The sequence below is a fragment of the Colletes latitarsis genome, chromosome 11 (genome assembly GCF_051014445.1).
Source record: "Colletes latitarsis isolate SP2378_abdomen chromosome 11, iyColLati1, whole genome shotgun sequence".
NCBI classification, from domain to species: Eukaryota; Metazoa; Arthropoda; class Insecta; order Hymenoptera; family Colletidae; genus Colletes; species Colletes latitarsis.
Genome location: NC_135144.1, coordinates 26121276 through 26265454, shown reverse-complemented (window position 1 = coordinate 26265454; position 144179 = coordinate 26121276). Strand labels below are relative to the sequence as shown.

Sequence of the window (144179 nt, the reverse complement as noted above, 5' to 3'; positions counted from 1 at the left end):
CGTCGACGTTAAAAGAGCTCTTCTATAAATTTGTACCATTCTCTTTGCGTTTCAATTATCCGTCAAGTCAAACTACTCTCTTCCGAAGTTCGAAGGCAGAGCGCGTTCCGAACGATTAAGGCGAACTTTGAGTGGAAAAGAGCAATAATAGTCAGACGCTCCTTCGCTAGAAGGAATTATTTAGCGATTCGAACGCTCGTCTCGTACCACTCTGTAAGGACGCAAGTAGTGTTCAATATTTACTCGAGTATATCAATCGATTCGATACCGAAAGTTCACTTCGTCTGATTGAAATAGGGAAACGTAAAGTTTTCCTGTAACGTACCTATAAAGTTCCCAGTAACACACATCTGGGATCGATATGTACATCGAGTACGCAGAAGGCTTGAAAATATTGCAATAGTTCCACAAGAAGAGTGAACAGGTAAATACAACGCGAGAACAGGATCTCCGTTTCTAGGGTATCAAGACTTTTCTAAAATATTTCCAGCTACTCGTACAGAATTCTAACAAATAGGGATGATCAGATTTAATTTTCGAACAATTATTGTATTTATTGGTTTCAATAAATAACGTTGCAGCGAAAAAAGGCTGATGAAACGTTTTACTACAGTAAATTGCTCGAATCTGTTGTCGATTTATCAGTTCGTATTTTACTGCAGTTTGACGAGCAAATACAGTAGAACCTTCGTTATCAGAATGACCTATTTTCTCGCTAATCTACTACTCAAACATACCATACTCCTGCAGTAGATTCCTCTCCTATCCAACGATCATCTACAACATCTATCGGTAATTTCGATCGTAATGATTCTTTCATATCGAATAATTTTCTTAAAGCAGAAACAGTTGAATCCATTTGTTTGTATAAATTCTGGAGATAAATAATTCAAAAAATTTTTGTAATTACACCATGGTCCTTAGAATCTCCTAAATTTTTACCGATCACCTATCGTTTAGTATTTTTAATTCCGAAAATATTCCATCTCGACAATATTTATTTTATTTTCAACGGACAATCCTTTCCTAGAATTACTGGATTGATAACACCACGGAAGTATATTCGATATTATGTTTACTCGTTCTCCTTTTTTAAACAAAAGTATGTCCGTTAATAAATTACTAAATAAATATCCCATCTTTAAACACGTTAATGTATTTTCCTTCGGAAAAATGATTTAATTTATCGTTGACTTATTCAAAATGACTTAATTAAAATTGCATCGTAAAATTTCTACGCTATTTTTTGCACGCTCATCGTTACATTTCAATGTTCTACGGTTACAAGCCGGATATAACGCGCTCGCTTGAGACAGATAATATTGTATCCCGAGGAGAGGAAGCATTACAACGAGCACGTAAATTTAATGGAAGAGAAAAAGCGTAGAACGGAGAAGAAACGCGGAGTAGCGGTTTGCTAGAAATTTATTTCTTTGGATTTCTCTCACGACTCTTTGACGACGAGGGTCTCGGTAAACCTACACTTTGCTGTATTATAATACTCCGGCGTAGGATTTTGTACTGTATGGTACACTTGTGCTTTTTTCCACACGGATGCTCCAAAGAACCACGACGATTCTCGAAGAGAGTTCCAAGCGTCCTGAGCGCCGTGTCCTTTCGAGACGTCTGAAACTTTCTTACGTGTTTGTGGATACGCGTTTTTCCCCGTCGCGCGATTGTTCGTTAATCGCTCGAAAAACTCGGAACAGTTTACCCGACGAGTTTCGAGGTTTTTTAAATGTCTCGTCATTGCACACATCGTCGCTGGAAGTTTCGAAACACGGTTACAATTACCTTGCTCCCTTTTCTTGCGCGAGAACGTATTCTTCTCGCGTTGCAACGCGACGAAAAACCCTTCGCGTACTCTCCAGACTCTTCAATTATAAATACACAAACGTGAAATGTTTCGACAGTGGCTCTGGCCAGGGATCGAACGAAGCAATTAAACTTTTCCAATTAATTGTGAAATAACAATAATATTGCTCACCGCAATCTTTTCTATGAAAATAGTTATGGAACAGAGTTTTATTTCCTAGGAAATAGAAACGAGCCAGAAATATTTGCTCTATTTCGAACACGTTAGAATTAAATTAAAATTTAATCAATAAATTTTATTTGCGTGCAAATATATGTACAGGGAAAATAAGAGTCGCTACTGGTCGAACAAACCTCAGATTGTTAAGCATTCATCGGTTTGAAGTTATTCGTGCATTGTGGAATATTACACACTGTCGTCTAACAGTGGAACAACGATAAACTAACTTGTAGGAAGTTGTGATTCAACGTAGTTCATAAACGACGACAAATTCGATAAACTATGAGTCTGTAGTTGCGCGAAGTGGAACAAAGTTCGAAATATCTTGTAAAAATGATTGAAACGTCGATGCAGTCTCTCAGATTATTCAGTTAAAGTCAAACTATAATAGAAAAATCACCACTTAGAAACTCGTGTATATCCTGTTCTCAATTTTTTAAATGATTCAAATTATTAAGTTAACCCCGTTGAAATTGGGCTTTTGCAATGTTAGGTTAAGACAGAAAAGAAATAAGTAGTTCCTGTTTACAAAGATTTATCGTCTTGGGTTTGGATATCGTCCAAGACTTCGTATTGGGAGAAATCGATTTAGAAAATTGGTTCCTGAGCGAAATCGTGAACACGTAAAGTTGAGACACGTATCGACGAAGAACACAGAGTTGTCAACGTCTTGACGAAACCTTTGGAGACCAGCAAACACCGTAGATGTCAGGGCTTCCCGGAATCCTGCATCAAAGATGACCAATGGGCGTCTTGAGGGGAAGTGTCAGGGATCGACAGATATCGATATGCGGTTACGTGTCATCCCTCGCACACACATACCCATATTACACGCATCTGCTGAAACATTCACTTAATCAAAACGTTCTACGGTCCGACACACCGTAGATAGTAATCCATCTTGATTGTAACTCGCAAAATATTACGAATTTTCAATTTTGCTGTCACAGTAATTACGCAAACATCTTGTATTCAAATTTAAATTCAATTTTAATTAAATGAACAATTTATAATCTAGTCTTATCGCACACCAGTCGTATAATCAATAGGAATTGCTGAAACTTCTTTGGGTATGTAGAGTCAAAGTAAATTTCAAAATAAACAAAGAAGACAGCATAATTAATAACAGTTGGTACAGTCATCGGATATAGGATGGTATGCCCTTTAAAATGAGCGTTCAAACGAGTCGATAGCGTAGCTAGTTCCAGAGATATGAGGATTTTAGTTTGAAATCGATGCGGTGGCTAGTTCCGGAGATATAAGGCTTCGAAGCTTTGTTTACGTTTCATTGACGCGAGATGAATGACCTCGCGCGTAGATAGTAGACAGTGCGTAGTAAATTCTTGGAGATACTACGACTTTCTGGTCACGTGACTGTCTCGACTCACGGGCGAGAGAGAGGCCCGACGCGACGCGTCAGACGGAGACACACATAGTCAAATAAAAAAAATTACTCCTTTACGTAAATTACGATATCTCCAAAACGAAAAGTCGGATCGCCAAAAACCAAAAACCATTTTAAAGGGGAAGCTTTGCCGCTTCTAACGATGGCTGAGTTGAATGGCGCTAAAATAACATTGTATGTTAAAATTTGACCGATCGTGGTAGGTTTAGCGTTAAAGAGAAATCAAAATAACGATGGATAGCTGAAAACCTTCTACGTTCAAATTTCCCGCGTTTAAACATAGTGGAAGCGATTCTCTTTAGCAAGTTTCGCGACGCCCACGCTCGATACCGATAACGCGAGTCCTCGAGTAAAAAGAAATGTCTGCTTTTAAAACGGATAGGAAAATTCCTCGGCCCAACTGCTCGTTTGCATTAATCATGAGCTTTTATCGCGTCCCGGGCGTTACGATTTGTCATTCGGGTTGGGTTAACGCTTGAAATTTCCTGCGAACGGTGTTGAATAATGAGAACGTTTTTACGCTTTCGCCGTGAAATTTCATTTTTCGCGCGAAGCCTCATTATAGCCGCGATCCTGCAGCCGCTGTAATTCTCCCTTTCAGGTGAACGCGTAAAAAGAAGCGTGACCCCGATCCGTCGCGGGGCGTCGGGCATCCTCCTGGATATTCTCCGTTTTTCCTGTCATCCAATATTCTTAATCCCGACTGATCTCTTTTGATTAGCCGCCGTGAAAGGCACCTTTTCATCTTGGATTCCCCGACACCCGGATGCGTCTTCTTTGTTCGCTTTCGACTTGCCATTCGCGGATCGATCGATGCATTTTGCGTTTCGATGAATTCTCGATCACTCGGAATTTCACGCGTAAAGATGGTTGAAAGTGTTTTAAGAAGACGATCGATCCTTCCATTCCATGGCGGAATTGCTAATGTGGAAATAGAAAATCTAAAGGATCTACGAGCTAACTGTGCCTTCGTTACCCAACTTCCTCGTAAAAGGGACAGTAATGTGAAACGACTTGAACCGGAAACGCCGTTACGCGCGTCAAGGAGCCAGATCATCGAACTTCAAACGGTTACATCAGACCATAAGCTTCCCTTTTATTATTTGATCCGTTCATGGAGAACGAATCTGACATCAAAGTTCCTCGATTCATAGTTTCTACGCGGTAAAAATTGCTATTTCTCTCACTGAAATTTATAGATGCTCATAATTTAAATTTTCACCGTAAATAAAATTTTAATCACTGAATCATGACACTAAACAAAAAAAGTTAAGAGATCTGGTTATACATATTGTAGATAAAATAGAGTGAGTCTAATGTTAGTGAACTATATATTTAACTTTTGTCTATTTATTGGAACTCCTCCATTCGTGAGACGGGGTTCGTTGTGCACAACATTGCTTGTAACGTATTTAACATGTGCAAATGGAATAGAGCGTAGGAACGACGCAACGAGTCAAAAAGTACGGTATCGTTGCATAAGGGGAATGAAATCGCGCATGAACGAACCAGCGAAATAGAGTCGCGCGGAAACAGTGAAGTAAAATGGACTGCATTCCGGCAGACATAACAGGATGGAAGTATGCGTGGCCAGGCGAGTAGAAGCGGAAAATGCTTGGACAAGTGGAAAAGGGGTGGTGCGTTGTCGGATGAATGAAAGAGGATTGCACGTTTCAAATACTTTAGAGGGAATTTTTCGTAGATGGAACCAGCGGAATAATCGATACGACGTCGGTCAAACTAACGAGTAGAATTTGACAAATTGAAGTATAATTTTATAGTCACCTCTACAAATAACATTTTAATTGCAATGAAATATTGATCATTCCAAAAAATAACTTCAAACACGCATAGATTTAATTTTGTCTCGACCACATTATATCATTAACTAAATGCCAATAAAATAATTATTACGCGTTTGCTTCGAATCAGAATATTACGAGAAAATAGATTCAACGATAGTTAAAAAATTTTTTATAGAATTCAACCGTTGTCTATGTTTTTAAACATTAGCAAAGCGTTCCAAGTATTTTAATTTTTGAATAAAATACTCTCAGAAAGTGTAAACAAATGGTCGATTTTCTTCGCCCGATAAGATTGAAAGCACTTCCAGTCATTCGAAGCGTGGTGTCGTTCGTTTCCCGGTGGAGGAACAGTGCTTTTAAGTGGCAGAGACCGAGGAAACAATTTTCGTGTCCCCGATTCCCATTTCTCGCGCGCATAAGTATTTTGGCACGGGCATCGCGCTGCCCCGGCCATAGTTTCGGGCACGCATTCATCATTCGGATTCTAGTCGAGGACCGTGTGTCTTCGTCGTCGACTGGAAAATAAAGAATTCACCACGAAAAAACATCGAACGAAAGGAAGAGTCTGGGAATAAAGCGCGAAACTAGGGGAAACACGGACGAACCCGGGGAAAGTTAGGATTAACTTTTCTCAGCAGGCAGAAAACTACGATGGGTATTTAACTTTGATGGGATTCGCCGCGCGTTCCGTCGCGCATTAACCGAGCACACAAATTACAAATTTTCCGGGCCATAGGTTTTTAAACTTGCCCCGATATCACGTAGTAATTAGCGAAAGTACCTCGTTCCAATCGAAGTTGGGTGAAATATTATTCGAAATAGCAATTGGGGAAGCACGGTATATTTTATTCGAAATTTAATAAGTTTCCAAACGTTCGAATTTTACGTGTGATTGCAGCCTTAAAACCCCAATTTTCCCCACTCATATTCGAACACTGTAATGCTGTATAAACTTATTGAATTTCTTCTATTTATTTTTACCAAATTTTGCTTATTACAAACTGTGTTAGTTCTATTTACAAAGTAGTTTTCTTCTGTCCTTTCTTTAATATTAAAGAGCTATAGTAATAATTACAAAACCAATAGGATGGTGTAGTGTAAACAGTGTACAAATACTTAAACTCTTAAATATTTCAATCTCTGAGAAGATGGACATACCAATTTTAAAAACACGATTTTTTTCATTTATAGGGAATCATTCTACTCGACTCTACTTTTTAATCAAACTTCGCTCGATTTCTACATTCGTTCTACTTAACGTATTAAAATTCCAGCTGGATTTCCCAGCTATCGAGAACCGTTCCGACATATTCGAACGTACGATACCCAGATAATCTTTATTTGCAAAGCCAGAGACCGTTCCTTGGAAAAAGCGTTCCCCCGATAATACATCAAACCTCCGGTCAACGTAATCGTTCCGTTCCCTCGTCTCTTCTTTTTTCTCCCCCGATAGAGCTTTCAGCGGTCGCAGACTGCTTCTCTGAGCCCCATTCGTGTTCCCACGGATCCTTAACAGACACATTCGAACGCCAGCCACGATTCCGGGTCCTTGATCTTTATCCATTTCCGCGTCCCGAAAACTCGAGTCTGCGTGAAAAGCGCACGTGGCCGGTATTATCGTTGCCACGCAACCCGGGCAGATAAAACTTCGCAGAATCTTTACTGTGCGGCGAAACAGTCGTTCAGGATTATACAAACCGCGCGGCGAACCGCGCTTTAATAACCGCGCAGCCGACGTAACTATCCGTTAACGCTGACGTTGCTGGTCGTTTTAAGATGCAAGATAATGGCGCGTCGAGGAAGGATTACGACCAACAACCACGTAGTAAAACAGGAATTTGTGGCCAAGAAGTTGAGCCATAGTTCTCGCGTTACCGTTCACGGTTACTATAATGGATAATGAGAACCGGTAGCTTCGCGCAATTACGAAATCCGCGGCCAGAATTCACTTCCTCCGTTACAATAAAACATCGCGTGCTGTTTACTTTCATCCCAAAGCACAGATTCGAAAGATTCGTTCCACAATAATACGCTTTAGGGTTTAATAATATCCACATAATAGAGAATTTTGTATGGAAGGAAGTAATAGGCACATTGTTACGGGTACTAATATTCGTAAACTATAATGACGATTGTATTTGTTTAATACATTGAGATATTTAAGGGTTTAAATTAGTGCAAGTAATGTAATGTATCTAAGTTTAAATTAGTAATGTAGTGCAATAAACAACAACAACATTTGGAGTAATAGTAAATTGGAAAAAATTCATATGAAATTAGTGGAATCACCATAGAGTACGAATACGAGTGTAACTGTTTACACTCAACATCTACACTCAATATTCTACGATGATTATCCTCAGATACGTATAAAAAAATAAAGAACGTCGAAAACGTATAAACGTTGGCAGATAATTTGACGGAATAATCGCGCGAGAAAAAGGAGTCCAACGGACCTGGAAACGAAATTAGTCGGGAATATTCCGGGCCGAAACAAACACATCCGTCGCCGGAAACGGGATAAAAAGTTCTCGCGAGAAACAGTCGTAGGGATTAGCAATTCCCTGGGCCGATATCGAGTCAAGGGAACTTCCGAGGCGAAACACGGCCGCGGAGCTGGAAATTCCGGTGCGTAGTCGCGAACGACTCGCGGGCAAGTTTTAATGACGTCCTCCCCTCGAACCCACCCGCCGCGGCGGAGCTTTTTCACCGTCGGAGGCTGTGCAGCGGTGGCTTTGCGGGCACGTTCACCCAGCCTCCGTGGGGGAAACGCGCAAAGGAATTCGGATTCCCGGGCGTTCGAGCAATTAACGCTGTTGGACTCATTACCGGCCGAACGGCGTGTGTAACGGTTGCTGGGGAAAGTTGTCGCCCCATTGGCTTGTGCTCTGTTTCTGCTTTCGTTCCGCGAGTTCTCCGCCCCCGTCGTTCGATTATCGGCTCGACGGATGATTCGCGGCGATCGAAACGGCCTTGTCGGTCGTCGAGGTGGAAACGGGATCGCGGATTTTACGCGTTAATCCGGCGCGAGCAGGATCGTCTAACGCGTCGCGTGAATTACGTCTCTGGAATTTTATTTTTTCCCGATTTAACGGATCTCTGGCCTTTCCAGGGTTTATAAGAAGGTTTATATTTTGGTATTTTCTATCGTAAAAAATGTTATCCGCATTTGGAAAGAGCATTTCGAAGCAACGATGCTTTTAGGAAAATGAGAACTCGTGTTTCTGTCGAGATTAACGTGCGCCAATATCATTGTTGCAGAAATATATGTTCGTACCCCGGGAATTGCTGATTGTCAAATGGCGCGATGATACAAAACCAATATTTTTTGCTCTCGAGAGAACACCTCGCATAAATTTTATAAACTTGGTACCGTCCTCGAAAATTGTTAGAAATATTACGGATAAAATTATCGGAATAAATACTCTTCGTAATAGATTTTTTCCTAAGCTAGTGCGATCAAATTTTTACTAATTATTTGTCAGTACTTTCTGGTTTCGACGAATTGCAATTTTTAGCTTTCTTCAATTTTTAGAAACACTCTTTTTTAATGTCGCAAAATTAAAAAACACTTAATTTTATTATAAAAATGTTCGCAATCCGTCAGCGATCGACGGCGGTTCAGTCTCTGGTTTTTATATTTGTCGGTTTTATACGAATCTCACGACGAGCAAAAACCAACGCGCAAATAACTCGCGAACACCATTTGCTTTGCGGCAAGCCTTTCTCTACAATGCTCTGCACAAACGGAGAACCGGGGGGAAACAAAACGTTGACTCAAATATTTATGTTCCCGGCGCCGGGAGATGCCGTGCAAATTTATTAGGACATTCTCTTAATCCAAGGGCGGTTTTATTTAAAACAGCCGAGCGGAAAAACGTGTTGCTAATTTTTGCGTACAGCACATTCTTCCTGGGCAGCGACGGATGCTTTTAATGGTCCCTCCTAGACGTCAGAGACCTCTACTTTTTACTAACCTAAATAAAAGGAACGATAATTTTCTTGATTAAAATGTTTTACAAATAACGATTTCAATGAAGAAATAGATTTCTTGTAATTTTTAATGTCAATAGGATATTTATAAACGCTGATAATGGCATATAAATTAATTTTTTGGAAACACGGACCATCTGGTGATATTTATTTTAGTATGAAAAATGTAATAGGCGAAATGTTTTGTTGGCCTATTAATTTTAATAATCGATGCTCGTGAAGGTTTAAGGGGGTTGATTTAATATCATATAGAAAGGAATGAGACGTCGAAACGAACTCGCACGGGCGTCGAGCGGATGAAGCTTCGTGCCAGAATGTGTGTAAATTTTGTCTCGTTGCTCTTACAATGTGCTGCTACGTACTCGGTACAAGGAAAATATTTCTCCTGAAAGCAGCGTTCCATTTTCTCTAAGGAAAAATTCCATTACGCCGCGAAAGTTCTACGGGAATCTACGTAACCGCCGAGTTTACATAAGTTGTGCAAAATGTCTGCGTTGGATGGTATTTTTAAAAAAAGAAATTATCAATTTTAAGGGAGAAAGTCGAGTGGAGCGAATCGAACTTGACTTTCTCAGGTTAGATTAATTTTTGGATCGCGAAGTTGTGAAACTTGAGGTTATTTTATTCTTGATAGAGTTTTTCTATAGTAACTTTTTTGCAAGAAATTTCTAATGATTTTGTATGGAACGATGTTATATTCCAGACCATGTTTTGCCACGACAACGGTGCTGTACGACGTTCTGATGTTTATTGTTTCCATTAATGTGAAATTGGCGCAATAACAGGAGACGACCATAAGAAATTCAATTACGACGTCGTCGATGGGAAAGCATGGGGCACCTTCTGTTTGCCCCGGGCTGTGTATTCGCCGACTGTTTGTCGAGGAAATATCCCGCCGTTGACCGAGCAATTACCACCCGAACGCGAGATCGCCCCTGAGAAAAATATCTGAGACTTCGCGTTGCTCGAGATGCAACTGTGCATCGTGAAATTCGCGAATCGAACGGACGACATCTCCAAACATTACGACGCTGGACTGTTCGAAATACCAAATATAAAACTAAAACGATTCGAGCGAACTCAGAAAACGTTCTACGATCCTGGGATCTGGTCCAAGAACGTAGACTTGGGATAGAGTAAGGAAAAATGGAAAATTTTAAACTGACGTCTAAGTAATTTTAGTAATCAAAGAGCAAAAGAAGTCAAACGTTCAATTATTCAAAATTGTACAAAATTCGAGGAATTAAAGAACCTCTGTAAATCTAAAATTTACTTGGAATAGAGTAGAGAGAAATGGAAATTAAATGTCCCTTAATCTCTGACAATGAACGTAACAATTTTAGTAATCAAAGAGCTGAAGGATCTTTGTAAATCTGAAATTTCTAAAAAAAGGCGGAACCAAAATGCAAAAGTCATGTACGTTTCAGGTTCCATCTGTGCGATCGATATTTTATTTCTCGTGTGTTTCTCGCCTCCCGAAACTGTTTGATCACGCGTTGTCATCCATCACTTGTTCGATCATCCGTTATCCCATTCTACTCGCCTAGTCACGTATCTATGTTCCATTCTACACGTCGTGCACACGTTGACCCATTCTACTTTGTCTCCGGTACCCACCTCTCTTGCAAGACTACCCTTGTTCCGTTTATACCGTTTCTACTCGTCGAATACCATTTCGTCACTTTTCGTTGCCGAATATCCGTGACGTTTCAATTTAACAGATTCGAAGAGATACGATTTAAATCGTACCCCGGTGTTAAGATTCCGAAGAAAAGAAAACTGTGGAGCAAAAAGCCAGCTGATACAGACACTTCGGAATCCTGGGAGCCCAAGAACCTTTGTGAATCTAAAATTCATGAAAACGTAAAGGGAGATAGAAATTCTAGAAATTCGACGGCGACGGAGGTCGGGAATGAAATTTATTCCGAAACGCTCCGGTGTTTTAGATCCGGAAAACTTAAAATGTATAGAAAAGTTAACGAGACGAAGAATTTTAAAATGTCTTAAAACTTTTAAGACATTCTTGTACGTAAAGTAGGAAATCCATCCATTTCGAATGCTGTCCCGGTAACCTAAAATTCTTGCCAGCCACCAAAACGCGGACGATCCGTTCCTTGAAACTTTAAACTCCAAATTTGTCAAGTATTAAATTTCAAATGAACTATATTTCGTGTCGTAATTAAATTTTACTGACAGAGTCGAAGAAAGAACATCTTCGAAATTGGCTTTAACACGTTTCAACGTTTGTTCAAATTATAGAAACATAGGAATATTCGATAGTTCAATGTTATTTAATATTTTACAAGTATTGCACGCTGTGAGTTCCAAGTGTCGGTCACCGATGACCACCGGTGGGTTTTTAAAAAATATCTACAGATAATTGTAAGGAATAATTCCAAACAAGTCTAAGAATTAAATTAAAAAGCTCCAATAAAAGCGAAACATTGAGCTTCGAAGGATGAGAAAGCTGATTAAATTCGGTCTGAAAGTTTCGAGCGTCCATTTTTCCCCGTACGACCGCAAGATGTTACGGAAATCCGTGCAGCCAGATGCTGCGACACACTTACACCCGACACATTTTATTAGCGGAGCTTATTAGGTTACCAGATCCATCTCGTAGTGGGTGGATACATAACTCGATGAGGAAGCGAGGCAGCGGAGGGCGAGTGACTGGGGGTTGGAGGACGAGAAAAGGGAGAAACGCAAGGGAGGGGGAGGCGTAGAGCAGGTGAATCCGGGTCATGCCGGGCCAGGAAGCAGTGACACCAAACCCAACCCAGCCACCCTTCGCGAACTGGGTCACCTTTCACCCTTATTCCCTTCCTTTGCTCGCGATTCGTCGTTTCCGATCGTCCCGTTCCACTGGAAGACGAAGATTCTCGGGCGTTCCTTTTTTTCCCGCCCTTTTTTTCACGGCGGTCTCCTTTGTGGCTCCGAAGGGAGGAACGTATGAAATAGCGAACGGTAATCGACAAGATACACGGACGATCGGCTTTGTTATTTGAGTCGGTGGAAAGCGTCGGGGCCGGAAATTCGTTCTCCAGCGACCTGACGCGCGGCCATTGTAATCTCCCGTTCTTATAAATTATGCATCGACGGGATATCGCTATTATTCCAACCTTCGCGCATTTTTGTTTCGCGGGATTCGCTGGCGAACACTGCCCGATTCATGGAGCCACGAATCGTCGTTGTTCGAAGGCGACTTTGAATAAATTTATCGAAACGGAATATTTCATTTGGCTCTCAAAGGGTTCGGGATAGAGATTTTTTTGGGGGATACTATTTTTTAAGACGCAATTTTCATTTCTTTAATATTAATTTCGAGATATTCTCGCGCGTTGTCTCGTTACAATTCTTTTTTTTAAAGTCATCTTGTTATAATAATACGTCCCGTTCTATTTGCCCGCGCCATGACCTATTCTACTGCTTCATACTCCCCCGTCACTATACTCGGAACTACATTGCTCTGTTCTAGTTATCTCTGGTTGTACGCTCCATTCTCACTTGTCAGGGAACTTTCGTATCGAATAGTTTAATCGCTGGCAGTTCCAGTTTGCAGATTTCTAGGGAGATACGCGACTAAAGAGAACGTTAAAATTGTAAAAATATTAGAACACTACTGAGTGTCAGAGGACCAGATACTCCTCGATCCCAAGTATGTTAGAACCTTTGTGAATCGAAAATTTATGGAAACAAAAAGAGAGGTAAAAATTCCGGAAATTCAACAGCAGGAGAAAGTCAAGAAATTTCATTCGCTTCGGTGCTTTGGAATCGAAAATTTAAAATTCCTGTAAATCTCAACATTCTTAAAACATATTCTAGCATAAAGATTACTTTGTACAGCTAACATATGATAGTGGAAGTCAACGAATCCTGTGTTAGAGAATGAAAAACTACTGGTTCTGTCGGTCTTGCAAACGAACGTTTTAATCGTATTAGCACGTGTACCAAGCTAACGGAGTTCCGAACTATTTTGAATAAATGACTCGCGTGTTCGGAGAATATGAGAACGCAGCCAGAAGCCTGGTCTACCAGTACGGATCTAATTTCACGGTTTAATTCTCGACACTGTTCGTAACAGATAATTCTTGAACATAAACGAATCACTTTCGCGCGAAGCCAAAATAATTTTAATTACTCGTGCATTAATCAAGCCTAGTCCCTATCGTTGAAAACGATTTCTTAATTATAAGAATTCAATCAAACTGAAAGTTTGTTAAACAATTTTACTCCATCTCTTTTTAGAGAAATCTGTCCTTGATTAAACACAATCGATTCTGGATATCTCTAAAATTATCAAAATTAATTAATTTTAATCCCGGTGACCTTTACGATCGGATGCGCCAGAGACAATCGTCTTGTTGCGATTCATGGTGCTCGTTGTGCAGGAAAAATGTTGAGACCACGGAAATGATCGTGTAATTAAATTTAATTGGAAAGCACTAGAGGGGAAATTCATTAATTGATAACGAGCCGATAGAGCTATTGCTGACTCGAGTTTCTTCGAAAGTCGAGCCCAGAGTCTTGCAGTCCCCGCGACTTCTCATTAGCCGCGAAATATAAATTGCACGTGCACGGGAAAACTGCTGCACTTTCTATAATGAACTCGACAAATGATATGCAGAGGAGTCAAAAGCACGTGTTCGTAAATACGTGAATCAGTTTCGAAACGAAATCCCACAACTGCGAATGAAATACGTTATTTCGCTTGGCACGTTTCCCTGAATCGTACGAAAGGGAGTACAGACCAATTTATTATATTATTTTATAGGAAATTTTCAAAGTTAAACAAAGTACATAAGAATTACCTTTGATTTATAATTTTATAATTTTATCGAATCGTGCATGTTTTATGTATATTAAGTTTCATCAACGACTGGTCTTGCATATTCAATGTCGTTCCTTTACACGACGCGCCCGACGAAGCACTGACACGTATCACTTGGCTGGCGGTTTCTTGATCTATTCTACCGAGCGTTCCACTAATTAATCTGTTCTGGGTGTGTGATAATTACTGGCTTAACCCACTTGGTCTACTCTTGTAGTGGTCTGTTATTCCGTTCTACTTGCCAGATCCATACAAACCCACCGTTCTGTTTTCGTGCCATCTGCTCTAGACAGAAAATCACTACGCCACTATGGGATGTCTGATAGCGTGCATCGCTCTTACACTTATCAGTCTAACCGTGGACGTTTCAGTTTTATTTGTCTCCCTTTCTGAGCACAAATGGCTTCAAAACGAAGTAACTTTCTTAAACATTGTGCGGTGCTCCGATTTGATAAAACATTTTTCTTTTGCAAAACATTAAATTCATCTGATTTCGACAATTAGGGAGTCGAACGATTGATTTTATAATATACAAAATAGCCAATATATTTCCCCCGAAATATTCCACATTCGATCCTCAGTACCAGCGATTCTATTTTATCTAATCGGCTTACTAACACGAACGAGACTCGCGTTCCCTGCGCGGGTCCGTAATAATTTATAACAAAGACTTTATGAAATTTTCAAGCACGCGGTGGTTCGAAGATTCTCGTTAATCTTATTCTGCCCGATTAACTCGAGTCGCCAGACTGTCAGCGACATTATATCGACGATTTAATCAATAGCAGCACCTGCACACCTACGTCCCAGCACGCCAGAAGTTGCTATAATTAATCCAGTCGTGCCCCGACGGGTTCACCGAAGAAAATCTCGAGAGCACGTTCGGGATTCCCCCAGAAATTAATCTTGACCCGCCGTCAGAGTCGCGTTACGTTCCGAAAATGAGTCGTTTTCTGGGTCTCGATAGGACGCTGGTCCGTTTCGGAACTGGATTCGATTCACTAATCCGGGAAGGACTCCAGCGAAATTAACGAAAAGTCCTTTCTAATTGCAACGTTATCGAGGAGAAATTTTCTGGGGCGAGGATCCTCTGATTAATTCGATGATTATGAAATCGTGATACCCTTTCGAAACCTGAGTGAAAATTAACGTGCCAACCTTAAAGTTTATAGTATAGAATAATGGTTTGTTTTCGGTGATAGAAAAAGGTATACTAAATTTGTCTGAAGGTTATATTTTTCTGATAGAAGTTACATACGTGTCCTGTTATACAAGTGGTCCATGCAACTTGTGTACTTTTGTAACTTCCAAAAACGCATACTTTGCATAGGCCATCCTGTATAGTTTATTTTCAGGCGGACCAAGAACGTGGGTTACAGAGGGATAAACGTGACCGAGGGAAATTTAATAACTATAGGATTTAGACTGAAAGTTTTAGTCCCCGCGCGAGTAATTTTCAAAATATCGATTACTTCAGTCGAGTAGGTCCGTCCATTATTTTCATCAGCGCGCAAAGAAGTACCCGAAACCTTCCAGTTTCAAAGCCATTACCTTTTAAGTGGATTTTTTCATGGTCGAACGCTTCGATTCACCATGCCTCCCTATTTATGGGATTATTCGTATCTCGTTAGTCCGTATAATCCCAGCCGACACTGTTCGTAGATTCGCGGGGATGAATATCGAATTTCGAAACGAACACGTCGAATCTGCAATAAAATGTTTCGAACTTGAAATCGTTAAAGACACTCGGGGATGGCGAGTAGGGAGCAGCAATCTCAGTTTCCTTGAGACTTCACTTAATTTGATTTTTATTACAGGGACGACCGGGTAATCGAGATGCATATCGCGCTCGCCATAAAGAGTAATACCTCGACGAGGTGTAATAACGTTTTATTCTCTCGGAAGGATGGCAGCAAACACTGAGATTGCCTCTTAGCTTAGGAGCAGCGAAATTGAATGCATCGAGCTTATGTTTGCGCAACCTTGTCGACGGTTCTCGTGTATCTATTGAGTTATTCTCGCTTGGAACGTACGAAAAAAAACATTCATGCACATTCGAGACGCGTAAGAAGAACCTAACATATTTTATTCGTTAAGGGGGTACATTGCTGTCTCGACTATCATTTTTTCGACTTTTCTTGTGATTTTTTTTTTAATGACAGGTAAGCCGTTTTGTGCTGAAATTTTGCAGATATATTTATTCATCATAGAAGCATGTACAGCATTTTTTTCATCAAAAAATATTAAAAATTATGGGAGTTGTTTTGAAGCCAATGGGTCTGTTAGATCTTGAAATATCGTGGAAGTCAGTTTAAAAAAAACGCATTTAAACAAGAAGTTATAACTCCCACAATTTTTAATATTTTTCTATGATAAAAATACCGTGTGTATTTAGAAGATGAGTAAATATATCTGCTAAATCTCAGTACAAAACGGCTTACCTGCCATTAAAAAAAAAATCACAAAAAAGACCGAATAAATGACAGTCTAGATAGCAGTATCCCCTTAACAGTTCGAATACTTTCGCGAGGAAAGAGATGCTTGTAATAACGAGGAAAATATTGGGGACGGAGGGGCGTTAAAAAATGGCCGAAAATTTAAAGCATCGTCCGTGGATTCGCGTGCAGGTTAATGAAACCGCCGCGGCAGACTCGCATTCATCCGACCGACCCAATTTTTCGAACACCGATCGGTGTTCGCCAATTACATGTAATTTCGCCGGCGGCGTATCGCGATGCAGGAGGCCGTCTGTATTATTCCTCCGGTCGGATTCCCGATCCATAATGAAAAGCAGGTAACAAAGCGTGGGAAACGCGAATGCACCGGTACAAACCGATGCCCCACTTTTATACACGGATTTCCATATACTAATAACGCGACCGTCGAAGCATGCATAACGCAGGTTACGCGGTTCAATGATTACGAAAGAGCGACCCAAGGGGGCGGGAGGAGGGGGAGGGGCACGAAGGAACCTCACCAAGAGGCTTAAAATTTTCTTCTCGACGAGATCGGGACGGGGTTTTTGCCGGTCGGTTCGCTCGGTATCGACATACGCGACGTGAAAGGCTCCGCGTATTTCTCGAGCATCCCTTGGAACATTCTTTTCCGCGCCATGAGACAGCTGAGTCTTCAAGGGCCCTTTCAGAGCAGAAAATTGCCCTTATGTAAATGTAACGCGTCCCCGTTCGCGCGATATCGCGACCCTTTGATTAACGGGAAAGGCTGCGAGCGCGTCGACTGCCACCGACGACGAAAAAGAACAGTCGCGAGGGATTTAATTTGAATCGAAATTGAAGAAGATCCTGGTTTCATAGAAATAAGATGATTCGATGGTAAAAAGGAGCGAGTGTCTCTTAACACTCTACCGATTAAGCTGTTCCACACAAATATATGCGCTTTCTTGTACCTATAGAAATGTTAAATCAACCCTATATTTTATAGGGCAATTAAATTTAATAAAATTTTTATTTTCTGGTCGATAAAATTGACAGCATTTTCGAGGAGTTAGAATAGTCTAAACAGTACTGTGCAAAGCAGAGAGGAAACTTAACGTGACGCTTGCAAAAGAAAGAAAAATAACAAAAACAAGATGACTAGCATCCTATCGAAAAAGAAAAAATACTTTGGAAGGTTTTATTTACACGAGATAGTTCGCTCGATACCAATGAACTTTACTTGGAATAATTGTTTGGCAAACCATCGGTTTCGTTTCTCTAAAAAAGCGACTTCCGCGTAAATGTTAACATTTGGTTCACGCATACCGTATCGATGGAATAAATCGCGTTTCAGTTTGCTCGTCGTTGGGCAGGCGTCGATGCGAAAGGCAGCCGGCGGTGAAACGTTTCCGGAAAATCGAGCTGTCGCGGGGTACACCGAAACGCTACATAATTACGCGGTTGCGGCCCGCTAATTAATGGACAGAATTAATTAGAAAATGCTACCGAACCGATCGTTATCCTACCCTGGCCGCGTCGAACGAGACGCAGCAGCGATTTTTCGATCCGAAACTCTGTAAAGAACATTATTCGGCTGGCTGAGATTTTGCATAAGTTAATTGCCAACGGGATTATACGCGGGTATCGAATATAAAGCAAGGCGGGGCGGAGAGAAGTTCGCGAGAATATTAACGTCGGATGACGCTGGAGGCTTTAAACCGACGCCGGAGCACCCGATGAAGGACGCGAAATTAAATGAAAAACAGATTACGAGAACGGTGATCATGAAATTCGACCTCCGACGACGACTCCGGGGAAGAAATGAATCGAAAATATTAATGTCAATAAGAGATATAATTACCGTTCCACCGTGGTTCTTAACAATGAGCTCTGAAACGTTAAAACAGACAAAAACTACCGAAATATATCATTTCTTAACACTTGAGTGTTAAATTATTTAACATATTTATCTAATATTTTTGTCTAAATTTTTCTGGAAAGTCCAAATAAATTGTGACAGTCCTATGTATTATGTCACGTATATATAATATGATTATTCGTTTTATAATAGCAAGCAGAGTACGCGCCACCGTTTCGTTTTAATACGTCCGCGTAAATATCGGGAAGTTTCTCGTAGTTTTCTTACATTTCGAGTTTGAAAAACGTCTCCTCCATTATCGAAGTGTTTCCCTTATCGGTTGACAATAGTTTCCAGTTTGCTGTGCCACGTCACGCTAACAACTGGTGCGCGTACACACCAACTGATAAAGCATTATTCAATGGATATCAGATACGTGTGCAAACCAGTACTCTCTTATCTATTTATCACCTAACAGCCTGTGCAAATTCAGGAACGTTTTAGCATTGGAATCACGTTCGTCCATTCTTCACGCTTTCACATATTTTTATTGCGCGTTCAATTTGTGAAATTCAACCTCCATATACCATATACGGGATCTTTGTATCTTAAAATTAATAATAATTCTCTTGTCTTGAATATTAACACTAGAACTACCGAAATATACAATGCAATGGAAATGTTTATTCATTCTCTCATGAAAAACCAGGGTAAATTTGCAAAAATCCAGTCGAGTATATTTTTTACAATTTCTAGTGTTAATATAAGAATGTTTTTTCACACATTTTAAAAGAATGTCTAACAGTTTGCTCGATATAGAATTCAAGAGAAGCTCACGTTACATCCGACTTCCATCTCGCCGTTCTTTGATCAACAATTTCAATTTGTTGTTACGTTTCTGCATACATATTGCTTCCATAACCGATTACATTTTCTTGCCCCTTGACCGCGGTATCCGATCCGCGAATAAATATGGAAATGAGCGGACCGAAGCTGACTCCATTCGCCTTAACGAGTATCTGAAATTTCTAATAACGCTTCTTTGCAAACGTCATGCAAATTCCTGGCGACGTAAATTCCCTTTTATCGAATGGAGGGCAAACTAAACGGCTCTCGAAACGTTAAGGGCTTCCGAAGTTTCGCGCAAGACTTTCCAGAAAGCCGTGGATCCGCGAAACTTTTAGGTTTCGCTACTACTGAGGAGCTTCGAGTGGATTTCGAAAATTCCGTCGTCCTCGAAATTACCAGCCTTTTCACCGAATCTCCGCGTATTTTCGATGCTTCGAATCGTAATATTCGCTGGCAAATTCTCGTTGGGGAACATTATTTAACAAAACATCTTTCGATATTAACTCGACAATTATAGATTTCGATAAGCCATCCAAGTTACTGAATAAATAAAATAAAATTTAATAATTCCGCAGTTCAGTGGCTTTTCCTAGTTTTAATTATTTCACGAATAAATTATTTACATTTAGTTACGGTATTTACCAATTTCTGACCAATTCCCTGATTCGTAATCGCAGTGTTGTATTATTTGCAACTAATTAATGCGATATGTACCCCTGTTTATATACAAAGAATAAATAATAAACTTCTGGATACTCCATAATATTGCTCCGCGGTCGGCAGTTAAATTGGAAATTCGATAACAGCAAAACGAACGAGAATCTCAGTGAATCATGCGTTCAACGATGAAACCTAGACCGCAAATATCGTCTGCATAGGAACATTAAACGTTCTGGTAACGAAACGTTTTGCTATATTTGATTTCCCCAATTCCTAGACACCGTTTGTCGCGTTTTCTAATAGTAAAAATATGTATAGAGTGCTATATAAGCGATATAACTGATATATTTGACTAATAAATAACTATAGGAGAATTTGTTGGTTTTCCTAGCGATTAAACGTACAGAGTTTCGTCCTAAATCTACTAAAGGACCATTAGTAAAGCTTTTCAACCGGATCCCGCGTTAGATGCGGTTCCCAGTCGGAAACTGTCTTCTGTAGGAATCCTTAGACCAAGCCCCACAACGAGATAGTTCCTCCACATTCTGGCTTAATTGCTACTAATGATTCGAACAGTCATTCGAGAATTCAAGATCATATCGTGGCAGCACCGAAGGGGATTTTCGAAACTTTGCTACGATCAAAGAAAGATCGAGAGTTCACATTTCAAGAGAATTTCATTCGTTTACTTGTCAGGAATTTATCTTCCAAGCAGAAAGAATCTAAAAACTTTTTAAAGGAATGCAAAATAATTTCCAACTAGGAAATTACTAATGAGCACTTTGGCGGATCTAGCAAATTGAATAAATTGATAAATACTGTTGTAAGAATTATCGTACACTTTATACGCCACGAACTTAAATTATTAATTTATTACTTTTTTAATGTGTAAAATTATTTTTAGAGAAATTTTTATTTATTAAATCGATCTTCGAAGCGGAACAAATCTGCTATACTCGAGATCCGATTTATCAGCGGGTAAATTTGCAAACTTTAAACAACCCCCCCGTATGACGATTGAAACTTTATCTTATCGTATCGTAACAATGCGATCTAAAATGGATCTGTCGGATTGTAAGTCCGATTACGCTGCACGACAATGCTAAATGGTACGCTCTATTACAAATTAATGGAATACATCCGATTAATTATGTCGAATGTTCAGTCGAATGCCGAATAATCATTTAACGCGATTACGTACAACTATATACAACGAAGTGCACAGACGCGGAAATTAATGATATTGTCAGGAATTAGGTGGCAATAAGTTGGATTTCGAGCGAAAATTATTAAACAATGTTTGTTAGTTTACATTTAATTAATACAACAAACTTGCGTCGTAAGACGAATCGAAACTTGAAATTTATAAACACGCAAAACCAATTAGAATCAGTCGCATGGTCAAAACACGCGTTTAAATAAATAAATAAATAATTCTAGGTTCTTTTATGCGGCGTTTGAATCATTTTGGTGGTGTTAGTTTATAATTATTCGGGATAGAGTCGCGTCTCGTGCCGCGAAGACACGGTTCGATGTCCATGGTTCCATGCTAATCGTCAAGAATCCGCTCGCATACGCTTCCGGCATATGCAGGCAGTCGCTGATTGCAAATTGGAGCTGAACTCAAAGTAGCTGGGATTTGCAATTAATGCCAAAAGCGTTCGTGTGTAATTTCAGATGTTCGGAACGCGTGACGATGTTCGTAGCGAAACCGGCAATTCGGAATTAATTGAAATTCAAGCGGGGCCAACAGTACCGAAAAAAAAAATACCATACCACTGTTTCGCGACACGCGACAATCGTGTGTTCGAGCTTTAATTACGCCTCGCGTAATTAGTTTTAACTTGATGCGTTCAGTTTCCAGTTAAACATTTTCCGGCCGGGTTCGATTTCGTGCCAACGTGCCCCGACGACCTTAAATTATTTGCTAAAATATTTGATCAACATGACGCGACGTTTTACTGTTACGACAAAACAATGGACATTCTTTTGGATGTTTCGATAATTGTAATTTTTAATCTATGTGGTTTGTCTAAATTCACACGGATCTACTTTGGCCACAAATGGTCATTTACAATTTATTTAATTGTATTCCTTGCTTCCTATCACTGAAAATTACGAAATTAAAATTCACAATCAAACACAGCTTGCTAAAATATAATTTTCCATGTTCGAGTAGCTTTGTAATCCAGAGCTCGACTTGGCACGATTTTCGTACACGTTTCCTATCCCACCAGAGCCCACGTTTCTTCCCATTCATCAAGATACGCACAGTTATATTCTACTGGTAGATTGTTCCGTCCAGATTCCGTGAATGAAAAATTCTGGCCTCTCTAAATTGTCTGGCTGCGAGCGATCCTTTTCTACTGCCACGAACAATCCCCAGCCGTTCCACGCTCCTGTTCTACTTATGAATTGCCCTAGAGAGCTTTCTCCATACGGAAAGCACTTCTCCCCCGTCGCTAAATTGTCTGGCTCCGTACGACCCCTATATTCTACTAGCACGTGCAATCCGGGGCTTCGCTCGACAAAGCGTAGCTTTTCGCTACTTACGAAGTAAGTCTGCCAAATTCTGCAAATGGAAAGCAGTATATCGCACGGAACGCGAGAGGCCAGTTCCAGATTCAGGGGAACGTGGGATTGCGGGAGTAAGTAGAATGTGATTTTGCCTAACGAAGACAGACTTTCTATATAATCGTCTGACCTAATTCTACTCGAATTGGAAAGCTTTCTTTTTGGCGTACGATCGCGAATAATATTTACAAAAGATAAAGGAAGGGAGGGGGATTTCTTGATTGAGGCTTCGTTAAAAAATTATTAAAAAATTTCAAATCGTTCTAAAAAAATTATTTTCGGATTCGGGAACCAATTACAATCATTTTTGGTGAATAGACATACCCCCGAAATCCTACCCACTTTCGAGAAAAAAATTCAGAAAGGGCGGAACTTTAAACGTTAATAACTTCTTAATGAAGCCTCCATCAACAAATTGGTATTCTTGATTTTCGTCTTATTTTGGTCTCTAGAATCTCCCATTGAAATTTTTCCCAGGGGTGGCCGAACACTCTGTATGCGATCTGGTACTTTGCACAACACGAAATACGAAAAAAATTACAAATATAAAATCTTTCTTTAACTTTGAGGGCTGATTTCAACCCCTTAAAGTGAATAACAGCAGCTACAAAAAAATACGTGTCTAATAGATTTATGAGAACTATATAATTGCGAAGTTTCATCAAAATTGGAGACTTACACCTCGGGATGGTCCCTTGTAAGTTTAAAATCTGAAACCCACGTGTTCACGTTTACGAAAAACAGTATTTATTAACTAGTTTTAGTGACTGAATTTAACAGTTTTGTTCTAAAACCGTTCTGTGCATTCGGTGGAGGGAAACAAAGCGAGCCATCGGACTAACGAACAAACGAAAACGCTGTCTCAGGGCTTCTGTGACAGATCGTAGCTACTCGGTCAAAGTTGTCGAGATGACGGAAGACATTTCCGGGTGGGGATGGCGGAAGACCGGAAGCTGGAAGGGAAGACAGGCCGGAATGAATAATAACGGGACCGTAGCGAGCAGTTTGTCGTCGAAACTAACTAAAGTCTCCGGGAGCTCATTTCGCAGCGCGTCGCGTAATTTAATTTCCGTGCAGCGATTTCTCCTCTCCTTCTGGGTGTATCTTGCCTATGCATCGGAACCCAGACTCTCTCCGGAGATATTATACCCTGGCTGGATTCGCGTTCCCCGGTTGGAAAATTAATTTCATCGATTACCGCCCCGTGTTCGGTCGCCGAAACGCGTTTCGCGATTTCTACGACGCTCCACTCGGAAGAATCGCGCTCGAAATCGCCGAATTCGGTTCGTTTCTTATTGGGAAAAAGTTGATTTCCGGCGCGGAGACTCGAACGTTTAAAGGAAACTACCGCGATAGAATTTTGTGAAACTTGAAATTTCATCCAGTAACGATATCTGAAAATTTAGATTTCTGTGTTTCAACTTCAAATAAGTAATCAGCAGTTTCGGAAACAGCGCAATTTTTTTGAATGACAGTTTAGTAAAAATAAGAACGCGCGAATATAAAATAGGAATTAAATTTATATTATTACGCGGTGTCGTCCAAAAACAATTTACTGTTTTCGGAGATAAAATTCATTTGTCATAATATTTAGATTTAAATTGCCTCAGAGAAATATGAGCCTCGTAGTTTCTGTGTATTATTTTCGCGAAGTACGGCGCGGATCGAGGGTGAAAAAGTTGCATTAGAATTTATTCGATGTCGTTGGAGACCAATCGTCTGCGCTACGGTGTTTCCGCGAAAAAGCTGAAAGCTTAAAGTAGTCTGAAATTCAGTTTTCCGCGGAAAATGGAATGCTGGAACGAGGCTCGCGGCGGATGCGCGGGCATATACGCCCCGGAGTAACTCTTTCTTAATCTCTCGGGGGAGGAAAAAAGTCTGATGCACAGGGTGGAGCACGGGTGTCCTTTTCGAATCGACGACGATACGAAAATTGGATTGTGCCAACGCGTGCTCGATGTCGCGGCAACCGAAACGTTTTCTCGCGGAAAAGCACACATCGAATGCAGGCGCATCGGTAGAAAATGAAATTTGAGCGAGAAAAAGGGTAGCGCTGCCTTTTCGAGGGATCTCATCCGCGCAAACGATTGGCTGCTTTCGAAAATTTTATTTTCTCAATAAAGATCTCGCTCCAATCAAGACTGCAGATTAGGAAATTGTATACTGTTAGACCCTCGATTTTTATTTATTTAGTACACGCTACATTTAAAAAACAACGAATTAGTTTCAAACTGTTCGTAACCCTTGATTCTTAAAGATTGTTAGCGACAGAAAAAAGTCAATATTAGGGTGAATTCTATTCCATTCACCGTATTGAAAAATTTATTTACTATACGAGATATACTCATTTGATAGATATTTATATTTAAAAAACAACGAATTAATTTTAAACTGTTCGTAACATTTGATTCATAAAGATATTCCTTTAAAAAATCGATATTGAGGTGAATTCTGTTCTATTTGCTGTATTAGAAAGGCCAAACACGTAAAGTACGGTACACACGAAGAATTTTTTAATTTACACAAGTCGATGGAACAGTTTACAAAGAGTTTAAAAAAGATGTCGATAGTATTGAATAATCATTAAGCTACATTCTCGAGTCCAGGTGGTTTTCGATACGTTGTTTGAGCCTACGGAACGCAGTGACGTTTCGAGTTTCCATTGGGAGACAAATTAACGAGAAAGAGAAAAAGCTCCGGGAGCTTTGTAAAAGGATCGAAGCTATTGTCCAGGCAAAGTAGCGCGGATGGACGGAAGAAAGGGAACCACTCCATTCCAGATTCCAGTAAATCACGCTTTTAAATCTCGCGTCAAAGCGACTCCCTTTGATTCGGGCCACCCTCGTCGCGCGATAAGAAACGGATCCGGCTTTCGCGATGATCGAATAATTAACCGAACAAGACGACGGTTATCGATCTATTACTTTGTCTGAGAGGCTGCACTTGCGCTCGAGAACAACCAGCCCAGACGAATTTATGATTCGTCAACGTTTCTGAACGTATAAAGGTCTTTATGTTACAAAGGAATCGGTAATTTGAGATTTCGAGTAGTCTGCTTCTAATTGTTTTCAAAGGGGATGCTAAGGTTCAAGGGAAACGTCTACAATGACCTTGGAAATCCATCGAACTAAGGTAAATAAAGAAATTAATTGGAGAGAGTATCACCAACAAACGAATCAAGAGTAGTTTGTTAAAAATTTTTATTTTATTTGAAATACGCGCTCTCTGGACAAAACTTCGAGTCCCAAGAGATCATTAAATAGCGCTTGCTTAGCTTTTTATGGAAATTATGAAGCCATCTGAATGATGGAAGGATATCGGTTAGGACGTAAAAATTATCGAACGAAGAACCGTACGAACTTTTTGGCCATCCTAATATTCTATATTTTAGTTTAAAGTAACCTCCGCCCGATGTTGGAGCTCGACTCTGTTCGCATCGATTCTTGAAAAGCTCGCAGCGAGTTTCGAAACGTGACGAGCGAAACTTGACATCGATCGTTAATTGAAATAACACATTTGACGTGTTTGCACGCGGAGGGTATCGATATCCTATTCACGATCATCCCTTCCGCCGATCTCGATTCAATTCGCAGAAGTCTCCCCGAACCGCGGCCTCTCTATTCGAACCTGACGAACAAAAAATGGTCTGGCGTGGCCCGATCCAGACCTAAACCAACCGAGTACTTGAAATAAAAAGAATCCCAGACCGACCGTAAAACACGCCGGCATAAATCCGACCCGGGTGAATTAATCTTTACTGACGGGATTTCGGACAGGGACGAATATTCTATTGGCGAGAGGGGGAGAAAAATAAAATTGAATAAAACCAGCAACATAAACGTACGTAAAATTTTAGTGGAGCGAAACATAAATCGCGAATTGTTTGGAAATATTTATCATCTGAAAAAGATTGAAATTTTAAAGAGAATCTATGTGGCGATCCCTAGGATTATTTAACACTAAACCTACCGCGACCGGTCAAATGACCGTTTTTAAAATTTCGTTTAGAATTTCTAACACACAATATTATTTTAGCGCCATTTAACTTGACGACTTTTCTTATAGTACACGTACAATGAATTTTACAATATTCACTTCTAATCTTATTGTTTATTTTCTGAGAAAAATATGTAGTCTGTCTTGCCTACCACGACCGGTCATCTGACCGGTTGAACGATTTATGTTTTTTTGTAAAAAACTGGACATTTGGTACCAAATTCTGGTTAGCTTTCGATGTAAATAGGAAATATATGTATAATAAAAACGAAAGAAGAGAATTTACAGTTCCCACTGTCTTAGAACAGTTTAACAACGCGTATTAAAAATAGTTAAACGTTAGACGCGTTTAGTTTCGTAACTATTAGTGTTTTATTAATTATTGAGGCATTATTAGAAGCGGCAAAACCTCCCCTTTAAAATGGTTTTTGGTTTTTGTCGATCCGACTTTCTGTTTTCGAGATATCGTAATTTATGTAAAAGGTAATTTTTAAAATTCCACTCTCGGCCTTAGAAAAGGCTATTAACGCGCATTAAAAATACTAAAAACTTTAGACGCGTGCAGTTCCGAAACTACTGGTGTTTTATTAATAATTGAACCACTGTTAGAAGCGGCAAAGCCTCCCCTTTAAAATGGCTTTTGGTTTTTCTCGATCCGATTTTCCGTTTCGGAGGTATCATCGTGTAAAGACAATCGTAATTTTTAAAATTCCGCTACGTCTGACTCTCCGCCTTATGAAAGCCTATTAACGCGTATTGAAAATACTAAAAACTTTAGACGCGTGCAGTTCCGAAACTACTAGTGTTTTATTAATTATTGAAGCATTGTTAGAAGCGGCAAAGTCTCCCCTTTAAAATGGCTTTTGGTTTTTGTCGATCCGACTTTCCGTTTTGGAGATATCGTAATTTATGTAAATGGTAATTTTTTTAATTCGACTATCTCTGTCTTCGTCTAACGGAGTCGGGCCTCTTTGTCGCTCGTGCGTGGTGCTGACCTAGCCCGCGTACGTGACTGTCGTGACCTAGTTTCGGCGTAGTATTTCCAAGAATTTACTACGCACTGTTTACTATCTACGCACGCGTGAAATCAATGAACTCGCGAGCGCACAACAAAACGTAAACAAACTCTATCTCCGAAACTAGCCGCCGCAACGACTTGAAATTAAAATCGCTATATCTCCGGAACTAATGAAGCTATCGACTCGTACAAACGCTCGTTTTAAAGGGTATTTCATCCTCTACCTAATGATCATACCACCTACTACAATTTTTGCTATCTTCTATGTTTATTTTGATATTTATTTTGACGTTACATACCCAAAGAAGTTTCAGCAATTTCTACTGATCGTACGACTACTGTACGATAAAACTGGACCATAAATTGTTTATTTAATTGAAAATGAATTTAAATACAGGTTGTTCGCGTAATTACTAGGCAGCACTTTTTCTTAAATAGTTCTTTTCTCTAGAACTAACTACGGTATCGACTTGGAACAAAATTCGTTTTCAAGGGTGTTTTATCTTCTTTCCGATGAATATTAAAAAATTTTTTCACATAAAAGAAAAGAACATCTTACGAGCAAACATCAAAACACAAATTTCTATACATATAATGTAAAAATTAGAAGTATGTTGCCTCGTAAAAGAGAAAAAGAAAGATTGGTCATTTGACCGGTCATGGTAGGAATGGGTATATATGCTGTGCCGGTAGGTTTAGTGTTAATGAAATTTTGTTGGCTAAAAAGAGTACGCAAACATATATCGAATAGGTGTAAAAATATTTATTTGTATGTGAAAACCGTACGCAATATCCTTGGACGTTCACAATGCGTTGTTACCCCAAAAAGAGTGTGTAAAAAATACCGAAGTAAAAATATTTATTCGAGTGTCAGAATATTTTTGCTATATTGAATCAGTTAAATAGAATCTTATATTTCTATGATCCAAACTTAATTTGTTAAGAAAGGATAAATTTACTAAGGCCGTATTGAGATTTGTGATTTTTTAATTTAGTAATTTATCCACAAAACTAATGATTTTTTAAAATTAATGAATGTTTTGCCCGTAAATAAGTAAGTAAATAAAATTGTATGTACGCCAATTACAAATGTACATAGTGGCGTTGCTGTCCAAATATTGTGATTTATTTGTCCTGGTGCCAAATCTCTCCTGAGGGAGGAGTCGATAGTTTCGAGTATCGCGAGGAGAATAAAAATTAGGTTCGTTGGGGGACTCGAGTATCCTCTCTTGGGGGGTTTCCTTTTTGCAAGGAGGATAATTTTTGTCCCCGAAACTCTGTTTAATCGCGTTAATCGAGAGTGGAGCGGTGAACAGCTGGCCCTGAGCGAGGGTGAACGTTGCGAAGTGACTCCGATTAGGGGCCATTATGGCCTCGTTATTAATGGCTCTCGGCCCGTGAGCTGGATAACGCGATTCCACGAAATGCGTCGTGTTATTCCACCAGATTATGGTACGCCAACGAGAGAGTGTCGATATCAGGTGTTCGTTTAGGCTTCCTGGGCAATGGTATTTAGTATGACCGTGCAGATTCATTGGCGATTCAATTGTAGAAGCGTTCTGGAATAATTTCGGCGAATCTGTTTAGCCCCATGACTTCGACGCGCATAATATCTTCGGGGACGGATTATTTTGGTTAAAACGAACAAACACATCGATCTATCATCACCTGCAAAGTTCAAAAGTTTCGAGTTCGGAATTCAATCAAATTATAATATGCAAGCTTTGTTATTTTCTGTACAGTTTGACAAAAAAGATGCAAGAAATGTCTATAAAATTCTTGTCAAAAGCTGTTGTTCGAGTTACGTTAGAAGGTGTCATTAAATTATACATTTTTATTTATTTCATTTATAAATGAAAACTCTTATATTTACATTTTTTTTTAATGAGAATGTACAATATTATAGAAAAACCATCGTTCTTTCAATGACCATTATTTTTAGTGAAATTCATTTCGTTTTGCTGGAATACATGGTCGACAGTAAACATGAGAATCGATGTAATAAATTATTCCACGTATGTATTACCAAGCACAGGGTCATTATTTCCTCGAAATGCAAAGACTCATGTATGAAGGGGGATTTTAGTATCGAAAAAGTACCGTTATTATAAAATATCAATTTTTCAACGCAACAAAACCTTCTCGCCGACGAGCACCGAACGTAACACACGTTGACTCTCGTACTACACTGTGGCTCGAATATATATTTTATCGATTGACAGATTTTTTAATGCTTTCAGAAAGCAATTACTCTGAAAAGAGAAAAGCTGCTGTTACTAACAGAATGGAACAGCGGTTCAAACATAGCTGGCATAAAAATGGAGGCATTAATGTATCTTTTATTTTGAGCCTATTGACTCTGGTAGAAAGTACATTTTAGTTGACGTTATTTATTACATAAATTTTTATTCTGTATTCCTGGTCTGTCCATATGCTCTAAAATATATGAGAAGACTTCGTAATGGTTTTTCACTGTTTTCAATGGACGTTTCTTACGACCAAATATCCAACTTTTGCTAATTGTAATTAATTGCGATTTTAATAATAAAGTTGCAAGTTTGGTACGGAGAAAGTGAACGAAGCTTCCGGTTTGATTGCAGAATGCCTAACGAGAACGCGCCAGTCTGTGAGTGCGAAGTGGTAGTCATCCTTCCGAAAACGCGAAATGGGACCCTCTCCTCGAAGAAGATGACGCTCAGGATACCGAAATCGAAGGGGGACAAATCGGAGGGACGATCCGCGAAGAAGCAGCAGGAGGAGGCACGGTCAAAGAACAGATCCTGCGATACCGGAAGCAGCAGCTCCGTGGCGGAACAAGCCAGACCCGCCACGAAAGCCAGCAAATACGAGAAACGATTGAATCACTCGAGGAGGACCAGAAGCGCCGACAGGGCAGAGTCACATTACACTTACATCGGTCAGTGGACTTGAAATTATTTTACCAAAAATATCTGAAAGAACAGTTTTAAATATATCAATAGCAAAGAGACTCTATGAATTAATATGGCGGTTGAGATGTTTCCCTCGTAAATAGAAATCCAACGTTCCAACGAGTGATTTCCAATCGATGGAAACGAAGGTATTAAAAGTATAAATTACGAAGAAATCAAGGTACCCAAGGGAAATTTTACGCCTCGAGTCCGACGGGGAATATTCGCGAAGTGTCCAGCAGCAATTTTTACGGAAACTTTGCACGATTTATAGAGCAGTCAAAAATAAGAGACGCTTAGTTTCCTTAAGCCGCTGAATCTAAACTTTCGCGAGTGAAACTTCAAAGTTTCGACCCTTTAATTTCACCTTGGAAACTGTCTGGAGTACAAAAAAAAAAAAATTTCTCGAACTTTCTTACGGGAAATGACATGTTGTGCAACGCATAACAGAAGTTCTTTTTCAAGAGAAATTTAAAATAAATGGTGGTTCTATCAGAATATAAAACATTATTTTTATTTGTTCAATTAATTATCAAATCTTGGTAATTTGGGGAAATTCTGTTCTAAAGGAAATTGAAAATAAATTCTGTTTTCGTTTGTTTGATTAATTATAGAACCTTGGTTGAAATCTTTTTGCGTAGATTCTGGGTCCAGCATACTCGGGGGTGGATTTAGGGGCTACGCTATACCAGAGGCCCTCTATGCCACCATTCCAGACACGCCGAACTCGAGTGGCAACGAAACCGGAAATAGTCAATTAAACGCGCAAAGTAGATCGCAACCCGTTTACGCCATTCCCTCTATGGTGTCGCCGCCACCCACCTACGACGTAGCGATCTCGAAAACGTGGCAGGTGAGTAGCTATTAATAGCCACCTGTCGAAAAATCCAGGACAGAAAACCTCCCCCTTTTCCCCTACGATTTCCACCCTTTGCTTCTCCTTCGACTATATCCAGGTTACACCTAGAAAAGGGCGATTCTATAATAAATAAAAAAAATTGAGTTAATCATCTTCGTATTTTCTATTATAAGTAATATCATACTGTAAATGGACATTTAATCTACTAGAATCACTAAAAGATATTTATTTATTTTTTTCTTACAGATGCCTAGATTCCTAGAATAATATTTTACAGTACCTGAGAATCGAGTATTCATTGAATATCGATGGGACAGAAATTTTAAATGAATTTTTGAAGATAAAAAGTTTCCATTTCCGTACGATCCTGTGAGGTACCTTGGCTACAAAAACAGGTCAATTAAACTGACACAAACGATGGGATTGACGCGAAGATAAGGGCAGCATTGTCATTGCGTATAAGCTATTATTTCTTCTAATGGATTCAAACAATGACGGACAATCGCTTGTTAATCAAAGTACCGGTACAAAGGTATTATTCGATCTGACAATTCTCGCTCATTGTTTCGTGTTACGCATATTTATTCCCCGTGAAATACGATATAATCCATTCTCTCTATACTTTCGCTACACGGGAAATACGATTATAGCGCGGCGCGATAAATTTCAAAACACATAAAAATCCTTGATGGGCAAAGCGTAGCCATCCATGGCGCGAAAAAACAAACGTTCCACGAAATTGTGACCGGTCCCAGTATTTTCTGGAGTTTTCGACAGATTGGACGTCGACCCAGTAAAGTCGCGTTGCGTGAAATTAGGATCCGTATCGAAAGAGAGGCGAAATCGGAGAACCTGTGGCCGTTCAAACGCCACGCTTTCCAGCATTTAACTACCGAGTAGCAATGTCCGTCCACGGTCAGACGGCGGACAAAACGACCACAGTAGCAAAGGCCTTTGGTGGTCAGACTCGTTACACAGAGGCATGACTCTGGATTTTCTGTAAACGCGGCGACGTTCGACTAATTGCGCCCCCGCGTCGTTAATCATGCCCAAGGATCCAATTTGTAATCGGTAATCGCGAGAAAAACCGTGGGAAAACGAGGCTTCGTCTCCGGCGAAATTACCATTCGCGACGTGAATTATTAAGACTATTTTTCACGTCGGTAGGAAAACACAGCGCGCATAATAAATTGTACAAAGCTCGCATAATACATTTCGCGAGTCACCCATAATAAATTTCGTAAAGGCTGCATAATAAATTCTCCGATCGCCTTTGACAGTCAAACCGGTTCTCGCGTTTTGTGTTCGAAAAAAAATTTCCGTGGAACAATCATTGTTAGTGTAATACCAAAATACAGAATAGTACGTTATAATTAAATTTTTTGATGTTTCATTCAATTCTTGGCGGTTGAAATAATATTCGATCGTTGCTGTAAGCTACAAGGAATTTTCGATAGTGGGACGAGGGACATTATGCTCGAATCGGTGGACAAATTGGATCCTCGCTGACCAATCAAACTGGACGAGACCGCGCAAAAAAGAAAGGACCATTAAAGGAATTCAGGGAACCGATTCTTTTAGAGTCGCCCGGCTTCAGAGTACCGAATTAAAATAAAATCCAACGAAATGTATGAGCAATGATCTGGCAATTTTTCATTGTCGATTTTTCGCGAACCTCGAATCTCGTTTTAGGGGGCGGAACGCAACTCAAGAAGCGTAAGTTATTAATGCGAGAAACGTGATTTGGGTAAATTCGGTTTAAACTGTCTGAGGATTTTTAAAAAAGCACAAAGCTGCCTGAAGGTTGCTCGTTTTCATGGAGGAGAGTCCAGTAAAAATTATAGATCTTCGTGAAAGGTACAAAGACAGTAATAAATCAATTACTCTTATTTATTGGGGGCGGTAAAATGCATTAAATCGATCTTGGTTCGAAGGGGCAAATATTACGGCGCATAAAAAACTTTACTTTAGGTCATATTTTTCCATACTCGAAGGCTCGATATTCTTGTTTAATAGAACTGCTTATTTATGTTTTAACGTTGAAAGGTGTAAAACGAAGGGACTGAAATTAATCATAATTAAAAGGACTCGGTAAAAAAGTTTGTATAAACTCGTTACAGCGAGGAGTAATGAAGGTTTCGACCATTTAAATTAAAGCGTTTTTCGCGTGAAAAATTAATCGTAGTCTTTTATATTGTTCTGTCAGCGATGACTCCTTTAAAAGTTTACGTCGTTTCAAAGTCGTCTTCTTTTATGATTCGTTGAACGTTTCTCGAACGTTTATTAACTCCAACTTCCTTTGCAATTTGCCGCACTGTGAGGATTTAATGGAAAGTCACCCTTGAAATAGCTCGTCTTTCTCAAGAAGTTGAGATAGTTTTTTTTCAGTAATTATGGAGGAACAGGAACACCTGTCCAATTTTTTTTCTTCTTTGAAATTGTTAATTGCTTTTTCGAGCTGGCTCAAATATTGTTTTTAAAATAATATATTCCCCAACAGAAAAGCTTTTACAAACAAATGGTAGAATCTTCGAACAAATTCCCAAAGAACACTCACCTTTCATCCCCTCAAAAGCTTCCTAACTTTACCAAATATTTAAACACTCCAATTAGAAAAACAGCTGATTGTAAAGGATCCAAATAATTCTCACGAATATCCTGGTTACTAAAATTCTTGGAGCGAGAAAGGGGGGGTTGGAAACGTCACACAAAAGGCAAATTCGAGTCGCTCCCAAACTCGAGAACGATTTTGTTTCTGGTCGCATAGTTCCGTGGCGCCGGGCGACACATAAATTGTCGGTGCCACATCGTGGCCACCCCCGACGAAAAACACTGTTATCCGCCCTCATCCTCCCCCTCCCCCCTGCAATCCTCGTCGACCCACTTGAAAGTCCTGGCAACGGGTAGCGGTGCCAGGACACTTCGAATTTCGCTGAGTCTGTGTCGTTTCATTCTCACCGAGTTCTATCAACCGCCGTGGCTCGCAGTCGATTCGATACTTGGAAACTTCCACCCCCGCACGGCAAGTTTTGAATTAACGTTGGAAGCCACCGTGAATCCTCCAAGGAGCGCATCTCGTATCCGCAATTTCTGCCGATCCGGTCCGGGGCTCGCTCAATTTCTTTCGATCAATACCCGCTGGAGGGAATTGACCTGAAAGGATCCTCGGATTATCTAATGAGTACCTTTTTACCCCTTTTCGACGAAGAAATTGGACTACGTCCTTCCCGAATAAATTACATTTATACCTGATTTAGATCAAAATAGAACGCCAGCGAAACGATTAAAGAAAGGATTTCCACTATTGAGACTTTTAACATTACGGACATTTTCTGTAGCTCGTTTGTTAGTTGATTGTACCGCTTTTTATACAGCGAATTCTTCGAGAAGTGAAATATCAAGTTTGCTGCAAGAACCGCGAAGAACAGCAATTAAAGATGGACTTAATTGGTCTAGATTTTTTTCCTGCTATACGGTTCATTAAATACTTCCAACCAGGATGGGAAATTTTATAATGAGCCATCGAGGCACCTTAATTATTTAGTTGACTAATTTGTAACGTTGAACGGTCGAGCATTCGTTAGTCCGAACGAAGGCGCGCTGTGTATTTAGCTGGAGAAAAATTCTGTCTTTTATACGAATAAATCTGTTAAAAATAAAATAACAATTTGGTATAGGTTTTCTAACAGTGAAAAATCGAGGGCTCGAGGGCTCAAACGAGGACTTGGACAAGTAGTATGATGATTTATTCTCCCAAGTTTCGGAACAATGTCTTAATTCTGCAGTGGCGACCAACGATTTTCAACGCAGCAGAGATTAACGGCGACAAGGCACGAGTGAAACAGTATAAATTGGTCCTCGTCGAAAAGTTTGTTGTTAGATTGATACGGAAACTTTTGAACGCGTTTCGCGTCACGAGAAATTCCAACGACGGTCATTGCAAAATGCACGTGGTTTCCGTCATTGAAAAGCGTGAATCTATTGTAAAAATTTCAAAATAAAACGGGATAAATGGTTCTACGAACTTGACAAGCGATGACATAAATATTGTCCAAACGGTTGGAAAACATGAAAAATTATAAAAGTGAAAAATGTGCATAATAAAACGTTCGACGATAAATCTTTGTTACATTTTACGGCTCCAAAACATTGTGATTTGTTTAAATTTCAGAGTAAGCTAATAAATCGTGATTCAAATAAATCAGCGATATTTCAAACTCTTACAATTGCTCTGTTGCAAAATTGAAATCGAATATCTAGTAAAAAAGAATAATATGAAGGAATTAAAATACGCATACAATAGATTACGATACAATGGCGAGCTACAGTTGTTAATTTATCCTCAAATACGAACATGAAATATATATCTACGTTTCATTGTTCTCTAAGTTTCCACCTCGATTTTCTGTTTCAAATAATTATTGTTGCCGTTCTATAATGTTTTGATGGCGCTATTCGGAAGAGAAATCTCACATTACAACAGGAAGTTATTACATTAATGGATAACAGCGAAACACAAGCCAAGATTACTGTTTAATTCAACCCCCAAGTTATTTTCTCGAATATAATATAAAGGATCTAATATATTTTACATATCCAAGAATTTATTTTATTCCAAATAAACAGAAACTGAAACTTAATTATTTAAATCGTTCCCCGTTTGCATTCAGACACCTTAATCGACTGAACGGTAACGAGCAATTAATTATTCGGGCTTGAAGTTCCATTGAAACTCATCAGCGACGGACAGTGTATTCTTTGTAAACGATCCACATTTTCTATCGCGCGATCCAATAAAACGGAAGTCCATTTAAATGCAGCTGCAAGGAAACGTTTCCAACGGTTACGTACCATCGAAACGGGATAAAACGAAATTAAAATGTTTTCTCCATTAGCGCGGGGCTCAACAACACTTTTTCCCAGCGAACGAGCCGTGAAATACGATTTCGAGAACTAAAAGTATCGTTCGAGGGAGTGAATTTCTACCCCGATCGTCGGTGCTCGGACAATCGCGCCGCCATTTTGTCACGGGCGCGATCAATCTCATTAAAATTACAGAAAACACCGATGCAAACAGAGGCAGCGAGTTTCCCCTGAGCGAGACAGTGATCTTGAAACTCGATTCCGTCTCTCCGTCGATGAAAATCGGCGGAAACCGGTCCAATAAATGGCGGGGCCATTCGTCGGAAGGTCTCCTGGTTTCCGCAATCGAGAAACCTCGATAGAAAAAGCTGCTATCAATTTGCGGTATCCATTTCAAAACGCAGAAAGATTCATGGACTATTCTGATCGACTCTTTAAAAAAAAAAAGTTTCAATCGTTTTTTAATCACCGTCTATCAACGATCGATGTTCTTATTGCGACGAATAAAAAAATTTACTCGTTTCACTCGCAGAGTTTGAAATTGACAATGAAGTTTTCCATTCCATTCGTGGAGAAATCGAATTTACAGTCGAAGCTGAAGAATGGCGAAATCTGCATTTTATTAAATATTGTCTTTTCTCCATTGACGTATACTCTATAATAATTTGTGTTTTACGGATCATGTCCTATTAAAATTATTTGGACGCCATCCAGATACTTTGGAGTTGACGATAATTAATATCTATAATGTCGATCGTTTAATTAAAATGTACAAATCCACCGTAGCAGAGGTTTGAATATCGATTCATAACGCGCAAGTAAATGTCGACGAACACTCAAGGTAATAAAATTTCGCACGCACAGGTAACACGATTAATATCGGTTTAAAAATCGCATTTTCAGGGGCGCTTTGCTCCCGAAACGATCGAATTCGATCAACTTCAAAATCAAGCTACGAAAGAACTCGTTCGTTTATGGGAAAACTTTTTTTCGGAAAGGTCTCTCGAACGATCACGCGATAATTAAATTAATCGCGCGCTTATTTAAATGCGCGACGAGCACAGAGCACCGGTTAATTAATTTAACTGCGAAGGTAAAACAGAAATCAACAAACGTCTTGACGTTCGATTTTACACGCGCGAATAAAAGCACGGGCGACGACGTATCGAGGTTCGCGTCGCGAACGCAGGGAATCTTCCGACGTTTATTGTTCGTTAGGGAACAATAGTGATAGAACGCGTTTCTCGAAACGATGTAGATTTACAGTTTTCAATAACTGAAACTCCACGACGAAACCGGAACGTTCTCGATGCGAACGAATAACGCGAAGCATCCGAGAAATTTCACGAGCAAGTTTTATTTTATTTTCGCTCGTTTGATATTAACGTCGAGTACACGCGACCTAGTTAATACAGAAACGAACTATACGAAAGAATCTTCTCCTTTAACTTTCCTTCGTGTCTTCGAAAGAAACCAAGCTGTCCTAGATGCCCAGTTAAAGATTACACTCTGTAGGTGACGCGTAATGAGCGAAGTTGGGTTCGAAAGAACATCGATGCATCAAAATATCTCTGGAAATGTCGTGAAATAATGCACGAGTTACTCCTCTGCGAGGGAAGTAACCAAAAAAAGGAAGAGAACGCGCGACGCCCCGATGCCGCGCAGAGTTTTTGCTTTTCGAACAATTGGTTCGAGTTCAAATTCTCCAACGCGCCAAAAAACTGTTTACTTCCATTTGTCGCGCGTTATCACGTAGTAAAAACCCGGGCGATCTTTGTCTGGAACGGCGTTCTCGATTTTTAATATTTTTCGCGTATTATTTGTTCAATTTTAAATTACGTCGAAGGCGGTCGACAGCCGTAAACGAGTTTCCATAACTCGCGGAGGAACTGCGTGTTCCGGTCATTAAAGTTCAAATTCCTACGGCAAGGTTAAACAACATTTCTCGTCAAAGTTCCCCTAACAGCAATTAGTCAAATTACAGTGGCAAAGCCGCTGGCAGTGTCCCTCCGAATCGAAAGATTAAACAAAGCGCCGCGCCGGACGTATTCGTGCCGTCCAACGCGATTTCCATCTCTGCTTTCCGACGATCCGACCAATTAGACAATACAATACTATTAATACCCAACGCCACGTGCCTCGTTACCAAATTGCTTCTCCCAACAATTCTTGGGCTAAATTCGCGATAGAGATTCTAGAGGTTCTTCAACGAAAACGGGTGTTCCAAGTATAATATGGTGAGTATAAATTATCGATACTCGTGCGCCACCAGAGGGCCACGGTCTTGTCTCTCTCGCAAATGCTCATGGCGTCTAAGACGGTGACTCCTCTCTCCTTTCTCATTCGACAAGTAAACACGCATGCCAAAACCAATTCACTAAGTCTTCATTCTCACCTATGCAATCATTCATCCCTCACAACACGCTGCTAAATAGACACAAACCGTTACAAATGGGGACCACCGAAAAATAAGAAGCCAGCGCTTCTCTCGACATATCAAGTAGGCCCCATATGCAAAGATGATCAAACGATCAACGTTGTTTAGAATTACAAGAGTGGACGAAAGAAAATTGCGATCTCGAAGAAGAGTCCTAGATTTTGGAACGATTCACCTGATCTCTGATTTCAGTCCGGTCTGCCACCGACCTACGAGGAGTACCTGCGCCATAAGCGCGTCATGTTATCGCGATCCCATACCCCTCCGCCGCCATGGTCGGACTCGACGACGACGCCGCCAGCGTTGAGCGCCCAATCGCGTCGCGAACTGTTGGCGAGTCAACCGGAGCTCAGAGACTATCTGGCCCAGTTGTCGCTGTCCCAGAGTAACGAACGATCCAGCAGCGGACATCATCATCACAGTCACCACCAGGGCACCGTGTTGAGGGACAGCAGCTACCTCTCGAATCAGCAGACCTCCAGGGAGCAGCAAGTCAGAACGCAACAACAACGCACTCGAGCAATGCCTCCCAGGTGAGTTGAAAGGCCAAGACGGAGAAGGGTTGTTCCGGGGTGGAAAGCCACGCGAAATAATTCAGGTGGGTTGTTCCGGGGCGACCACGTGTCTACGACACCCTCGAGACTCGTACAAGATTGGTGCTGACGCGAGTACAATTGTCGGAGACAAGCTCCTCTTGAGCGAAGATTTCCTTCCGGATTTTACCTCGCTGGATCTCGATCTTTTGCGAACTGTTTCTTGCGAAAAGATATACCACGTATAGCGTTTTAACTTTTAAGTGGATTATTGGGGCCCGAATATAATTTTAACCGTTCTTGTACAAAATATAACACGAACATTTTGAAGATGTCGAATTACATTATGGGAATCGATTGTTCACCAAGAGTATTACATTTCTTTTGTTGTAAATTCTTCCTTAACCCTTAAGTGGATTATTGTATAATATATGTAAATGTAATTATTCCAAGATTTATGTAATCTTGTATTAGTTCGTTATCTTTTAAATGCTTTAAAGTTGATTTCCATTTACCAATTTGGTAAAAATCAACATTAAGTAGAATAATTGAGATTGAGAGTCCACTTAAGAGTGAAATACTATTTAGCGTTACTATCTCTTATTCTTATACTTACAGAAATGATGAATCAAATTTTGTGAAAGTGTCTACTACATTAAATCTAAAATAACAGGCTACCGGTCGGTAAAGCGTTAACGTAACTTCGATTCGCCAGCGACGAAACTGAATAATATATCTGTTTTTCGCGTTTCGAAGAGAACAAAAACCGTGAAAACGATTAAGGATAGTCGTATCCCTTAACCGTTGCGTGTAATTTCAGATCACAGAGCGAGAGCCGAGTGCAGCAGCAGAGAATCGCGACGATGTACGACGACGGCGCGTTCTGCATGGAGATGACCGCGTTACAGTCGGCGGTCGAGAACGGGATAGCTTTGTGCAGTTTGATGTAAAATGACCGGACATCCGGGGAACGGGACGGAACAGACGAAGGATTCCAGAGATCCGGGAAAATTGTATTCGAGCACGGTCACCTCACCGCGATCGCTCGAACCGAAGAATTTCATTGCTGATGCAACGAAGCTTGATCAAAGTCACGATGACTAAATCTCCGCTCGACTTTGATAAAATCGACCTCCGTGTTTCCCTCTTCCTCGATCCTCCATTCTCCCGTCGCGTTCGGCGATTAAACGCGGTCCACGATTCGACTTGAGGGGGGGTAAAAACGAATCGCGCGGGAATCTCGAAACTTCCCAGACACCCGAAGGCATTGGGGATTTTCAAACTCTTTCGAACTACGGCCGCGAAAAGTTTCCAGGGGACGGGGAGTATCGACCGCGAAAAATTCTCTAATCCGCGAAACTTTACGCGTATCGACGTCTCTCGACGGTACTAAAAAAGTTAATAATATGTAGACAACATGGTCACGCTTCTTCGTAACGTTTTCGACCTTAAACTTTGGCTCGTCTTCGGGGAGAAAACTTGCACGCATTATATATTAACACGAAACCAGAAACGCGGTAATTAATTTTTAACGTCAGACGAAGTAGATGGTGCGGAATTTTATAACGTAAATCTTAATTTAAAGTATTTACGGTGTATAAACGAGGCGTAAGTATTAGAAATTGTGTTAAGTTGAACGGATTTTTACTATCGGCGTAGTTACGAATTTTTTAAACTTGAATTCGGTGAATTGCTGAAATAATAAGTAGGTCGTATAATATAATATAAACAATTTTTATAATTCCTCTTGCGTACGAGTAAAATTAACGACACCGCGGCTACGTGTCGAATAGTTCACTTTTAATTGTATATATCGTCAGAGATTGAGAATACTTCGTCCATCGTATCATTATAATTGCATTCCACGTACTAAATAAAAATTGATGGTGCCCAACGAACGATTCGATCTGTAATTCTAAGTTTTCTTTCTAAAGGGAATCTAAAGTTTAAAGTAAAAAGCGTCGAAGGATGTTTTCTACAGGTTATTATTATCGTAATAGATGTACCAACTCAGCCGTCGATCTTCGAATGATCATGGTCGTTCGCGGAAAAACTTCTCGCGAAACGATCAACCGGAAACGCTGTCTGAAACGGCTCCGCCACCTCGAATACAATTTTTATCGAAACTAGCTCGCGACGAGCAAATCGAGCATAGAATGTTCGAACGTGAAAATTCTATTCGTCACTCGCGGTTCTTAAACGAGCAATCCTCCTTTGTGTACCCGACGTTTCGACCTCGAAACGCGGGAAAAATCACTCTGCACATCGCGAACGATAAATTTTCAATTGCCTTCGTGCTTCCTGGCTGGTCCAGGTCTTGTGCGCCTAATGAAAACGAAAGGAAAAGGAAGAAAAGTAATTTATTGCATCGAATAGATTCTTTTTACACACGCGCCCACCTTACCGATCCAATCAGATTGATATTTTTACCAACATTCGCTTCGTTTTCGATGAAATTAATTTCTCCCTTTCTTTCGAATCAATTCGCGAAAGTGGACTTACTTTGTCGGCGTTGTAAAGAGACGATGCAACTGTTCGAGAGACTAACAATGATTTCGTAGGCCTAATTTTAAAAGTACAATCCTTTCGTTCCTTCGTTATCCTGATAAATAGACTCGCAATTCCTGATATTTCATTGCCCAACGTTTTTGTACGAATGTAATTTTCCATCGATGCACATCTAATCGCATCGAATTATTTGCGTAGACGAGCATACGATTCGTAATAAATTTGATGAATTTCTCGATAGGAGACGTTTCATTATGAGTTTAAAATTACGAACATTTCAACTTGTCGTTAACAAAAGAATTCGTAGTAAATTCAAAGTGACTGATAATATTCTTTCGATTACCAAAATCATGTTGTATTTGCTTCACGTTTCGAAAATACGATTTTGCTGGCAAAATGAACCGAAGCTTTCAACGAGTCTCGTTGAAGCAGTGTTCGATTACGAATCAGTAATCGAACAGAAAAACACGATGACGATCATCGAGTTAGCCAATCGTCCGGAAACGAGATCAAAGATTCGTGTTCATCGACACCTTAACAAATAAATAAAGCAAGAGAAAATACTTAAGGCCGTGCTCTGTGTTCACTACAAATATATCCAACATCGTCACGCTGAGTTTTCCAACACGCAGAAACGATCGAATCTCCCTATACTGCTTTTCTCCGTGAAAATTCTTTCCGTTCTGCTCTCCAAAATGTGTTTCTTTTCCCCGAAAAAAAAAACTGTTTTCCGTTCGTCGATACATCGACGACAAACGGAGCAAAAATTTGGCTTTTTTTAGCGATCGAAACGAGACGAGCGGACTTGAATTCCATACAAGCGCCGGTATAAAATTTTTATTTTTGTCACTGTAACGTTTAATACGAACGAATGTCGTAGTTTGTTCTAGCTATCGTACGATTTAAGGAAAATAATGGGTGTCTAACGAGAAACGAAAGACGATATAAATTTCTATAGAGTGTAGGGATACAAGTTAATATTCGCTGTCCTGTTGTATATAAACGTAATTAATTATACAACACGCGGGGGAGTTTCTGTTCGGTCTCTAAGTATGTAGGAACGTTTCATCTCGTTATCGTTTCCAACATCCCGAGAGTTTCGACGAGGCATCTCGAAACAGAGCAGAAAGAATTTCTGAACTATTTTTCGAACACTTTCTCCGCCGTGCGTAGAATTTAATTTGCAGCGTTTCAGCGAATCGCTCGAATTTCCTTGCTTGAAACCAGATCGTCGATTCGTTTCCTGGTGGTCCGAATATATTCGACTGAAACGAATACATGCTCGTTAATTACGAACACGATTCGATACTCGAGCGTTTCGTCGAAATAAAATAATGTGTCGGACAAGTGTTCGTTCACGAAGATTTACCGATTCGCTGGCCAAACAAAGAGTGGTCCAACGAGTTACTATTGTCACACAGAATGTTTCGAAGAGGTTCACAGATTTATTTAAACGATGGAGAAAAAAATCTTAGACGTTTAAATATTTAAATAAAATTTGAAATTAGAATAAGTTTGTTCAAGAAAATGTTTAACTTCTGTTTCAAACTGATTTCTATTTACGCGATAGTTGTCGCGTTAATTGGCGTTTTACTGTACCCACAAATTAACGAGTAATAATTTCAATCAAGAATCGGGCCATCAATTTTTCTACGCGAATCGCTACGAGCCCCTTTCGGGGCGAAATTGCATTCCTCGGGAGCTGATCGTCCCAAACAGTAATTTTAATGGTAATCACAGTAATTGATCTGTGTAAAATTATCGAGCCACTCGACGTACCGTATCAAACGATATGGTGAACCGTAATTAAGTAACGACGCCCGCTCTAGGTGGTGTTCTATCGAATAGCCTGTCCTAACGACATACAAAGCAGAAAGTAGCGTGTAAAGTCAGTGTTTAAATGCAGAGAAGCGTGTTAAACATGTAGACTTAGCGTAAAATTGTCAGCGTCGACACGTTCGCGTAGAACAACGTTACGATTTACGTGTAATTTAGACGGCGACGCCTGTCGTCTTAACATTTAAGAGTTCCCTTTTCGAACGTACGCATGTATCGTCCTTCGACTACAACTATTCCGCGTCGAAAACACGCGTACTTGTAAATACCCAGTGTTGTTCGTCGAACGTTCAGAGCTGTTTGTAAATTTTGGAGCACCGATTCAAAGTCCGAGAGTCGTTCCGTGGCGTTTGGAAGACGACAGAAAAGATTTGTCATCGAAAGAAGTTGTTATATCAGAGTCATCGACGATTACCACTGGTCTGGTAATTAGTAGGACACGAATTTCAAAAGAAGAAATATGTTTGAGTGACGAAGGATTCGAATAATGGAGAATCTTGAGCGTTCGGTGCACAATCTACACGCATTGAAGTCTCCAATGGAAACGGTACGCGAGGCAGATGTTTTCCAAAATTTAACAACAGCATTCTGCGAATAGCAATTAAGTTTCTCGATCGCGTAAAATGTTTCACACAAACGTTGCTTCCAATCGTTCAATAGCAAGAAATGGATGTACGATATTTGTTAACCCTTGAACGACTATCTTCTTTTTATTTTTAATATCATTCGACGACACTGTGCGTTTCTAGAATTAATATCTAGCAGTTTACGATCTCAGCACCTGCATTTTTTGGAGTTTAATTTAATTATGGCCTACAGCTTACAATAACTATATTACCATTTATCAAATCCATTAATTTTGTGTCTTCAAATTTACTTTTTAGGAACAGTTCTATCGTATAATTTGTTTTCGAGTGGTCGTTTAGGGGTCGAGGATACACAACGTGTTACTCATTATTGTATATAACGGTTATCATTGTTTCGTGGACAAATTTAATATATACTCGCGAGCAGCGAGTAATCTGACTTAGGTACGCTTCGCTACGACAAAGAACGATGTTTCTTGGCGAAACGAATCGTGTTTTAACGCTACGGAGCGTCGTTATTCTTGACGACTAATTTAACTCTCGAAATTTTCCCTTTTGTGTGCTCGTTAAACGTTGAAAAACCAAGGAACAACTTTCCTTTTGTAACGTTTTAAAAATGAAATAAAATTCAATAGAAGGCTCGCGAATATTTAACGATTTTCTCCCCCGATAGTTTTCTAAAGTATCGTAATAATTTCTTGTAATATTATTTGAACTCCACGACGTGAAATAGTTACGAAATGATCACGAAATTCGTGACAGTATAATCGATGAATATCCCACGAATCATGGTCGAGGGATTATTTGCCATTCGAGTCGATTCACCATAGAAACCTTCGCTCGCACGCAACGTGAAACATGAAAATGTTAAATTTTTTTAAACAGTAAGGTGTAAAGGAGACAGTATATATATTAATGTTACAAAGAACGAACCGTGTAGGTTAGCATCCACGGTCCTCGCTGTGTTTAAACAATCTAATGTTAGTTAATCTTCAGTCAAGTTTCACGCCGATGCAACGCACAGGCGATTCTCCTGTCCGCTGACTATTTTATTTTTATAAAATGTCCACGCCTGGACATTTCCTTGTATCTTGAAAATGAAAAATAAGAACTGGCGCAGAAGTCGAGAGAAATTTCATTAGAAAATTATATTTGAAATATGAGTCGATAAGTATATTCGAAGTGGAAAAAAATGACCGGTTATGGTCGTTTTATTGACTATTAATCGTACGATATATGGCTTGCAGTTTGACGCCATGATGGATTGCTTCCTCGTTTGAGACGTTTGAGCTTCTTCTTTATCGAACACAACAGGTGAACTAAACGCGAACAAAATATACCTCGACTCGAATTGTGTGTAAAAAATTTAAAGTTGCAAAATTAAAGATGCATTTTACATAGGAGGGTCAGCGTAAGGAAAATCACTGTGCGAGCTGACGTACGTCTAAGCGCACATGGTCGATCGTTTAAACGACAAGGGATAATAAACCGTGAAGGTATGTGGATTTATTCTTCGGCTTCCACCGTCGCGATTGCAGAGAAATGGAACTCAGGACTGCCAAAGAGCGAGACATTTCTAAAATTTGTAGCTCGAGATGCGTGAATTCGCGAAACGACGCGAATCGACGCTTAAATAATCGGTACGAGGAGTGGTCGCGTTGGATCGATTTACGAGTTTTCGTAATTTTTAAGGGACAGAGACGGGGGAAGAATCTTTGGTTAACAAATTTAATTCGTAAACGAAGAGTCGATCGTCCGACGATGGACGTAGAAAGACACGTAAACGGTGGAAAAGCGTTTCTTTCCCGTATCGAGAACGGAGTTTAAAGAAGTAGCGTTGTATGTAAGTAAAAATAAAAAAAAAAAAAACTACGATGGTATATTGTAGATGGATTACATTGACATAGAAATATTTTTCTCATCGTCGTGTAACCCGTATTATTTTTCCGTGAATGTCGGTGTCCTTTTTCCTGCCAACGAGCACAATGGCACGTTCTAGATGTACGAAATAAAACGATGGAAAAGTAAAAATGTTCGCGACTAACGAGAAACTAATTATAACGTTCTGTCGGTACCGCGTTTACGACGAACTAAAAGCTGAATCGCTATGTCATATTGTATGTTGTGTATATTATGAATGTTTAGAGGACCAAGAAATATACTGTACCGGTGTAAAGTCAGTCTCGTCATTTCTCCCTCGATTCTTATAATTTTCATTCATCGATATGTTTAAAATATTATCGAGTCTCGTACGAGGCTTAAAAAATTTAAAAACAATCGAATCATTAGCAGAATCTATTTTTGTGATAGTATTTCTTTTAAAACAATTTTAAAACAAAATACTGGTGACTCGCAATGTTGGGCTTTGCAAAAATAAAATATGGCAACGAACGACAAGAAACCTAATAGCGGCTTAGAGTTTTGTTATTTCATAATAAGCGTTCTCGATTCCATGGAGGGAATTAGGGTCGAAAAGTGCAGGATCACTATGTTAAACGAGTGTAAGGAGACTAGTAAATGGAATGATGTAAAATGATCGCGAAGGCGTGACTTAAATACCTCGGCTAGCGACTGCAGACGCGACGAACGTATCTAATTTCACGATATCTAATTAAAGAATGCCACACCTCCCGCAATAACCCAGACGGTTTCCCACATGTACACGTCAATTAAATTAGGACAATGGTCTCAAAAACGGATTTAATGCCTCTTAGATACGCGTTATACTTTACAAAGTCACTGCAAACTCCCATATGAAATAACTCGTTAACCGATTATTTATTTTATGACTTTTGAACTTACCTTCATTATTGAAAACTTGGAATCTTTTTTGTAACTTGTGTGCACTTTGCACGGTTACAATCTAGGGTATTAAAAGATGATAAAAAATTTACAGTAATTATGCAATTTTAATTTAATTAATTAAGTCTATTACAGTTTTGTATATTTTTAACAATTTTTTAATATTCCATAGACTTAAAATAGAAGAAATTCGGAATAGAGATCGGTGTTAAAAATAATCGCACGTTACATAGGTCGATCGACAGGTTTAATGCCTATTAATACACTTGCAGATTATTGGAACCTGGTAAATTTACACTAATCTGTCCTAAGTAAAACAGTGTAATATTAATCAATTTAATGATTAAATTGCAAATCAAATTCAAATCTTCTAAAATACTAAAAAATCTACTAAACATAAAATTTATCGAAAGCTCCACTAATTTCCAAATTGTAATTCCTCATAAGTTTAAGCTATCGCTATTTCTAGTATTTACGAATACTTTACGGTTAAAAATCAACTGACGCAAACAATATCACATATATTTCTCATTCTGTGTTAACTATGTGTCGTTATTAAAGTGTACACAAAATTAAATTCCTTACTAAACGAGCCGTAAAATTAACCTTAGCGGATAACAGTTATACCAAAATACTGATTTCATAAATTTAATTCTTTACTCGACAATAAAAAAAATTAACTTGAATTTCTATACACTGTCTGACGTACCAAAACTTACTCAAACTTATCGCGACTTATTCAACGAGAGTCTATAATGGCGCGTTAGAATTCGGGAACCTTGACGCCATCGGGGACGCGGAAGATCCTCTCTTCCGGCGGAAGTTCGCCTATGAGGAGCCTCTCTAAGCTTCGTTTGGCGACTCTCGAGTGTCCAGTGCCGATGAAGGCCAACGTGGCGTCTCTGCCTGCGTACTCGAGTATCACGTCCAATCCACCCGGGTGATTTTTCAAAAAGTCCGTGCAATCGTAAACGAAATCGTAAATGACGACCCAACAATTGTCGGCGGTATCGTGCCAGGCTACTTCATCCAAACTGATGGTCCTAAAGTCCTTCGATTTTTGCTTCTCGGGCGTGCTAAGCTCCTCCGCGCTCACGGCGTCCTTTTCCAAATTTGGAAAACCGTCGCGCTGTGGCGTCGAGCTCCTCAAACCCAGGGATCTGATGGTCAAACTTAAGAGATCCATTTCACTCGATCCACTCTCGCTCGTTCTGAGAACAAAAATAATTACAGTGACAATTATAGCTCTTGAAAAACTAAAGTACCGTTCCTTTTCTAGAAATCGAAGTTTGATACTTTTAATGACAGATTTCGTAAAAATGTTATTAATGGGTTCTCTATCGTTCTAGGGCACATCTTGATCGAGGAAATTGCGATTTCTAATATTTGGTGATCTTTGATCGTGGTTTGAAACTGTTTGTAGAACGTTTGAACACGCGTAACAGTGATTCTATCATTCTGTGGCACACCTTCTTCCTTATTGATGATATTTTATTGTGTTTGAAGCTGTTTCTACGAGCGTTTGTGAACGAAACACACGTCACGACCAAGCGTGACGTTACACCATTACATCGATCTCCCTTGTCGCGACCTGACATGTGCTGACACGGACGTCGCGATAAGTTCGCGAAGAAAATTGTGAAAGTCGAGGTTGGAAATGACGGGGTCGCGTGTCAGTCGCGTGTCGAGTTCCCTGGACGCGATAACGGGAAAAGTATTCGAAGGAGATAAGAAAATATCCACGGAAATATACGACTACCAGAGGTCAAACCAAACTTCCCCTTGATCGATCATCGATGATTACGCGAAAATGGTCTACATAGAAGAAGCTATTTTACAATCTAACTATTAGTCGCGCCGAGAGGCGATACAAAAACCACTCCATTCCTCGATTATATAAATCTATTAAATAATATCTGATAAATAGAACCAGTTGCTACTGACCATAGGTAGTTGACGCTATTTGAAATACGAAAATAAAATATGATTCGAGTTTTCTGCATAGCCTCATCTTGGTGAAACTTTTCTAACACACTACAGAGCCTTTCATTCCTTCGACCACTGAGATTGAGATTCAAGAAATCAACTTTGAGTAATTACTTTACTTTTGACTGGTCCGCGCGGCTCTCCTCCATTTTCCAGGAACATTCGACCGTCTAAGCGCGTTCTTACCGAAGGGACATTCTACCAAGTACTGAACGTCATAGAGAAATCCAGTCCCCTTCGAGGAAAGGAAAATAATTCTATTACCGGTTGAAACCCAATGCGTGCTAGCAAGGTGTTCGCCTGGCCACGTACTATCTTGGTAATCCAATGCTGTCGCGAACGTCTACTCTTTGCATTGTCGATTCAACCTAATCGAATTTTCATTGAACAGAAATCGGTCCAGAAACCTGACTTATAAGTATCTTTGTAACAATAATATAACGTGAGTCGTGACAGCGTTGTACAGTACGCGAGAAAATTGGCCGGCGATGCATCGTAGGAAAGAAAAACTCCGAATTGCAAGTATCAATATCTCACAACGTGCTTCCCACACTTCATAACAATTTCGTAACCGCATCTACGCGTAAAGTGACGCTTTTATACACTCTGATCGCTACGAATATGTTACTGATAATATTATTGTTTGTTCGTGCGTTAGAAAAATTTCATTTACGTCACGTTACGTCATTATGAACGTATCGTCTGAATAATTAAATTAATCAGCTCTTACCAACGACGGCTCTTCTTTCACGAAATCCTTGTCGTCGCACGAGGTGTCCGATGATTTATAAATCTTTCGTCAGTGATCGTAAATTTGAGACAAATTAATTTTCCGAGTCGACTGGTTTATTGAAAGCTATCGAGTGATCGAAAGTGTGTTTGAAGTTGTGTTGTTTGACGACTGAACGTTAAGTATGATCGAGAAGTTGAGAATGGCGAATGAAGACTGATGACGAGTTGTCTGATGAAACCAGAGATTGCAGATTCAGCATCCGGTGCCCTTCTCACATATACCAGATCACGCGTACGTGAGCTCGTGGAGTTTCGGAAAGTCGACAAAGGCAAACTGATGTATTCCCTCTTTTTCGATTCTCCGAAGTTGCCCGAAGTAATTTCGGACCGCCTCATGAGAATCGAGAGAGAAAGGCTCACATTTACCTTCTCGCTCTTGAACAACTAATATCCGACTTCCCGTCAACAGGTATCCACTGGCCTTTGCTGACTGCTGCTGACCACTCCTGGAATTTCTCACAACGTATAACGATTACACTACTGACGTCTGCCACCCTCCGCTGGCCTCTGCTGACCGCTGCTAACCACTCCTGTTACTTCTGATAACGCATAACGATTACGACTGGCTACTGTTAGCCTCTCCCAGCCTCTGCTGGCCTCTGCTGACCACCGCTTATATTTCTGACAACATATAACGATTACTACTGACTTCTGCCTGCCTCCGCTGGACTCTGCTGACCGCTACTGACCACTCCTGTTACTTCTGACAACGTATAACGATTACGACTGGCTACTGTTAGCCTCTGCTGGTCACTGCTGACCGCTGATAGTCTCTACATGCCTCTACTCGTGGCAAACTTGAGTTAACAGGTAATGTCATAAAACTGTTTTACCCACTTATACTCCTTTTTACCTGAAGTATAAGATAGAGAGTACGAGGCACAAGGCATGACTACATGTACTTTTGTATTTTCCTACAGGCTTTCACTGGCCTCTGCTGACTGCTGCTGACCACTCCTGGAATTTCTGACAACGTATAACGATTACGACTGGCTACTGTTAGCCTCTCCCAGCTTCTGCTGACCACCGCTTATATTTCTGACAACGTATAACGATTGCTACTGACTTCTGCCTGCCTCCGCTGGACTCTGCTGCCGCTACAGACCACTCCTGTTACTTCTGACAACGTATAACGATTACGACTGGCTACTGTTAGCCTCTCCCAGCCTCTGCTGGCCTCTGCTGACCACCGCTTATATTTCTGACAACGTATAACGATTGCTACTGACTTCTGCCTGCCTCCGCTGGACTCTGCTGACCGCTGCTGACCACTCCTGTTACTTTTGACAACGTATAACGATTACTACTTGTTACTGCTTGCCCCTGCTGGACTCTACTTGCCTCTGCATGCCTCTGCTGGTCTCCGTTGGCCTCTACTGACCGCTGCTGACCACCGCTTATATTTCTGGCAACGTACAACGATTACTACTGGCTACTGCCAGCCTCTGCTGACCTCTGACAGCATCTCCCGACCTAAGCTGGCCTCTGCCAACATCTCCCGACGTCAGCTGACCATCGCTGACCACTGCTGACCGTTGCTGACAACTTGTGACATGATATAATATAATATAATATGTTTATATGTATTAAAGTTTTGTATAATGTAAATCTATGACAATAAATAATATAATTTCAAAGTATTCAATGTGTTCTCATCATTTTTTACCGTCCTTTTCCTCTCCAGATCATTCTCTTACCTATAAGATGCGTACCACCTTCTTCGCAAGTTCACCAGCATTTTAGAAATGTTCCGGGAACTTCGGAAATCCGAATTTGACCTTGACCTTGGCCCAGTTTCGAATGTGGGTCAAGGCCATTCGAATCTTAGAAAAATTCCGGGCAGTTTGAGAATCCGGATTTGGCCTTGACCCAATTTCGAAAGTGGGTCAAGGCCATTCAAATCTTAGAAAAATTCCGGGCGCTTTGGAAATCCGGATGGCCTTGACCCAATTTCAAAAGTGGGTCAAGGCCATTCGAAATTTTAGAAATCTTCCGGCCGACTTGGAAATCCGGATGGCCTTGACCCAATTTCGAAAGTGGGTCAAGGCCATTCGAAATTTCAGAAATCTTCCGGCCAACTTGGAAATCCGGATGGCCTTGACCCAATTTCGAAAGTAGGTCAAGGCCATCGAATCTTAGAAAAATTCCGGGCGCTTTGGGAATCAGGATTTGGCCTTGACCCAGTTTCGAAAGTGGGTCAAGGTCACCGGCAATTCAGAAACGGCTCCGGGCACTTTGGAATTTCAGTTTTAAGTAGAGAAACGGTTTCTTATAACTAAGGGAATAATGGGGAGAGGAAAAGAAAGGTAAAAGTGATGAGAACACATAGAATTCTTTGAAATTATATCATTTATTGTCATAGATTTACATTATACAAAGTTTTAATACATGTACATCATGTTAGAAGTTGTTAACAAAGGTCAGCGTGGTCAGCAGAGGCCAGCAGAGGTCAGCAGAGGGATGCAGAAGCATGCAGAGACTAGCAGGGGCAAGCAGTAGCAAGTTGTAATCGTTATACGTTGCCAAAAGCATCAGGGGTGGTCAGCAGAGGTTAGCAGAGGCTGGGAGAGGCTGACAGTAGCCAGTCGTAATCGTTGTACGTTGCCAGAAATATAAGCGGTGGTCAGCAGAGGCCAGCAGTGGCAAGCAGAGATCACCAGGGGCGAATAGTAGCAAGTAGTAAGCGTTATATGTTGTCAGAAGTATCAGAGGTTGTCAGCAGCGGTCAGCAGAGACATGCAGTGGCAAGCAGAGATCAGCAGGGGCGAACAGTAGCATGTAGTAATTGTTATACGATGTCAGAAGCATCAGGGGTGGTCAGCAGTGTTCAGTAGAGGCCAGCAAAGGCATGCACAGGCAAGCAGAAAGCTGCAAAGGCAAGCAGAGACTTATAGGGGCATGCAGTAGTAAGTATTAATCGTTATACATTATCAGAAATACCTGCAGTGGTCAGTAGCGTTCGGCAGAGGCCAGGAAAGTTCAGCAGAGACAAGCACACGCTGACAGAGATCAGCAAAGACCAACAGAGGTTAGCAGAAGTCAGTAGAAATCGTTATAGGTTGTCAGAAATATAAGCGATGGTCAGCAGAGTCCAGCAGAGGCCAGCAGAGGTCCGAAATTACTTCGGGCAACTTCGGAGAATCGAAAAAGAGGGAATGCATCAGTTTGCCTTTGTCGACTTTCCGAAACTCTACGAGCTCACGTACGCGTGATCTGGTATGTGTGAGTAGGGCACCGGGTGCTGAATCTGGTATCCCTGGATGAAACATCTAAAGTCGAATCCTCCCTTCCAGTGTGCCCTAAACACCTTTGGAAGGGGGGGGGGGGAGTTGTGGGGATTCCTAATATTTTTACAAAAAATTACAATTCGAAAGAACACACACGCGATACAATAATAAATACGGTCATTTTCCAATCGCAAAAAAACAGAGACGTAGTCAGAAATTTTGTTAGAGTACCAAATACTGTAATTCGATATTTCTCGCTGCACTAGAAAACAAGACGAACATCGACGATTGCGTTGCGAAACGTACTTCGCGGTTTTCATTCGTAAAGCGATACATCTGGAGGTCAAAAGTAGATTTTGCAACGATCGCCTGGTATTATTGATAACAGAAACCGACGTAAGCTACCGAGATACAAAGTTGTCATAATATCATTAAATCATAATATACGTTAAACGTAAATATCAGCAATAAATTGGCATAAAATCGAAGAATCTATACTTATTCTAATACTATTAACCATCTTTTTGTAATTCTAAAGAGCACCAAGAAATTTAAAAAAGCAATATTACTCGAAGATAGGTGTAAAAATTCGACGAAATTAAAAAATTTCAAATCGTTCTGAAAAAATTATTTTTGGCTGCGGGGATTAATTACAATCACTTTTGGTGAATAGACATACCCCCGAAATCCTACGCACTATTGAAAAAAAAATTCATTACCGAAAATGCAACGTCTGACCAGTGTCTGAATGATTCCCTGAAATTTCATGCGTATGTTTAAAACATCATAACTTCTGAACGGCTTGGAGGATTTTAATATTTCAAAATGCAAATAACGCGTATTTTAGTGGAGAATGTGTAGACATTCTAAGAATATTCGAAAAGTTGTTCCTTAACCACGTAAACTAAGAAAAACTCCATAAACATGATCCAATTTTCAAACGACCATAACTCCTACAATAGTGAATATATTTGAATGAAATTTTGGAAGGAGGTAGAGTTCATAGATACCTACGAAAAAGTATTAGTCAACTTTTCTCTAAGATATCAAACAAAATTACTAAAAATCAAAAACTAATTTTTAAGAAATAATCGACAGAGGGTAGGTGTCTAAATTTTTCGGCGAAATTGAAAAGTTTCAAATCACTCTGGAAAAATTATTTTCGATTGCAGGGGTCGATTGCAATCATTTTTTGTGAATACACATACCTCTGAAATCCTACGTACTTTCGAGAAAAAAATTCTTTACCGAAAATATAATGTGTGGCCAGGAATGTTTGTGTAATTTCATTTTCTGTCTCACTTCCACTTGTGTTTATTTCTAAATCTGTTGGTAAAGTTGCCAGTGACATGGAAATAGTAATGGAGCTCCAGGGCTCCATAAAAATGGACCGAAAGATTACATTGGGTGAAAGGTCTACTCGTATACCTCGTCTGTGTCCATACCTCGCTTACTGCAACATCGTCGGTACCTAACCGTACGTCGATACAGAAGTTACTTTCCCGTCGTAGTACACGTTGGCAGCACGCAACAACATTTCTATTTAGCAACTAATGGATAATATCAACCGAGAGAAGCTCAGCATCTCTCAGGGAAAGCTAGACTACTCCTCGATCTATTACGAAACCTTCCCTTCGAAATGGATAACTTTGCAAATAAAAATCAATAACGTGCCTTAGATGGTAGAACGTGCAACGAGACCGAACTACAGAGCTCGATTTTTATTTTAATAGAAATACACAAATATTATTTGCAAACGAAGAACAGCGTTTGCACGACCGAATCGTCAATTTCGTGCACGATTTTCGCCAAAGAGATTCATTGTTTTTACGTGAATTATTTTGAATTTCGATTCGACGAATCTCGAGGGAGGCAACAGAGTCGCGGGTGACCCCTTTTCCCTTGTCGACAATAAAATCTATTGAATTTTACGAAGCATATTACAGAAGTGGCTGGCTTCGATTTTCCGGTAAACGCCGCCGCGTCTCGATTTTCCGACCAGTGCGCACATATTCTACCCTACATTCGAAATATGTACTACATAGGTTACGCGATACGTACGTAAACGCGTTCCACCGTCTCCCCCTATTTTATACTCTTATTTATATACGCTGCGTTACTTAGGGGAGGCAAGTTTCTTCGAACTGAAATCTTGTTGCATTACGGAGGCAACAACGCTACGCCAGGCAAGGCATTCTGCGAAAGTAGACTCGTTTAGACACAGAACTCGAAAACGTTTAAGTCCATTTCGAAACAGCGATGGTCCAGGGCTTTGTCGAGGAAGCGTTCGTGGTTTAAAGTTCTTCAAAATACCTTATAAGTCTCTGGAAATTATGGGTACGTTCAGACATTGTTACAAGTTCCCGTCTCGTGAAAAACAGGATCAGAGAATAGTTCTTATTCTTATTTCTTTCTACTTATACACAAATGTCAGTTTATTCTTTCGATTTATTCGTTGATAGAGAATGGTCTTTGGTGTTTGCGTTATTTTTTTGAAATTTTAAAAATTTAGGCACCATCAACCAAAGCCAATAATCAATGTTGGAAGTACGTAGGATTGGGATATAGAGAAAAGTTTGGTTAATATAATGAAAAATGATAAAGGACGAAGACATCTCGTTTTGTGTACCGAGTCATTCACGTTGAACTGAAATTGTAGTAAATTACTAAACTCATGAATAGTTCCGCGAACTGTTCGAAATAATTAGAAGCTCGACTGCTCCAAATGGCTCCATTAAGCTATTCATTAAGTGAAATTATAATTATATTAGATATACAGCGTTTACGTCATCCTCGAAGTACCGTATTGTATCTATCGTTTCATCAGAACACGTAAACCTTTAATTATTTCGAATCGATTTAAACGTAAATTTCATACTTAATCATTCACTATCGCCGGCCGGGATTTAAATTATAAAGCATCTCTTAATACCGTTTACACGTTCCCCAATTAACGGGTTCAATCTTCGTTCTGACCGTACTTGTTATAAATTTTAATCTTTATTTACGTGGCATGGACATACTGATTTCTTCTTTTTTCACAACTGGTTCATCGCCTTATCGCACGGATCAGTTACAGTAATTTTTCAAATGATATTTGTGACTATTTCTTCTCCACGTTGGGGAAAATGTTAATAATTTCCGACGAGAATCTCGTTTCGATGTTCATTACGCAAGAAATTAAGTTTAATATTGAATTGCACGATATAGCTTTTAAATCATTACGTCTACTCTGCGACTTTTATCCGTTCATATACGTAAATAATAAAATTTTGTTGTCAATATTCTGTTCTTCGGTTTAAAAATTAAATTTACTGATTTTGTAGGTTCGAAACATAATAATCACGCTATATTATTATTAAAGTAGTATATTATCGGATACTACGTTGGCCAATAAAGGTTATTGCAGACGCGATATTACAGAAGTTCTGGCCGTGATGCAGCTGCAAAATGAAATCGAAGTCGATTTATCCTCTCCACTGAGATCTCTCGTCAAAAGTACATTTATTAATAACGCTACGCTGAAAATAAATAGCTCCCAAAAAGCGTAGTTGATTTCTTTTTAGTTTTTACTTTATTAAACAGCCATAAGGATTCCTAACTCGGCGTTTGATTACTATTATTCGCGTAACGATAATCGTCCTCTTGGCGAGAGAACATTCCTAAAACCCGCTAGCAATTGATACGCGACTAAAGCAGGAATGGAATCAATACGCGGCGGAGCTTAATGAATCGTGTGATAGGTTGCTTCTTTCCACGTGGTTTCAAGTATTTGACAAAAACATCGAACCTATGAAATATATTTAAATAATAAATCTGAAGACTGAAATAACTAGAGAACGAAAAAACGTCTTATTTTTCGAATCGTTACACGAATTTTCCTTCTGAAAAATATCAGGTGTTCCTCGAACGGTCTCGAATCCATTTTTTATCCTTTCCTGCGATTCCTGCGCATCATTCGCTCGCGTTGAATACACAATAGATTTTAAATGGCCGGATCTGGGTCAGGAAACCGTGGTGGCTACGCCGTTGGGTCCATCCATCGGCTCGCGAAGGTGTTTCTTCAGGTACGTTTTCACAGCACGAACGAAATGTGGCGGTGCACCATCGTGTATGAACCATAAGTTACTACCGATGTACAGGAGCATACCGTGCAATATTTCTTGAAGCTTGTTCCGCGAGAAATCAAGATAAATAGCCCCACTTCGTCGAGCTTGGAGGAAGTACGGCCCTAAACGACAATCTCTCACAATGCTTAGACATTAACCGTTGCTAGTGGCTTGATTACAAACTTGTGATTAGTTGTATCTTTAACGCTGGAACTACCGACACTTGTGGTGTATTTTATTTCTATCGAAGAAATTAAAACAGTAGATACATGGAAAAATGCATACTGTAATGGAAATAAATATTTGTCAATTTAATAATTTGTCAAATTACGAATGAGTCATTTTGACCATCTAGGTAGTTCTAGTGTTAAACATCCCTTGCTTGAGAATTAAAATACGTAGAATATTCGTAGAACATTTTCTAGCGTTTTTAAGTATTGGGTCCTACAAGAAAACATGAGGCGAAAGTGTTGAATAAAATTTGTTTGCAATAGCGTAGGATTTGTACGTTCGTCAGCATAAGTAGAAACAACCAGTAATGGACAGACGCGCCAGGCGAATTGTATTTGATCACACGCGAGCGAAATAAATTTGAAAAATTACTTGTTTTCGAAAGGAAGCATTACAAGAACAAATTTTATTGATTTATAGTATTTAGTGACTATGGTAAAATGACATCTATGGTAGGAGATTAAATAATAATTTCTTTTACATTTGGGTTTGCACCGCCACGAAATATAAAGCAGAAGGAAGTTCATAACAAATGAGGATGATCCGTTTAATATATTGGATGTAGTTGGTGCAAATCCAGAGGCGAGTATTCGCCAAACAGCAAGAGATAACGGAACGAGTTCCCATCGATCTCTGCTTCAACAACTGCTGGAAAGCAATTTTCAACATCGAACCCGTTTTCGTACTTGTTCGAGGCGGTAAATTAAACAGGATAATTGTTGGTAATATTTGTCAACACTGGTCGAGGGTTAATAGACATAATTTGCAATATTGTTCCCCTATCGAGTCCTCGGTTCGATATGCGAACAGTTGCGTTTCAGTATCATTAGTAATCACTAAAAAATCGTTGAGAACCCAAATAACTCGTTGCAATTTTCTAGAAAATTGGTAAAAATGAAGTGGAAAGGATAATAATACAAATTACAAGATATTCTAACATAGATACGTGTTAAATTCGTTGGTAATCCGTAAGGGGGTGAAATTTAATGGGTTGAGAGTTAAGTGAATAAAAGTTCTTTGGTGTAGCGCTTCATTCTGATATTTATGAAAATGTTTACTACTCGTTTCGACCTACGTTTGGGCTTCTTCAAGAATGTAAGAAGAAATTATGTATATTATGTGATAAAATTTTTTCACTGAAAGCATTTACTTACATTTAGCTTACATTTTATATATTTTTTATCTATTTTCACATTGATTTAACAGATCGTTGAATGCCTACGATGCCTACGAATGCCTACGATACTATGAAGTTAAAAGTACCTAGTTTCATTTCAAAAAATAGCACTAACCTCAATTTTTTATCGAAAATCAATTTATTTTTCAATTTATTTCGGTGGGAAACATTTTTTTATCAGGCTATCGAAACCACCTTGAATACATATGTAATTTTTTCACTGTCATGCATTTACTGTGAACTAGTATACTAAAACTACTATACTAGCTCACTAGTTTAATAAAACAGTAAATGCCTGTCAATGAAAAAATCTTATTGCATCGTACATATACGTCTGGTCGCAAACCAAAAAAATGAAGCCTACAAAGCCTCTGAAATTGAGATTTTCAAGATAAGCAATTGAAATGATTCATTCCTTCCTCGATTCGAGAGTTCCCTCGGAAAAGTATATCGCGTAATCATCCGAACGGTGTGAAACGAAAACTTATAGTAAGAATTAAGAGAGTGAAAAGTAGTTGGATCTATGAGGGTCATCGGGTGGCGCGTCGCGACGCCGATCACTCGAGAAAATCCCGCCCGAGGCGTACGCGGCGCGGGCGAACGAATCGCGGCCATCGGTATCGAACAGCGCATGTGTCCCGCGGTGGTGCCGCGGACGAGAGGCGCCATGACGCCAGCGTCGCACGGCGTCGAGGGCAGCGCCGACGGCGTCGCACGTAGAGGTGGATAGTCGCAATCATGCCACCACCCTGACGCACGTTCCCGTATCCACGGTGCGTGTACGTCGACCGACGCAAAGCGGGGGATCCACGAATATCTCCCCCTCGACGAACCTCGAGCGTCGCGCGAGAGACCTGACATCGACGCGAAATCAAACCGATCCACGAGAGCAAGAAACGGAAACGACGGCTACCCGGGAGCCCTAGAAGCGAGTCGTGGAACGGAAGTAACCGTGGCAAGACCGGTGGGTAAACGTCGGGGAGCAGCGATCGAGGCGTCCCGCGGTGGCCCTTCGATGCCAGAGCGTCGAGACGCCGCAGCTCAGCACGGTACATCGTCGTCCTCGACGTCTAGTTATCGACGGGAATGCCGAGAGTGCGTGTGCCCGGTGCAGGGGGTTTCCGGTTTAATGCATGCGTGAACGCGCCGCGGCGCAGATGCGGAGTGCATCGACAAGTGTCGTGCGCGGCCCGGGGTGCACGTGTGCCGGACAAAACGCGTGCTTTTGTCCATTTTAGAAAATCCGTGCAGCGCTCGACGAGGCCAGCACGTGTCCGGGGGTTCTCGCGATCGATCAACGCGAAACCGGTGCTCCAGGTGTGCAAGGTGTCCGAACTCGAGGCCTCCTCACTCTCTCTCTCTCTCTCTCTCTCTCTCTGTCTCTGTTTCGATTCCTCAGGTTCGAAGCGTCCACGAGCCAGCTCTAGCGATCTAGTCCGCCTCTATTTCCGGTGTGTTTTCTTTGCTGATGCCTGCAGCTGCGCTCCGCCAGCAGCCCCGTCATTTTTACGAGTATTTTTGGACAACCGTTCTTCAATGACTCTGGAAACTCACGAGGTTCGATGCAAAGTTTACCCCGGGGGTTTTCGATTCGACTCTCTCTATTCGGTGTTCGCGGTCTAATTTTAATTCGACGCGGTTTTCCTCGCGTTGTCGAATATATTTCAGCGTGTATCGCGGTAGACGTGACTCAGGAGGATTCCTCGAATTCCCGTCCGCGCGAATTCGTTACCGATCCTCGCACGAAACGCAGACGACGCGTCTCCAGGTGCGGAGGACACGCGTGGGCGTCGTGCGTTTCGTTTGTTAACGAATCGTCGTTGAATCTATGGAGAGATCGAACCGTTTTCGCGGCGAGGACGGCCGCGTTTCAAGAACATCCTCATAGGAGTTATTTTAATAATGAGGGTGTACAGGCGCTTTGTATAGCCTCTTTCTTTTCCTCCTCGCCGCGCCGGAGCGCGTGAGAGATTATTTCTCGTTGTTGCGTGCAACGATACCCGGGGATCGATTAATTGATTGTTGTTATATAAAAAAAATGTACGCGCGATACTGAGACCGGCAACGAAAAATTATTCGCGTCTTATTCCGTCCGGGGAATCGAATTTTCTAGCCGATTCTGTTTACAGGAAATCGACAAAATTTTTTTTTTTAATGACTTTACAGTTTGATACAGAGATATCTTCCGTTTCGTGACTAAAAGATTTCATTTTATGAAAATTTCTTCGATAACCCATATACCTGTTAACGTTAATTAACGCATGCTAATTTTTTTGCCTCTATCGTTGCAATAATATCCTCGTCTTTTGAATTTTCATCTGCATCGTCGTTTCTACGTTCTACTTTTTTCAACGAATTAAATGTTGAACTTGGGAGTTTTTATCGTCTTCCGGGCTAATTTGGCCTAGTTCGGATACGGTTTCCGCCAAATCTGCTTTATCAGCTTCTGCATGTAACTTTCGAATACCTTCAGGATTCATATCGTGGAAACCATCCCCTTTTAGAAACTTGGCTGATTCTTTCCGTCGATTCGATTAGATTTACGAAACTGTATTATAGCTTTGATAGACGAGATTGAATATTAAAAACATCCTTCGTCCCAAAACTCATATTAACCTATACGTTAAATGTAATAATCTTGTTTTATTAAGAGCACGAGAACTGTTTAATATTTTCCTAGTCTCACTTTCTCAGTAGTTTTCGAAGAAATAATCGACCAACCTTCTAATAATACTTTTCTCGAATCACATATTTTCACAGCTTATTTTTCTTTCTTAAATCCGATACCATAGGTTTTCCAGCGGGTTAATGCCTCGCGATCGCGTCGATGTAGGAAGTTGTTTTGGCACATTGTAATCGATATACACACACACACACAGATCGTCGTCCTAATGGAAAGGAAATGTTCCACTAACACCTAATTCAATTACAATTTCTGATAAACTATTCCGCGACACGTTGTTTTATAATCGCTTTGAAGAAGTTCCCTAAAAGAAAGATCGTCAAGGATTCGTAAAAAATATAAAAATAATTAGTAAAACGTTTCTGTGCGAGGAATGTTTGTTTCTTTGGAAACTAAAAGGGTGCTCGAAACTTTTTGACACGCGTCTTGGCAAAGCTAAGCAAAGTGCTTCACCTTACTTTTTTCCATTTATAAAAGGTTTCGTTCTCCCTACAGTACCCGTAAATTTGAGTCTGACGGCCTGAGTACCAACCTTTTCCACAAAAAAATCTCGACAGAAAAATATAGACACGTATAAACTTCGAGCAGACTTTCGGTGCTTCTCGCGCGACGTTTCGTTGTTTTTATTGTTAATTAGATTGTATTCTTTTTTAAATGTCCATCGTTCCAAACGTAATCGTATCGTCGCTCTAACACCCCTCGAAGCTTTTATCGTATTGATTTCCCGTTTTCGTCTTGGGTTGCGTGTGTTCATTTTCATTTCTCCTTCGATCGACGGTGCGTTTTCTCCTCGTTTATTCATTATTTTACAAACGACACTCTTTCCCTCCCTCTGAGACCGAACTTACGTCGCGTCGAGGTTAATAAATTATTTTTTCTTTACGCTACTCGTGCTAAAACGAGCGATGCAATTTATTTCGATCCCGCTAGAGAACTCATCGGCCCATTGTACAATTTCTAGCGGACCCTACTTTGGACGCGTTGAAATTTCAATTCTGATACAGAGTAGCGTGCAAAAGTTTCCAGACAATTGTTTTCCTAGCCATTCAGTGGAGAGAAAAGTGTCCCCCTGAAAACGAAACGTTTCTGTTACACGCCTCTGCCTTTTAGCTCGTTACAGTCTGCACCGTCGTACTTTAATTTTATGTTATAAAAAATTCATCGTTCTCTGAAACGAGCCTGTAACAGTACACAGAGTGTTTATTAATGGTAATCCCTTCACGGGACGATTCCACCGGTCAAAATAAAACCAAATATTTTTCGTTTCAAATTAAATTGTTTTAAAAACTGACTGAGAGCAATTTTACAACGATTACAAGTCATATTGTAACCCGGATTTGCTCGAAATCTAGTGGTTTAAATGATTACATTGATCAAACGTTTCTCTTTAAATAACAAGTACTCATATGCGGGCGTGTAAACAATTGTTTTGACCAAAGTAAATTGTCGATATTTTATTTTTAATTTGTCGACTTGTTTCGAATTGACCATTAATAGACGAATTTCGAGACGAGAGAGTTTGCGGAAACGCGATTCCATTCGAATCGTATCGGTCGAATGGTATTCTAATAAATTCAAGGAAGCCTACTTCTCAACGGGAGAGAAAAGTAACTGACCGACATGCACAGCATCAAAAATGCAGCCCCGTGCATCGTCTATAGTTTCGCTCGTGTTTTCCTCGAGTCGATCGAACCGCCTCGAACAGTTTCAATCGAATAGAACGTGGAATCAGGAAACGCGCGATTATCGACTTCGTTCCTCGAATCATTCCGTGAACCGTCTAATGATCGCCTCCCAGTGTCTGCCAGTGACTTATTGGCAGTATGAGTTCCATCAATAAAAGCCACAATACGCCCATCACGGTGCTTCCCTTTCCATCATCGGCGACTACAGACGTTTATCAATATCCCCTACACAGACGTACGCTCAGCCAACAAAAACGTCCGTCATGGTGTTTCTATTCCTGTCATTGGAGGGTCCAGTCGTTTGAAACTTCGACTAGTGGCATAGCTGGCGTTCGTTAATTATTCGAAACACTTAGACTATGGAAATTCTTGATGGGGAAATATAGTAGATAAGATCCACAATATGACGTACTTTCAGCGTTTGGTAATTTTATAAATGTTTGGCTAAATGTAAGAACACGCATAGTACTTAATTTTGCACCTCGTGTAAAAGTCTAAAGTCGATAAACAATAATCGGTACTATGGACACGTTTCATCATTACAAATAATTTATCAAAGTTTTCAACCAGCATTTTGTGAATTTGGATAAAATGAGTGGACGCAATTCTTCAAATTGCAATAATTATGAAGTTTGAGCAGGGTGGTTACTGTTTTTCACTTAAATGCGACTGTAAGGAAGATTTATATCGAACCCTTTTAGAACTTGAAGTGGAGCATGCTACGCAGGGTGTTGTTAGTATCGACAAAATTTATGGTAGCACTTGGCAATGGCTGTAGTAGCTTTTTAAAAAACGACACTGAGAATTAAATACGTTGAAATTGACGCTAGACTCGAACGATAAATCGACTGATTGTTTCCTGTTAAGGCCAAAGTACGCGATCGAGATTAGAATAGTTGCTTCTCCGCGTTTAGCAACGAACCAGACATTTCGAACGTTCCAAATATAAAAACTGCCTCGATACTTAAATTAGTGATCGTGTAAATCTCGATAAACAACCGTGGTTCCGTTTATATCACCGGAAACTACGGCCATCTATCAACACCACACCTCATAATAAAACCAATAATGCCTAAACATCGGAAAAGCAGAGGTTTTTCTCTTAACTATAACAGAATCAGTCACTGCCTCGAAACCCAATCCATAGACAGATCACAGATCTAACGCAGAACTAACGTCTATAAATCATCAACATCCCAAACGTTCCACCCAGACGTCTGGTTCACCAGGAACGCTATTAGCGATTTTCATAAGCGAACACTTCGTTCTCGATATATCTCAATAAATGTTCGCTTTATTTTCGTTCATAGACTCTATTGTTAGACCTTGCAAGTTCAACATCGCGCCTCTCTAGGCTCGTTCCACGAAACGAGAGTTCAATCGAGACAGTTTCGACGAGCAAACAAATCTCTACCAATCGGTAACCCCCCCCCCCCCAATCAGCATTTGTACGAATTTCAATAAACGATCGCCACTACGCACTACGAGCTGCCTTCGTACATTCGAGCGGTATACACGTTGCTCGAGACACCTAATTAATCAGAAACACCAGCTGTGTTCATGTACTCCAAACTGATCAATTCCCCTGTACACGGGTATCAATGATACAAATTTCAATAATTACACGCCTGGTTGTCAACCGTGGACTCCCATTGGCGGGACCGTGGATCGTCGACCAATGGTACTCGTCGATGGGCGTGTTCCACGAGACATCTGATTAATAAGGAACACGAGTAATATTCACAAATGGGTCAGATCGTCTATAAACCATGTCAATCGTGCCGTCAACCTGCTCATACTCGAACCATCAATCAGCCATATGTCGATACACGTTCTTTCGAAATTAATTCATAAACACCGGTTGCTGGATCTTAGGAACTCACTGGCCAATACCGTTCCTCGATAGATATATTTCGCGAGGCATCGAGCACACGCGAGCATTCGTAAATAGGTCAGATCGCCTACGCATCCCAAACGCGTCAATATGCTCAAACCCGGGTCATCAATCATACAGACTTCAATAGACATTCACTTTACGTTCGTTCCCGGTCGTCGATGATAGGTCTCTGAACGTTCCACCAACATCCTCGCGGATAGATATGTTCCGCAAAACGACATGTTAATCAGGAATACGAGCTGTATTCATAAATGGGTCAGGTCGTTTACACTGTCTATTTACCGTTAGTTCGTTAGTTGTACGACTCTCGATAGACGTATTCTCTTTCATTTATGATAGAGAAATTGTTGAGCCATGAATGTTCGTCGTTCTACCTCGTTTATTCTTAGTTCCGTTATGTTCCAGTGAGCAAATTTCAGAAGAGAAATCATCAGTAGACTGAGGATCTTTGTGCAAATTAATATTTTTATTAATGGAATTAATGAAATTGCAATAGATAATAGATTCCATCAGTTTCATTCACAGCCCTCATTGCCAGGCTTGTATGCAGGTTCTGAAAGATAGCTATCGTTGACGCCATGTTTACAATCCCAACAAATCTATTCTTTCGTATCTGGATCATTGGTTATGCAAATTCCAATCGCTTTAGTTCATATACCTGTTTGCTAAGTCCTGTAGGTTTCTCCCAACATGGAGTCCCAGCAGACCAGTTCCATTAGGCAGGTTAATCACAAATGCGAGTCCATGATCGGATCGGATCGTTCGTACATCCGAAACAAGGCAGTACGCTCGTACCTTGGTTATTAATCGTATACACTTCGATAGATTTTATATTCGTTTATGGAATTTTTAGGATTTCGTTGCACCCGCAACAAGGAGTACAAATATTCGTAAATGGGTCGGAACGTCTATAAATTACACGCGCGTAGATCCGGTCGTCAGTTATGCAGGCGTCAAAGGACGTTCGCGTGACATTCGTTCATGGATCCCATTAATAAGTCTTGGGACTTTGCGTCTGACATCCAGTATGCAGAAGTTTCGCGGGACCATCAAGTTCATCAGGAAAACGAGTCTATTTCTCTATACGTAGCTAGTTCATCGATCACGCAATCCTCGGTAACTGTTTGCTTTTACACATAGGCCTCAATCGTTATATTGTATCGCATATAGTTTGGAATATTTTTTCGTTCATACTTTGCTATTCGCTTTTATACATAGACCCGATTGTTAAGTAGTTTGGTTTCATAGATCGAAATTTCTTCTGGATCCATCGAGTTTCACAGAATGAAGGAAAGAACGTTGTAATCGTTTAGTGACTAATGAGGAACACTAGTATTCACAAATAGGTCGTATCATCTGTAAATCACGGACACGCGAATCTGCTCTAGATCATCGTGCAGATGTCAATAATCGTTCGCTTGACATTCGTTAATAGAATCTATTACCGGGTCTTGGGACTCGATATATTTCTCAAAACGTCAAGTTAATTAGGAAAACGAGCAGTATTCGCAAGTAGGTCAGATAATCCACGCATCTATTTCCCTGTAACGAGTCCATCGATATGCTTTCGAGCGTGGACCTAATCGTTTGGGTACATTAATCATAATACGAGTACAAGTGCAAGCCTTTCGATCGAGTTCGCAGACTCTAGCGTAGTCGTCGGATTTTGTACGTGTGCATTAAGCTGGATGGGCTGCTAGATCAACGCCATCGACTGTTGGTACCAAAATGGTGGACAGTCGTACACTAAAATTTGTCACTTATGTTCGATATTCAGTACTTTCTTTATTCGGGTGCTCAGAGTCCCTGTTCCTCTATTCTCGCATTCCTTTGTAAAAATTTACCTCGACTGAAGAACTTTTTATCCCTTTGCATTCGGAGTCTTTGATCACCTACTATTAACTCAAGCACACTTTCTCACGAAATAGACAGTAAATACTCCAAGCAAACATATCTTTTTCTCCCTTCTTTGCTTAAGTATTTCGTCCTATGTAATCACTTTAAAACAATAATATCGTTTCCTCGGAGAGTACATCCAAATTCTCTGCTCGATGTTCCTTCAGAGGGAACATCCAAGTGCAAAGGGTTAAATATCGAATAGTTCTAGATTATCGGAAGCATCGATGGGTGATTGGACGTAGTCGGAGCGATAGGTGGTCGCGAAAGAAGGTCTCGAATCCGTATATCCGTGGGATCGTTGCCGATTTTCGGTGGCGGCGCGAGAACTCCTACTATTTATAAACGGTGTTGAACCCGGTCGCATTGGCGAACCTCTGGTCCGCTCGAGCTGCCGCCTCGTGGCCCGTCGGCGTGGGGAACAATTCGCCACCCCATGGTAAAAATAGAAGCTCCTAGCCAGCTAGCCGAAAGCTCGAGGCTAGAGCTCGAGCGCGAGCGAGCGAGCGACCGCTCTAGCATCATCGCTAGAGCGGACGGACGGACGGACGGAGGTACGCGGAGCGTCTAACGAGCGTAACAGAGGTGGCGAACGTCGCGACGCACCGGCCCTACCGCCGATGCTGGTGTTGTTCCTCGTCGTCACGTCGTCAGAGCGCGCGCGCGCGCGTGTGTGTGTGCGTGTGGTTTCGTCCTCCTGGTCGTCCGTCCTCTCGTTCTCGGTGTTTCGAGAACCAGAGAACCGGAGAACCGGTCTCGGGGTGCAACGTAATCCTGGTGGAAGCTCCGTCGCGCGGTGAATATTTCGAGAGACGGCCGGGTAGTCGATCCTGAGGGTCGAACGAACCGAGCGAAACGAGCTTTCGCGCCTTGGTTCGCGAGACCGACCGAGAACAGAGAGAGAGAGAGAGAGAGAGAGAGAGAGGGAGAGAGAGCCACATTCCGAGCGGATCACGGATGCTTATAGAAGCGTTGCGTAACGGCGTCAGACGGACGGCGAAAACCGCGGCTGTTGGTCCGTCGAGTTTCGGACAAGTTCGACGAAAAGTCTGCCCGCGCGGGTCCTCTTCTGGCATCGAGGCGGACATCGAACGCCCTGGAGACGGATACCGATCACGAGGATCGCCGATCCACGCGTGCTCAGTGCTGTTCGATACGGATCGTAATCGATAGTTCGACGTACGCGATATCGTAAAGTGTGGGTGACGAGTGGGTGAGAGTGAGTCCTCGGTTCCAGGAGCCGCGAGCCCGGGTTCGTTAGATCGTTCGTGGGAAGAAGGGATGCGGAGAAGGAGGAAGTGATATATCGTCAGGGGACAAGGTGTTTTCCAGGGGTAGATCCTGCCGGGTGTATATCGATTCCGCGTGTCCCACCGAGCGGTTTCAAGGCCGAACCACGGTGCTCGGCCACGCAGGAGGAGCCGCGTCGATCTCCTCCGTGGTGGCTGTGATCGTTCGACGGACGACACGGTGCTCGCGACGATGTGTTTCCCTCTGCGTCCGTTCCTCTCCTACCGACGGGGACTAAAATTAACCCGCGTCGAATCCTAGAAAATTTCGGTCTAGCCTCTCTCCGTAGCGTCTCAGGCCGAATCTCGTATTTTTAGCCCGCGTGCACCACGGCAGAGGAGAAGAGAACGAAAGGGAGAGAAAAAAAAGAAAAGAAATCGCGCGGTCTGTCCTTGACACCGTGTCAAGGGGCGGGCACCGCGTCGAACGATCGCGGCGGTCGATCGCGGAAGGATAGATCAGCAGAGGGTTGTTCGGTGATCTTGCAGAGGACCGCGGTGAACAAGCGATACGAGAAACGTGGAGGCGGACAGGAAGGATGGAGCAACGTCCAGGGGGACGCGCGTGCGATTTTTGCTAACGGGCCAGCACGACGACAATAACGAAGACGACGACGACGACGACGACGACGACGACGAAAAGGAAGAAAAAGACGAAGATAACGACGTGGGTGGCCGAGACACAGGGAGGAGGAGGAGGTGGAGGCGCGGCGCGAAGAGATGCAGCAACAGCCGCAGTCTGGCCAACAGTCCGGGGCACCGAACGGGGTGGCAGGTGGTGCCCAATTGCCTCAAACAGGTGGCATAAGCTCGACCCAACCTGGAGCGACAGGTACCGCCACGGCGGCGTCCAATCGAGCCCAGGTTAACGGCGGCAGATTCGATTTCGACGATGGCGGCACCTACTGCGGCGGTTGGGAGGACGGAAAGGCACACGGGCACGGCGTATGCACCGGACCCAAGGGCCAAGGTGCATACTCCGGTAGCTGGCACTATGGGTTCGAGGTCTCCGGCGTCTACACCTGGCCTAGGTGAGATCAGATCGCAACGTTCGGTTTCTTATTCATTTTTGGCATGCTTTCGACCCTCTTACTCGACTCCTGGGGGCTTCTCGAGGCTGACGTCTCGGGAACGATGCCTCCTTCTGTCCTCGAAATCCAGTTTCTGGTCGCGGGAACCTTGAACCGGTCTCTTTCGATCTTCCCGCCAGGTACTAAATTAGATAGAGTACTAAATTATAAGAATACAAATATTAAAGTAGCTTAAAACTGGTAATTCCTAAGATATTCGGATGCAGTGTTAAAGTAGTTCCACGTTCCACTGCTTGTTTACATTCGAGGCGATGAACACACGTGCCATAGTACATAACTCAATGATTAGAATTCCAATTATTAGGTACCTGTATAGTGCAGAAATTATTACTCTTAGCCTGGATATACTTTAGTGCATTTATTTATCAAATTTAATTTAAAGAAACCAAGTTGACTTTCAAATTATATCTACACTTTCAACTACAAATGAAACTTTTGTTATATTGTGTCTATTTCGAAGCCCTGGAATTTTTATAATACTTCCTATTATTTAAAATAGAGAAGATTATAATCAGATAAATCGAAAATATTCTAGAACTGCCATAATAATAGTATTTATTTGTAATATTCTTAAAGTTTAAATATTGCATTTATGTTTACAACTTTCATTCCCACTTAAAAGTTAATCTCCAAAGATGGTTTCGAGTCCAGAAACTGAAAACGTCTATTAAATAATGCCTGTCAAGTCTCGGGTTTCTAGGGTTTGAGAAACGATCTTTGCAATTTACACGAAACCACGGTGCACTGCTTGTTCGTTACGGATTAACGTTGATCTCTACTAAGCCTGACTCTATGCACATTGTTAATTCCTAGATCGTCGTCTTCCATCAGCGACGGCACTCTGTATCAACATAAATTTTAAACTTAATTAACAAACGTTGCTCCAACTTCCAATTCATCCAAATAGTTTCCATATATTGTTCACAACCGTTAGAAACATGCTTCCCTTCCCTTTTTGTGAAAAATCACGAAGCTTTTCTCGAGCAGTTAAGATCGACGACGTCTTTTGAATGCAGATGTTAGATAAAGTCGAAGCTCGACGATAAATGAAAATAATTTAGTCTCGTTAGTTCGTTCCACCGTGCACCGATCGCGACTATCTCAGGAATACATCTCGATCGATGTATCAATCACTCTCGAGAGTCTCGAAACACAAACGCCTATCTCTAGAGCTAAATCTCCTCGCAGTCGTAAGAGGATTAAAACAATTACGCCCAGAGACAAAAACACGATCCAGCGCAAGACCGCTCTATTCAACACTCTCCAAAGTCTACTCAAGGTTTGTTCCACGACTCTTCGGGTCATTTATAAGCCATAAAATCGCATAATAATCTTACGCTTAGACAACGATACCAACTGGCTCTCAAAGTACAAATATTCCATCTACTGAAATTCAACCATGCATTTCGTTTCTATTACTAATAGAAATTGGGCAAATTTTGTAAATCTTTCTTCTCTTATAATCTCTCAAGACCTACGAAACGCCTCTCGAAATACGAATATTCCATCTTCTGAATCTCAACCATAAAATACCACAAAGAGACTCTGCATTTTCCCCTTCGTTTCTATTATTGATAGAAATTGGGCAAATTTTGTAAATCTTTCTTCTCTTATAATCCCTCAAGACCCACGAAACGTCTTTTAAAATACAAATATTCCATCTTCTGAATCTCAACTATAAAATACCACAGACAGATTCTCCACTTTCTATTACTGATAAAAATTGGGCAAATTTTATGAATCGTTTTTCTTTTATAATTCCTCCAGATCCACGAAATGGCGTCTTATTGAAACTTTGAGCGCCGTGACCCTCAGAAAATTTCGTTATCGTCCACCGTGCAAGGTCTCGCAACGCGTGGATAAATAAAACCATAGGGAATAGCGGGAGTTTGGAAAGTTGTGAAATTACGTTGGTCCCGTTCGCGGAAACTGGAAAAGTTTTGCGTAAAGAGTAAATCGTTGTTTCGATAGGCACACGTCGACGTCCCGAAATAGTGGTCGGTTTTGTTCTCTGTCGCTGCAAGCCGCCTCTAACGGCATCAATTCGAGATGAACGGGGGACCTTGACACATATATTCTCGACATATACCTGCGGCCGGGCGGGAATCTCCCGATCCTGAAACTGGGTCACCGAGTGCAAGGACAACGAGTCCGGGTCACTGGGATCCCCGGCGTTTAGGACCTAGTTCATGGACGCGGGTAATCGCTTCCCCGAATCTGCCAGGATCCGCGCTGTTTCAGCCAACGAACGAGAAAAAATAATTCCCCGTTGCAACGCTGTACCTTTCAGCTGTTAGAAAACAATGGTTCAAGTGCTCGAACAGTTGGTTCGCGACGAGTCGGACCTGCCTCGAAATTACAAACTGTCAAAGTTCTTATTTAGATAGAAATTTCGAAGGAATGAAAATGAAGGATACAACCTTCGTACGAATCGAATAAAAATAGAAATTTCTATTACGAAACAATCGTGTCGATGTTAATTAGATAGGAATTTCAAACGGGGGATGAAAGACACACAATTTCGTCTGGGTACTAGTCGAATAAAAATAGAAATTTCAATTATAGAATAACTGTGTCGATGTTAATTAGATACAAATTTCGAACAGAGGATGAAAGATGCGCAATTTTCATCCTTGCACTGATCGAATAAGAATAGAAATTTCAATTATGGGATAATTGTGTTATTGGTTACTTATTTCTGTTTGAGAGTAGATTTATTTTAGAAGGAATAATTGTCTTTTATTAATTGTTTGTTGGAGATGCGAATGTTTCAAGTGTTCAGAAATTGATTTGGCGAAGGTTCAATTCTATTCCGAGACCGGAGATAGGCAAAATTCTTATTTAGATCCAAATTTCGACCGACGAATACGAAATACACTTTTATCTCCAGTCAAATGAAAATAGAAATTTAAATTATAGAAAATTTCACAGTTGGGTAATCACGAATTAATTACTATAGACATACTGGTTATCTGTCATTTGAATTTTGCTCGTTTCTGTCCGACAATGGGTCGTAATTAAAAGAAAAATAATTGTGCAGCAACGTGTTCTCTGTTGGAGATACAAATTGTGGTTCAAGGGTTCAGGAAGTGATTTGGCAACGGTTCAAGTCTACTCTGAGAATAGTACGTCTTTTGCAAAAATAATTGTCGCATGTAGCAACGTGTTTCCTGTAGGGGATACAAACAATGGTTCAGGAGTTCACGAAACAACTTGGCAACGACTCAAAACTGCCTTCGGACCAAAGGTGGACAAAATTCTTATGAGGAGACAGAAATTTTATACAAGAAATAGAATATAAAAGTTATTCGCAGATAAGAATTTAACTATTTGAAATAAATAAATTTCTATACGTCTTATTGGTTACCTCTAAAAAACGGATCTTCTTAAAAAAAAATTTTGTTAGTTTGTCCGTATTATAAACGATTTAGATATTTAGGGATTAATTTGGCACCGATCCAAACCTGATTCGAGATTGGGTCTTCTTTAGAAAAAATAATTCCTCTCAGCAGCACCATATTCCTAGTTCCTCCGCATTGCAAACAATGGGTCAGGTGTTCAGAAAGTGATTTGGCAGCAATTCAAGTCCAGAGAGTACGTCTTCTATAGAAAAAAAAATAATAATTCTCCCATGCAGCGTCGTAGTTTCTCGGTTCGCGCTATGATCGACAGATCAGGGGTTCAGGAAGCGATTTCGTAACGTATATTCTCTAGAAATGGTCTGAAATAGTTTCCTACGGCAGTGCTATTTTTAAACAACGCGTAAAAAGTTTTTGATACGGATGGTACGTGTGTGTGACTATTCTTGATGATGACATCTCGCGATGGACGATCGAAAACGCAGCGATTTGTTGATATCTTAATACGTAATGCAATATAAATTACGTTGTAACTCTAGTAAATCAGATTTTATAATCTTTGTTAAAATATAACTGACGTATATCGAAAGTTGCGAATAATAATACATCGAACGAAGACTGCAAGAAAAATTAACGTACGATTTAAGTTCACGAATGGACGATGCAATATGGGTTATCCTATTACGTTTCTGTATTTCTGCTTTGTCTGCTCCCGAATCTGGTTGGAATTGCCAGAATCCTCCCATGATTTCTTTCTACGAAACCGAGCAGCGTTACTATATTTGAAGTTTCGATCGTTCCGGAAGAAATTCTGTCACGCGGCTTTAAATAGTCCAGCGTAACGAGGGTCCGTAAATATAATTGTTATTAACATCTGGCGACACGCGTCCCAACGAATCGACCTACATTTTTACATACCGTTCAGAAACGCTCGAACCGCGATACGAAAGAATCTAACGCGTGGAAAGTACACGCACCGAAATATCTTAAATCGAGAAAAATTGTATAATTATTAGTCTTTCCGAGGCATAAATTATTTCTGACGAGAAGACGGTGTTTGGTCGAGGATCTGGCCAGTAAAGTTATACTAACAGATTCTGCCTTAGGCACGCTTTATAGTTCGAACACACGTCTATTTCGGAGGTACAAACTTAGCAGCGAGGAAAGATCAGTGGCCGAAATTATAATTAAAGATAGAACAAACTTTCTAACGAGAAAATACCGCCGCCTAAATTAAGAAACACGGAGAGAACTTTTCCGATTCTTTGTAATTTAAAATGTCGATATCAACGAAAGGCAATCTGCACCGTGTACGTTTAACAAAATTAACGTTTCTTTTATAAATGCCTTGAATTCACCACCGAAATTCGTAAATAATTTTTATAAACGAGCATCGAATGCTCGAGGATAGATCACGCGGATGATTCGAATTCTTCAAGAATATACCAGCATTATTGAATGTCAATTATCGGAGCACCGAAACTATCCGAAATATCCAAGGACCCTCTGATAATCGATGCACTCGAATTCCATGTTACAGACTTCCGTAGAAATATTCTACAGAATCGAAGAGAAATAATGATTTTACCGATAGACAAGAAATTTGCATTCGAGGGATTCTCGGTTATTACTTCGTCGCCAGAATCTCGAGCTCCTTTTTATTTTAGCAAAGACACTCTTAACTCGTAAAAACTCCCAAGTAGGTCAGTTTTATCTACAAACACGTTAAATCTGGTAACCACATGCTGCATTCTCGGGGCGCCGTTAAACCATGCAAATTGCTTTCGGTAATCTTGCCTCCAAACAAATTTATTTACCATTTCGTTCGTCGATGTGTAAATTTCTGTTTTAGCATTTTAAAATTTTACCAAGCCTCGCACACGCGTCTACGATATATTTTAAACTACTTAACTTGTCGCGAAATTCTGGAAAAATTCCCAACTACGAGGTGCACGTGTGTTCTGTGCGTATCGATTAACAACGTTAACCAAGCATGTAACAATTACACGAACACGCGTTGGATTCCGTGGCGGCACGTGACAGAAAAATGTCGCTGGAAGGATCGAGCTTCGATCGTATCGCGAATGAGAGTCACGCACGCCAAACGGGTTTCTAATTGAGACGTAATAATACGTTTTTTGCTAGCAGTCGCGATTACGCGTTAATCGTTACGCCCATATCGAAATCTAACGACGAACGGAACGATTTCACGCGAGATTCGTTTAAAGGTATCGGTGGAAAAAATTTTACGCGAACTTGAACCGAACGTCGATAAAATGTTTAACGAGTAACAATTCCATAGCGATACGTCGGTGCAAAACGTTTATATTTCCAAGTTAATTATACCTCGAAATCATTCGCGAATCGACTCGATGATATCATACGTGATTATCCAATTACGGGAAAAAATATTTAATCACGATTCAGTAGGATCGTGATTATCCAATTATAGAGAAATCTGTCGTAAATTTCCTGGAGATTGATAGAATCGTAGCGAAGTAAATGTTGTAATTAAAATCTATAAACGGATGTGCTGTAAATTCGAGAAATATCCGGCCATTTAACTTCTCTTTTTTTATATTTAATCAACGTTATTTGTACTGCAATTTTCTCAACGGATAGGTGGATTATTCCAACCGGAGAGGAATACGATTCTACGTTCAAAAATACATCGAAAACATGGAATAAAATTTTTTCCTACGAAGCTTCGTTCTCCAGAAAATCGATTTAGAAAATATAATTCCACTCGCGCGTGCCCCAAATAATTTCAAGATCGATTTTCTCGAAAACGAACCCTCGTAGAAAAAAATTGTATTCATCGATTTTGACACATTTTTATATGTTAAATTACCTCTGCGAGTTGTACTCGTTTCGAGACGCGATGTAGAATGATTAAGAGACCCAAGACGATGGAATAAGAAAGTATAGAGGAATAATTAAACGGTAATTAATTATAGCGTTCTTAAAAACGTAATTGCACGCGTATTTAACGATTCAACGATCATTCGATAATCACAAAGTGCAATTATCGTGGATTAAAGATCCCCGGACGCGACCTGGTCTTTTAATATTCTCTTTTCGACGGATCTTCTCGATCAAAGTCCGCGATCCACGGGGAAGGAAGGGTGGAAATACTGTGGAAAGAAAATAGAGAGGGGGGAAAAGAAGGGAGGGACGAAAATGGGGAACTTGTGTACCTCGCGACCACGTATCTGGGCCGAGAGATTCCGTCGTTTCGTTTCCGTCTAAACTGGAGCAAGGTCTTCGTCAAGTCACGTTTTCCTAGGGACACGCTCGGCGAATCGTGGCTCTGTCTGTCGCTGATGGGGAAAGATGCAACAAGGAACTCCGGGATTTTTTGAATTATGCAACCAACGACGCTCGATGAAGTCGTTGCGCGTTTTGTTTCGTCGAAAAGAGACTCTCAGCTCCGTTTGAATTATGTTTTCATAACATTATCGAATGTTATCAACGACGTTACCTCGGTTTTCGATATCTATGCAAATCGTACGATTACACACACAGGAATCGCTTTCGTGACTTCGGAATTTAATTATTTTAATTCGCGAATCGACCCGTTGAAAAATTGACTTACAAATTACGGGATACCTATAATATTTTGCGTACGAATTAAAAATACTGCCTCGATCTTTTTTGAAAATGAAATAAATCTACGATCGCTCGGATTCTTGGAATTTTTCGTTACGCTTCTGGAAAATTGATAACATTACGAGAAAAGTTTCACCTTTCTCTCGATTTTCTATATTCCACCGAAGTCGGGATGAGTTTCTCTTCGATATCGGCGCAACTTTCAATTACGATCCTTGTTAATTAAAACGGGCTACCGGAGCTGTTTACAGTCCACATTGGTGCGTGAATATCGTCGCGATTGTCGGAGCGTAATTCCAAGGGAAACGGTCTCCTGACGCAACGCTGACAATACTGGGAACAAATAAAGGCAAAAAAACCAGAGGAAAGAATTGGAAACGGATAAACAGAAGGAAGACAAAAGTAACGATTGATCCGGGGAGAAAATATTTCTGCGCGCGCGGAGGTTTCGAGGGTAGTCAAGACTTACGTGCATTCCTCTCTTGGGATCGCGACAGGGGTGGATTTGAAGAAGGTATTAGTAGAATACATCTCGATTATGCACTGATGTGCAAATTAAAATTAAATTATTTTCAATTAAATATTACGATTCAAGATATTTAATTTTGATCGAATTTGTAAACGAATTTAAATTCAGTTCTTATGGTAACTCGTCTTCTATTGGCTCCTTGAGGTTGAAAAATACGCAGAGACTTTGGATCTTAAGTAGAAGCTGCTTAATATTTCGACTTGATAAAACTTCTGGGAAGTTGCATAATTGTATTCCAAGTACTTCATCTGTTGATTCCTGTTCTGTGTCTCTTTAAACGTAATTTGCACCGAGATGAGATCTATAATGACTTGACATCCATTTTATATGTTCATTCGTATTTATAATTGGAAAAAAGTTGTTTGCAAATATAAATGTTACCGAATGTATCCGAAGAATCCTATTTGAAATTATTCTCAAGTCAGAGCCATTTTTATGCTCGAAATGGCGACCGTGGACCCGACTGCAAGCCTGCAACGGCCGTGTCATAGAGTTTTATTCTAGGCGTTTGTCAGAAACGTTGGCAGCCGTCTCGTATACGTTATCGAAGCATTTCGCCACAGGAATCGCCCGAGTAAACAAATGTCTCTAAGTGGCCCTAAAAATAAAAATCCAGCGGCTTTAAATCTGGAGAACAACCAGCCCACGCAATGGGTCCTCCGCGACCTATCCATCCGTCAGAAAATCAAGAACCGTCGGCCTGCTCGGCTGAAATCTCACTGTGCACCATTATACGACGCCTGATTAATGCGTGTCGGTTCGTTAGGGTTGAATCTACGCGCTAAAATAAGTAGAAAACGTTACGCGAACTCGTACATCTGTTGCAACTGTTGCATGGGAAGTATATCAAATTGTCGACGCAAATAGTCTTTTGAAATTAACATCTAGATAGCGACATTTTTAAAATTAATAAAAGAATTTAAATTAAAAATGAAGGTTCCGTAGGAACTTTCTCAATTAATATCCAGAAAAAAAAATCTGTGAAATTATCAAAAGAATTCGAATTCAAAACGGAGGTTCCCACATTGACAAATAGCGAACGATCGTCGAATTCTGAATTTTCAATAATCTTCCTCTTCTTTGGTTTCTTTTGTATCTGACACTGGTTGCGTTTGGACGAACGTAGAAAAATTGTGAATAGAACAATTTTGTCGCGGAGTACATGCTCGTAGGGAGGAAAATTGCTCCTCCGGGTTCGAGAAGTCACCGGGGCGGAACGAATTCGTCGTCGACGGTGGAAAAGCGCGCGAATACTCGAATGAGAGGGAAAACATCGCGAAAACTGAAACGTTTCGATAACGAGTTCCTTCCGTGCAGGCCTCGCGTTAGAAACGAGACTATCGCGGCGAACTCTGATTACTTACATTCGTATCACGTTCGTGGAACGGTGGAACGAGGGATTCGATAATGAGATCGTCAAAATTTAATTCGCCTAACTCCCATCGCGGCCATAAATCGACCGGAAGAATATCGCGTTTGTTCCCGGAGCAGGGGTCGAGAAACTTCGTTGGACTGGGTCTGAGAACGACCAAACTTTTAGATCTTGCTCCGCTGAGAGACGTGGCGGATGAAATTGGCTGAGATATATTTATTTATTAAATACTGGACTAACTTCGTACGAATAGGATTGGAGGTCGGAGCAATACTTTCTTAAAAGTTAAATTTTTTCAAATATTTATTACGTATGGAATCCAATTTGATTCTTTACGACGCGCACATTTGTTATTTCACGATTTAAAAATTTACAATTGGGGTAAATATAGTTAGAACGAACTAAAATTATGCCCATCCGTACTATCAGGGTGATCAAAGTTCTTGGCCCACCCTTATGTTCTCGTGATCAACCCTTTCACGTACGATTAATTGTGCTTGGTTCGCGAAAGGAACGACTATAGAAATATCTTGCAATTATGAGAATTGACGAGTGTAGCCACATTATTGCGAGACTTGTGTCGAGTCAGAGTCATCGTTTTGTGGTTAAAAACGACCGAATTGATAAATGAAAATAAAAAGTAAGAACACTGGTAGCAACAAGTGCTACCAGAGTCGATCCTTTCGTTAGTTCCATGGGTGGGAGAGTGTAAAATAGCACATAATTAATTCCCTGAGATCACTCGATCGCATTATAACCGACGATATCGAATTTCAGTGGATCAGCTTACGAGGGCCAATGGCAGAACGGGAAGCGACACGGCCTGGGCATGGAGACCCGTGGTCGTTGGATTTATCGCGGCGAATGGACGCAGGGATTCAAGGGTCGATACGGTGTCAGACAATCGACCACGTCCACGGCGAGGTACGAGGGCACGTGGGCGAACGGTCTTCAGGATGGCTACGGTTCCGAAACTTACGCCGACAGTGGTGAGTCCAGTCTTATTTTTCATCGAAAGATAACAATTACCAGTTTATTCGGTATTCTTTCGTCCACTCGAGCTCGAAGATCTATCGAAATTGATCTCTGGAGAGCTTGAAGGGTGCTTAACAGGTTTTAATGCGGGCTAACAGGCATGAAAAAACCAACATAGCGACGAGAAAGAAGTAGACTCATTTTGAATACGTAAGAAAATATAATTTTAGGAAATAGTAACGCGACGTTTCGAGAATGTCTCGAATTTAAGTATTTGTCGAGAGTATTCGAAGGTAGTGTTCCCCGTGTCACGCGATACACAATCCCCTGTCGATCAAAAGGAAACCGAGAATAATGTAATAAAATGGAAAATAACGAAAACCATTGGAGGACGTAATGGAAAATTGACATCTAATACGGGAGGGGGACGCGGAATAAAGCTGTCAGGAGCAGATCAAAGGATACGGCGTATCCTGAGCGTCGACGCGAATCGTAGAAATCTGTGTCAACTCCACCTGACAGAACACGTGTTCCTGACGCGTTTTGCTGGAATTTCAACTCGACGACAATTAATCGGCTCCGATCTGTCGATGCGTCGACAACCTTTAATCCGTCTCCGAGCCACGGAATCGGCGGTTTTAATATTATTATTTTTTTTTTTCTTCTCCGCGTTTAATTTGTAGTTATTAATAACGCGGTTTTAATTGCCGGGCTGTTCGCGACGCGACGCGGTCCCTTTTTCGCGCGAAATCGGGAACGCTGCCAATTTGGCGGACGCCCCGACGCCGGGGACTATCGTCTTTCCCGACGCTCTGTTTCGTTGGATTGATAATTAATAACCGGGATGATCGACTTCGAATCGGGGACCTCGTTACTTACGGTGTACTTCGTCTCGACGAACTTTTACGAATCTTGGACTCTCCTTTCGCGATGAAAATTATTTCTATACACTGCTGAACGTTCACATCGAGTGTACGATAGCAGAAATTAATCTGTAGATTTTTTCCCCCGCGATTTTGTACTAGGTCATCCTCGAAACGAGGGAGATTAACGCTTTTAATTCCTTGCATCACGATTTATTTTCAAGCAATTATTATAAATGAACCTAACATAGTTCAATTTGTATTAAATTTCCCAATCTGTTCCCAGATATAGTATTTAAATATTTAAAATATTTTGTCGAGTGTATCAAAGTTGAGTTTGCGCTGCAAACAATTAATTTTTATTAAAAATTTTTCACATATTGTCAAATCTACCATTCCCTCGTAGATATTTACCGATCGAGAGTATTAAATATGTAATTATTATAATTAAATTCTATACTTTATAGAAATTATGCCCGAAGAGAACATTCTAGTTTGCACTGTATTAAAAATGCAGATTATCGAGCTTTATTTTTTCAATTTCATATTATTTGTGATTTTTTCCACACAAATTAAGCTTCGTAAATTTAGTAAACTGAAAAACAAATGAATTCCGAGGAGATAAGCTTTCCGCGGATAGGTAATAAATTAATAAACAGTCCTGTTAATATCATAGAATCGACGATCGTGTGTAACTCCATAATTCCCAACCCTCTGTAACATCTCCTTTCGCGAACGTCAAACGTCTCGCGAGCCGACGTTTTAAGGTCGCGTGCGTTTCGAAATCGCTCTGTCGTAAATAAGCTTCGACTCCGTTCGATTCATCGTTTAAAAACGGCGCTACTGCGTCACAGAAGAGTCGTAGAACTCCGAGTCGCCAGGTATTATATCGTATTCTGTTCTATAGAAATCCTCAGAGGGGTCGTGGAAATCTCGCGAGAAAGCTTGGGGTTGCTAAGATTCGAGTATCATTTATAATGATCGAGAAGTCACCTATCGGTGGGTACTTTGCTCAGAGAATATTTCTTTTCTTCTTACCTTCTTCTCTAGAACAAATTGTAGATTTCGATTCACACTTTTTAGAAATTCATTTAACACTTAGTAGGTTCGATTTGGATGTTACCCTAATATTATATGGAAATTGTGCGTTATACTTGTTAGTAAATATATCGATAACGACATGGTCAAGGCAACGACACCTGCTGGAGTAGGTTGGTTGTCTTGTACGTGTTCCATGTAAGATATACATTTATACAAATATATCAGTACACTGTGTGTACTGAAGTGGAAGTATAATTCAGTTATATCCTGGACAAATAACGATCTGACAATATTAATTAAAATCACCGTTAGTTTTGTTCAGTTTATAATAAATTTAATATACAGATGGTATGTAAAGTTGTTCGTTTCTGGTAGGAGTGAAACGGCCATTTTGGATGGTTTCGGAGCAATATTTAAGCTTATTCTGCGCGAAGGGAGTAAGGTTGCGTCGAACTACGGAGGGTAAAGAGCGCGAGGGGGTTGAAATAAATACTCCGGCGTTCCCGTTACCGTTCCGGGCGCAGCTTTATTTAATATTCATCATTCTCGCGCTCTGCGGTCGAGCGCATTTCTCCGATCCATGAAAATGCAAAGGAACACGTTTGTGTTCCCCACCGTAGCGACTCGTAAAGCAACTTTTAGATCGTCCGCGATAAAATCGTGTGACTCACCCTCCAACTATTTTCCAACGCGGCGGTTTGCGGGCGTTTCGAAAGTCCGCGGACGACCTCGATTCGCGCGTGCACGCACGCGTACCACCGCTTGCAAGCACCCGATGATTCTGGGGGGGAAAAAAATAAATCGACGATCTGTCGCCGAATGGAAAACGAGCGTCGCGGTGTCCGGGGACAACGCGAACCCCGCAAAGACGCGTCCCATCGATTTCACCGCCATAGCTGCCAAAGGACCGACGCTGGGAAATTAAACAAGGAAAAATAAACCATCGAGGAAAACGATTATTGTTTACACGGTCTACAGCGAATATTTCAGAGACGCCGATGCTTTGAACAATATTCATTTCCTCTTCCACGTCGACCGTCGGTCAAATCCAAATTTAAAAATATGGACTCGTTAATATTGGAATAAAAATTTAAATTGTGTCTAAATGAAGATAATAAATAAAATTATTCTTGGTATCATTTATTATATTTATTTAGATATAAATTTTTATTTCGATATTAACGAGTCCTTTCTAGAATTATTTTTTATTATCTCTTTTATTCGTTCCTGTTGTTCGTCGATAATTTTGTTTCGAACTCTGCTCCGCTTAACGGACACACAACTTTTGGTTGACGACTTTTTCGAGAGTCTTTACGAGCACTCAAATTGGCCATTTTGTGCGATTCTTTGAACGTTTCCTCTCGAATGCGACTATAAAAACCGATGACACGTTCCCTTTGTCTTCGTACTCGCGTAGTGTGTTCAACTCCACGAGCGTTCAATTCCAGAAAAATAGAGAGAATTTTGCTGAGAAATGCCATTATACGAGAAACTAGGTTGAAAACAATACTGGTAATAAAAATGGGAAATTTTATGAACGAACGGACCGAGCATAATTACGACTAAAAATTGTCGAAAAGCAAGTCCGTTCGTTACGCGGTTCTAAATATTTAGCGAGATTTTATTTTTGTCGAGCAATGGGAAAATAATGTCCCTGATTCGCGGCTGAAAACTGGTTCGTTAAAGTTGAAAGTACCTGAAGGAATTGAAATCGAAAGCGGGAAACTCCAAGGTCCGCAAAGGCAAAAATAATCACGGCGAGAGGTGAAAAGTAAAATAAGTCCGTCCGTTGGCATTGAAATTTATTCCCCCGAAAGCTTCGACTCAATTATTTCGCTTCTCGTGTCGCCCCTCGTGAAAATCGATAAATTCACTTGGTTATTCTCATTCGATACTTATTTACACGATCCGAGAAACGTATTTATTTCCAATCAACCAAACTGTTAAATTTATTCGTTCCAATCTTTCCTATTAGAGAATATGTAAAATTCGTGAAATATCGTATAAAATATTTCACTGTTTATTCGAACAGTGCCCAGACCTAATTTCAAACGTACAACAAAATTCCACGACGTTGTATCGATCGGTCCACCAGTAAAAAGAGCGATAACTTTGTTTACAAGCTACATGGCACCGTACAATGTTCTCCATTTGCGTTCGAGACTCTTTCGAAGCGACTACGCGCAACTGTATCGAAAGCGTAAAATTATCCCCGATGGAAAATTGCAAGGATCGCAGGGATGATTCATTAGAGGTGAAATTAATTCGAACCGCAGACTGAAATAAAAGGCACGAGTGGTCGATAAAACCGTGGAATAATCGCGAGCAGAGATCATCGCGAGGCACAGACACGTCCATCCGTCAGGCAAGAATTTTATTCTTTAAAAAGTTCCAATCCAATTATTTCAGCTGCGTTACGCTTTATCTCGACCACTGAAAATAGCCTGTTCCGAATCGCTCGCGAAAACACCAGAGATGTACGCCAGTATTATATCTGCAAATAGAACAATCTTGGATTTCGTTTCGTAGAATCCCCGTCCCCGACGTGTTCGAGACGAATAAAAACTCGAAACGATCCTGACAACGGGGAGGAAAAAATCGATACCCTTTGAGCCATTCGTCCATGATTCCTGGCTCCTGGAACATTCTCGACGAAAGAACAACGAAAACGAGGACCTCTCCTTCGACGATTATTTTCTTTGTTCCCTCGGGACCTGCAACCCGGATATCTTTCCCCTACGACTCTCAGTTTCAATTCCTTTCGATACGTATCGATTCTTTATTTCGTTTACCGACTGAGTATTACTGTCGATAGCGGACGAAGCTGAGACGATCGTCAAATGGCGAGAAAAATGATTTTTTTGAGCAATTATTAGCGAAAAGAGGAAATATGACACGATTGGAATAGTCTAAGATATTAATTACATTTAATCCTCTGATTTTATAAAAATATTGCAATTAACAGTAAGAAAAATTTCTCTTTCGAAGTTGAGTATGAAATGGAAATGTACCACCCTCGTGATTGACAATGAATAAATTTCAGCAAAAGTATCGGTGGCGTAAAAAATTCGCTTCGAGGAGGATGGCCAGCGGGAAATGAGCGAGAAAATTGAGAATGATCAGATTTTCTGTCCGGCACAGTATCGATCGATTCGCGTGTTTCTTTTGTCGTCGTTCATCCCCTGACCTGCCGTTGACAGGGATTGTTTTCAGCGAATCGAAAAGCGAGAAACGCCTCGGCATTAGAGAACGAAGGGTAGGAAACAGCGAAACGCTTGGACAGGATCCTGAAATCATTGTTCCAGGATTCCACTGAAACGTGATCCGGGGGATTATAGCGCGACGATGAGACGTTTCTTAGTCCCCCACTTCCGGTAGAACGTGTCTCTGGATGGTGGGAAATTTTCCATTGCACCGGTGGGTGAAAAGAAAAATGAACAAAGAATCAGGAAAGTATCGTTTATACAGTCTCGAACTAAAAATAAAATGTAAAACATGTACTACTTTGTTCGGAGGAAACATGCAAGAGAAACGTCGTTTACAAAGCGATTTGTATCTTCTCTCAGGAATAACAGTCCAATTTTTAATATCACCGAGTATAAATTACATCATAAAGTGAAATTAAATTTTAATAACGAAAGAATAACAAGAACTTATTGATTAACAGAATAGTCGCTAGATTCTCCGAGGATAGTACACGAAACTTCTTTTTAAGATAAAAATCTAATTAAGGGAAACGTTTCCTGAAAAGGTGCCGTAACTTGAAGCGTGTTAAATGAAAACGAACTTACGTTTTGTCAAAGTGTTCACGAAGCGTTTAATTAAACGTCGAGTACTCGGCAAAGATTTCAGATTATTGTTGCACTAGCAATATTAACAAGATTTATTGTAAGCTTGTCGTAATGTAGAGGATATCGTTGTCATAAATAACTGAGTGTTGGAATGAAATGGCTATGGTAATTACGCTGTTGGCCTAATGCTCTCGAATCGATCAATAGTGACACAACCTATCAAGGTAGCATCAAGGCATTGTCCACGGAGGATTTCCATGAAATTACATTGGAAGGCGATCACGTAACAATTTTGCAAAGAAATAAAACGATTTAATCCTAATGGATTACATTTTCGCATAGATCACACGATGAGATTATGTAAAATTTCATTATCGAAAATGAGAGAAACCAATTCGTTTACCGAATAATTATTTAATTTTTATATTACACGAGTCTCAACTTCAAAGAATTTAATTAAGGGATTATGTGGTTAAATGTAATAGAAAATCGCTTGAACGGTTGGCTAAGTTTATTTAAAAAGATTTGTGGCTGAGAATAATCTTAAACTTACTCTTTTACTGTTCCTTATTTTGGAAAATAACAACTCTCGATCGCGCAGATTCTGCTCCTTCGAATATTTCGAACGAAACGGAAAGAATAGCGAAACAGACAGCGACAAATTGGAGCAATCAATTTATCGATTTCCAAGACTTGACAGCCAAACGGGCGTTTCTACTCCTTTCAAATATATGCGACATTTTGTTTTTAATCTCCGTGTAAAGATCGGTCGATTCGCGTTGAGAAACTTCGTTCGACGGATCTGTTCGCATCTCGAGCTGAAAGTACGGTTGTCGATAATCTCGGTACGAAGTAACCCAAGAAACTAAGCTCGACGAAAGTTCGAAAGATTGGTTGGACACTTAAATTAAATTTAACGAGTATTCCGAATGATTGATCTCAGCGTTGCACAACTATGCGTAATCGAGTGCTAGACAATCGCAATTACCAGTGAAAATTGTAATAAAAAAATTTTCTTTCGAACGAAGGGATGTTTTCGAGTCCTCGTGAATATTTTAAAAGATCAACGATGACGTTAAACATTAATTACCTGGCCATGACAAATTTATTTGCGTACTGACAATCCCCGGTAGAAAAACAAAAGTAGGACACGAAAAGGGTTCGTCATGGTTTCGCTTCCACCCTGCCTTCTGCAAAATTAATTTATCAGGGAAAGTCTGACAAGTATTCTCGAGGGTACGCGTTACACGCGTGCGTTATCGTACGTTCGCACGCAATAACCATTTTATGTTAAAAAAAGCAGTCGAGAAATTGTACGTCGGAAACCTTCGGCTCCGAATAGCAGCCATTTTACATATTACAAAATACCACGATAGTTTGTTAAACGTTAATGTTTCTTTTTAATATCAAACGATCCACGATAGTACATTTTCGGCACGGTGAAACAGAAGAGCGAGAAAAAAGAATTTTTTATTTAGCAACTTCGTTTGCTGCGATGAGAAAAAATGAACGGGAAATTCTAGTGCATGGAAACACGACATTTAGTGGATAGAGGGAGGTGAAAGGACGAGCTTGACCCTAATTCTGATGAAAAAACTGGCAACGGTTTTTGCAGAACTTTTCTCCCCCTCCCTAGGTATTAGTTTCGAACGTATCAAATTTTCTCGCTTTTCCTACCTCGAACTTCTAACGAAACGCTTAATTCGCTACTAACGAAAACAGATAAACGTTCTGTTTTGCTTTTGAAATCTGCTTGCACCTATAGAAATATAAATTTCTATTTTTCCTTTCGGTTACTTATAAATTGATCTTTATGCAAATTCGTATTTTCATTAATAGAATTAACGAAATCGAAGCTGTTCAGAGGATTGACGCAACAACCCTTAAATATAATAATTCGTATCTTACTTCTGTAGTTTTTCGAGAATTAAAATTTCCCATAAATGCATAAACATCCGGAGTCTAGTTATTTCCATTCGTTACGGTGGATAATGCGTTGGGAAAGTAGAAACGAGTAGACGAAACAACAGGGTGGCTGGAAATGAAAAAAAAGGCATCCAAGTAGAAAATGCGAGGAGTTACCGGAGAAGAAGGGCATGGGGAAAGATGAAGGGTGGGGAGGGGGGGTTGGAGAGTGGTGCAGATAAGTTTTATTGCGTTTCGTGTTGCCTGGTGCACTTGAGCGCTTTATTTAGAGCCCGGAGCAGCCAGCTGCCCGCGATTTCTGGTCTCGAGGCGCCCCGTGTCAAGGAAGAAACGTGGCCGATGATGTATGCTCGACCGTAAAATCGTTACTTAAGGAATGCCTAACGAGCCACTCGTAATTCTTACGCAGTGCCGTGGGGCCGTAAAAGGAACCCCTACGCGGATCGTTTCCGTCGTTGGAAACGATTCCTTTCATCCCTTTTTTTCCACACGCTGGCTGCGTAAACACGAGCACAGGTGCGCGAAGGGCGAGCATTTTCGAGGATTACGCGAACCGGCTGACCTGGAAAATATGCTGCTACTTGTTTAAGGGGGTGGGGGATTTTCGTGTAACAGCGTTAAAATTAAAGTTTCCTTTTTAATTTTCCCCCCGTAAAGAATTAAAACTTCCATTGTACCAGACTTTTAGGAACACGAACAGAGACCCTTGAACCGTACGAAAATACTTTGTTTTAGTCCATTCTTTATTATCTTTTATTAAATAGCAGTTGAGTCTTTTAATCCTATAAATATAGCGTTTTGAAGACATTTTCTTCAAAGTTTTTTAAATTTTCTATTTTGTTATGTTACAAGTTTAAGTCCGTAGGTTGATGCAAACATTAACGCACAATGTGTTTCTTTCGCGGAATAGTGTGCTCGTTAAGGAGTTTTGCGCTGAGTTTGTTGGGCGAACCGGCGAAGTTCGTAACTCGCGAAACGATATGTAATGAGAGCGCTGCTTTCAGTGTTGCATTCTTGAATGCGGCGAGCAAACAGCTATACTTGGGCGCTTATGGTATCTACCCTGCGAGTAATTGGCATTTATCTGAGTGCGGAACGATACTTTATCGCGGCCGTGCGTCGCAATTAAATTAAACAGTGCATCTAAATCAAGCGAACGAGGAAACAAGAATGGGGAAAATAAAGCAATGGTAAACGAACGAGCATAATATCGTATTAATCGTTACTAGACTCCCGGATGTTTATGCATTCGCGGGGAATTATAATTTTCAAAAATATAAGAAATACTTATAGTAAAATACGAACTATTATATTTAGGGGTTGAGACGGTCCTCTACAAAGCTCCCATTTCAGTAATTCTATTAATAAAAATATGAATTTGCATAAAGGTCCGCAGTTTAAACATTTTACTCCTCTTCTCTGAATACAAAAATGATTTAGTTACGAAAACTAGACTATTTTATATTTTTTTTAAGGTTGATATGTTCCCAAATCCCAATAGTTAATTAAATCCACGTATTCCTGAAGCGATTTTAAGTTCAACGATCTCTAAATTCTAAGAGGAACACGGAATTAAATTATATCAGAAAGTATAAACAGTGAAATTAATCGAAAGAATTGCTCCAAGGAAGCACAGGATAACTTGAAACGAAAACTAAGATTGGAGCTTTCACGATCCAAGTTCCCCCGGCTAAATACTTGACAGATTACTTGATAAGACTGCTAAAGGCTTTCGCGTATAATCTGTATTCCTTTGAAACATAATTCCAACATTTCATCAGCGTCGCGGCTAACTTTATCGGGAATCTAAAGATGCACCAATACTGATAAATACGTTTCTGTTCTTCGATACGAAGTTGAACCGTCGAGTATAGAAACTGCACAATTTCCACAAAAATTAATTTATTCATCGTAATTACAAATCTAAGTTACTGCCAAATATTTTTACCATTTTATTTAAATTAAATAGCGGAAACACGATTTATTGATTTCCAGAATGCACTAGAATTTCAAAAATTAGTAAGTAAATCGTAAATACAAGAAGTATACTCTATATCTGACAGATCGAGATTTATTTATTATACGTATATTTTATACTCCTACATTTCCACAAGTATGAACATTATATTTTGTACTTTTCTTGCTCGTCGATCAAAAAACAAGTTTCCTCTTTTGTTTTGCTTGAGTTGCTGGTTAATAGAAAAATAATTACTTGAATTCGAAAGAGACGCGTATCACGATTTGAAAACTAAAGATTGATCATTCCGTGGTTATTGAGAGTTCCGGGTGATTACGGCGGTGGATCCGTGTTAATTAGCACGTGTACAAATTCCCGTCTCGTGACGTTCGTAGATCAGAGAGCGAGAACGCGTCTCGCGACCAATTCCGGCCGAATAATCGTGCTATTTTCGCGCGCGTCCGGCACGCACGTCGGAGATGACGTGACCGTGCCAGGACGCTTCTCCGTATTCGCCATCGCGACGCATCGGTTTGTAGGCGAGATTCTCGAAAACAACGATCGACGTGCCACATTCGGTCAATGAGAGCTCACAGAACCGCCAAAGCGTAGGTTGGCTTCTGTCGAGGCTTCCCTTCGATCTTACGCTCCCTGTTATTAACAGATCCAGATACTTCGTGTCAGATTCATCGTCCTCTTGTTTTAACGCGCGCCTAACTGCGTCCTCGACAGTCATGCGCAATTTTCCTATATTTAGACCAAAACTGTACACCTTCAGATTTCGAGATATCACGTGCATATGTAATTGCAATTGTCTCTATTTGAAATTCCTGAACGTCCTTTGAATCGACTGGGGGACTAAAAAAATTAATTTTCAAAATCAGATTCGATCAGGTTCAATTTTTAGGTGGTAAAATAAGCTCTGTGGCAAATTGTGGGTAGTTTCCAATCGGCTAAAAACAGAGTTTCTTTTTCGTGGGCAATTCGTTTGGTATGACAAACGCGTTAAACGAGACTTACGTGTGCATTGTACGAAAGCAAGTGCATCTTGTTTGATATTTTTATTTTTAACCCCTACGAGTCCATGGGGCAGTATTAACCAAAATATGGAGGATATCGGTCCATATCGTTTGGAGGAACGAGTGTCAGGAATTGTTCGCTGTAACGAATGTTCCCCAATTATTCGTGCAACGATTACGAATATAACCGTCGAAGAAAGGGGAAGCTCGCGATCGGTGGAAGTCTGCAGTGCAGCTGTGCACTCTTTCCTGTAAATACACGGGAACACGTTGATACCAGATCCACGTGTATACATAACATGACTGCCACTTTATTCATCGCGAGATTCCGAGACGAAATTTTCAGGTTGGAAAATTTTTCGTCGTTCGATGGACGTTCGATTCGCGAGAAAAGAAAATTGAACATTGTTTGTGCTCGAGGGTTTATTTTGAGAAATTAATTTTTCTCTGCTCCTTGCTTTTGTTTACCGATTAATTCTAGCGGATAATTATTACATAGAAGTTTTGACCTGTTAATGGACTTTAACAAGTGATCACCCGAGTCGAGGATCGTTTTAAAAATATTCAACCGAGAAGCTGTACTTACTTTAAACCGATTATGAGAAAAGTAGCGCGAACAATTGTCTAAAGCATTATCTATTTAACAAATTCACAATGTTTCTTTAGCAAACGTTAATAAGACTTTCGTAAAAGAAGATAGAAGAAAGCAGAAGATTTCCCAAGGTCTCTGAAGACTTCAATTATACAGGGTGATTCTAGAAAACTGGGACAAGCTGTAGTCGTCTTTTCTAAACGAAGACACAAAAAATTCATAGAGGTAAAAGTTTAATCCCCCGCGTGGAGCATCTTTCGACGACACAATCTTTTCACCCGCAATACTTGCACTCTGAAATACTTTCCATGGAAATCGATTCCTCGAGATCGATCTTAAAATGGCCGACGGCCATTGTCCCCAAAAAGGGGACCACGAGGTTTACGCTATTTTTATCCATTCCATTTGATCCAAATTGACGAGTAACTAGCATTGTAGAAATAATGATAATAACAACGATAAATATATCCAATGTAGAATTCCCTTACGCAACGTAGAACGATGGCAACACGATCGAAACGATGATAGATTACAAATTGCGTAAAAGACGAGACGCAGCCAAGGCGGTGATATTAAACCTAAGCTCACTTTATATAAAAGGAATTGTTATCTGTTTATATCTTCAAGGCCTTTGATTACAAAGGCCCGCGGTAAAGTAAGTAGAATGAAGAGAACAATCCCACTACGAGGTGCAACCGTGTCCGTGTATCGGTTGTGCACAGGCGCGTGCAGCCGAGTGCAAACCGGAGCAGCATTTGTGTGCAAACCGCGTGGAGAAGGACGAGTCCATGCGAATATCGTGGTTATACTTACCCCAGCTTCCGCTGGACGCGTCCATCTTCAAAGCGGCTCGCGCCGGAGCCCGTTGATTCATCACGCCCCCTGGTTCAACCCTTTGATTGCTGGTCAAGGTCAACCGGAGTCTGAGTTAGGCGCTTCGATCCTTCAACACGACAGAATCAGACCATTTAAATCGCCATTTATCGGCTGAAACATTGCTTGAAACGTATTTTAATACATATATTGGGTCGCCCCATCGGATCCTACATTTTGGAATTGATGGGGATAAAATTTGTAATTTAATAGGAGAAAAACAAATTTTACGGAAGAATTTTTAAAATACATATCCGCCGCCAAACTTTTTTCTTTTTAGAAATTATCGAAAGGTACCCGGTATTAATTTTTTCGTTCCAAGATATTTAATTTTAATACGAAACCCCTATTCAGCGTCAGAGCGTTCCGAGGGGCAAATATAGCGACAGACATTTTTTTTCTAGGATATTTTTGTCGTAGACTTGGAACTTATCGACGATTTTTAAATGAAATATTTTAAGATACATCGATTATTCTTGGTCATTCTGCGTATGAGATCGCGTAGGCGAGAGACTTCAAAAATATGCTTCGTTCGAGATATCACAGCTTTTCTCGATTTAACAAAGGGCCATACGCATAACAATTTGCTCGAGTAATTAATTCGAGGACGTTGTTGTCCTTTTAAACGCGATTCGCGAACCACAGAAGCTCGGTAAATGGGGGGTGGTTCGTATTAGAGGGTGATTACTCGGCGAGATAAAGCGAGAGTGATCCGTTTCACGGTTTCCGGGCGTGACGTCCTCGTGAAAATTAATGAAAGAGCAACGTTCGCAGCGAGGCTGGCTGTGACAGCGGTTCGAGGAGCGAAATTCCGTAAAAGGGGAAAAAACGAACGCGTTTCAGGGCGTCGATTACAGACCCGTTTCGGTTTTTTTACCAGCCGGATTCTTATCGTTCCTCCTCGAAGACCGTGAGAGCTCTCGCGGAGCTTATCCCGCAATCAACGAAGTTTAGGAGCGAAGAGTGGCGAGAGGAACGATCTACAGGGCCCTTCGCTAAAGAAAACAGGCGTGGGGTTTGATTTCACGTTGGAAAATCCGTCGCGAACCGACGACTTCCCACCCACCGAGGAAACGAACAGGTTTTTCGAGATTAAAATGGAAGAAACGGAGTTTCTTGAATTCTCGTTCCGAACGTTTCGCTGAATAGTCTCGTGGGCTCACAAAAGGCTATTTGAGTCGTAGATTTTAATTTTGAAACGAACAAAAGCAAGGTTGCGACGCTGTTGTGGAAACGGTACTCCAGTTTAAATTACGAATCTATTATACAGGGTGTTCGGCCACCCCTGGGAAAAATTTTAATGGGGGATTTTAGTGGCCAAAATAAGACGAAAATAAAGAAAACCAAATTGTTGATGGAGGCTTCGTTAAAAAGTTATTACCGTTTAAAGTTTCACCCATACTGAATTTTTTTCTCGAAAGTGCTTGGGATTTCGGGGGTATGCGTAATGACCAAAAATGATTGTAATTGACCCCTGCAGGCGAAAATAATTTTTCTAGAACAATTTGAAATTTTTTTTTCGTCGAAAAATTTAGGCACCTAATTAGATTTTCGGTAAGGAATTTTTTTCTTGAAAATGCGTGGGATTTCAGGGGTATGTATAATGACCAAAAATGCTTGCAATTGACCTCTGCAAGTAAAAATAATTTTTCCAAGACGATTCAAAAGTCTTTTTTTTCACCCAAAACTTTCAGCACTTACTCGAATTTTTTTCTCGAAAGTGGGTAGGATTTCGGGGGTATATGTATTCACCAAAAATGATTGTAATTGACCCTCCTTTTTGGTGAATAGACATACCCCTGAAATCCTACGCATTTTCGAGAAAAAAAATCCGCTACGGGCGGAACTTTAAACGTTAATAACTTATTTCGACGAAGAAAATATTTCTCCCTTCTACGCAGGAATTTTATTTTTTTAATACCGATACTATTGAAAATAATTGAACATTCTAATCCGATTTACTCTAAATGCGAAGCTTGGTTTATCAGAGATGCTCAAACGAAAGTCTTTCTAAAATTACACGCAGTATAATATCGATGAAAATAGCAAACTTTGCTTGATCAGGGTGGAACGAAAGGCGAAAAATCGTCGTTACCACGAACGTTGCGAATGCTAATTACTCCATTCTTCGATGGCTCGTGTCCCTTGCTTGTTTCTCGCGTGTTTCGACAGGAGAAGAATTTAATTTCGTCCGAGGTGTAAATAACGCGTTCCCGTGGCACGAAAGGGGGAATGCAAAGCGATACGTATCGGTGATTCGGTAAACATCGGTGATCCATATTTCACGGTCTATCTTTAAACGTCAATATAACCTCGTTAACCGTGTGTACCAGTCGAAATGTCGAGCTTCCATCTGGAACGAGCCTCGCGCCGATAGAATTTTACGGTACGCTGAAAAATTCTACTCTCGTGCCACGTGCCCCTCCAATCATCGTAATATTTGACGCTAACATGATGGCATCCTCGAACTTTCATTAGAGAAAATTAATTAGTTCGGAAGATTCATTAACTCGAGGTGACTTTGTTTCGATATTTATTTAAATAACTCGCCCTAATTTGACGTACCATTCACAATATCATACAAATTCTGCTTATTATTAAATAAACTTGACAACAGAGTCGCAGAAGAAACACAAATTGCTTAAATAATTGGGACCAGGAACGATTTATTGGTTTATAAAGTGGAATTTCTAGCGACGAGTGTAGGTTGTCGTATAAGACTGAATATCTAATTCATTAACAGTTTTGAAAAGAAAGGGGCAATTAAAACGCAAATGATAACTCTGTAGTATTCTTATCTAGCTTTTGTTTCTACTCCCTATTTTTCCTTTTGTCTTCGAACTCCGTATATTCCTGCTCTTATTAACACAATTATTATTTCGTACACGTATTCTTCTTATCCAACCTATGTCGTAACATATATTTGCTTTTATAAATATTTTGCCTCCCTCTTGCTTTCTATATTCTGGCGTATCGTTACTGTAATTATTTCTCGATCAATTTATATCAAGCACTCCGTACGATTTCTTTCACAAACATACCTTTCTTACTCGAATCGCATGAAGAATCGTGCACCAAAAGGATGCTCCAAACGAAACGTGGCCGCCGTTTCGCGTGGCAGATTAATTGCGTGGATATATTCTTAAAATGATTTTAACGAGATCTTCTGGCGTCAAAAATAAAAATTGTAAGAAAAGTAGGTCCCGATCAATTAAGACACGCGACTCGGGGACGCGATTAATTACTCGGTCGCGCTGAATCACGGGACGGTCGAATATTTCGTGGACGTTCCCTCGTTTCCCCGGAGAGTTTATAAATATTGAACGGGCCGTTCTGCGCCCTCAAACGAGAATGTCGTTCGTTTAAATAATGGATGCTCGCGCGACGCCGCCGCTCCGCGAGAAGAAAACAGGACGCGATGGGAAGCTCATGATAAATACGAATTCCAGCGCGTAACAAATTATCCACGCGGCTTCGCGATCGATCTTCCCATCCGGGGGAACTATTTTCGCTAAATATTTCGCGCCCCTGAATTTTTCCAGACACTTCTCCGGTCTGTTTCGATCGAATGGGAAAATACGAGGAAACGGTCGAACGTTTGTTGTTCGAAACGATACGATCCTTGGACGCGAGGATACTTAAATTTTTATGGAGTTTTGTAATTCAATTTCCACACGATTTCGCTAAAAAGAAAAGACAGCAGAGATATTTCGAAACGTCAACTTGTGGAGATTAAAAAATTAGAATCGAGATGTATGAATATAAGATAAAGGTAGGATTCTTAAATTTTTATGGATTTTTGTAATTCAATTTCTACGCGATTCCGTTAAAAAGAAATAATAATTTATAGTAGAGATATTTCGAAACATCAACTTGTAGGAATTAAGAAATCAGACTCGAATGGGTAGAAGATGCTGTTAACAACCTTCGAGTATTTACTACCAATTAATGATTATTAACATAACGAGACGTTGAGTTGGAATATTTGAGAGGCTTCGTCTCGAGGGTTTCGATTTTCAAGTCGCGTGAAAGTATCGATGCGATTATCGACATCTTGGAAAATTGATTTTCGCGCACTCGAGGTCCCGCTGTATTTATGTGCTCGGGCGTGTCTGATCATTAACAGCCTGTTCCACTGTCGCCAAACACAATCCCAGCGAATAAACTGGAGCTCGAGGGTTGCTATCAATCTGGTCGCGCATAACTGAATGTAAAGTAACAGAGAAAAGAGTAAAGCACGAGGAACAATACTCGGCAAATAGTTATTAAACGCCGGTAATTTATTCGAGGAGCTACGGGTTCGCCGCGCGAAGATTCCACGGGAAATATCGCGAATATTTATCCGTCCTTCTCGTCGAACGTCCGGGAACGACAAATATTCGAAGTTGAACGCTCCGTCGAGTGCCGCGACGAGAATGGCGGCCGAGTTTCGTTCCTTTCTCTCGCGTGTTTGCACAGGAATTAACAGAGCTGTGTCAATTGGGCGGATCCGTCGAGTCGTCGCGAAAAAATGCGTTCGACGGGGCAAACGCGCCACCGTGGAACCGATAAACGTCCGCGTACGAGTGAAACACGACGAACCGCGACGCCAAGATTTATCGTCGCGCGAGTTCCCACTTAATTGTCGTCCTTAATTAAAGGTCGACGCGAGGAATCCGCGACGCATCCGGAGGAAATTTATTCCCCGCTCTTTTCTTTCCTGTTTCACCGATTTCACTTTCTTTCGTTGTTTAGTAAAAGATACGAATGTTCGGTCGTTGAAACCGAAAGATATTTAGGAATGACATAGATCTTTTTATCATAGAAAAGAGAGGGATCGTTTCGATGAAAAGTAGAAACTTTTTACACCTGATTTGAGAATACAGGTAAATTATTGGAAGGCTAGAACTATCGTATTTTAATATTTTGTGTAATTTTATTTGTAAATTTCATTCTTGCAGCCTCTAATTTGGGGGTTGATTTTATTCCTATACTGGAACCTCAGAGCCTACATTTATTGCTTTTTTTTTGGAGTTGAGATACTTGAACATTTCGTATCAGAGACGTTTTGAACGAAATGTTAGGTTTGCAAATATGTATTTATTTAACTCCATTTGTTTCCATTTGTTTATTACACGAAAACAAGTATTTAGATCAAGCATTATTTCTCTGTCATAATCAGTGCATTACTCCCTCAAAAATATTTTCTCAGTTCATCTATATAAAATTCGAAACAGCCTATATCGTTGCACGAATTGTTACAGTTCTTAAAAAATGAAAATGTCAAATCTATCTCAAGTGCCTTACTTCCTGCAGTTATTCAATATTAGTAACACAGAGAACATCTTCATATAATTAATAGATGCCAATAGAAATACTATTTAGAACATCCAACAAAATGTTTCAAAATCAAGTCGTAACTCGATCGAGTGCTTGCATGAAATACCAATTTCAATTATCGAATTAGTCAGGGTCACACGTAACGATCCGCACTGAATCGAACGAATTGCAAGCTGTTTTGAAATAGCAGGGCCCACTCGAAGCACGTGGAAGATTCCTAGGATTAATGTTCTGTTAATTTTTCATTCGCGTTGCAAATGGGATGAAAAATTCCGATCTCGTCGTTCGGCGTTTCTCATTCCGTATTCGTTACGGACTACGTTATTCTGATCACACGCGCGTCATTTGGCAGCACCGGTAATACCGGCTCTTGTACAACAATGTTATAAATCTACGTCACACGGTTACATAAATATTCGCGTTCTTTGCATTATCCAATCGCTCGAGATGTTCTAATAATATCAATAACGTCTAATGATCGTTTTGTCTGTTCTCGCGAACCCGGTTTAACTAGGCGCACGTGTACTCGAGGAATCCTCTGTAGTCGTTCATTTTGAAAAAACGATTTATTTGTTCTACCTTATCGATTGTAAAACAATGTTTTGCGTATCGGTAAAAATGTATCGATGATTTTTACCGATAGACAGCGCGTTGTTTCTCAACCGATAAGGTAGAATAAAGTTCTGCGTTATCGAGCGTGGGAAAGAAATATTGGAAAAATAATCGATCGTAAATATTAGAGTTTCGAAACAGAATGTTCGAGGCAAAATGTGAAACACAGAAACGGATGTAGCGAGAACCAGCTCGGAAGGAAATAGATGCTTTAAAAACGAAACTTAATTACATCCAAGAATTATTAGTTTACATTTCATATTACACATGTAACGTTCCTTAATATTTGAAAGACTCGTCGTTATAGGACTCCTCGTGTCCCAGATAATTGCTTATCAATCGTGGGATTTGTTCCCGTTTCGGTTCATTGCCCACCAATCAAATTACTTTTCAATTGGTTAGAGGAGCAATTAAAAAAGAGCTGACCAATTAAAAACTAATTTGATTGGTGGGCAATGAACCGAAACATGAACAACTACTGTTCGCGAGCAATGATCCGGAACACGAATAATCCTTGATATATTAGTGAATCTCCCTGTGAATACGCCAATGTACGGTACTTGGCTTGATGAAGTTGTAATATTTGTTCCACGAGGACACAGGTTTTTGGCTATGTAATTTATTTGATTTGCTGTCTTGATAAATTGAAATTTAAAAATTGTTCTTTACGTTTCGTCTTGGTCTCCATAAATGTATGGTTTCTATTAAAAGTACGCATTCGACGGTTCATTGTTCCACTTGCCACGGGATCGTTAAACGATTAGCAAAGTCAAAACGTTACTTCCGGCAACAGTTCCGTAAATTCGTTACGCGTCAACGATTAACGTGCCCACAACGGAACAATCGACTCGCAACAAGTGTTTACATCGAACGGCCATTTGTCGTTCCGGTATTAACACCTCCGCGACTCGACTTTCTACGAGAAATAAAACATCGTCTCCGTAGCGGAGTTAAAATAGCTCTGACACGGACGGATCGTAAAAATATCGAGCCATCGTTCTGGGCACCACTGGGCTTCCCAAACGTTTTTAAAGTCAACCCCCTCCCCTCTAAATGAAAACGACAATTTCTAGGTCTAAAATTTGTAAATAATTATTACAACAGTTGGACGATTAACACGTTTAATATTCTGCAAAACTAAAATTTGTATTTTAGATCATCGTAAGCTTACTGAAAATCACAAACCCTATTCAAATTAATTTCCCTCGACGTCTCGACTCGAGAATTAATTTTTCTGTCAAGCTGGTATCAAAGCAGAAAATCAGAAAAATCCAAGTAACATATTTGTACGATTATCTTGAACCAATGTTTAGGAACAAAGGTATTTATTAAACGAGATAAGTGGTATGTACACATAGTGGTGTAACCACTTCAAGGATACTGGCACGTGTGTACACCACAGAGTAGTTGGACAGAAACTCTTGTCGGAACCTTTGATGTTCGTGTCCCCGAATTCTGAGATCAGGGCCGGCTGTAAGCTAATTAGACCGATGGCTCCTAATTACACCCGCTCCCAAGGAGCATCCTAGAGTAATCCACTCCAGCCTTTGTGCGAAAATCTTCTAAACGATTAATAAATTAACAAATCCGGCCACTGCAACAAAAGTTTTCCTAGCCTTTCCTAACAATGAAAAGCAAATAAACAGGAACTCCTTTGCTCTCTGCTCAACTACTGAAAGGAGGATTGTTCCATTACCAATTTAACTTGGACCTCGTCCAATCCTTTCGTGCGTTTTGCGATCCGAATCGTCAAAAAAGGTTATTTTACCGTCAATTAGGATTTTCAAGTTACTCTTACGCGTCGAACATCGCGGAGGAACGTAGTTTACGGAGCCTCGCGGTACATTCTGTTCGATGTTGGAGAGCATCCGGACACGGAACAAAAATGCTCGACATTCCACGGCTAATCGACCTGCCTCAAAGTTTTTGAGGGGACCGTCCGAGTCGCAACGAGTGGTCGGAACCTCGTGAAACTCGTCCGCGATTTATCGAGAGGGCGTAGAAGGTTCAAGAACTCTATTAGCCGGGATCGTCTGCAGATTGATAGGAGGTCAACCCCGGTTTTTCTTCCCCGCCCCGCGAGGTCGAGCTTACGCATCGACTCGCGCGAACACGTTAACGTTGCCAGCTTGTGTGCGGCAGCATTGATATTTATAAATAAATACGTCGGCCACGTGCCACGGGAGAAATGGAATAGCGTTTGGAGAGTGCCTTAACTCGACCAAGAAGCTTAAAACGGCTGCCACGAGGGTCGGAGGGGCTGAAACGAGCAAACGGAGGGGGGATCAAGGTAGGAAGAACATGCCAAACGACCGATGAAGCGCCTCGAACGAGATTGTTGCTTAATTTTCTTCGGCCATCGACGGAACTTGGATGGATTCCGAGGTGGAGGAGTTTCGAAATTTCGTGGGTTTCGCTCTGGTGTGGTCAATGGCCAGAAATGGGGATGCGGAGACGGTGGTCTTCTGTCGAATACTGATTTCGATGATATTTTGCTCGTCAATTTGATCGAGCTTCGAATTTGATTTGAACGTTTTGAAAATTAAATTGTAGTATGAGAGAAACTACCAATACGATTTTGTACGAGTTCGAGGGGATGAAAAAGTAATTTTGGGACACCGTTGCAACGTTTGAATTTATATAGTGGATGGTTTAAAACTATAAATTGTATTAATATAAAACTATTAATCTTAAACTCATGGTCAGTGCTCTCAACGGCGAAATGTTGAAGTTTCTAGCGAAATAGACTCCAATTCTCGACGCTAGATGCCACCAAACTCTCTCTACCGATACTATATATACCTACTCAGGTTAAAAGTCTGTGGATTTGTAATTTCCCTGTAACTCTTCGTGCTTTCCTCGAATTCGGATAAAATTTTGTTCAGTCACGCTTCGAGTCCCGATGGAAAATATAGGCTACATAATTTGCACGTAAAAAATAAAAATGATTTCAAATTACATTGTCGATTAATGGTTTAAATCACTGACTGGTAAGTTACTCGAGTGACCCTATTAAGTAGCTTGAATTTGTCACGAGCCAGTAAACCGCGAAATCAATGTCGTTAATAAATAACTGATTCAATTGCCGTAACAAGGCACTTGGACAATTACTTTGAATGATCGATGGTTGAAGCGCGATCGAACATTCCCAAAAGACACCGATAAAATCGTTAACGGCTCAGAATGTAGTCGATCGATGCACGGGGAGGAACAATTTTGTTACGCTTCGTCCTCGGAAGCGACCCTCGAGGCCCAACGGGGAGGAAACGAGAAGAACAACAGCCCTCTATGCCGGTTACAACTACACGCGTTGCCCGCCATGCGAGTTCTGTGCATTCACGGTGAAATTTTCCAGCATTTAACGCGCAGGGTGAACCGCGGAATCACCTCGAATCAGGGATGAGCAACCCCACAGAAACGAAGGGCTGCAGGATTTAATATAAATAAGATGAGATAAAATTTCACAATTTTGAGGATTAATAGATTTTTACGAAAACTATTTAATATATAATTTTCAACTTTTAAGTTCGCCAAATCATGGTAAAAATGATTGACAATTAATTAGTGATTATTTAAGAAACGAAGCACCTACGGTGGAATAGAAAAAAATAGGGAGCACGCAACGATCGCGTGAAATTTGACGGAAACTAATTTGCGAATTGGTGGCCGCTGGAACTAAACCAACGTGTACGTTTGCGTTATTGGTTTTTAAACTGCTGGTCTCCCTGTTTTAATTATCCGTTCGAACATGCAACGCGAAGGGTGGTTTTTATCGGGATACGGTTTAGCGTGTAACGTTGTTTTTCATCGATAGTGTAAATCATTCTGTATCACACACGTTTTAATTTTCCAAGTTCTTTCCTGTCAAGGCGAACAATAGAAGCGCCGATAAAATATTTCATTTCTGTTTCGTCTGAAATAAATTTTGTAAAATTGCTACAAACTTTTAGCACGTAAAACTAGCAATTTGACCACCCACCGTGTGGCTCGAATGCAAGGTTTCGATCTTTCAAGTATTCCAGGTATTTGTCAGATTCGTTGGCAGCCTTGTTGTATACATTACCGAAGTATTTCAACACTGGCAATGTGTGTTGCATGAGTGATGAATAAACAAATGTTTCTAAGTGACCCCAAAAATAAAAATCCACTGGATTTAAGTATTGGGAACGAGGAGGTCGAGGTAATAGGCATTTCACGACGTTAAAAAATCGTTCGTTCGAAATCTGGCTACTCCACTGAAGTCCCTCCACTAACGCGTGCAATTGATTACTCGAGATTGACACGTTGATTTCCGAATCGAAGAAAACAAGTCAACGCTATCACCAACTATCACTGACTTTTACACTGAGTCGTTGTTCTCAATTATAATGTATGCGGTAAAATTGAAGTTTCCTTCGAACACTGCCAAAAAGTATCACATAACTTCTCGAGAATAACTTTCGAAGGTCTACAAGGCTGAAGATTCTATCTAAATCTCCATTGTAACTATCTGACTGCATTTTAAAAACAAGCATTGTAACAATTCATTTATTTACCGACGAAGTATCCCACATAAGGCTCTCTCGTAAATAAATAAATCGAGAAACATGGACGAATACATGCTCAAAATTGAGAAAAGGTATCCTCGACAGTGCTCGAGTCAAAAGTTGACAAAAAGAATGATTTTTTTAGGGTTTAGCGGAGGAACTGGACGGACCTCGTTTGCCATGAACTCTTTTCGTTCATCGAGGACGGCATCTTGGAATGGGATGACTCAAGCATGAATAACGAAAACTTTTGCACTTTTCTTCTCTTTTTCCCGCTGTCGACCGTTCCTCATCGCGCAACGGGTTCGCGAGAACCTTACGAACCTTTTCTTTATCATATAAACTGATCTCTCCGATTGAACAAACAGGAGACGAATCTCACCACTAAAACTCAGAGAAATCTTCAAAAAATGATTCGACATAAAATTCATTAAAATCGACGTTCCTCTTTTAATATGTAAATTTTGTTCGAGTCCGTATGTTGGAGAAACGATCCACGAAATGGCCATTGCCTATTTCTTGGGCTGTCGTCATTTCCGTTTTTCCGAGCGCCTTGCGTCACGGACTGCGAGAATAATCGTCGACGGGGAGAGAGAACATGTTCGTTACGCTTTTAGAAGCGTCCTTTTTTGCGTTAACAATTTTTTCCCCCCTGTGTTTCTCCCTTGTCTCGCGAGTGTTCGTCGTTGTCGATGCACGGGTTGCCTTTCGCGCCAATTAATAGGATTCGTATAGCCTGGCCTTCGACGATACCGCGATAACGAGTCGATGGAAATAACCGGGATTCGGATGATCTAATTTTGGTTCTATTTGAGAGCCTCGTTCGGGAAAGGAACCCCGATGATGGCGGATAACGCGAGCGCGCGGGAAATGGAACTCGTTCGAAAGTTGATGGTGTCGGAGGCGTTGAAACGGTTATCGAATCGCGTAATCGGGGCCACGGAATGTCCATTGTCGGTGAAAAAATGGTACAGGGAACGTTTAACCCCTTCACTTGCAGATTATAAACCCTTCGTGATAATTTTTCAGCGGTTCGTTTCGTCGATGATTAACTCGACCGCCATGATGGCCACTGGTAACGAATACTTCGAACGTGCAATTTTTCTAACTGGAAATTAACGTCACTGTAGTTAGAAATATTAAAGTAGTGAATATTCCTATTTTTCAGTGAATAATTTTAATAAATATTGAGGCCATTCTTAAACAGGGAAGACTAACGTGACAATCAGCGTGTTGAATATGTAATCTTATAGTCGTTCTTCGGTGCTGAATGATTTATGTGGAGATAGTCGGAGAGAACGTATCGATAATTTTAATCTCTCGATAACGTTTCGACCTTAGTTTTAGTTTCAAGGTTTGAGAAGCGACTGTATACACGAAGGATGCAACAAAAAGAATATACGAAATTTTAATTGGCACTATTGTGAGCTATTATGTAGAAAGAATATATTTATTGTAACACAGATCATATAGTAAAGGTATTTTAAGGACTGTTAGTAGTGCATTTTGAGATGAAATATTGGTTACCAGGTCTGATTAATCGTAGAATAATCTCCTCCCTATAGATCCACCTTCCTGTGGTCTATAAAGAGGAGATTAAACTGTAATCAATCAAACCCACTAGCCAACTTCTCATCTTTGCATATTACGTTCCACTTTACCGCGAAGATATTAAATACGCGTCAAAATATATGTCAACGTGATTTGCACAAAACTGAAAGGAATTAATAAATATTCACGGATTGGAAAGTATGTATAGATGATGGCAGTTCGTGTTCGATAATATCAAATACGATACGTCGACAGTATAAATGAGAGGATTTAGCAGATAAAATTCCAATTTTAGTAAATTTTATATCATTTCGTATCAAAGAAGTAAAATGTTCGTCTTTTCGTCGTCACTTATCCAATATTATCAATTCCAAATTGATCAACCGAGATTATGTATTTGTTGTACATATTGCCTTATGCAATAACTTTAAGGTTAAGTTTATAAGCATCGTTTGGCTACACTTTGCTTTTACGCAATTACTTTGTGATGTGTGTTGTGTACTCTGCACACTTTCTTCTAATTTACGTAATGGAAACGTCATAATAATAACAGTTATGAGCTGTTTAGTGTAAATAGATCGATGGAATAATCGATTTTTAATCCAAATAATACGATAATAATTTAGATTGTCGTTTGGTGACAAATTGATCTTCGAATTTATTTAAAACGTTTTAATTAATAAATTCTATGGACCCCTATTTAATTCTCTATACTGAAATACACGATTATTTTCCACAGGAACGTGCCATAAATATTTCACGATTTTCCTAATTGCGGTAAACCGAAAAATAATTTATATTTCTGTAATTATTTTTTATTTTAGAACACGAACTTGTTTACGCTCGTATTACTGCTACTTCCCCAAACAATTATCGTATACACCTTATTTGAACGCGTTTCATTAACGAGAAATCCGCCTAATGAAAATTTAACTTTTCCCCAAGCGGAATAAAAGTTCCCGCTTAATTGAAACTGTTCTTTACTTCAAGCAAAATAATTATTATTAACGGTCCCTCTATTGTTCGAACGTTGTATTATCCGAACAGAGTCTATCTTTTTCTTATGGAAGAATTCTTCTATTTCTATCGCATCTATTGTACACATATACTCTATTTAAAAAAAGTAACTACCCGAAGATTTCTTTATTTGAACGGTCTCCTTATTAGTTCCGATATTAAAGAGTTTACTCTAGTTTTACTACAGAAATAACACACAAACGTCAGGGATTATACTGGTTAAATTTGAGAAACATTCGACAGTGTAAATAATGTTAGTAATGCATTTCTTGGAAACACTGACAGTATAAACATCGCGAAAGTGTTCGAACGGGCGTAAAACTTTCAATATAAATATTGCTTCAACATGGTAAAATATACACATTGACACGAGCAGTCTATGCTATATCCTCTCGATGACCGACACCGTGAAATTTATTCCTAGGGGGACATAATCTGACATCAGAAACTGTAAACAGATATCTAGGTCAACTTCTCCATTCCGCTCTAACAAAATTAAATTAAATAAATTACAAAATACTCTCAAACTAGATATTGACATTCTAATCTCTGGACCAGTGAAATCCTAGAAAAAACGAGTTCGACGATCTGTGTTTCACGGTCACTCGTAGTCAAACAGAATCAAAGAGTAATATCTCAGAAAATATTAATTTTAAAAACTTTGCCTCTAAAAAAAACACCGGGATGGCGTCCTCTTGAAATCAAAATGGCCAAAAGTCGCTCGAGTGGTCTCGAGAGGACTGTATAAAAAAAAAAACAGTATATTATCTTGTACAACAGTTTCTTCGAATCCCTGTTCGAAAGATGAGCGGACAAAAGAGCGAGGTCGGGTAGAAAATTCGACCTGGTGGCGGCGGTGGACGTCGCGTTCAGGTATCGAAGAGTCGAGAGAAACAAACAGATGAGAACGACAGGGTCCGTGGGGTGGTTGGTGACGATCCGGTGGAGGCTGCGTACCGAAATACACTCGCACGGCCGATTCTCACTAGCACAGCCGCGATTTTCGTTGCACGTGCAGGCAACCACTATCTTAGAAGGTGGCCGTGCTATTTCAGGCGGGCCAGCCAGTGCCATGTAGCGAGACAGGTCCGTACGACGACTTCTGTTTACCCGTGGACCGCGAATTTCCCTTCCTCGATCGTCGATGCATCGCGGATCGAGAGCGGTCGTCGCGCTCGACCAGCGTCTGCGATTGATTCCCAATGGTTCGCCGATCGAGAATGCTCGAGGAGGGCTCGTGCGCGCGGATGGAAAAAAGACAGACACCGAGGATAAATTTTTCAAACGGCGAAAATTCATCTGATTATTTTCGCAACGGCGTCGAATCGGGGTTTGCGCCGCGATGGCCGCCGCCCCGGCACTCGACGCGCGACGGATATAAGCCAGAAAGGGTCTTCACCCTCGAAACAGGTTGGATTCACTCCGCGAGCAGAGTAAATAGAGCCAGAAGCCGCTTGATAGATAGAGGAACGACCGCGGTGGAACATTTTTAGGGACCGGATCGACCCGGGAACGTTATCTCTGTTGTCTAAGGTTATGCGTACGGAACCGCGGATCAATCGAATCGCGAATGAACGGAAAACGATAACACTGAAGATACAGGAAGTGGAATTTAACCTGAAGATAGATACGAACGTACGCTGACACGAATCTTCGTGATATGTTTACGACCCTCGTTTGGAAAGAATTGCTTGATATCGCGGGAAGTAGAACAGAGTTAGATTAGTTTTCGGAGGTGCTGGTATTAAGGAAATTCCAGAGGATTGTAGAAGTCGGGGGAAATTGAACGATATTCAAATATAAGTACCCGAGAAGACGAATTCTTCGTCGGAGAATATTTATCAGAATTATTAGAAATTAAAGAGACATGTCAAGAACTTATATATTCGTCTATCTGTACCTAAAAATTGCGTAAACAACATTTCCTTCGAAGAAAAGATACACGTCTCGATCGATTCCGGATTATCGAGGTAAACGAACTGGAGTGCTCGCGAAGCCGATATAATAATATATTTATCAGACGTTCGAGTTATGTAACATATAGGTTAGGCTCCCCACACATGTCCCAACGTTGTAGCTGTTATTATATTCCAAGATGTGAAGCTGGAGAAAGACAAACTCGTTAGAAATTTATTCAAACTCGAGCATTCCGCAAGTCCCGAAATTCGATAGTGGGCGGAAATCGAAGGAATCAACAGACACGGAACAACTCGCAAGAAAGTGGAACAAACGTTCTGGTTCCCCTAACGATAGAAGAAAAGATAGTAATATCGCGAAAAACTCGAATCGAAACAAAGTCGGGACGACTACAAAAGCGAGAAATTCGATACTTCTTGAGAACGAGCCCTGCAAAATGGAGCAAGCGTCGTGGAAAGGTTGGTGGGAGGGAAAAGCCGAGTCGACAGAAATTCAATAACCAGTAAAAGTTTCCGCGGCGGAGACGGTCTCTCTCTCTCTCTCTTTCTCCATTTCTGACCACGCCAAGAAGAAACAGACAGCGAGCAGACGAAGCATCGTGAAATTAGAAGCTCGACAATAATTAATCTGGGTCGTTGGTGGCGGAAAGGGGAATCGATGGGCGCGCGTTTTTCGACCGCCTCGAACCGCTCCTCCGTGACTGGTTCCGCATGGCCTGGGTATCTCGACGTCTGCCCCGAAGTCGTTAAGGACCCGGGGACAGCGAGACGTCGTCGACGGGACTTTTTGTCCCGAGGCGTTTCCAAGAGACGTGCAAGAGTTGACCTGAATAGCCCGAGCGGTCGCGCCGGACCAAGTTTGCTACAGTCGCGTCTCTAACTAAGTTAACGCGTCGCAAAAAATATTTCGTTCGTTGGGAAAAAACGTGGGACAACCGAAACAGCGATCAGATCCTACGTTCTCATGCCCAGTTGCGACGATGTTGGACCCGATCACGTTAGACGATGTGTAAACACTGGAAAATTGATGAACTTTATCGGGAAAAATTGGGGATCGTGGAATTTATGGTGCGAACGCTGGGAAATTGATGAACTTTGTCTAGGTAAAATTGGAAACCACAGAATGCAGGGTGTAAACGCTGAAAAATTGACTTACTTTGTCAGGAAAGATTCGGGGCCACAAAATGCAAGATATAAACTCTAGAAAATTGATGAACTTTGTCAGGAAGAATTGGGGATCACAGAATCCAAGGTGTAAATCTTGTAAAATTGAAAAGAATTGATGAACATTGTCAGGAGAAATTGGGGATCACAGAATCCAAGTTATAAACTTTGAAGAAAAGTGCCTGTTCGACGTTGTTACGAATTCTCGACGATGTTCATTACGGTAATTATTCGAAGAATTAGTCGAACGTGGTACCTTTTCGCATACCTGGAAAAGGAAGACCCAAGTTTCCTTCCAGGTATACGAAACGTCCTCTGTAATTACAAGTTGTGAAAGGTCAGATTTCCAGAACTGACTGCTCAGGTTCTTGAGAGCTGACGTTTTGCAATTGTGTTTTTCAACGAGGTGTCAGGTAGGACAATCCATCGAAAATATTAACTTCTATATACAGCGAGTCCCAGAAAATTAAACAACCTTAAGTATCTTGCTCATTCTCAATGATAAATGAAAATGTTGAGTGTAAATATTTCATACTTTTTTTAAATTACACGAAAATTTGTTCGTGCTAGATTTTGTTTTCGAAAGAGACCATCGTGAAAGTTTTTGGAGCACGCATATATTAGATTGCAAATCAACCAACGAGTCTGCCTTTTACTTACTTTTACCTGCGTCAGTGTTCGTAAACATTGATGGCAGTATGATGCAACATATTTTCCGTTGATCTTAAGATCTTCTAACTATTAGTTTACGTCAAGTTCTAGCAGATGACGAGATATAAGAACAGGAAGTATACTGATACCTGCATTATGAACTTTTGTAAACGTGTATCTATCTGCTGCTCCAACTATTGGACGGCGATTAATTTTGCAGTATGATTGATTACATTTTACGAGAGAAATTTGAAATTTCGCGGCGGTACAGTATCTTGGTCTCCAAGATCACGCGATTTTGATCATCGTACAAATTGATGGTTAGAAAGTCTCGAGACGAATGTAAAATATTGCTGACATAAGTCTTGGATCAATGGAGAGAGATATATTGCAATCAATGTTTTCAAACATCAAAACAAATAGAACCAAATAGAGAAAAGACACGTTAATATTTAAATAAATGTTAATAGACTTGGAATCTAGAAAAAAAATTAAATAAAACATTCGTATCTTGAATGTATAGAAATACAAATAGGAAGTACAAATAAAACTCACGGTTGTAAAAGTTCGTTGATTAGAGATATACCTCTATTAATGTGTCATAAAACTAAACGTAGAAATCAATGTTAAGAGTATCGATTCTCTTGATATCTTTAACATGATCTTCAAATATTTATTCTTGATATAATTTATTTTACTCAACATGTGATTCTTTACTATCGAGACTGTAGAAAAATCTGCAAAGTTAAGGTCCCAGTCAATACATATATTCTCAATTTTAAGATCATTGTATTCTCCTAAATCAAATTAATATAAATGTACAGTTTTAGCACAAAACGAATGTCACATCCAATCTTATCGTCTCCGTGCGTCTCCTACGAGATATTTTTACTACTCCGGCCTCGTGCGCTATGCTGATGGGCTGATAACTCTCGGCGGAACAAATAAAAATCATTATATCATCAAAGATACAATGTTTGCTAATGTCGTTTCCTTGATTCCCCGGTCTCAGGACACGTGGCGTTTCTAGAATAACTGGACAATCTTTAGAAATGTATTCTACGCTTTACAACGATAAAGAACACGAAGATGAAGATAATTGTTCTTCGGGAAATAATCCACCATCGAAAGTACCCGCAGAAATCAAAGCAAAATTTTTTTTTCGCTCTCGTGGATCGCGATATAAAAAATTCCTCGATAGATTCAAATTTACAAACGATCTAAAGTTTGTATTCGCGAATAAAATTTACCCTTCCTTTACCTCGACTCCCACGCTCCACCCTCGAACAAATCGAATGCACTCTCGACTGCCAATTAACTATTGACTGTCGACAAATTCTTCGGAATATTCGAAGGCCCATCGTTCGAACGAAGGCAAATACGCGTTCGCGGGGCGCGAATGAATCATCGACAAAGAATGGGGGAAGTGGCCGTCGAATCGGCGGTGAAATTAATTAAAGGTGAAAAGAAGGAGGCGCGTGCTTAGAGTCGGGGGCGGTTTACGGTCGTGGAATTTCGTGGACCCGAGGCTCGCATCGGCAGTCGAAGCGTGTCGAGAACCACGGCGTGACCCACTTGCTTAAACGCTGGTGAAATAATATTCCGCTTGGAAGGGAGTCAGCCGTTTCCATACGTACAGTCGGCTGCAATAATGCCCGTCCGCAGACTCCATTTTCCTAGCCCTCTCCCCTGGTCGTGCTTTTCTGAAACGAGGCTGCTGCCGCTGCGATCGATCAGCTGGAGACGAGCCTCTCCGTAACGACCTTAGTAAACGTACGATAGATAGAAAAGACCCGAACACTCGTCCTATGCCATTGTGCCGGATTATAGCTCGCAAGTTTAGACAAAATTCCCATTAACCCCTTCGGATCTCTTCCTGCGACGCACACAGAAGTTTAAGACTACTCTTCAACGTATACTTGAAGTTACGGAACTATACGGAAAATATTTTTATCGATGCAATCATAGGAACCCATATCCCAATTAAAAGAAAAAATTTATCTCCGTAAATCTAGTGTTAATAGAAAATAATTCAAATATGGATTCATTTTAGCAGATTCCTTCCTTATCGATGGATTCCATTAAAGTGCTATCTTCCTTGGGGCATTTTGATCTTATTGCATTGCACCCTCTTCAGATATTAACCTAATCACTGTACCCCATCCCAAGAAGGTTTTAATGATCATATAAAAATTTATCAGTCGGTAAAGAAAATCACTCGAAACGATTAATATTCGGATAATGAATTTTTGTAATCGATAGGGGTTGCTCGAACTCGAAAAGCAATAGAGGCCATCGAAGAGAACTCGAGGCTGTTTATTGTACGTATGATTCGAATTCGAGGAGGTTGCTTCGCGATTGGGACAAGCATAAAGGGACAGAAGCAACGACAAACGGAGATGCACCGTTCCCGGTTGCAATCGCGGCACTTTTTTAATGCCCCGCGAATACGGGACGCGAGGCTTTGATGATTATTGTTGGCCGAATAATGGAGGGTTGCGGTGGCGACGAGGAGAGGAAACGCTTTCGAGAGTCGCAGCCACTTTGTTAATCATTGCAGACTATTAAATACTGCTTGCACGGGCTTTGTTTCGCCGAGTAACGAAATACTTTTTTCAAAGTGGTTTGCGTAACGATAATCTGGTGAAAGTATCGGTAGTTTATGCAGCAAAGCACTGGGAACATTGTACACGGCCCTTTTTGCACGGGTGCCTTCCTTGAAAATTATTTCGTCCAAACTCAAAAGTTCTTATACTTTTATAATTCTAACAGATCAAGTACTAAGTAAAAAGGAAACAATGAGTAGATGCGCTAGATTACTGTGATATTGTACGGAGACTTAGTTTTATTTTGTCTAATAAAGAACATTGGTAATTAATATTTCATATATGACAGTTAAATAATTGAATACAGGATATTTAATTAAACCAATGCAGAGGTCCGTTATACCGAGAGCATGTGAAATAATAATCTTGGCACAATAGGCGATATAAAAAACACAGCGCGACACTTGACAATAGCCCGTATCACAACAGCAAAGCCGTAGTGGCTCGGAGCCAGTGCGAACAAGAAAGGAACAGAAAAAGAAAAATGAGTATCGGTATCCCATATCTTTTCTGAAAATTTATTTTACATTTTAACATTCGTATCTCCCCCAAAAAGTAACCATTGTGCGAGAGTTGAAACGTCGGGAAATGAGAATCACAATGTTTGTAAAATTGTAAAATCGTAAAAACGAATATTTGGGCGGCATCCTTTCGGGCTTTCGATCATGTTAATGCAATATACAACGCATTTTGGCATAGCAACGCTCGGTTTTTGCCATTTCTATTTTTACATTGACTGGTCTAATTTGTAGTTTTTTGCTAATTTTACACTCTGTCAGGGATGGTTATTGTCTCGGTTGCTCGTTGTGCATTTTCGAAAATCCATGCTCGCTACTTTTTTACCTTAAACGTTAGCAAATCAATATTTTCGAATATCAATATCACTGACTATCGATCCCCTTTTAATTGCATCAGTTATATAACTATCTTTGCAAATAAACTGATAATCTAAATGTGCCAGCATAATTCGCAACTATTGCATCACTTCATATTTGTCGTGTTGTTACAAGTATTTTAGAAATTGCGTTATACAACCAATAAGGTATACAGTTTATTATCGTCGCTTAGATTTTTCATTATTTTCTTTCCATTTGGCATTCGGCCATTTGGCAACGAATACTTTCATTTTTAATAAAAGGATACCAAAAAAATAAGAAAGATATCTGAATTATTTTCCCTGTCGAGTTACGGGTACACTCAGTTCTGACGTGATAAAGAAACTTTATTGCATATTTGCATTGAGTAATATTGGAATCTATAAAATACACCTGCCTTTGTTAGTGGTGTGTAATCAATCGAATAATCGTTTGGATAATGGACGTTTCGATGTAATAGTTTGCACAAGACGAGCATGAAACGAAATTAAACGCAAATGATCGCGAAACGTGAGTGTCGAACGTTCAACAAAGAGTGAAATTCTTCCACGAAACTCCGCGCGGCCATTAATGACTCCATTTTACGATCATCGTCCATCCGGTTACATCGGCGGTCTGCAGACGGTCTGCGGTATCTCATCGACGTGGAATTTACATTTTCCCCGAAGAGCCGCGCACCCACACGTTTTCCGGGGTAATTCCATCCCTGTGTATCGTGCGCGTAACACGTTTTGTTTCGTGCCGCGTCGTGTGACTCACGCGGGACATTTTGAAACACGGTCACGTTTTGGCAAAAACAATGCACCTTATTACCAAGTGCAAGCGATCCCGGGGATTCGTCACATCCGTCTGCACGTTCCCAGAATGCGATTTTCAGGATTCCCGATACAGCCAGGGTTGTTCAACTATTTCGGTACGGGCGCCTTTGCGAGGAAATTGAATTTCTATCCTGGATCAGCCGATCCCTAGATCTTGATTAAATTTACAATTTATCTCGAATAAGCTTCTAAATATGATCTCTCGTCGAGTGGACATACTGTGAGTAGTAATACAACCAGAATATTATTCTTATTTCGTAGAATATTGTAACTTAGAACGAAAGAAAAGCCTAAAAATGTGATTCAATAATGCAGTCTCAAAAAATATAATATTTCGAAAATCTCAACTTAACTTTACTTTCGTGATGTCGCTAAGCGTTGGAAGAGATCCGCGAGCCACCGTGTAGGGAGTAAAATAAAAATTTGAAGCGTAACAAGGCGGCGGGATGGAGGGTGATTAAGGTCAGCTGATTAATAGAAGGGTGGCTTTTTTGCAGGCACGTATCAAGGTCAATGGTACCACGGAATGAGGCACGGGTACGGCGTGAGAGCCAGCGCGCCGTTCGGTTTGGCGAGTCACTACAAACCGTCGAAGCAAGTCAGGGCTTCGTTGACGTCCCTGAGGAGCGCGGATGGAGGTGGACCGACAGCACCGACCCCGGAACCGACTGACAGAAGGGATCGCCGGGTCGACGACAGCAGGGGCGGTTTCGTGTTGAAAGCCAGGAGCGACGATCCCCCGGCGCGGAGGAAGAGCCTCACGGAGAAGTCGTTGAAGAAGGGTATACTCTCGGTAAATCGTAATTTCAATTCTACCGACAACCGTCCTTTCGACGTGCCCGCGCTTTGATTCGTATTCTCCACCTAAAAGTGAATCCCTCACGAAGAACTTCTAAGCGCGTCAGACGTTTGAAGGATGAAAACAATTCCAGGGCCTGAAAATCCGAAAACAAAGGAGCACGGGTGACCTGGAAAAGCGCGGCACCGGGGGCAGTATTAGAAGCAACGCCAGCTCGACGTCGTGGATGTCGACGGAGAGCTCGCAGAGTCAAGCCTCGGCGTCCGTCCACACCGACAGCAACGCGTCCTTTGTCATCGAGGTGAGTTTCTTCAAAGCAAACCTTTCGTGCTTCTGTGCTATGCGTCCGCGAGAAGTTGGCTAACTAATCCTATCCAGGCGTTAATCAGACCCGCGTTCCTTTCACTTTTCAACTTCTCGCGGGCGCACAGTACACAGTGTGTCTCTCAATGGAGGTTTCTAGATCGTCAATAGTGGGGAATGTACCGTCCTGGCTGCCAACTTACCAGCGGTGAAAAGTATAATTGAGAGACGAGCTGATGGCACACTGCTTACAAACTAAACGATACAAGGGGAATCGTCCTCGCAATCTTAAGTTCTTCTTCTCAACCAAGAACCTAAACAGTGGAGTCGTTTAGCTTGCAGATAGCGTACCATCGTTTCATCTCTTAATAAGTACTTCTATGAAACTTGAAACGATGATAAAGACGGAATCGTTGTTCGTAGGACGAGCAAATGGACGCCTCGGTAACAGAGACCTATCTGGGCGAGTGGAAGAACGACAAGAGGACAGGGTTCGGTATGTCGGAGCGTAGCGACGGTCTCCGGTACGAGGGCGAGTGGTTCAACAATCGGAAGTACGGTTACGGCGTGACGACGTTTCGCGACGGTACCAAGGAGGAGGGCAAGTACAAGAACAACGTCCTGATCACCAGCCAGAAGAAGAAGCACCTGTTCCTTATCAGATCGGCCAAGTTCCGCGAGAGGATAGAGGCTGCGGTGAACGCGGCGCAAAGAGCGAGCAAGATCGCGCTTCAGAAGGCGGATATCGCGATCTCGAGGACGGCGACCGCGCGCGGCAGAGCCGAGCTGGCGGACATCGCCGCGGAGCACGCGAGAGAGGACTCAGAGCTGGCCCAACAGACGGCGAAGCAATTTGCACCGGACTTCCGACAGCCTGGTTTGGAGAGGCTACGAAACAGGGAGATACCAAAGTACGTGCCACCGCCCCAGGACACGGCGCCAGGGAAGAGTATCCTCCACAAGGCGAGCAACCAGGATCAGAAGGGCGCCACGTCCCAGGGTGAACCAACCTCGACGACCAACGCGTCGGCTACGTCCACCGCGAGCAACGTGATGCAGTCGATCAGGAGAGCCAGCATGAAGCCGCAGAACCAGATGATGCAGAATCAGCTACCGCAGAACCAGATGCCTCAGAACCCGTTGCCGCAGAACCAGCTCACCCAAGATCAGATACCGACTCAGGTGACTCCCGCTCAACTCGTGAACCAGCTGCCAATGAGTCAGTTGAATCAGACTACCCTGAGCGATCAGAATCCTTATCAAACGCAGTACCCCCAGCCGATGGCTCAAAATCCTGTTCAACAGGGCCAGTATCCTAACAGTATACCGAATCAGTATCAGCAAATGGGACAGTTTCAGTACGCTCCGCAAAATCAGTTCCCTGTTCAGGGTAGTCCGTACGGTCAGGCGCAGTACCAGCCTATGAGTCCACCTCAGGCCGATCAGTATTCGTATCAGCAGCAGCCGGTTAGCTCTCAGGTCTACCAGAATATGCAGGCTTATCCGAATCAGCAGGTGATAAATTTTAATTGGATTGCTTGCGTGTCCCCTTTATCTTGACGATAACGTCTCCCCGACTATGATCACTCATCGACGTTCACCTACTGACCCAGTGTTGTTTTAGCCAGATACCTAATATTACGGTGCACGTGTTCCCAAACGAAGGCTAATGTCTCCTAACGATGCGTTCAGCAGTTAACTAAGAAACTGCTTCGTAACTTGTTTGCGATACCGTTTGATCGTTTCGTCCCAACCAAACAGTAGAATTTTGACCCGTTATTGCAGACGATGCCGAACCAGTATGGTCCAGGACAGATGAACCAGTACGGTTCGCAGCAACTTTACGGCCAGCAGCAACAGCCGCCACCGCCCCAACAGCAAACGCAAGTTCCACAACAGTACCAACCCGATGGAATTGGGGACCCGCAACGACCGCCAAGTTCAACCAGTATACGAAGGAACAGCAGAATCTTGACCCCTCAGGATCGACCCGGCACCATTGGGCAAACGCTAAACGACAGGTCTTGAACTTATTATACAGTAGAACCTAAAGTTTGAATACCATTTAGGTCCCTGAAAGTTGAACATTGATTGATTTCAAACGGCTGGTTCTCAACTGGAGCGATTCCCATTTACCGTTTTACAGATTAGATCATTACAAGAGGCCGCCCAGCCGCGATAGTTCCGTAGACCGTTACGCTAGAGCGCATTCCCGGTTGACTGGGTCGAGACAGCCGTCCGTCGATAAAACCATCACGAATCCGCCCCAAGATATGCTCGACAGGTGATTAAAGTATTCTTCAACTTAAGGATTTCGACTGAGAGCGATCTTGGAATCTCATATCTTAGATAGAATCTTTGCAAAGTACCAAAGTTGACGCGTTCGAGGTACCCTGGCCAACACGTAGGTCAAGATAGTTATCGTTTAATAGTCCTTGACCCGTGTACGAGTCAGGCCAGTTCGAATTTGGGTGCCTAGTCGTTTTAAGGGGCACGTCAATAAGAAGCATTATTGTCTAACTCTCGTATAGGGCTCTTTCTTCGATAGTCAATTTAAATCTCAGTTACCTTCTACTTAGATTCTTTGAACAGAATATACTATACAGTTGAATTCTATTTACTGGAACGCAAGACTAAATCTTATCGGAATATTGAACGTCCTATTAATGGAACAAACAACCAAGAACCAAACCTAGCTAACCTTATCCGCCACCCTAACCCAAACGACAGTTAGGTCTATCCTACGTATTCCACGTATATAGGATTAACAAATGGGAACTTTTGACCAACAACGATGATGATTGAAGGGTTTTTGAACACTAATGTTGAAACGCAGATCAACGAGAGCACCGAGCGCGATTCGATCAGGCACTCCGTTGAACGGATCCGTGGTGGGAAGCGGCACCGCGACGCCGACGTACGCCGCCTCGACTTCTAGCCAATTCGAGGGAGCACTGCTGAAGAATCGCGGCCTTGGACAGGATATTCTACCGAGCCAAGGACAGCCTAAGCGTACGGAGAGCCTCTACGTCACTCCCGGACGCGGTTCGACCGCATCCGGAGGCGGAGGCGGCGGCGGGGGCGTCATGCCGAAGGTGAGTGTTCCTCTTTTCGCAATTTCTATCCACGATATAGGTATTACATTTTATATTCCTTTCTCTCTATTCGTCACGCGACACCGTCGTCCTGGCACTTGCGTCACGAGTCTCAAAAAAGGAGTCGCGACTGATTTGGATCTCTCGCCACCTCGATAAACATCTTTATTTTGGTCGTAAAATCCACGGTTGCGTCACGTTTCAGCAGACGCTTGCCCTTGGGGTGAAAAATTGTGTACTGAAGAGTATCGATGCAAGAAATAATTTTTCTAGTTTAAAAAATTGCACATTTTACGAAAAATGCTTAGGATGACTATTATTTTTGATCTCTTCAAACTTCCACGCGTCTCTGGATACGACACGTTAATCGAAGGGCGCAAAGGATCCAAAGAGGGTAGCGACTCCTTTTACGCCCGGTTTCCCTTTAGTGCATCATTTAGGCGTTTGTCACGAGTCTACTCACCAAAGTTACCCGTCAAAAGTGTTTCTCCGGGGGAAACTGTCGGAGGAACCTCCTCCCCCGCGATCGTGTCGCGAGCGCGTAAGGAATCCGGGAGATCGGTTCGTTCGAAATTCCCGTCGGACGCGTGTCTTTTCGGCGAAACGTCGACGAGACGGTTTTCCACGGAGTGTCGTACAAAAATACCCCCGCGGACGTTAAACAAGATAACAATCGTTCGCTGTTACTCGTTCATTCACGCTTCTCGCGAGAACGGTTTACGAATTTATAACCGCCCATCTCGCGGCGAGAAAGAGAGAGAGTTTTCTCACGAAAGGAAATACCATCGGGGCGACGTAATCGTTTAGCGAACCTCCCAAAACAAGAACGAGAGTAGAATCTCACCGATCACGTAGACCACGCTTTTATGATAGTCCTCCGTACGGTTTCGTAGATCTTTCGTACTCGAACTTTCGATCCCCGACTAGCTATGCCTGCTCGTTAGTCGCATCGTACGATTTTCTTTGCGCATTCCTCAGAGTTGGGCACAATTTTTACTTTATTCGTTATTCGTAGCTTGGAACAATCTCGATTTTTATTCGTCGGGTTATTCGAAGCATCGAGGATCGAATAAAGTTAGTCAAACTCGATCCTTGGACAAAGAGTTCTTTTTCAAGGAACTCTGAATGCCCAACTCTGTTTTTAGAGATAGTCGACGATCGTGCCTTCCGCCTTTCGATACTAACGGTTGCGCGTAGTGACTAGCGACCATAATTAGGTATGCACTCCCTGATTCTGTTTCTCCCGGACTTTCTCCGGCAGTCGAGCCAAAGACCGCAATTTCTCGTCGAAGGTTTCGAAGGATCGAGCACGCATTTCACAGGAACAAAAGGACAACATTCTTCGACCGGCTTCACGTTTAACGTCCCCGTTCGCGCCTAAACTGTCTTCCCCGATACTAATCACCGACAGGCCACCCCCTCCTCGCCAACGATCCGCCCAAGATCTCCCCAAGTTTTCTCTATCTGTATTTTTTTTCTTCTCTGTCGATTTGTCTGTCTGTGTAACTGTGTGGCATTTTGTGCTGTGTTCTGTGCATGCCATCCCAGGACGCAGGCCGGACGGTCCCCGCCTTCGCCGCAACGCCAAAGGGCCGCGCAACCCTATGAGTATAAGTATTATAATAATATGTACACACTGCGATAGCGAGAGCAACGAAGCTCGGCGTTTCGTAACGAGCGTCGAGACGCGGTTCGTGACTGGACCCTGGATGTCCCAGCGACAACACCCCTCGAAATGGGGGTGGAGACGATAATATCGAGGAAAAATGCTAAAGGACTATCGAACGAAATTAATTTTACGGATTGCGATCAAGATATCGCTGAATCGTACACGCTCACGTTCGTATTTATCGGTGACATCTACTATAAACGAGTAAAAATAGAGAAATATATTTAAATATTTTTTAAGGATAACACTTTCAGAGATAACAAATCTTAATATTTTCTACTCTTTTTCTCAAAGGCCTTAACATGTCTGGCACCAAAGTTCAGTTTTTCCAAACAGAAAAGTTATAATTATCGTTATCGAAGCGTACCGAAAACAGTCGATACTCATTGTGTTTTCGTAAGGTTGTTCTACCTTTTGATCTATCAAATATTCGCTTGATTTTACATATTGATTAAAAAAGTGAACGATCTGTGCAACCGAATTTCAAAATTCGTGTGCCGCCTAAATATATACGCAAACGTGTGGATAATAGAATTTCGAAGCTTGTTGACGGTAAAATCCAGACCCAACGTGCCACAAAGGTAGTGAACTTGTAACGTTCCAGAAGCAACGTTGAAAGGTGTATTTTGCAATCGCCCGGCGAATCCAGGGTCTATTCGCGATAAAAACCGCGGACTTCGGTCAGTCTCTCGAACTTCAACGAACCATTAACCAAGCCGATTAGACGTTCATTCCTGTATACATTCCCAAAACCCCCGGAAATCAAATTTTACACAACGCCTCGTTGTCGAACGATGATGTTTAGCTAAACGCCGAAGTCCAGACCAAACCGAGGCCGGGCGTTTCTGCAAAGATTACGTTCGCGCCCGCAGCGAAGACTCCGATCGATCAAACACCCTGAATATTTGAACAGAGCCCAGACTCCTTGCGTTGTATACAAGGTGTTTCCTTCAAAATGAGCATCTAGAACATCTATGTTTATTTTGGAGATACGGGGGAAGGTCGACGGGGAAGATTGTCCGTTTTGTAAACTCCAACCGATAAGCAACACGCTTTCTTCGGCGTTTCAGAGGAGGTCGTAATTTTTTTTTTTAAATCGTACGATAGATCTTCAAAGGTTTTCAAATAATCGACGATCAAATGGGAGAAGATTTGCCAATTTTGATTTAAAAAATCGAATATTTGATTCCTTCGGTTTTGTCTTGTAGCTGTTTTTCGCGTTTAAAAGAAAAAATATTTTAGATGCTCGCGTTGAAGGAAACATCCTATGTAGGGTCACGGTTTGGTAGACGGACATCTCACAGTTTACGCGAGCATCTACGGACGACTCGCGAACGGGAACAGAGACCGGAACCATTGTTTGGTGTGCGTCGAAGGAGAAAATATTTTCAGATCGACACTTTAGTCTCGACGAAGCGGTGCGCGCCAGACGGGCAAATTTTTATCGCGTTACTGGTTAAACGAAAACTTGAATTATAGCATAAAATTCCACGGTAAACGAATAACAATTTATCGGAACGACAATAATAGATCGTCGTCTATCGTTCGAATAAAATTTTGCTCGTCTCTGTTCCGGGGCAAGGCTACTAAAACGTTTCAAAGCGCGAACCGTGACGAAAAGAAATAAATTCGACGAACGTTTAAAGCTATTCTGCAAGTATTGAAACTATCGTTGAAATTTTGGTTCGTGGAGTCAATATTAAGTTGCAACTAACGTTACCTGTGATCGTAGCTATCGAAATGTAATTTCGAGCTTTGGGGCCATTTTTAAGGGCATTGCCATCTAACGTGTGGGCAACATCCTTTCAAATTTAAAAAGAATCATGTTTTATTTTAGTTTAAACGTTTGTTCGCTGCAGATTAAATAATTCCAGTTCGTACAGGTGTTCTTTACCAAGAAATTTTACTCAAAAATCGTAAAGAAACATACAGGACCGTACACTTGACTCGAATGAATCTTGTCACTCGAGGAGAAATAGCACGCTTCACACTTCTCCTTTCCGAGCAAAATTCTCGTTCTCGCACAGCTGATGCACTTGATAATGTATGTGGCTGCGCATTATGGTTGCGCAGTGTTACTATGTCATCGACCGCGCGATAGACCGGTTCGAACCTTTCGCTACACCTAACCTAAACACATCGAATCGCCACGAACCAAGAGCAACTGTCCATCGATAGATATTTACAGTTTCAAATGGGTTATCGACCAAAATTTATTAAACATAAAACTTGTACTCTTTCGTATAATTATCGGTACGTTTAAAATTTGAGTAAAGATACAGAAAATGGCGGCATATTTACCACGATTTCCATATTGAAAACGACAGTTATAGTTATGATTATCCCAAACCCTTGCAATCCCTTTCTCAATAACAAACAGTTAATCATCCTTCTCATCCAAACTCTTTCGAATCGTTAGTGCATCCGAATGAGCTCAAAGGGGGAGGTGGGCTGCCAAATAGAATTCTTAACGAGTATAAAACTCCAACCCCTAAGAGGGGTTAAAAAGATTTAAAAAACGCTTATGGCTAAGTTTGCGATATTGCTATGCATGAGAACGAGAAACGCAAAAGCATAATCCCCTCGGGCGGAAAGATTCATTAGACCCAGGTATACGATCGTTCGAATATCGACCAGCGAAAGGAACAGTCGTAAACAGCAGCTTGACTCACCGTTTGGTTCCCTCTTCTCGAACGCCTGACGCGAACGGAAAGTTGTAAACTCTGTGTCGTTCGGGGGTACCGTGAATCATCGATGATCTTTGTCACGAGTTCGATGCATTCGTCAGTTGTCCGTTGCATTGGTGAGAGGTGTTCGAAAGGTTCTGTTTACCTTGCTCCTTTCACAGTCCGTATAGCTAATCGTTGCCGCGTTTTGGACGTTCTCTGTAGCCTTGCCTGGAGACCGCGCGGTCTCGAATTTCTCAAGGCGCGCACTAGCGAAGCAGAACTTGTACCTGGTCGTAGATTGTTACTAGCTATTACGTAGATAATTCGCGTTGATGATCGACGGACAGTTAACCCTTTCGGCCCTGAACTCGATGCCAGCAGACACCCTTCGATCGAAAGTAAACCTTGGATGAGAGATGCTCGAACAAAAGGATTGCAATGTCAAAAGTACGGGAAAAGATGTCCATCGAGGCTGAAAGGGTTAAATCGAATTTGGGCATTGAACGAAGCGAGCGACGTTCTTTCCGCCTTCTTGTCGGAGACAGACGAAATTATTTTTTTATGGGAAAGCACAATAGACGTAGAAGAGCGGTGAACGGAGATTCGTGGGAATTCTCGCGATCTGCGTACGGTTTTTCGGTATTGCGATTCGCTCGGGCGAAACGAACGAGTTTTGGTAAAAGCAAATAACTTGGGCGAGTTGCAAGACAAATTTGCCAAATTTTAAATCAAACTCCGAACCCCTCTTAATTGCGAACGTATCCTGAAAAATATTTCACGAGCAGCGTGTTGCAATATCGAAGAAAAATGGCGCGCGTCCGCGAGCATTCCGCGCATAAATGGATTCACTTTAATTCCGCGCGCGCTTTCGTGCCAGTTTATTCCAGCGAAAGCGGAACCACACGACGGGGCAAGATCCGAAACGCTTGCACCGTGTTTAATTTCTCTCACGTTGTTCTTTTTCTATATCTCAAGTAGTCCCTCCCTCGGTGAACGATCGAAAACGATCGAGAGAGACGAGCACGCACGACTACACACGCACAGAAATGATTTCAACTTACCGCACGGTGTTACGTCCATTAATTAAGCGAAGTAACGTGATGGTGTTACGTCCATTAATTAAGCAAATACGAGGAATCCGAAAAGGTAAGGTTCGCGCGCGGTGTGGAGGCGGGGACCGGTTTTTTTGCAAAACTCTTTCACTCTGTCTCTCGTCCTTTTTCTAACAAGCTTTCAACCCCCTTCTCTGAAACACCAACCCCAAACCCCGTCGACAGGGTGACACCCTCTCCCGTCTCGAATTCTGAAAATCCATTTTTCGCCCGCCATTCCCGGGTGATCGATCGTTGAACGCATTTTCCAGACCATCGTCGAAGTCGCGTGCTCCTGTGCTTTGGCTTTTCGCGACGTCGACGAACTTGCCGCCGGAAAATCTCTACCCTCCACCTCCACGCCGCTTGTTTTCTCCTGTTTTTTGATCAGAGACATTATTTTTCTAACGCATGCTTCTATGACATAGCGTCACTCTGTAAAGTCTATAATGTATTGTACCAGTTCCACAGGATGGGATATTTAATATATATGTATATACACACGTACACGTTACACGGGGTGGACCATCTAAACCGGCATACCTAAATATCTTAGCATTCTATATTTTGAATTTTCTGTGTTTTTATCTATAAAAACGTAAAAGAAAACATTTTATTTGACCCATTAAGCGACAAAGTATTTTTTTATCAAACTTTCCCCTTATATACAGGGTGTTCGGTCACCCCTGAGAAAAATTTTAATGAGAAATTCTAGAGACCAAAATAAGACGAGAATCGAGAATACTAATTTGCCGAATGAGGCTTTGTTAAAAAGTTATTAACGTTTAAAGTTCCGCCTGTAAAACGACAATCATTGTTTGAATTTTGAATTATTAAAATCATTCAATCCGTCCAAAAGTTATGATTTTTTAAACATACGTTTGAAATTTCGGGGAAACATTTCTGGCCACACATCATATTTTTGATACAGAATTTTTTTCTTGAAAGTACGTGGGATTTCGGGGGTATGTGTATTCATCAAAAATGAATAAATAACCCCCGCAACCAAAACTAATTTTTCCAGAATGATTTGAAATTTTTTAGTTTAATTTTTTAATAACTTTTTGACGAAACCTCAATCAAGACATTGATATTCTTGATTTTCGTCTTATTTTAGCCTCTAGAATATCCCATTAAAATTTTCCCCAGAAGTGGCCAAACACCCTGTATGTGTATACACAATGGGTTGAAAAATATCGATGACTTCTTGATTCTTTCGTACAAAATTGATGGAAATGTTTAGATGTTCCCCTTTAAACGGTCCTCCCTGTACATATACACATTCCGTTGAAATAAGTATGTAAAGACACGTAGTATGAAATAATTACTTAGCTGGTAATACTGTACAAACGATCGACGATGATAACCCTTTCGAGACCGAGAGTTGCACGAAGGAAATTTTTTATTGTTTGGTAGTTTCTTTCGATGGCTTTGAGAACTGAAACTCTAGATTGAGAAAATCAAATCGTGACGTTGACTCTATATTTCAGGCGTCTTAAAAATTTTAACATAATCGTAGCGACGTTGACAATACTTCTTTTCATTTTTTATGTAAACGAGTTGCCACCGATGTCGATCCAGGTAAATCGGAACAAGGAGCGCAAGAATTCTCGACGGGGTTGATCTTTGTTATTGAAAAAGCACAAACGTCGGTACCAAACGTGCATTATAAATACGTAACTATAATTCGACATACCTCTATAAGCATAACATTCCACGTCGAAGCAAACCGACGCGAGAAAGTATTAATCTTGTGCATTAGGTACGACCCCACACCACTGACTTTTCACAGAGGCACACACACCCACACACGCGCATAAATATATCAGGATTCTCTATTTTAATCACGATTTTTCACAGTACAATTACGAACGCCTTTCGTGCGCCACGTTGAATTTCTTATCGATACGAACAATTACTCTTCGCGGGGAGAATAAAAATAAGAAAAAAAAAAATTAATACTTTTTGACAATGTTTGTTAAACGTATTCGTTTCGAGGACAAAGATACCGTAACAACGCTGAATTCTAACGCATCGGGTTGCTCAAACTATACATTCGAGATAATTAAGAATTTTTACGAAAAATTTTTATCACTTTCTAACGGGAACGAGAATCAGAGCTTTTTTACTCGACGGAAACTCCGGAGGGCTTATTTCGATGAGGGTTTTCTCGCACGAATTTCCGATTCAACGTGGTTGCAATTGTACCTCAACAACGGTCGTGCCTAAAAGGAACGAAGAAGCCAGACGATCGAATGAAACCTGGAAACTTGCGAACGGGAAATAATTTAGAGGATAAAGCTCGGTTGGAATTGAATCTCCCCCCAAGTTCCTGGACCTTTCAAACCTATTTTTTATCGCGAAAAACGGATTCGCGGTTGTATCGCTAGTGTCAGGGGTTGTTCAAGTGCCAAGCTTTTCGAAAGTGTCTTTCCCTGTGAATCTGGGATGCAATGTGATTCCACGGAGTACAGCGCGAAGAAATTTGAGCATTTAACGATTTGCAATAAATTCTGTGCTCGAGACCACACGGCGACGATTAAATAATTCTCAGCGACTCGACTTTCGCGACTGTGAAATTAATTTCGAATATTTTTAACACTTGGCCGATATTGTTTGGGTTCGATGGATCGCGAAATGTTCAAAGTTTGCCCGCGGCGTACTCGGTGAAACGATAGAAACGATTTACACAGACTTTAAAATGAAATATATAACGAGATTCCATGTATTTTAATATAAAGATGGTTCGTAGTGTTGTGTTAGAGAAAAAAAAAAATCAACCTAGGGAGTTTCGTCTCGCGCTAGAAGAGAGCAGGTCGATAAGTGAGAATAGCCGATGCACGCACTCGACGATTTACTTCCAGGTTACATTCCGAGGAAACGATTTTAACGATATAGAGTAATCGAAGGAAAGTCTTGTTAATTACACAACGATACTGCAGACGTTGGTTCGATGTATTGAATGTATTTATGTATATGATGTAACAGCTGTTATTGGCCGACAGATTAAAGCATGTCGATTAGGAGGACGCATATGAACGAACCTCGACATCCCTTACCCTCAAATTCATATTCTGTTTCTTTTTCCATCAAAAAAAAAAAAAATCATTTTTCGCTAAGGCTAATACTTTTGCAACCCACTAATTCTATTAACAGTAACATTACGTCTAGAATAAATAAATATGCACTTAATTATTAGAAAGATGAGAGATACATCGAACAAAAGAAGTTCTTTTGCCTTCAATGAATAAAATAATTTGACTTATCGTACGTAGAAGATGATAATGAAAGATTCATGGAAATTTCTCTTGCCCGTTGAATAAAGGATTGTGTTCATAATGAAGCATGTTAAACGTCGAATCTAATTTGGAAACAGAAGACCCTTGAAACAGCAAACGGAAAGGAATCCTGTACTAACTTTGCATTAGACTAATCGTATGTAGAATTATCTGGTAACATGAGGAAAATGCGAATCTTAAAGAGAACAGAGCTTATGTAATTGAACGGATTGTGATCTTATTGATCTTTTGGATTGAATTTGAAATTTGGAAATGCATATGAAATAGTGGTCGTAAATCGCGATACAATGATAAATGGAAATCTCTGGCAGCGCGTCGAAATATCGCGTTCGATGGCACCGCTTATAAGTCGCCGGGATTTTCAAGAATTTGGCAAGCAAAAAATCCAACCGCTGCGCACTTTGCGTAACAAAGTACAGTTGTTTAATTGGAGCCCGCGGACGTGCCAAAGAACAGCTTATATCCAATACACGCATCGAGACAATACACGCTGGCGTGAGAACGACGCGCCATATTTTTCTAGCAGACAGGAAACTCCGACGCGAAAGTTTTATTCCGCAGAACGAAATTCTCTCCAAGAATGTCAAAATTAATTTTCTCAGCCCTAAAGTATCGGAGTACCTTTTTTTAAAAAAAAAATGTTCAATACGTAACGATAATATTTGTACGAGTAAAAACTCGAGAGGTACAGAAACAGGTTTTTTAAAAGTGTTGGAATCCTCTACAAAACTATGAATTTACACTTGAACAAAAAATGGTACTTAGTAACCGACGCGAGAAGGACTTAGGAATCTGCATAACTTAGGTTAAACTTTTACCTCGCCACGTTCTTTAAGCGACTTTCATTTATCCGATAAAGTGGTTTTTGCCATACTATACCGTGAAGTAGCTTCTGTAATGGTAATTTATTCAACGAGTACTTTATCAAGAGCAATTTTCAGGTTGTTGCCCTGTAGCATCTCTTTCGAGCTTGCATTCTGTTTTTACTATTAACGCTTTTGTGTAACAACGAGCGAGATAAAAGACTAATTGCAATTTATAAAAATTAAATAGACTCTTTAGAGACACTATCTTTCACCCGATAGTTTGCACCATACTTTCCTTTTCTTAACACAATCATTAATCTAAATATGTAAATATACACGTTCGTATTCTCTATTTTTCTGCCCGTCTTATCTTCTCTGTTTTTTAATGTATATCTATTTTATTGTATTGTTATTGTATCCTACGTTAGGTTAGCAACATCACAAACATTCTTCCCAACGAAAATAGAAACCCCAAGGCAAAGAGCTATAACGAATGCCTGAGGCCCTAACAATGCCTGATCACGATGTGAGAAAACGGCAATAAGTATTTAAATTCGATGATTAATCGAGACAGAAAACAAGTGTCTAGCACGGTTGGTCGATCGATATTCATATTTAATCGGTTTAGATTGTTAAATATCTGAAATATCATAAATTGGAAACCTCATTCGCGAAAAATAGTACACTAGCTTGCGTTCGAAAATATCGACTAATTATTACATATACGCAATGAAAAATTTAAAACGAACGAGATGATATTTCAGATGGAACGTTTTTAATGATTCACCCCAGCGTATTACACGATTGCCTCGCTTCGCGATGTTTATTCTGGAGAACGGTTCTCTATTCGATTAATCACGCGCCTCGAAATAATCGAAGGCGCGATATTAACGCCGTTTCGACGCGCAATAAGAAAACAAGAAATCGCGAACGAAGTGGGCCGAGACCCATTTTGGCGTGCGAAGATCGGGAGCAGAATTCTCGAAAACCTCGACGAATTTGTTTCGCATACCAGCCCCGTGAATCAGACAACGCGAATTGCGAGTTCGACTTTATTTGCGTAACGATATTTCCGGTCGGGTTTCGGCCGTGAACGGCACAGTTCTCTTCGACCGCCTCTGCGTTGCGCGCCACTTTCCGCCATCTTGGCGCGTCGATCGTTGTGCGAACGTCTCATCCGAGCCTCAAATTAACCAGAACTGCTGAACTTGCCCTTCTTGGCTGTCTATCTTTCTACAGCGATACTTCATTCTAATTTTCTAACAGCATAAACATTATATTTTTCGACAAATTAACATTTCCATCCACACTGTTCGAAAAGATACTTTTATAAGATCTATCTAGCTTTTATATATTTTGTTATTATTATGACTTCTCTGGCCTAATTTGTTAATTCCTTCCGGGCCAGCAACAATAAAAATAGTACTCATAATACGAAAGCTTTTTCACACGTATATCCAGAAAAATGTCGGCACTGATGCGACTAGATTATTCGCTGGTTACCGAATCGAAAGGTAACCTTTTGCCCCTGCGATTCTTCTCGGTCGCCAAAAGCGAACGTAAACGTCTTCTCGGAGGCGAGACTCGCCTAAAAATACGTATCAATACCTGTCGTTCGACGTCGCGTACGCGAAAAAGCGAAACGATTCCGAAATAAAGCTAACCGGGATCCGGCGCGACGACAAGATGTCATAAATCAGCGAGCAGCGGATCGACAAGGCTCTGGCATCGTCGCCGGTGCACAACCGTGAGCGTCGCGACGCGGTGCTCTCCGATGCTATTTCAAAGTGAAAATAGTGGGGCGTCTCTCTATTTCGGTCGAACGAGCCAGGGCCGTTCAGTCTGCGGCCTGGCTTCCTCACCAGGAGGCCGCGGGTTTGAATTTTCCATTTTCACCGTCGCGCTCCAGGAAAACGGAGGAGGACCGTGCTCGAGGAGAATCCGCGCCATCGAAATGTTCAGGACGAAGAGTCTGTGGCGGGTGGAACGGTACTGTCTGGTGCTTCGATCGAGATAAAGGGTGCACCGATCGATCGTGAACGTTAAAGACTTTGGAAGGCGAGGGTTCCCCCAGGGGTTAAGATGTTCTGGTCGGAGCCCGACGAGGAGGAGGAGGCGCTACTATGCAGCCCTGCCCTCATGGCCAGGAGGGCCTCGGAGTCCTGGATCGTCGCACCTCCCGTGGAGGTACGAACAGCGTCCTAAACAGTCTGAACGCCTAGGCAAACCCTTTCGATCTAGCATCTCGACGCGTTCGTAGCACCACGCGTGGGTCCGGACAGTTTTCGCTCTAGCCAACATATTGGTGCAGGAAGAATATGGCGCCTATTTCCAGTCACGGAGACAGCGCACGGCTCGGAAATCGTAAAGAATTCGGGGTCTCTGGATCTCGTGTTTTGACAGCCGACGCGGGAGACGCTCTCGCGAGCCAACGTCAGAGTTCGAAACGCTTTCGGGAGGTATCAGCTGTTCCCAGATATCGCGCGAATCACGTCGAACGACAAGAAACCACTCTCCACGGCGGATTAACGGGAAGCAAATCGCTCGATAAGCTCGGTATCGCGAAACGGGGAGGAACAGCGAGAATTAAAGCCTGGCTTTTCTTCGTGGGTATTGTCGGGGCGACGTTATCGGTAGAATTTACAATGGTTTTAGAGAAATAGCCTCGAAACCAGGAATAGAGTCTCGTTGACCCGTGGCCGGTGATACGCAATTGAGACAAGACGAGCACCGCGATCGGGACTAATTAATGACGTCGGGGATTATCGTCGAAGAGTACGGAGGGGTTGATCTAATTTTATGCCTAGTAAAACGCGGGAAAAGTTTTCGATAAGAGATAGGGGGAAGAGGATAACCTCACTTTTCTTGCCAACTTTTATCGCGAACAGTTAGACCGTACTCTGTGAACCTTTTCTCCCAGCTTTCTGCCAACTATGGCTATCTGGTTGGTTAGATCATCGCGTTTGTGCATACAAATTACTGATAGGAGATACGGAGGCTAGATAACCACCACGAGCAAAGCAATTTTTCTTAAATTTTTTTTTTTCGAACTTATGATAATTCTTGATACTTATTTCGTCATGCGTCGTGTGTATACAAATTTCTGACAGAAGATACTGGAGAGAGATAACCTCACTTTACTTAGTAATTTTTATTAGTCATTCGATCTAAACTTTTTTCTTTAGCATTCGATTCCGTGATATTCGAAGTAAATATTACCTTTTAGAATCATCGATTCATCTGATCTGTTACTATAAAATAAAAATAATCGGTCAAAAACTCGGAGGATCGAATAACCTCGATATTCTAGCAATTTTAATTGAGAATATTGCTTCCGAACTTCGTTTTAATTCTGACTATCGCTTCGATCGTACGATGTTATCTTACTTAAGAATAAAAATAACTAATCAGAGATACGGTGGAACACGTAACTCGTTTCAACAATTTTGATTTAGGGCATTTTAAGTAAATGTTGTTTTTTAGCTCTGCGATACTTTGAAACATCAGTCTGACGAGATGATGTCATTTTACTCGCGAATAAAAACAACTGATCAAAGATCGGAGTACGGGACATAGTTTTTCTGAATTCTACTACTTTGATCAAGCGAGGTTACATTTTTTATTTCTCAGAATTACACTTTTCATATCTTACGTACTAGTTTCACGACAGCTTTGCCTGTTCAATCAAACGATAATTGATAGAATAAGAGTATCGAAAGATCCTAGGGGTCACTCGAATGATGTACGATTTAAATATCGTCGACACGTGGGTTTCATAATCTTTATCAATTTCTTATCGCGAGCATTTCCCAAAAGACGAAGGAAAAACCAGTGTCGAAGGTCAACGTATCCGGACCAGAATTCCTGGCCTTTGCATCATTATTACGTATGATTACGGGCGAGGCTGCACGTTTTGGAACACGTCCAAGGATTCCTTGTCTTTCTCCCTTCGTCGACCCGTTTTCTGTGCTCCTTCAAAATGTGGAACTAATGAACACGTAAACGTCTAAGAGCTTGATGCCGCGCCAAACAAATTGACGCTGTTTTTCACGCGAAAGTACAACCCGAAAGTCATTGTAACTACCAAACTATAACTTTGACCGCCACTATACTCGATGACTAATTCCTTGAAAGTAAATATAACATTCAAATCACTCTGGAATTCTCGATCGTAAAAGCGTAACAGAACTTAACAAACTTTACAAATTTTTCAACAAACCCACCTTTAACAAATTTCCATCTACTTACTAAAATTTTCATTTGAAATATACTAAATACACGAACACCAAAGTTGAGCATTTTCGTTAACAAATTTTCGATCTACTCGTAGATTATCTTCTGCCTTTGAATGAAACGTGAACGTGGAACCGTCAGTCTACAAATAAATCTTAAATTTTAATTCGTTGATAGCTTTTACCCGGAGTACTATTGATCGTTTTAATGGAAAACAAATTCGCGTCAACTTGGCGCGCCTCGTCGAGGATCATCGATCGCGTAATCGATTACGCGTTGCGGTGATTCGAACTGTTGGGTTCCTGGAAAGGTAGGCGTCCCTGTGATCCCTTTGCCGATCCGACAGGCGTCCCCGTGCACACGTGCACCCTTTAGAAAATAAGGCATTACGCGATCGATCGTGTCCGAGGGCTGCCTCTCTCTCTTTGTTTCTCGTTTCCTTTCTTCGTGCAGGCGATGCCGGCGGCGGCGACAGCGATTTCCCTTCAACGAAAGAAGTCACTGCCGGATGTGGCGCAGCCCATTCAGCTGACAGCGACGTCGCCGCTATCCAGGGAGGAAGTCAGCGTCCTGAGCAGCATGAGGAGAGAGGAGATCCGCAGGCAGATCGACGAGAGCGAAAGGCTCAGAGCCAATCCTCTACTGTACTTGGTCAGCCCTCAGGTTAAAGTAAGTATAGAAATACCTTTAGGTGAGCAGGGTTACTATTTATTTAATTACTTCGCGCCTACTCCAATTTTATAACAAACAAAAGACAAGGTTCAACGCTGAACCTGTTTTTACACTTTACTCCTTGATTTTCTAGAAAATGATGGATCTTCTGCATTGCAATGTATGCATAGAAATTTTACAAGAACGGATCAATTTTATACGAAGCAAACGACAAGGTTCAACGCTGAACCTGTTTTTACACTTTACCCCTTGATTTTCTGGAAAATGATAGGTCTTCTTCTGCGTTAGAATATATGACTATACCGACGGCTGTTAAGTGGAGTGTCGTTCGATAATATTGTGTTAAACTATTCGTGTCATAAACGTAATATGAATGTCAAAGCTTTAATTCAAGCGTCACCGATGTGTCGCCCTCCGTCGCGCCGAATTTATCTGATCGTCGCTGTACGTATTTCCGGTACGTAACGAGCCGCAAAACACAACGTCCGTGATCCTAAATTCTATCATTTAATACGACGTTTACGTACAATGTTTATCGTATTGCAAAACGTAATCAGTTTTTCGAACTTACATGAATTTGTTTTATATTGGGCTTTCTAAAACATTATAGTCGTAGTATTTTCCCTTCAATTCAAAATACTAAATGATAATAAATAAGAAAATACTTATTCTTGTAATAAGTAAATAAAAAAAATGCATTAGTGCCAGAGTTAAACATATTATGGAATAGAAAGATCTTTCAATTAAGCGCGAGGAGCGTTGAAAAGATCGACGTATGCGATCGACGCAGTTTCGTATTTCGAAGCTTAGAGGAAATAAATTTCTGAAAGGGGAAACTACGTTTCAGCGATCTCGTTGGAATATTAAAAAAAAAAAGTTCACGGGTGTTTGGATGTGACGATATCGAGAAATTGCGATTGTGATATTGCGTAGCAATACTCTCGAGTGCCACGACCTTGGTAAAAAAAGGAAGAGGGGAGAGACAACCTCACGATCGAATTGACGACGCAAAACCGCTGGCTTCTTATCGGATGATTGCATGAGTAGGTCGCGCGAGTACCGATACGTGATTACATTTAATCGAATCAGCCGTTTTGAATATCCGGTCTGCGTCGATCGCTCGCCGAATCATAAACACCTCATTGTCGCGCTAAGATCGCAACAAACATTATTACGAAAGTTTCGAGATGACAAACCGATAAAAATATTTCTCGAGTCGATAAGACATCTAACATTCTGGTCTATGAATGGAGGTTATTAGTTCCACTTCTCTTGGTAACGCCAAAAGACTCTTTTCATGGTTGATTGATTCTTGAATTATGCACACCGCGACTGCACCTGTTGGACATTTGTCAATGTCACTTCTGACAAGCACGTATCTTCAAAACGACGTGTTTTCTGTTCGAATAAGCATAAATTTGTAGATCGTTACCAGCTGCGGGATTTTTCCAATCGAACGTTTAGTTCTTGTCTAACAGGAATAGATATTTTTCTCATCGATAAACGATACAATAAATTATCCGAATAGAGTCCGTACCGGTTTGGTTAAATAATAAAATGCTCGGATAATTAGCGTTATAAGAGCAAAATAATTGCTTTTACATCGATCATCATGGAGAGAGGAAACGCGTAATTGACTCGACCGAAACTTTGCAGGACTGGTTCTCCCGGCAGAAGCTCGTGATGCTGGTGCTCTTCATTAACATATCCCTAGCCCTGATGTTCTTCAAGCTGCTGACGTAGCAGCCAGCCGACGATCGGGTTCACGGACTCGTGGTGGACGTGACCTGAGGCCCCGGGAGCGTCACGACGCCCCAGAGGCCGTCACCGAAAACCAAAACTCAAGGAGCAATGAACCAGAGGGCGCGAGCGTGCCCTCGACGCAAAATCACGAGGACAAAACCGCTGAAAACGGCTTTCGAGCGATCTTACTCGGTCCCACGTAAGATTTTACGCGCAAGGAACTGTTGGTAAGGACCTCGAGGATTCGCGTGGGACAAGGACGATCGGAACGAGGAATTTCTGAGGAGAGAATTTTTTTGAAGTCGAAGCAAAGGATCGACGTATAACGAAACGTTGCAGGTGCCTGGGTGATCCAGGACCCCTCGCGGACGACAAAGGGAGGAAGAGCAGCTCGTTTTTGTCTGAAACGGGGCACTCGCGACACCGACGTGCCCCGGCGCCTGTATCATACCTATTTTTACACCGAGTATTTTAATATAATAATATTTGTAAGAGCTGGCCGACGCCACGCTCTGAACACGGTGCGCACACACGAATACTCTCTACACTTTTTCCTTTTTTTTCTCGACGATCGGCTCGAGCGCGGACGACCAGGACTTTTATACGCAATAGAGCAGCTAGAATAGCGCGGGTCATTTATTCTCGAGACATATTACCCCGAGAGGGAACGACGAACGACGGTGATTTTCAAACGTTTTTTGCACACCCGTTATCGAGGATTAGTGTACGGGGTTAGGATTAAGATCGACTCGGCGCTTTGAAATAAACTCGCAAGCTCGATTTACGGGGGCTACTAAATGCTTCGATTCCTGCTACCACTTCTACTCGACGAGCATTTAGCTATTGCGCGCCATGGATGCATCGCGGATGCGCGAAACCGATGCGCAGGCTCGCGGATACGTAAAGTTTTAAATAGGTTATCGAATCAACGATTAAACCATTGTCGACTGCAACTGTGAGACATCGATACTCTGTCAATTCAAGCCGCGTGAAAATTTTAATCGGTTTTCGATTCTAGGATTCGACTATTATTTAGTAAATATATTCCATTGCTTTTAGAAAATAAATAATTATACAACGGGGGTTCGGAAACTTTTGAAATGTAACGCACAAATAAATCTGAAATCTTGTTTTTTAATCATGGACCGTTTCAAAAAGATTAAAAATGATATTGTGTAAGGAACTTTAGAAATGTTTAAATTACCCCTGGGTTGTGCATTGTAATATAATAATAGTGACCACGTTGACAAAGCATTATTATCTCACAGTAATTTATCGTACGTAGGTTAGGTGTATTGGAACCATAGAGTTGTGCAGTCGACCGCATAATGGTTCTGCGCATCTTTATCGCACAGCTGTCAAACGGTTTAAGCGCGCGAAAGCACACGCATGCGTAGAAGAAGAAGGGGTGTGCGTGAAGTTGGTCGTTTACCCTTCAGCTGGCAAGAATCCGTGCTTCAGAATATACGCTGTTTCTCGGACAACTGATCGAATTTCCACGCGATATCCGATACGAAGTTATTTCCATCACTGGTTTATTTATCGAATTTTGTTCATCGTTAAAAATTAGGTATATTTTCAATGAGAATATTATTACGGGATTGATAAGATTTTTCCCTTTTTGAAATGAGACTAAACACGGTCTCGATCGAACTATTTTTAGTTATACTTGTAGCTTTTGTTTCTTCTTTTAGTTTATCAGTTATTCATGTTCGTTTATACAAATATATCTATATGCATATATCTTCCTTCATTATTTTTCTTTTGTCCGTTTGTTTGCTTCCATCGATGCTTTCTACTTTTAGACGCGTCAAAAAATATACGTTATTCGATAAGAATTACTGATAAAAACATAATAAATACCGTAAATGTTTTGGCCAATGTTTCTTTGAAGAAGATCTGCACAAATGTTTCGCAAATACCGAAGTCGTTTCTGCAGCTATATGTCCTTATCGACCACTTCGTTTTAATATTTTATTTTTATCCCTCAGAATTTTTTCACGAATAATTTCACTTATCCACGAAAGACTCTTTTTCTTCCTGTAATTTCGTAAGAATTTTTCTAACCGCTATTATATTTTAACTTTTAGATTAACTATGAAATAGATTCTTAATTTGTAAGATATTTACAACATTGTACATAAGAGAAAAATACCTGAAAAGCTATAAGAGTCATAGTGATTACGATTTTGGTAGTCATGGTATGTTATATTATTTTTTATTTTGATTCTCTCGCGAACTCCTTAATTGTTACCATCAGTAAGTTTTCCATTTACGCTACTGAAGTAGTTTGTGTATATATATTTTGTATGTCTTCCACTCGTGTCGATTCTCAATTATATTTTCTTATTTTCATTTTTGTACCATTTAGTTTTTATATTATTATTTTTCTAACTGAGGACTAACACCCTTTAGCCAAAACGCCGAGAGTATTTATTACTGTTATCGGAAAAGTTCGCTCATATAATCGAAAAATTTATTAAAGATAAAAATTTCCAATTACTCAGGATTAAAAATAATTCTTATAAAATCGTGTTTGGACTCATTTCTGTCGGTAGAATCTTGTAAATCGACTAATAATGCATCCATGAATACATGTGCAACTAACCCTTGTCCATATTAAATCAAAGGACTACTTAAAAGACAATAATATTTATGTTACAGCAATTTTTGTTAATTTGTAATAAGAAACCACGCAATGGTGATTTTATACAATGAATATTATTAGAAAACAATGTATTGCTTCAGTCGCCAAAGTAGCTAAGCTCAGTTCAGTATAGCGATCAGTTATCCGTGCAACAGTGCATTGACCCAGAAGAAGCATCGAGTTTCGAGTTTCTAAGCAATTGTTGTGATTTTTACGAGTCCGAGGGACGGTCACCTGTTGTACAATTAACGATTACGATGTATTCATGTGTTATCGCCGTGTAATCGTATGGGTGTCACACGGATATCGGCACGTAAATGTTACTATGCGATTTCCATTGGAAAAGCTTCGTTTGCGAGGCATTTTTTCGCGCAGTCGCGCCTTCCACGCGAACTATGTACATAGACACTTTTTCCTGACTTTTTATATTACACGTAGAGTCTCCATCGATCGAGACGTTTAAACCATACATGCAAAAAACATTGGCTTCGCCAAATTATCAGGGATAAGCTCCGTTTGTCTCCGATCGCGGTGTATTTATACGCGTTTTTTGAGAATGGGAGAAAGAATATCATAAAATAAATACACGTCGCTCCAGTTATTGCGAATCGTGAGGATCAGAATTTATTTACGATCGAGGAACTCGACACGATAACGAATCTCGTAATCGAGAGATCTTTATATTTCGTCGACAAACATCCAAGAGGATTTCACGAGCGGTACCGATGTGTCCTGGTACGAACGTTTCAACTTTTTACAAAAAAATAAAAAAGAAAAATTTAAAAAAATTGGAAACTTTCGACCGTTTCCCTCGGACATTCTTATGGAAGAGAATAGAAAATAAAAATTGTCTTTTGGGAGGTCTCGATTACACGCAGTTCGAAATTCTGGCGCTCGAGCGATCGCATTTTTCTAGCCTCAGGCGTAGCTTGTATACCTAGGTGAATTTGTAAATAAAAATGAAAGAGCGTGTATAGGGTCGTTGCGACCGCCGCAGTCTTAATCGTCTGGAATCCGTTTCGTGAAATTCGTGCGACTCGGAACTACCGGACCGCGGAGCCGTTTCGAAACTATTTTTCCAAGGAAGAGAAGACACGCTATTTTCATCCTGAGCTGACAGATATTTTCCTCTTTGTACTTACGCACACTGACACTGTCGCGTACCGTCTCGAGTACGCGTAAAAGTGAACGCGTCGTACGGTAGAACCTCGATTACTGCACGGAAGCGTGGTCCTCGATGTTGCGTGGCGTCGACGAGTGGAGGGGATGATCACTGAGCAACGAGTTACGTTGGAAACGCTACACACTATGCGCAGTGGCTGTGTGGAGGCTACTTTTCGTTGGATCGATTGTTTCGACGATTTTCAGAGTACCGATTTCCCGCAATAAACGAGGTTTTATCGTATTTACTTAACGACGGCTAGTTAGGATGAAAATAGGGAAACGCGCGCGGTGATCTTTGCTAGAATCGAGCCATGCGTTGCCTTCTGCTTCGACCGTGGAAGGAAGGACGGTCCTTAGGAAATTAATTCAGAAATTACGAAATTGTGGCGCGGAGAATAAAACTCGATTCGATGCGTAGAAGCCGAAGGCTGTTACTGTAGAAGAGAATCAAAGGCTACGGAGGCGTATTAGCGAACGAAATAATGAAATTTCTATGAATTCGGAACGTATCGGAGGTGTTTTTTTGTTACGGAAGATCGTTCGTACGAATTATTCGAGGCTACCGTATTTTGCGACGGCTGTCGTTGAAACATGTATTGTATATATATTGCAACTATATACGTATATATGAATCGATTAATTATTATCACGGAGAGCAGCTCTAAAATTTGATAAAATCGCGAGTGAAACAGAGTGTGAGAAGGATGATCGAAATATTTCTCGACGAGGGAAAAATATGAGAAAGGAACGGACATTGTGGGAGATCAAAACTCAATCTACGCGCGTTTAATCATTACTCATTTGCGTCACAAAAGCCATATCACGAATCAAAGGGGAAAAATTTCTAACATCCGTATAGAAATTAAGTATATCGATCGAACGAAACGAACGGGAAACGATTGATTACGATATTTGATTGCTATATCACGAAAAAGTCTATGAATCAATCATATGTATATTTTAATTGTTATCTATTGACTATTATCACAATTAGCATATCTCGTTATTACTGTATATTATTATTACTATTATGATTATGATTATTATTATTGCCATCGCTATTATTACTTATTATTATTATTATTACTATTATTATTACTATTATTACTACTGTTATTATTACGGTTATTATTATTACTATTACTATTATTATTATTATTATTATTATTATTATTATTACCATCATGATCATCATTCGACGGTTACACGAACGCGAAACGAGCCACGGGCGTGAAAGGAATTTTAGTACCTTACGAAACATGCGCAAAACAAAAAGAAGCAACTCAAGGGCCCACTGTCATTGTTGATTTGCGAGAAAGCAGTGATTCAATAAACTTGTATCATAACTGGCAACCTATTCGTCTGTTTACTCGATTCGCATTAACCATACCTGGTTCTTTGCAGGTAAGAATGGGTTCGAGCAGCTTCGAACAAAGCGTTTTGGGATTAGTGATCTTTAAAAATGTTCTCGACGAAGTCGTCGCATTGTCGTCGCAACAAGAAATGGAAGAATGGAAAAAAGAACGAGTGAAAAGCGACGACATCGAACGAGGCCAACAACTTTCGTGCCTCGGATGACAAAAGTTGATAGCATTAATTGTAACGCGACGTTACTGCCGCGAATAAGAAACGTCGTTTCATGGTCCCTTGCCTCGTTTACGCCGGTTTTTCTGGCCTCGCGCTCGCGATCGCTTTCCGGCCACAAAGTACCGCGAAACTCGCTGATAATTAAGTCGCAATTACATCAACCGTGGATCGCGGTCGCCATCAAATAAATTCCACGCCCCTAAAACGCGTGACATTACTCGATAAAATTCACCTAATCGTCCTATCGTTCGTTTTCGTTGTTCGCTTCTGGCCGAACAATAATTATCGGATAACTTTCTATTGGACTGGCCAGATGGCAGAACCAGATATGTCAGATTTCTTTGATTCCATGGTAGAGCGATTTTAAAGTTCGTTCAACCGTGAAAAATCATAATGTTCTATAAAATCTGTTTTATTTCAGTCGATTCCGCGTCGTTTCTTGGGTAAACCCAATTTTATGGATTTTTGTAAGGGTTGCGTGACGTATCTCGTTCTACCATCTTCCTCTTTCATGAATATCTAAATATTCATAGATGATAATGACGACTCCTCAAATTATTCATTGGTTAGTTAAAAATCAAAATATTGACTAAACAATTTTTTAAACGATGAAATAATTGTTAAAACTCAACCTGGGCTATTTTGGATCCATCATTATTAACCCTCTCAACATTTCGTATTATCGAGGAAAGATATTTAAATGACACTATCTTGACTCCTAGTACTATTGCAAGAACGTCTTTCTTTGGTTTTTTTTCCATTATAATCCGAGTCTATATTTGCATATTATAAACTTGTAATATCTAAAAAAGTCAGGGGTTACTTTGACCATGTACACTACTGTTTTCCAGTGCGCATGGCTGAAAAACACGACAAACCTTCCGCTGCTTCGATAAGGAAACCTTCTACCCGGAAGCCCCCTACCCTCTCGTCGGTGCTCCCTCCACGCAGAAATCCTGTGGCGAGGGTGCAGGGATGCCAGCTTTTCACGCGAAACTAGACGCAATACGCTTGGCAACTTTGGAGTTTTTCCCGCCTTGGTGGTCTTTTACGACCGCGAAGAGACTGTCGAAATCACTGCTTTCGTAGTCTCATTTTTACGACCTATTTCCATTGCTATAGGATGGGAAACTCGTATCTACGCGACTCGTAGCTATATTTTAACTTAACCGATCCGCTACAGCGTGAAATATTCTGTTGGCGATGCTTGTCTCCAAAAAATGCAACTTGTCTTACGATAACAGTGATCCTGATCGCTATTCCACGACAATGAGCCATCGACAAATTCGTGTTTGCATTATACATGAGTTTAAATCCAATAATAATGTCTCGGTTGCAGTTCGAAATATTAATGAATCTGGTTTAAAAAATTCTGGTCAGGAGATCCAACTTCCAAAAATTCGACTCGTTAACTCTTTCGATACAAAGGATGGCCTCCAAAATATTTCTTAGCGTCTAAAATAGCGCATCCACGGTCCGCAACATGGTAGCAAAGTTCAAATTGGCTCGTTGGCCAAAATGAATTTGACATGTCTGATATATGTGGAGGAAGTCTGACCCCGCCCACTATGTCGATCTCGCGCAATTGGTTTTGTTAAGAAACTTCTGTATGTGGTATATTTATCGTGCAAACAAAATTTTGTTGTATATTTTCCATTCATTTGTGGACCTGGTTGTATGGAGTTATACCACTCGCCTATTATTTTATTTACAGCTCTGCAAAGTAAATAACTTTTGAATAATGGGCGTGTAAGACGAAGGCGAAACTATGTCCATTGATAGGGAGTGCAGAAATAGACAGAGGCTGCTGCAAATGATTTTTGGAAGGTTTATGTACGACAGGCATTCTAGTGAGGTTACTAGTTAGGAAGTTTGATATAAAGTATACAATCAAATGCATGGGAATCAATTTTTAGTAATGAGGCAGATTTGATCTATAGCGAAGATACTATTTTTCTAACAGCTTTTGACACCTTGAAATAAGCTTTCTTTCACTGCTCGGGGCACACGTATTCCCGAAGCATCGAAAGGGTTATTTAGGGATAGCCAAAGATTACGGCGTTATTAATATTTGTAAACATCGTCCAGAAAAGTTTGATATAAACTACACAATCAAATGCATGGGGAAGTAATTTTTAGTGAACAGTCAATTGAGATTTAATAAGCTTTCTTTCATTGTTTGGGACACAAGTATCGAGGGGTAGCGAAACACAATGGCGGAAGCGCGTCGGTGGCCTCGAGCGACCAAAGCATCGAGTCATGTTCGCTTGGATATCCCAGACGTAGAAAAATAATCATAGGAGTAACCATAGTTTATCGAAACCGCCGATTGCCAGCGAATTACACGCTCGATAAGCTGGCACAAGTCGCGACAAAAAAATTCTAATTTTAACCGATGAATAATTCCGCGACCCGGACAGGTGGTTGATTCGTCATTGGTGCAATGACTGTGACGAATTAAGCGATGCACCGACCCCGGGATCGTACGTCGCGATAACTTTCCTTTACGGTGCATTTCCTCGTACGTGATCGCGTCGGTGCATGAGCTTCTACGCGTTGTTTCGTGTTGAACGTGCACACGTTTCGCTCTCTGCGGTCGAGTCGCGCGGGGGCCAAAAATATTCCGTATGGCCGGATATAGAACGACACTGTCGCTGGCTGTTCCGACCAGCTAGATAAAGCTATTGCGCAAAGATTATTACACGAGCGGAGCGTTCGTTATCCGAATCACGTGGCCGTTTACCAGACACGCGGATTTCGAGAAAGTAAATATTTTGATCCCCTCTACGCGATACGATTTCTCGCGCGATAACCGACACTAAAGCTACTAGGACCCACGTTACCAATTCACGTACGCGAAGAAATCGTCCGATTCCACTCGATACGAAAGTCATAGCGCGCCCGTTGGCTCTTCGTACGATTTCTCGTATACGACTTGGCGTACTGCCGTCCATTTTATTCAGCCAACAGCAGGGAACATTCTCTTTTCGATTTTATCAGTAATTTCGTTAATTATTCTACTTTAAACGATAAAAATATAATATTTCTTTTGTTTTTGTATGAATTTATAATAATAATTTCAATGTAATTTTTAACTATTTTTGTTTATAGTATGCAGCCTGGTCCGGTTACTAGAATTAACACGATATAAAGAATAAAAATTAGAAGGTTTTTAACGAGAGCAAAGTTACGTTTAAATAACATTGAAATCGCAGGGAAAATATTCTCTACCAGTTGTTGAATAAACATAGGTTCCATCAGACTTGTACGCCAAGTTTTATCCTCGACTTTTACTGGTTCTTTCTTCCTCGATGTCGTTAAGCAGTACAGGTCGCACGTTCTAATTTACTGGACGCAGATACACGGACGCGCACTCGCCAGCTGGCTTTTCGCATCGCATCGGCTTTGACACGTTTCTTATCTCTTATCTCCGCTTTCCTCATTATATTTGCTACCGTGGAAATATCCGCGTGTCGTCGACTCCGGAGAAAGAACGGCCGATAACCCAAGTCGGGGCATAGGACGTCGATTCTTCCACGCAAAGGCGTAGGAAGGTAGAATTTTGTGTGATACGTAGCCTAGGATTATCATCCCTAGACGAAAGAAAACGACGCCCCAAAATGGTGGAAACCATTTATCGGCAAAGTCGAAATTGATTTTCGAGGGAAGACATATTGTCGCAGCTTCTATTCTCGCTGGTATAATTTATTACACAGTAATCTGCGATCACGCGGGAAAATTCTGGCACGTCGTCCGATCTATTTTCGTGAACGTATCGTTATCTTGCAAGATCGGTTCTAACATCGGCAACAAAAATTATACGGCTACCTATCGTCACTGAATATTAATTTCTCGCGTAATCTGACCTTATATAATCGTCTACGAGCGATAACGCGAACCTACCGCATGCTGTTCTTTGATTACACGTATTTGTCAACGCTGGAGAACCAACATCATCGCGCGATCTTTCCTTGTCGAACGAGAAATTCTCGTCCGCGTTAACAAACGTTGAAATTATTTCGCTTCTTAAAACTGTCTCTCCGTGATAATTTTTATAATCAAACACGAAAGGTACAGCTCGTTAAGTATAGTTTGTTTCTGCATAAAAAATCTCAACACAAAGGATTTGTCTTATCAAATTGATTTTTCATTTTTTCATGTTTCCAAGACGATTGTGTACGAATTTTAATTATCAGCTTCCCTGATGGATAATGGACTGGACTGATAATGAATTTAAAGTTTGAATTCCAACAGCGTGTTTGTAAATACACAACGGAGCAACTTTAGAGATAGTTTGATCGTCTATTACGACATATCGATAAATAAGTATCTGTGAGAACCTTCAGAAGTAAATAAATCTCTAAAAAACCACTATAAGGAAAAAAATATTTATGGTTTGTTTTAAACCTGTGTTTTAAACTACAATCGAAGCGTTTTAAACTATAATTTAAAACTTTCCTTCCGCCTCGTTCCTTTTACTTTTCAAATTACATGTTTTCCTTAACATCGCTTTAAATCGGTTGAAATTGTAACAACAAATACCATTGTGCTATAAATATATACTTCTACTTTACCGTATCATATTTTATTATCTAAAATCACAAGTAATTCTCAATGGATTAAGTTTTGTTTTTTAATGTTTAAACTCTTAATCTATTGTACATATTACGTATTGTGTGTTATTATCTGAAACCACATGGAACTCTTAACGCAGTAAATTTTGTTTTACGTTAATACTCTTAATCTATACGTTCACCGTCTATCTAAGTATATTTTATAAATATTTTCAACGTATTGTGTACTGCTTACGGTATTTTTTTCATACATCGTGTATAATTAAGTCTTACTGTATTATATGAATTTGTGTAACTTTATTTTAAGAATACCGTAATCCTGAAGAGATTGAACTCACGCGATCGAAACGTTGAAGCGGTAAACATAATACTTTGTTCATATTTGCCAGGAAAATAAAGAACATTCCTCTCGACTACTATCTACCGATATCGAGGAACAAACAAATCTACAATTACTTCTTGACATATTGTATCATATTTTTTTAAATCTTTGAATCGATATTGCATACAACGCTAATACAATAAACTGAGGCAGAATTAATACCATTTGTCTAGAGCATTAAATTTCCAATATTCGCCACTACATAAATGGTCGACGCGTTAAAGCAAATGGGCGCAATTACCATCGATCAAGGTAGTGTCGGAACTTTTTCCTGGAGGGAAATATTCTTAAGATAGAGTTTTACAACGCAAGGGGAGCGAGACGCTTTTTAAGGAGTGTTGTTTTAAATTTTAAGCACCGAACGGAATCATTTTAACGTTACGAACATACATATTACAGATACTGCTAAACTTAAAGAAACACCTACATACATATATCAGTTTGACGTTCACCGACAAGTATTCCTACAGTCGTTAAACTCTTTAGAAAAAAAAAAAAACGATTAGGTTATCCACATGTTTCTATATAAAAAGTTATTTGCCTCTTGAATTATAAGACTCACTCAAACTATTTATAGCAATTGTGCTCTCCACTTTACAAAATACTGCTTTAAATAGTAAAATTTAAAGTGAATAAGATAAATATACAATTCTTTCCTTAAAAAGAAATTAATATCTACATATTGTGACACTATAAAATTGTATAACGAGGTACAACGACGCCAGTAAAATTTGTATTTTGTTAACCGTGCCCAATAGCCAGCCATATTTTGTGTCAAATAGTTTCGCGTTATCTCGTTCGAGAGATATCTTATAAACGGCCTCTAACGACGTATATTATCCATTTGTAATGTACGAAGAACTCGTGTCACAAATTCTAGCCTGGCTCATTAACATTTGTCTTTCGACAGCGTTTTTCAAACCGAGGCCCACGAACAGCGTCGAAGGATTCGATCAAACAGACGTCACCGGTAAATTATTACGCGTTAAAGCGTTGGTCTTATCTGTTGTCCGTTAGTTTTGCACCATGGGTTCGACAAGCTCCCCTTGCTCGTCGTTCTGGGGTTAAATAAGCCTGGAGAGCGTGCTCGTTAGGTTTTACCGCGCCTCGGTTGCGCCGGGTTCACGGAGATACGAAGGATAAAAGGGAGAAAGGTTCGATATTCATTATGCAACCGCCTAATAACTAGATTCACGCTGTGCCCTTTTCAGCGGTTACGCCTTTGCTAGAACGGGACGTCCATAACATGTAACATATAATACGAGGCACGCACGACGTGCACGTGCGTGAGCTGACCTCGCTCTGGCCACGCACCTCCCACATGGCTCTCCAGCGATTCGCGTGCTACGAAGCCTAACGAGAGACCTTCGCGACAAAGAGAGAGAGAGAGAGAGAGAGGGTGACGTGAAAACCGCGCGTGTGTCGCGCGCACGCAAGGATTCGCTCGTCGCGCGACTCGTTTCTCCTCGCCGACAGTCGTGAAAACGTTACCTTCCCCCGCTTCAAGCAACGCTAGAAACGTCATCTTACTCTCGATCGTCCTTTCTCTCGTTCGATACGATCGATCGTTCGACGGCTCTGGATGATTCACGTTCCGTGACTACGATATTT

General features: G+C 40.8%; 3 protein-coding genes across 18 annotated transcripts in view; 2 read left to right on the top strand and 1 right to left on the bottom strand.

Annotated features, from left to right (window-relative positions):
* Positions 1 to 43741, top strand: part of LOC143348296 (uncharacterized) — a 71725-nt gene extending 27984 nt beyond the window's left edge. The window contains exons 2-5 of the mRNA XM_076778364.1: positions 30057 to 30373; positions 31028 to 31239; positions 38738 to 39078; positions 39899 to 43741. Of these exons, the coding sequence (XP_076634479.1) occupies positions 30058 to 30373; positions 31028 to 31239; positions 38738 to 39078; positions 39899 to 40028 (999 nt within the window). The 5' untranslated portion in view covers position 30057 and the 3' untranslated portion in view covers positions 40029 to 43741. The remainder of the gene's footprint in view (positions 1 to 30056; positions 30374 to 31027; positions 31240 to 38737; positions 39079 to 39898) is intronic.
* Positions 43742 to 46898: 3157 nt separating this feature from the next.
* On the bottom strand, positions 46899 to 50150 carry LOC143348300 (uncharacterized). Of its 5 annotated transcripts, none has more exons than XM_076778372.1 (2): positions 49528 to 50150; positions 46899 to 48022 (listed from the first exon to the last, which is right to left on the bottom strand). In XM_076778372.1, exon 2 carries the CDS (start codon positions 47995 to 47997, stop codon positions 47575 to 47577), a length of 423 nt encoding a protein of 140 aa, XP_076634487.1. In that variant the 5' UTR covers positions 47998 to 48022; positions 49528 to 50150; the 3' UTR covers positions 46899 to 47574. The 5 variants fall into 5 exon arrangements, with proteins under 5 accessions (XP_076634487.1, XP_076634488.1, XP_076634486.1 ...); XM_076778373.1 differs by having other exon boundaries at positions 49956 to 50150; XM_076778371.1 differs by lacking the exon at positions 49528 to 50150 and adding an exon at positions 48912 to 49494.
* An 8904-nt stretch (positions 50151 to 59054) lies between these two features.
* LOC143348267 (junctophilin-2-like) lies at positions 59055 to 135639 on the top strand. Of its 12 annotated transcripts, XM_076778290.1 has the most exons (12): positions 67058 to 67656; positions 67732 to 67815; positions 68273 to 68814; positions 78521 to 78732; positions 112333 to 112628; positions 112768 to 112935; positions 113361 to 114452; positions 114723 to 114958; positions 115084 to 115221; positions 115774 to 116032; positions 130253 to 130468; positions 132128 to 135639. In XM_076778290.1, exons 3-12 carry the CDS (start codon positions 68504 to 68506, stop codon positions 132212 to 132214), a joined length of 3015 nt encoding a protein of 1004 aa, XP_076634405.1. In that variant the 5' UTR covers positions 67058 to 67656; positions 67732 to 67815; positions 68273 to 68503; the 3' UTR covers positions 132215 to 135639. The 12 variants fall into 12 exon arrangements, with proteins under 12 accessions (XP_076634409.1, XP_076634408.1, XP_076634413.1 ...); XM_076778294.1 differs by lacking the exons at positions 67058 to 67656; positions 67732 to 67815 and adding an exon at positions 59055 to 59297; XM_076778293.1 differs by lacking the exons at positions 67058 to 67656; positions 67732 to 67815 and adding an exon at positions 59055 to 59382.
* Positions 135640 to 144179: the final 8540 nt, after the last annotated feature.

Excerpts from the sequence above, each read along its gene's own strand:
- LOC143348300 (XM_076778371.1), bottom strand. The coding sequence starts at position 48,946 with ATGGAGGAGAGCCGCGCGGACCAGTCAAAAGTAAA. Across the intron at positions 48,023-48,911 it reads GCGGACCAGTCAAAAGTAAA|AACGAGCGAGAGTGGATCGA; the intron begins GTAATTACTCAA and ends TTTTGTTCTCAG.
- LOC143348267 (XM_076778294.1), top strand. The coding sequence starts at position 68,504 with ATGCAGCAACAGCCGCAGTCTGGCCAACAGTCCGGGGCACCGAACGGG. Across the intron at positions 112,629-112,767 it reads TGAAGAAGGGTATACTCTCG|GGCCTGAAAATCCGAAAACA; the intron begins GTAAATCGTAAT and ends AAACAATTCCAG. Across the intron at positions 112,936-113,360 it reads ACGCGTCCTTTGTCATCGAG|GACGAGCAAATGGACGCCTC; the intron begins GTGAGTTTCTTC and ends CGTTGTTCGTAG.